The sequence below is a fragment of the Carassius carassius genome, chromosome 12 (assembly GCF_963082965.1).
Source record: "Carassius carassius chromosome 12, fCarCar2.1, whole genome shotgun sequence".
NCBI classification, from domain to species: Eukaryota; Metazoa; Chordata; class Actinopteri; order Cypriniformes; family Cyprinidae; genus Carassius; species Carassius carassius.
Genome location: NC_081766.1, coordinates 13,482,958 through 13,622,694, shown reverse-complemented (window position 1 = coordinate 13,622,694; position 139,737 = coordinate 13,482,958). Strand labels below are relative to the sequence as shown.

At 37.3% G+C, this 139,737-nt stretch overlaps 6 protein-coding genes and 2 long non-coding RNA genes across 12 annotated transcripts; 3 read left to right on the top strand and 5 right to left on the bottom strand.

The window, feature by feature from the left end:
* Positions 1-1,556: 1,556 nt before the first annotated feature.
* On the bottom strand, positions 1,557-18,636 carry LOC132154856 (macrophage mannose receptor 1-like). Its single transcript, XM_059563571.1, has 31 exons — positions 18,476-18,636; positions 17,937-18,320; positions 16,956-17,132; positions 16,633-16,785; positions 16,435-16,548; positions 16,049-16,186; positions 15,511-15,690; positions 15,247-15,404; positions 15,030-15,146; positions 14,822-14,937; positions 14,448-14,596; positions 14,146-14,345; positions 13,908-14,029; positions 13,477-13,549; positions 13,229-13,382; positions 13,078-13,113; positions 12,781-12,947; positions 12,575-12,636; positions 12,384-12,484; positions 12,073-12,215; positions 11,830-11,932; positions 11,452-11,615; positions 11,306-11,350; positions 11,116-11,215; positions 10,776-11,005; positions 3,752-3,917; positions 3,103-3,258; positions 2,902-3,015; positions 2,556-2,744; positions 2,087-2,119; positions 1,557-1,880 (listed from the first exon to the last, which is right to left on the bottom strand). Exons 1-31 carry the CDS (start codon positions 18,579-18,581, stop codon positions 1,666-1,668), a joined length of 4,365 nt encoding a protein of 1,454 aa, XP_059419554.1. The 5' UTR covers positions 18,582-18,636; the 3' UTR covers positions 1,557-1,665.
* Positions 18,637-75,793: 57,157 nt separating this feature from the next.
* Positions 75,794-96,190, bottom strand: LOC132154855 (rab effector MyRIP-like). Of its 4 annotated transcripts, none has more exons than XM_059563567.1 (17): positions 95,855-96,190; positions 94,600-94,759; positions 87,850-88,071; positions 84,552-84,688; positions 82,667-82,747; positions 82,420-82,517; positions 82,270-82,350; positions 81,724-81,816; positions 81,441-81,609; positions 80,666-81,228; positions 78,982-80,445; positions 78,758-78,817; positions 77,688-77,873; positions 77,427-77,588; positions 76,441-76,539; positions 76,304-76,364; positions 75,794-76,060 (listed from the first exon to the last, which is right to left on the bottom strand). In XM_059563567.1, the coding sequence occupies exons 2-17, from the start codon at positions 94,707-94,709 to the stop codon at positions 76,047-76,049; spliced, it is 3,600 nt and encodes a 1,199-aa protein (XP_059419550.1). In that variant the 5' UTR covers positions 94,710-94,759; positions 95,855-96,190; the 3' UTR covers positions 75,794-76,046. The 4 variants fall into 4 exon arrangements, with proteins under 4 accessions (XP_059419550.1, XP_059419551.1, XP_059419552.1 ...); XM_059563568.1 differs by having other exon boundaries at positions 77,448-77,588; XM_059563569.1 differs by lacking the exon at positions 78,758-78,817 and having other exon boundaries at positions 95,855-96,189.
* Positions 96,191-97,227: 1,037 nt separating this feature from the next.
* LOC132154196 (uncharacterized) lies at positions 97,228-101,134 on the top strand. Its single transcript, XR_009437105.1, has 3 exons — positions 97,228-97,586; positions 100,383-100,593; positions 101,007-101,134. It is a non-coding gene; the product is annotated as an uncharacterized LOC132154196 (long non-coding RNA).
* Positions 101,135-101,319: 185 nt separating this feature from the next.
* LOC132154195 (uncharacterized) lies at positions 101,320-101,947 on the top strand. Its single transcript, XR_009437104.1, has 3 exons — positions 101,320-101,457; positions 101,582-101,678; positions 101,776-101,947. It is a non-coding gene; the product is annotated as an uncharacterized LOC132154195 (long non-coding RNA).
* An 892-nt stretch (positions 101,948-102,839) lies between these two features.
* On the top strand, positions 102,840-105,522 carry LOC132154854 (atypical chemokine receptor 4-like). The gene is made up of 2 exons (XM_059563566.1): positions 102,840-103,097; positions 103,951-105,522. Exon 2 carries the CDS (start codon positions 103,966-103,968, stop codon positions 105,061-105,063), a length of 1,098 nt encoding a protein of 365 aa, XP_059419549.1. The 5' UTR covers positions 102,840-103,097; positions 103,951-103,965; the 3' UTR covers positions 105,064-105,522.
* Positions 105,523-110,511: 4,989 nt separating this feature from the next.
* LOC132154851 (transcription factor E2F5-like) lies at positions 110,512-117,981 on the bottom strand. The gene is made up of 8 exons (XM_059563563.1): positions 117,605-117,981; positions 116,615-116,724; positions 116,326-116,487; positions 115,237-115,345; positions 114,860-115,145; positions 112,236-112,370; positions 112,012-112,050; positions 110,512-110,650 (listed from the first exon to the last, which is right to left on the bottom strand). The coding sequence occupies exons 1-8, from the start codon at positions 117,743-117,745 to the stop codon at positions 110,541-110,543; spliced, it is 1,092 nt and encodes a 363-aa protein (XP_059419546.1). The 5' UTR covers positions 117,746-117,981; the 3' UTR covers positions 110,512-110,540.
* Positions 117,982-118,112: 131 nt separating this feature from the next.
* On the bottom strand, positions 118,113-127,289 carry LOC132155409 (leucine-rich repeat and coiled-coil domain-containing protein 1-like). The gene is made up of 7 exons (XM_059564263.1): positions 127,234-127,289; positions 127,050-127,122; positions 120,902-121,144; positions 119,700-119,798; positions 118,925-119,040; positions 118,714-118,847; positions 118,113-118,509 (listed from the first exon to the last, which is right to left on the bottom strand). The coding sequence occupies exons 1-7, from the start codon at positions 127,287-127,289 to the stop codon at positions 118,325-118,327; spliced, it is 906 nt and encodes a 301-aa protein (XP_059420246.1). The 3' UTR covers positions 118,113-118,324.
* A 1,161-nt stretch (positions 127,290-128,450) lies between these two features.
* Positions 128,451-138,498, bottom strand: LOC132154852 (RNA-binding Raly-like protein). Of its 2 annotated transcripts, none has more exons than XM_059563565.1 (8): positions 138,217-138,498; positions 131,767-131,839; positions 131,616-131,633; positions 130,347-130,519; positions 129,977-130,090; positions 129,307-129,449; positions 129,154-129,191; positions 128,451-128,711 (listed from the first exon to the last, which is right to left on the bottom strand). In XM_059563565.1, exons 1-7 carry the CDS (start codon positions 138,470-138,472, stop codon positions 129,159-129,161), a joined length of 810 nt encoding a protein of 269 aa, XP_059419548.1. In that variant the 5' UTR covers positions 138,473-138,498; the 3' UTR covers positions 128,451-128,711; positions 129,154-129,158. The 2 variants fall into 2 exon arrangements, with proteins under 2 accessions (XP_059419548.1, XP_059419547.1); XM_059563564.1 differs by having other exon boundaries at positions 131,616-131,663; positions 138,217-138,495.
* Between the last annotated feature and the right edge of the window lie 1,239 nt (positions 138,499-139,737).

Sequence of the window (139,737 nt, the reverse complement as noted above, 5' to 3'; positions counted from 1 at the left end):
TAGTTGCAACTCTTGCGTCATCAGAGAAGTGTGTTCAACGCATCACCGTTTCTGTTTAAAAAACGTTGTGCAACGTTTTGTCGGGGCTGAACGCAGCCCAGATATCAAAAGATCTTATTGAGAATTACAGAGATTTAGATGATAATGTTACTGTTTCATTTGACGTCACCATTGTGGAGATCAGTTTTTGCTTTAGTTGGGCTCCTGACCCTTGACTTTTGTACTTTAAATTTTGTTTCATTGCTGTGTTTGTATCTTTATGATATATCTGTTACGGCAGTATTAATTTTGATAGTCAAGTGATTATGGCTGTTTCTGTCAGACATGATCTACTAGACTGACTTAAAGTGTTGCTATAGTAATCAAATATTAATTTGGTGTTGAAATATGTGAGTGAATTACAAATTTTTTTGTTTCTTCAATTTTATAAGATGACAGTTTTAGTTTTAAATAATTTGGGCAGCGGTGTCCGCAACACTCAAAGTATTTACAATATATTTTATATTGTATTTAAAATATTTTCAGTATGTATATCGAATTGATTTTTTTTCATAAAGTAAAAAGGCACACACAAATGTCCTGAGAGAAATAGGTAAAATGATTTAGAAAATACCTCTTTTATTACAATAGCATGGTAAATGTTTTGTTTCCAAAATTTACAGTTTTGTTAAAAATGAAAAGAGGAAGATGACAATAAAATTATAAGCACTCAAATCTGTTCATAGTCTTAATGCATCTGGAACCATGATGTTTATTTACACTTGATACCTTTATGTTTCTGAGTACTCTATGCATTAGTTTGTGACAACACTATAGCTTGGAAATTGTTTCTATGCATTTGTATATACCTCATAAATGCCTTTGTAGATACTGGATTGATAAAACTGAGTACAGATACTGCTGCATTGTAATATAGATGTCCCTCTGTATTCAGTTGGTCTGACTGTTTATTGTCTTTGAAATGCTCTCCGAAACAAATAATGCACACTTTTGATGTATTCATGCATTGATTTCCCAGATGTGGTTATCATTGTGCATTCACCTCATTGTTTACTATAGTAACACTTTACAGTTTAAAGTTCAATTTGTTCATATCAGTCAACATTAACTAATTATTAATTTATGTTAATTTCAACTTTTAATTTTAATCATGTAAAAGTGAGCTAACACAAACTAACAATTAACTATTGTATTTTTATTACCTAACATTAATGAATGTGCACTGCACAGTTGGCCTGTAACTGGTTGTTTGATCAAACACATATATCAAAGTGTTATTTTTTTTTTTAGAGCCAATTCTTATTCAGCTTATTCAAAAACTTTTTAAAAACTTAAAGACAGCCTGAAAAATCCTTACAAAAATAGTGGCAATGCCATATTAAACCACTGATTCCAGATGATTCTTTGAAATATTTGATTCGGATTGGTCATGTGCACCATTCTGAAGCTGCTGCACATTTCTTATTACAAAAAATAATTTTCTAATCAATGAATAGTTTTTTAGTGAGTAGCCATGTAGTAAACAGAATAATGTACAGCCATTATCGCAAAATAAATCTGATGAGCCCTGTCATTGTTTATTTATTTTTTTTCTATTTCATGATAATAATTGGCTAACCGTCTCTTGCATAGCCTACAAGTAATGGGACATTATAAAACAGGGTTCTATTCAGCGATCTCAATGTTGGCAATCAATGTTTTATCATCTTTACTATCTGAATAAGCAGCATCTCTGTTATTATACATGGGATTTTCAAATGTAGGCAATAACTGTCTTTTTGAACTTCTGTAGTACATGAAAGCTAGAGCTCCCAATATGCTGACCACTGCAATAGTGAAGAACACAGCCAAACCCTTATTGACCTTGTGAGGCTCAGGACCTGTAAAGAAATAAAAGGTAAAAATAATAACAGAAGATAAATTAGTGTTAAACTGTGATATACACATTATATCAAACTGCAGTTTTATTACTTAACAAAAATTAGTCTACTTTGAGGAAGAGAGGTTGCTGTTTTCTTAACATAAAATTTGATTTTTGAATGTCTTGACAAAAAAAGTAAAGGCGTTAAGAATATGACAATATTACCTTCTTCTGGGGACTTAGTGGTTGTACTTATAACTGCAGAAGAAAAAAATCAGGTCATTTTTTAAAACAGAATGCAACATTTGTATATAAATCTTTCTACCAATCTCTCTCTCTATATTTTTTTTTCTTCTCTAAAATCCATTTCTAATAAGGTAAATTTTAACAATATGTGGACCTGAAGTCTTTTGAGAAGAAAATATTTTTATAAAATACGACTGTCTAAAGTCAAATGGAAAATGACATCTTCCACAACATCCTTGCATTTTTAAGGTAGATTTAAACAGTAAAATACTGAAACAGACTGGTTTTATTGTGTCACCTACAGTAAGTCGCCACACAAATAATTAACTCAACAGTCATTTTAATTTGGAGGACTCAATTCACAAGACAGGTTTGAATTAGGTGTTTGAAACCAGCATATTAGTTAATAAGACATAAACCTGTGTTCCTCTGACAAAAAAATACGTACCTTTGGCAGTTTTGCAGATAAATGATAAGGTAAGGTAATCACAATGTTGTTGTCTCCATTTTTTTGTTTTGGAAGAGAGTAATGCGCAGTCAAAATTCCAATTATGAAATCCATGGTCTTCATCATAATCATTCACAGTTGCCCAGTTAGTGTAATCCACCACAGTATTGTCTGACCATAACCAGTGTCCTGTGTAGTTAGATAACCCAGGGTGAGATCATACAGTATGTACCCAACTCCTTAAGGCCCATGAGTTCAACCTCTAACAATGTAAAAACTCGTGGACACTGGTAAAGTGTTGAATAGAAGAGATTTCCTGTATGTGAATGTATATTTAGCGCATTACCTTTCTGGTTCTGGAAAAGTCCAATCCAAAAGCTTTTGAAACTGTCCATGAGCATGACGTTGTTCTCTATAAACTTCTGTTCCTCTTCATCCCTAATGCTGACAAGAGATGCTCCTGGAACCAAGGTGCAAACTTTGTTAATCTTTTGTTCTCTGCACCTAATTAAGTAAACTGTATTTTAAATCAATTTTAGATCCATACCCCATGTCATACAGAGTCTAGATGCTCTGCTCCACGATTTCAGTTCCATCACAAAAGCATAGCAACTGTCTTTGTAAGGTATCCACCTTACTGGACTGTCATCATCTTCTTGTGGGCAGTGCCCAGGATGCTGTGGTGGAACAGTCGGGAGAATATCTGTTGGAGAATGTCCCATGGAAATAGCGTTTACCAAGATGATACAAGAACTATTATCCATTCAGTGTGTAATATGACTGGATGTGTGTTGTATCAAGAACTGAGTACCGAGGCTTTTCAATCAAAAAAACATATTCATTCAGACACAATACAATTGACCGGCTTCAAGGTTGAGTAACAGAACCATTCACTCAACTGATTTGTTCATAAAACTGCGATGCATGACCGACGGTACGACTATGACTTTGTTTGGAACTATTTTTTTTTTGGTGGAGGGTCAAATTGAATTGCTATTTGAAAATAGGCTACTTAAATACTGTTGTGACTTCCTGGTGGGTGTCATATATATGGAAAGATTTGTATACAGGAGTTAAACTGAAAGTAATATTTCTAATGCATTTTAAAAATCTGAACAATTTGATAAGTTATCCATAATTATTTGCTGTAATTTGAGAGACACACACACACAAATGATAAGGTAGAGTAATCTCACCTGTTGTTTGCTCACAGACACTGTAGTAGGTTTGATTGCAGAGAGTTGTTTTCCATCCTCCGTCTGTGTCCATGTATGCACAAGGACGGTTGGGCCGTGGTTCAGAAGATGCCCATTTCTCCATATTCATGGGCCAGTTATTTGCCCATATAAAATATCCTTTTGTCTGTTGAATGCAAATATACAATTTGTAGATTATATGGAGTCATCAATATATCAGACACAAAGAAAAAGTAAGTTCTCTTACGAGAGCTCTCTCGTACTGCGTCTTAGCTAAGACGCTACGGGAAAAGTCTCTTTTCACGAAATACTGAAGCAAAAAATTATCCTTAATTTTGTATTTTTGTAAAGCGCATTTGCAGCAGTACACAGCCATAGGCGAGACGGCTCGTTCGCTCATTGGCTTGTTCTGCGGCAACTGCACAGCCTATCGAGCGCGGGCTGATGCAACATCAGACCAATAAGGGCGCTTCGCGCCCTTCTTGCCACTTCCCGCCGAAACGGGTGTGGCCCAACCTATAAAAGGAGCTCGAAAAGGCTGACTCACCTGATTTTTCATCTCTTCAGCGAAGCTCACGCATCGCTGGATCACGGAGGAAGCAAGCGCCGTCTGAGAAAGCACATCAGCAGGACGAGCCATTCTGAAGCTGCTGGCATCGCCGCCTTCCATTGCCGTTCCTGCTGCGCTATCCGGCGCCTATATCCTTTCAATCCTGTTATATACAAGCTGTTCTTTATGTGTGTGTGTGTGTTCGCCCTGCGACACACACTCGTAAAAGAGCTCGCGTCTTTTTTAAGATGCCTTCCTGCGGCTCGTCAGAGCCCCACTCAGCGAGGGAGACCGGTACGTCATCTGTGTCTCCTGTCTGGGTGAAGATCACGCAGCGCTCGCTCGCTGACGGCGGATGCCCCCACTGCGAGCTGTTGCCATGGTGACTCTGAGGACTCGCCTGGCCTTTTTCTCTGAGCCTGCATTCTCCGCTGCGCTGAAGCGCCGTAAAAGCATCGCTTCCAGCGGATTCCGGAACCGTCTTCAGCTCAACCGAGCTCGCCGGTTCGCCCTGCTTCACCGGCCCCCCCCTGCATCGCTTCCCGGTGGGCAGCGCCCGCTGTTTGCCGGCGCGTCGTCCGAGGAAGTCGATCTCAGGGCCGCGTCGGGGGAAGAGGACACGCGCTCTCTGCTGGCTTCGGGCAGTGATGGCTGGGCGAGCTCCGAGGATCTCGCGCCTTCTGCTCAGAAGCCCAGCAGACGAGCTGACATCGAGAAGGAGCCGGGGCGAATGCTCGTGTTGGCCGCGATGTGTCTCGGCCGCGAGTGGTTTGCACCAGCGCCCCCCCCTCTCGTTCCCGGCTGGATGGTATTTCCCTTTCGGATGAGCGTACTTCTCAAAGCCCGCCTCATTTCTTCCTGAGCTTCACGAAGAGGTGGCGAAGGCTTGGAACGCTCCATATTCAGCACGAACTCGTTCGTCTGTCTCACTAGCATTCTCCACACTGATGATGCTAAAAACAGGAACTACCACTCACTTCCGCCGGTGGAACAGGCGATAGCGACGCACCTTTGTCCGCCCTCTGCTGGACGGCGGCAAAAGCGGTGTTGCCATCTAAAGCCTCCTGTGTGACGCTGCGTCGGCACTACTAACGATGGCTGCTTCATCGAAGCGCAGGTGTACGAGTTCCGCTGTGGCCGAGCTCTCACCCAAGCGCGCCGCTGTTTCAGTTCCAGGAGTTGTGACTGTCTCAGCGTTTTCTGCAATGCGCAAGCCTGCACAGTTGCCCGCTTGCCTGCACACAAAAGCCGTTATCACAACAGCTTCAGCAACGCAGCTCGAGACCCCCGTTCTCGCTCTACTGGCCGTCGCCCCGCGCCGCGGGGACCGCGGCAGAGGATTACGGTGAGGCCGGGAGCCCCGAAGCCATCCTGGGAAAGCCATCTACGCATGCTGCATGACGCTGCGTCGGCACTACACACGATGGCTGCTTCATCGAAGCGCCGGTGTACGAGTTCCGCTGCGGCCGGGCTGTCACCGAAGCGCGCCGCTGTTTCAGTTTCCAGAGATTGTGACTGTTTCAGCGTTGTTTGCAATGCGCAAGCCTGTACGGTTGCCCGCTTGCCTGCACACGAAAACCGTTATCACGGCTACCCAGATATTTCCCGAAAAAGGTGTAATTTCTGGTGTCCCGGCCACGGCCGATGGTGCTATAAATGTAGTGACGATGCCCACTGCTCAGTGCCCATCTCCGCATATAAGCACAGCCCTTCACACAGGGCTCGCGCCTATAAAAGCGACTCAAGTCGATCACGCGCACTACATAGTAGACGTGCCCACTCCTCAGTGCCCACAATCACTATGTCACACGCGTCATGTGGTTTCTGTAAAAACGAAACCCGTGCACGTTCGTCCGGCCACGGCCGATGGTGCTATAAATGTAGTGACGATGCCCACTCCTCAGTGCCCATCTCCACATGTAAGCATAGCCCTGCACACAGGGCCTGCGCCCATAATGTCGACTCAAGTCGGTCGCGCACACTGCATAGTAAACGTGCCCACCCCTCAGTGCCCACAATTACTATGTCACACACGTCATGTGGTTTCTGTAAAAACGAGACCCGTGCATGCTCGTCCGGCCACGGCCGATGGTGCTATAAATGCAGTGACGATGCCCACTACCCAGTGCCCATCTCCACATGTAAGCACAGCCCTGCACACAGGGCTAGCGCACATAAGATCGACACAGATCGGTCGAGCGCGCCGCATAGTAAACGTGCCCACTTCCCAGTGCCCACATACACTATGTCACATACGGCGCGGGGCTTCTGTAAAAATGAGACCCGTGCACGTACATTCTGCACAGGCAGACAGCGAGTTGAAAGTGGTAAAAGTGCACACATGCAGCCCACGGTTACTCGCAGATATATCGAGTCCCACGGGACCCGCTCAGCCTCCCTCCAGTCGGTTAAGCGCCGGAACGGGGTCGAGGAAGAGCGATCTGCCCGCTGTGATCAGCGCGCTCCCCGCCTCAGATGCGCAGCACACTCGAGCGCCGCCGTTGCCCAGTCAACAGAGCGCGTTTCGCATCCAGCCCTTAGCCATTCATGCAGATGCATGGTCAGTGCTTCCAGGGGTTTCGGATTGGGTGCTAGGCATTATAAAGAGAGGCTACTCGCTACAGTTTTCTCGACGCCCACCGTGCTTTTCAGCGCGCGTCGAAACTACGGTCAAAACAGAAGTAGCACACATACTTCGGGCCGAAATATCAAAACTGTTGAGCAAAGGGGCTGTAGAGCCTGTGTCTCAAAGCGAGGGGGGGCTGTACAGCAGATACTTTCTGGTGCCCAAGAGAGACGGGGGTCTCCGGCCCATACTGGATCTAAGACAGCTGAACAGGCATTGATGAAACACAGTTTCAAAATGTTCACGACCAGGAAGCTCCTCGCGCAGATTCGCAGAGGGGACTGGTTCATGTCAATAGATCTGAAGGACGCGTATTTTCAAATACAGATAGCGTCAAACCACAGGCGATATTTGAGATTCGCCTTCGAGGGCCAGGCATACCAGTTTGCAGTCCTGCCATTCGGCTTGTCCGTAGCTCCTCGTACGCTTACGAGGTGCATGGATGCAGCGCTCGCTCCTCTTAGACTCAGAGGCACACGAGTGCTGAATTATTTGGACGACTGGCTGGTTCTGGCCCGATCATGAGCGGAGCTCATGGACCACAGAGCCGTTTTACTCGATCACCTCGAGAAGCTCGGCCTCAGTGTCAATTGGGTGAAGAGTTCGCTGAACCCCAGTCAGACGATCCTGTTTCTGGGTATAGTTCTGAACTCGTGTTCCATGACGGCGCGGCTGTCACCACAGCGCGCGATGGGCATTCAGCGTGCAGCGAGTTCTTTCCGCTGTGGCGCGACTGTGTCGCTCAAACACTGTCAAAAGATGCTGGGTTTCATGGCCTCAGCATCTCCGGTTCTGCGGCTGGGCCTGCTCCGCATGCGCCCCCTGCAGTTCTGGCTGAAGGCTCGGGTGCCGCGCAGAGCGTGGGCGTCTGGCCGGCTGCATTTCAAGGTCGATCAGAGCTGTGTTGCGGCTCTAGCACCTTGGACAGCGAACGGCTGGTACCGATCAGGTGTAAGCCTGGGGACTTCCCCGAGTGTGAAAATGGTGTCGACGGACGCCTCCACTTCGGGATGGGGAGCGCTGCTCGAAGGCAGACCGTCCTTTGGCCTATGGTCAGAACGGGAAAAGCTCCATCATATCAACTGCCTGGAAATGCTGGCAGTGGAGAATGCGCTGACGCGCTTTTGTCCCCATATCAAGGATCACCACGTCGTAGTCCGTTCGGACAACATGTCCATGGTGTCCTACATAAATCGCCAGGGCGGTCTCGGGTCCCGAAACCTGTACAGGCTGACGGAACGCCTCCTGATTTGGGCTCAACGCAACGTGCGCTCGCTGAGAGCGGTGCATGTGCCTGGACTGCAGAATCTGGGTCCAGACAGGCTGTCCAGAGGCAATGTCCCTACGGGAGAATGGTCTCTACACCCGCAAACAGTTCGGCTGTTGTGGGAGAGATTTGGCATGGCGGAGGTGGACCTCTTTGCGTCCCACGGAAACGCTCACTGCCCCACATTCTTTTCCAAGAACGAAAGCGCGCTGTCACGGAAATGGCCGTGCTGCCCGCTTTATGCGTTCCCTCCCGTCTCCCTCCTTCCGCAGGTGATAGAACGGGTGAGAGAAACGGGATGTTCAATACTGCTTGTGGCACCTCTTTGGAAGAACCATCCATGGTTCCCAGATTTGATGCAATTAGCAGATGTCGCCCCATGGCCGGTACCGTTGAGGAGAGATCTCCTCTCGCAGGCCAGGGGCTCGATTTGGCACCCTCGACCGGAGTTGTGGTCCCTCCATGTATGGGCACTCAACGGTTACCCGCTGATCTCGCAGGGGGAGTGCTAAATACCATCACTCAGGCTAGAGCTCCGTCGACACGACGTCTGTATGCCTCGAAGTGGTCGGTGTTCTCCAGCTGGTGCACAGCTCGAGGTTATTCACCCCTTAGTTGTGAGGTGACGGAGGTCCTCTCCTTCCTACAGGAGCTGTTGGATAAGGGCAGAGCCCCATCCACGCTCAAAGTTTATGTGGTGGCCATCGCGGCGTTTTCTGAAACGGCGTCCGGTCAGTCAATAGGAAGGAACGATTTAGTCATCCGGTTCCTCAGAGGAGCTAGGAGGCTGAATCCTCCCAGACATCCGTCAGTCCCTATGTGGGACCTCGCGGCGGTTTTGGAGGCCTTGAAGGGTCCCCCTTTTGAGCCTATCCAATCGGTTAGCCTTCAGCATCTGTCGTTCAAGACAGTATTCTTGTTGGCTCTCGCTTCTGTGAAGCGTGTGGGTGATTTGCACGCGCTCTCGGTGAGCCAGTCGTGCTTGGAGTTTGGGCCCAATGACTCAAGGGTCATACTCAAACCTAGGCACGGTTATGTGCCGAAATCCCTCAACACACCGTTTCGGGCTCAGGTTATTGCCCTGTCTGCCCTGCCGGTGTCAGGGGAGGATGGAGACTCGAGTCTTCTTTGCCCTGTCAGGGTTTTAAGAGCTTATGTGTCTCGCTCTGCTGCCTCTCGGCAGACGGAGCAGCTATTTGTCTCGTTCGGTGGACGTTCCAAGGGAATGGCTGTTTCGAGACAGACTCTATCCAGATGGATAGTTGACGCCATAGCGTTAGCTTACGCTTCCAGGGGCCTTCAGTGCCCGTTGGGCGTCAGAGCACACTCCACAAGAGGCGTCGCCTCGTCGTGGGCGTGGTCTACTGGGATCTCCTTGCAGGATATATGTATGGCGGCGGGTTGGGCCTCGCCGTCTACATTTATCAGGTTCTATAACCTGGAGGTTCCCGCCTTGCAAGCAAGGCTGCTGTCGGTATAGAAGAATCAGGGCCCTGAGGGGAATTCTGAATTCATGAGCGCTAGGCGCTGCCGACTGTTATATGGGCAGTATTGCGTAAGACCCGCATTGCCACATTGGTCAGGCCTTGCCTCGGCTGTGTGATGTCATATTGCCGCATCTACGGATGCTGCTAGATATGGGACGGAGGGTTTTTCCCCCTTTTTTCTGTCCCGGACTCTCTGTGAGTCCCTCAGGTGACTGTGCACTGTAAATCCTGGGCGTTGCTTCAGGTTTATCGGTGTGTGATCCCTGCGCGCACGGCGTTTTACATCGGGTTCCCGTAGCGTCTTAGCTAAGACGCAGTACGAGAGAGCTCTCGTAAGAGAACGTACTCGGTTACTAAACGTAACCTCGGTTCTCTCTAGAAGAGCGAACGAGTACTGCGTTCTCTGCCGTGCGTACGATTCACTCTGGTTCGCTTCGGCGATGAAATAAATCAGGTGAGTCAGCCTTTTCGAGCTCCTTTTATAGGTTGGGCCACACCCGTTTCGGCGGGAAGTGGCAAGAAGGGCGCGAAGCGCCCTTATTGGTCTGATGTTGCATCAGCCCGCGCTCGATAGGCTGTGCAGTTGCCGCAGAACAAGCCAATGAGCGAACGAGCCGTCTCGCCTATGGCTGTGTACTGCTGCAAATGCGCTTTACAAAAATACAAAATTAAGGATAATTTTTTGCTTCAGTATTTCGTGAAAAGAGACTTTTCCCGTAGCGTCTTAGCTAAGACGCAGTACTCGTTCGCTCTTCTAGAGAGAACCGAGGTTACGTTTAGTAACCGAGTACGTTTTATAGTGTTCATTTTCAAAAGACTAATTTAGAAAAACACTCATTACATTTGTTTTCCACTTAATGTTCAACGTAAAATGACTTTCTTGAGCATCTCTTCAGCATTTTTAAGATTTGTAGTTTTTTTGGATTTTGACAGCCCTTGTAATCATTGACTTTCACTGTATGGCAATGAGCAGCCTGTACATTCTCCCAAACATCTCACTTTGTGTTCCTCAGAACAAAGAACTCATAAGGGTGACTGAATATTCCTATTAATTGCAATGCCATGACCTTCCCTTTCTCACTCGATTTCATTACCTGTACACTGCTGAGACCGATCCACATGGGCTGTTTGGCCCTATAGACCTGCAACTCGAGGTAAGCTTGTTTTATCAAATCCCGAATGCTGGCCAGATGAGCCCCCTCTGCCTCACAGCGACGGTTTGCATCACTCCACGTTAGGTTCTCTTGAATCACTTTGAAAGATGAATTTCCAAGCTTGACAAAGGTTTTAGGAATTTCAGTCGGCACTGGGGCAATACCAGGATCTGAACATGTGAAAAATGACAAAATGGATGCAAAATGTGAAGAGTGGTAAAAGCCTGCAAAATATCTACAATTTCTCTGCAAGTCTGTCACTTGGTTCAGCTAAACTCACCAACATCACGACTGCAGATAAAACCGTAAGTAGAATTACAGTCAGTTGCCACCCACTTGCCAAATTCAGAGCTTGAACTCTTGCCCATAAAAACACATTCCTGTTTGAAAAATAAACATCTATTAAAGCAATTACTTTTATCACTAAAAACAATACTATTTAGTTATAATCTTAGTTTATTAGGGTATACCTGTTCATCTGAATGGTGATATTTTGTCCAATGGTATGAATGCCACTGTGAGTGAAAATAATATAAACAGTCCATAGTCATCCCAAAACATCTTCAGGTTAAATGTGGAATTTATTAAGCTACAAATGTTTTTAAATGTTTTAAACACTTATAAATGTCCATACATAGGGATGGGGTTGAATTTTTCCATTGGCCCACTCGGTGAATTGAACTTTACTCCCATCTGTCCACTTGAACCTCCCGTTTGCCAAATTGCTGAATCCAATCCATAAGTCTGTGGTTTTCTCTCTAATTATTGTGCTTACAAAGGCTGCAGCAAATGTAATGTAATAAATAAAACATACAGTGTCTGATTATGATCAAGTCAATGTGTATAGCTAAAAAAAAATAATAATAACATAACAATAAAAAATCTTTCTAATCAAGATACAGGCGTTCTAGATTAGTCACATTTTAATTTATTTTAGTTCTGAGCAAGAAACCTCTTGTCCAATTCATTAACTGAACTATCACAAAGCTTTTACCTTGTTGTTGTTTATTCAGAATAGATGCCAGATCTCCACCAAGCTCTCTGCAGTATCCTCTCGCTTCTGTCCATGTTTTCAATTCTTCCTTCACGTTGTAGCACTAAAATGTGTTATATAAATGACATTTCTTCACACAATTTCACAAATGTTGCATTGTAAAATCAGTTACATCAGTTACATAGTTATTTTTTTATTTTTTATTTTTCCATAATTTTAGAATATATATATAATTATAATTACTTTTCCTTTGAAGTGTTTCCACTCAGGAGCACAGCCTCCTTTAGGCTGTTGTGTAGGGGCCACTGTGGTGTTTACTGTAGGTGACCCACTTCGCTTACAAAAAAAATTATATTCATCTCCACAGTTAATAGTTTCCCAGAGTCCTGTAACGATCAAAATGCTTTTTGTTTAATGTAATTAATCAAATGTATCAACAGTGATTTGATCACACATTAGAAACATTTTCTGCACCAAATTTTTCAGTGGTCAGTAACACATTCCACTAATTATACAGTATCCACCATATTAACAGATCAGAAGATATGATGTACCTTGAGATGTGGTCATCTTCACACATCTTTCCTCACTGTTTTTAAAAGCAGGCTGATTTTCTTCCCAAGCTTGAAATACTACAGGGGACCCATCCATCCACCTTTATAGATATATAATTTTAAAAAAATTATTTGTTTATTTGTCCTTTTGTAAGGGACTATAGAATTCTGCATACATTCTTTAAACTTACTGGTAAGTTCCATCCAGATCAACTGTCAAACCAATGATAAATTCATTGTGCGAATTCTTAGCCTGCAACACACAGAAAATAAGCACTACACTCAGTCAGTAAATTAAATGTGGTATAAAACATATTCAAAATAACAAATGATACAAAGATGCATTTTGTGTGATATATTGACCACAATATGCTGCTAGAAAACTCAGCCCTCGTACCTGATGCCAAATGAACACCCGCTCAGCCTCATCATTGATAACCACAAGATCGCTATGTGATTTCCTACAGAATGTCCGAGCATCGTGCATAGAAAGTGATGAGTACTGGGACACATAGTACTGGCTACCTCGGAATAGTATCCAGCCATCCTCTGTTTCATTATAAACTTAAATAAAAATAAATAAATGTTTTTAATTCAAGTTCTTCTTTTACTCCATCAGTGTGACAAGATAAACACACACACACACACACATACACACAATCACAAAAATTGTTTGTGCAATTGTAAGACTTACCTGGACCTGTAATATTTACTTCCTTTGGTATCTTTCCTAAAAAACAAAGCGAAGCAATTAGTTGTCATGTATTCAATTTAAATTGAAAAAACAGTACTGTCTTTTTGATCCAGTGATGGTAGAATTACACTTTTGCCAGACTGATTTGTACCTTTTCGGATTTGACAATACCAGTCCTTTCTGTCTTGACAGTTCACATCATTCCACGTTCCATCACTGTCCCAGATTGAAATTCTCATTTCAACACAGTTTTCAATGTTGTTCAGATTGTTTGGTTCATCACTAGCCCAGCTTTGATAGGATGACTAAAACAGAGCAGATTTTGAAAAACCTAAATGACATCCCCTGTGAATTCTATTTAGTATTTATTGTTTTTTAACAAATTCTTTGTGACCTCACCGAAGAACCATCACTCCACACAAAACCCACAGAGGGATCGTACATTCTGTAACCAATCCATGCTGGATACACTCTACAAGCAAAACCACATAGTTTTAATTTATGCATTCATCTTTTTCAGTCATGTGACTTTTTTGCTCATCCACTGTATTTTTCCCGGTTTATCAAAATAATGGCAAGGAATACAAAAACACAAGAAAAATTAGACTCAGCCAAATATAACATTCATTGACATCTATATGCAAATATATGGAAAAGGTTTGTGGCTTAATTGTGGGTAATTATTGTGGATTTTGATGGTCAATGCCCGAAGAGTCATGTTACTGAAACATGTTATTAATCATGTGGTATTGTCATACAAGTGAAACATGTTTGTCCATTAGCTGGACATTCATCAGCTGTCATTATGCAAAAGGAATGATAGATATTACCCTGCTTGTTTCCAAGGAATATCAGCCTCATGCTGGATGCTCAGGAGATCACCACCAAGCTCTTGGCAGAAGTCAAGAGCTTCATCCCAAGTCTTCATTTGGCTCATAGGTACATTAAAATGCTACCAGAAAGACAAGATAATCAGTAATATGTTTGGAAATATTCTACAATCTCTTTTATTTTGTTTCAAATTTACCCAAAAATTAACATGAAAATAGTCTTAAAAGCCCATTTTACCTTGACACAAAAATCTCTATACACAAGTGGCATCCATTCTTCGGGACAGCTTATAGCAGGTGTGGTTGGTGGGGCTGGAGTTGTTATTAGTCCATCAGCTTTCTGCTTGCAGATGTATTTTGCCTTATTTGAGCAGCTGATCACATCCCAAAGCCCAGCAACAATTCCAGTCGTCATGGCAACACAGCCTTGTTTTCTTCCTGATTTTTATTTTTTTGAAAGAAAAAAGACTTTCTAAAATATAGGACTGTAATTATGAGAATTCAGAAACAAAATTATTTCATTGACATTGAGTACAGTACCTGGCATCCCAGCGTTGAAATTAGTAAATGAGACTTTCTTAGTGTTGGTCCATTCAAAAGTGTGCAGATCCTTCTGATTAGACAACCCAATCCAGAAATACTTCTCTGGTCGTGCTCCAACTACACTAACGAGGAATGCATTTTCTACTCTAATGGGGATAAACAAAGAGATTTAGCCTTTTGTAAGGCAGAAAATTACACTGAAAGCTGTTCATAGCTTTTCAGTATAAAATATTTTGCACATACATTTTAAAACATACATTTTATTTAAATTGCTTTAAGGTTTTCAATGTTATCAATGTCAATGTAGTCAAAGTCAATGTAGTAAGGAGGTAGAAAAGACAGAAAACATGTAACTAAAGCAGCGATCGGACCTGGATGAAATATCAACCAGTTGAGAATCATCTTTCTCACACATCTGTTTTGCTTCTTCAAAGGTCTTGGACTCAGGTCCTGCCATGTAGCAGTAGTACCCATACCTGGTCCAACCCTTTTCAAAAAATAAGAGAGCTGTCAGTAAATCTATTTCACCACTTGATGACCGAGAACATTAGGTCCTTTTCTAATCACACAAATACGTACTGTTTTGCATCCGGGGCTTGTGACAACTGTATCATTATTCGAGGCTCTGGAGCTGGACTTCTTCTTACAGATGAATCCATACTTATTTTCACAAATATCATCAGCCCACTTTCCCTCCTAAATGTGAAACAGTTATTAATAAGCTATGAGAAAGACAAATAGAATTAAGATTACTTCTCAAATAACATGAAAAATGTTTTACATATAATGTTCTGACCTCTCCACTCATTAACACGCAGTCCTCTGCACGGACAGCACTGTGACTCGGCTCACTCACCTCCCATGAGGCAAAGGGAACGCTAGATTGGTCACTCCACTCAAACAGCATCTGTGTTTTACGGTCATTGAAACCAATCCAAAGCTCGTCTGTTTTCGCTGAAAATAAAGATGTAGATGATCAACTAGCAACCTCATGTAGGGGTGACGTCCATACCTTTTCTTGCAACAGCACTGTTTTGATATTCTGATCATCAAAACATACAGTATCCAAGCTGTGTGATGACAAAGCTTTGCTCTTCTTTGCTGAGAATACTCAGCAGGTCTCCTCCTTCCCGCAGACAGGAGTCTCGTGCCTCCAGCCATGTTTTCTTGGTGCGATGAAGGAGATAACAGTTGCTTGAATATGGAATCCAGGGGCTATGGCAAAAGCCAGTGTTCACCACTGTCCAAAATGACAAAGATAACAAATTGCCAACATCATATACAGTATGGTAGAGGTTCCTAAACTTTTTAATGCTAGTACCCACTTCAAGAGGTGTAATCAAACTCAAGACCCATTAAAACACATTATTACAACCCATATTGAAGTAGGTTAATAATGCACTGACATGCAGTTCAATAAGGGAGTCAAATGTATGAGAACAACTCATACTGATTCAATACTGAATCATTAAATGATCTGACTCAAATAATGCTATATGTTTTTATTTTTATTTTCGGACACTGCTTGACTCACTAACTCCAGTCCCACAGTTTGAGAACAGTTGTTATATAAAAGAAAGAGTGACTGAGAAGCCTACCTGGTGGAACAATAGGAACAGAATGGCCTCTTTGGCAGACATATCCATGTTTTTCAGAACAAGGTTCATTTGACCATTCAGAACCAAAATCATTTTTCAGGACTCCACAACTGTAGCCTGGTTGTGTGGTTGGGTATCCTTCAATAAACAGAGAAATTATCATTTCAGTCAAGTATTAGTCATTTAGTCAAATTATTTAGGATATGGTGAATCAAGGAAAAATGAAGGTCTCTCATGTCATGCCGCATTTACATTTATTGAAGTACATATTTATTTTTGCCTGTTTGTTTTTTCCCTGGGAATCAAACTAGTGTTGTATTGTGCTCTTCCAGTAAAGCTACACTAATTCAATGAGACTGAATCCTTTGACTGAAAGATGGTCTTACCACTGAGCCATTTCAGATAACGTAATGGCTGGGCATTGCTCCATTGCCATCCACTGGTTACATCTAATTTATTCAGTCCCGTCCATAGTGCATTTGGAGTACTCTGAACAATTCCTAGATAATAATGTTATCAATGTTACATTAGTGCATGTAATGATGAACAGTTTCATTCAGAGAATTTTTTTGATGGGACTGTACCTGCTACAAAGGTGTGTTCGTTAGGTTCAGAGACACTCAGCAGCTCTGCTCCTTGCTGCTGGCAGCTCTTTCTAGCCTGGTACCATGTCAGGGCTGACCCACTATTCACTTGGTAATAGACGTTTGTCAGAGGATGTTTGACCCAGAATGCATCTGCAAATCATCACTAATCATCAGTATGTGCATGCCAATGTTTCATTGTTGGAATATATGTTATTAGTTTAGCCTTCAGTGATGGACAAGTAACAATTGCAGTCTTAAATATTTAATATTTATCATGCAGGCAACATTTGAAATATAAAGTAAATGAGAAATAAACCTACTGTCACGTGTTGGGCAGTAGCCCCACAGCTGATTAACACTGTAGTCTGTCTCAACAGAACACCATAGACGTTGATTGTGTTCATCAGTTTTGGTACAATCTGCATACCATTTTTTCTCATAAAGAAAAGGAAACTGACATGGGCGACCAAATGCATTTCCATCAATGGTATACAATTCTGTAAATTAAAATGTAGAGTTTGTAGATCAGTTATTTGAATAATCATTTGCAGTGCTTGCGAAAATTATCCGATTATGCACAAAAGCATTACATTTAGAATAAAATGAAATGCACAATTACATTTGCAATAAAATTATAAAATATTAATTTAATCATTCAGTTAAATACTAAATACCATGGAATTAAATGGAATTAAACTGATTAGTGTTGGAAATCACTTTCTACTCAAAAAGTGATATAATAAATCAGTTGCATTGGTATCAAGGGTATTATATAACAACAAGAGTGTCCCATTATGAGAAAGGGATTTGGAAATAATAGGAAAATATCCAAAAATGTATGCAGCCATTGATTATTATAACTATTATAAAAAAAATTTTTTTTTTTGTGATTGCATCCAGGGGCAAGTTACACGTAAACATTACCACTATTCAGACTTCCCAAGTCAATTTAAAATTGGTCTTACTATTCAGATTCAAATCTATTATTTTATGCAACTGACTTGGAAAAAAAAGTTATGACCAGTATTAAGAAAAAAAAAAGAAAAAAAAACCAGATGAATAACATGGAAGACTAGTCTAAGCTGTTTATGTAATAACCTCTGAATTGTTGGAAAACTTTAGACAAACATGCTAAGCCATCTTATTTAAGGCAGAAGCAACTTGAGACTACACACACAGTTTGAATTTATAATTGTTTAAAATAAGTGTTGTTTTTTACTTCCTGACTGAATAACAGGCATTTGTATGGAGAGAGAAAAAAATTCATCGTCACTTTCACTGTAAGTTCAATAGACACATACCTTCATAAGTCTTAGAGCAAATATTGTTTAGTGTTCCTTGAATTGTCCATCTGCTCTTCGTTCCAGTGTCTTTTGAGATCACTGGCACACCGTTATCATTAACAGCCAGATACAGAGACTCGTTCTTCAGGCCAAGCAATGTATCACTGTGGCATTCCCACTTCTGCAGATCATTGTCATCTTTACAAATCAGCCACTGCAGTTTTTTGCCCTCTGTTTTACTTCCTACTCCAAGGCATTTCTTTGTGAATGTGTTCAAAATGTGATTTTTTGAAGCCCAGCGAAACTGTTGTGGATTACTGTGTGGGTCACAGGTGGAAAGCTTGTCCAGGGAGCTGGACATGCATTTGTTATAATCCACATTATATATTAGAAAGCTTCCTCCTGCACAAAAAAATTTATGAGATTATGCAGCATTCAGTTATTTACACACATATACACAAGTACTATATCATAAATCTTCTTTCACAATAAATAATACAAAAAGTATGAATATTATTGTCATTCATTATTCAGTTTGATTAAAGAAAAAGACATACCTGACTGTGCAAAGCAGTTTGATAGATGTAATATGAGTAATATAACTACTGTTACTATTATTTTCATCTTGATCCAAAATATATTTTGCGCTGTTACTAGGTTCATTCCAGGGGCATCCTCTGTCGTTGGCTGAGATTCTGCAGTCTCACTTTTGCTTATGCAGACCTGCCCTTTAAACTGGTTTGATTGTTCCAATCAGAAGCACATCCTGTCACATGTCTTTTTCTTCAAAACTGTTGAAACACTAACATCACATGGCTTCTTTGGTCTTAGTCAGCTTGTTTTGTAAATTTTGATGTGAATACCTGTTTTGGTTTGAGTATTTAAGTAACACAGATCATTTTGGTACTACATTATGATTGCTCATGGCAGACCATCTGGAAGAAGTCGAACCTATATTCACTGTCACCTCTTAAATCACTGAGACATTGCCTCTTCCCAGCAATGGTTCTGTCCTGTCAGCATGCACAACAATAGCTGTGCAAAAAAAAAAAACTGAATTACAGTTAAAATTTATGGTCTCAGTGCAATTTCCTGTTATGCCTTGTACTCATGTTCCTGGACATCCAGGAAAAAAAACTTGTGGTGACAGCAATTTACCACACAAGAAAATATGTTAAAGTCATGCCAGCACCTAATACTGTTGGATACTGTAACACACACTGTGACACACACCTGTTACTTTATAAATAATAGTTCTATTAAAAAAAATACAATTATATAAATATGCTTAATTAAATGCTATAATTAAATAATTATATGCTATAATTCAATTATAAATGATTACAAATCATTTTTCACATATTTGCCTCCACTCTGTTGTATTTTCATTGTTCATTTTGCAAACATTTACCCATTGTTTTGACGTCACTATCCATCTTTCTGCCACATGAGAACCAGTTGTCAGATACAAATCACTGATAAGTGTCTTGACTGTGAGTGTTAATGCATTTGAGAAAAATAGCATTTAAATGAACATTTTGCCACAGTTTTTTCTTGAACATGTTATACATATCTAATCATTTCTGTAATACATTTTCATTTTAATTTTGCAACTTATAAAGCATTAAAATTAGCATTCATTTTACATATTAAAACTGGTGTATGAAATGGCAAATGAAAATTATGTAATTTAATATTCATTTTCATTTTGCACCAAACGTTGCACAAATGTACTGGAAAATGTAAATGTAAATACAGAAATGCATTGTCATTTTACATATTGCATTGTCATTTTGCATATTACATCCCAAATTGAATATTGCTACCCATATGCTTCCATACAAACACACTTTCAACATTTTGATTTTTTTTTCTCATGTCTCTTGTCTACATGGGTTCTTCGTCTCTGTTTTGGCAGAGGACATTATAATTCTGTGTACTCATGATGTACTCTATGGAAGCATATGGGTAGCATTATTCAATTTGGAATGTAATATGCAAAATTACAATGCAATATGTAAAATGACAATGCATTTCTGTATTTACATTTACATTTTCCAATGCATTTGTGCAACGTTTGGTGCAAAATGAATATGAAAATTAAATTACATAATTTTCATTTGCCATTTCATACACCATTTTTAATATGCAAAATGAATACTAATTTTATCGCTTTATAAGTTGCAAAATTAAAATGAAAATGTATTACAGAAATGATTAGATATGTCAAACATGTTCAAGCCAAAACTGTGGCAAAATGATAATTTAAATGCTATTTTTCTTAAATGCATTAACACTCACAGTCAAGACACTTACGATTGCATTTTCATTCAATGTCCCGCAATGAATGTAGCAAAATTCAATGTGCACATTGAAAATGCATTCCGAGCCGATGACGTGTCCGCCTTCTCCCGACACGTCAATCACTGCGTGAACAAGGCGGGGATTGCAGAAGGTCAAGAGACTCAAATCTCAAGAAGAGGATTCAAGTGAGAGAACATGGACAAGACAGTTGGTCCGTGTACGTTTTGATAATTTCAGTTTATGGCTTCAAGATTTCATTCGCACTTGTGGGCAGAGCTGAAACGCTGCTTTCATCTGATTGGTCGAATCGCTCCACCTTCAACTCGGTCTTTTCATTCTTTCAGGCAGAATAAGAGTCAGTGCGAGTGAAGCACTGTAATGTCTGAAACTACACTCACTGTTAATTAGCATAATATTTTAATCAGATGTAGCTGGGCACATAATTCGTGCTGCTGCGACTTGCAAGAGACCGGGTTAAATTATTTCTAATTATTTAAATTATTTGAAATGGCAAATGAAAATTATGTTATTTAATTTTCATTTTCATTTTGCACCAAACGTTGCACAAATGTATTGGAAAATGTAAATGTAAATACAGAAATGCATTGTCATTTTACATATTGCATTGTCATTTTGAATATTACATCCCAAATTGAATAATGCTACTCATATGCTTCCATAGTACTCATCAGTGAATAAAGCCTGTGTAAACTTGTCTCATTGCCAACCAAATATGATTACTGTCAATAACCGCAAGAAATGTGTAATACCAGTTACAGTACGCTTCCTGAAGACTTACTGGCATTTGAAAGTATGACTAACGGGCTGAATGAAAGGACCAACTGTTTTGATTCAAAACAGCTACTTATTTTGTGCATCTTTTTGAACGATTCATTAAATGAACCAACTCATAAGAGTCATTTGGTCGTGAGCGCATGACACTTGTCGCTATGTGTATTTGTTTGTGGTGTTTATCAGAATTTTGAAGTACAAGTGCTTATTTATTTATTTAATATTCCATAGGTTTAATTTAGACTGCAACCTCACATTCAAAAGTGCATTTTGTCTGCAACAATGAGCGAGTTTCAAAAGCTATTTTGTTTTCTCTCACTCCATGATGATGCGGATTCTCGAAATGTACATCCGTATGGTTGGATTTTATCTGATAGCCTACGTAAATTGCTCAAATGTTTAAAAAACTAAATTGCACTCACAATCTTGTTATTGTTCAGTCTACACTGTCAAAAATCGCTGTAAAAAAACGGCCAAATTTCAACAGTAACACACTGTTTTTCATTAAAACAGTGCATTCTGGGTAATATTCATCATTTTCGAGAAGGTAGGCTGCTGCTATATATCGTAAATTAACTGTTCAAAGTCGACACTCAGCGGCTCTGTTTCAAATCACACCCTACACCCTCATTCACTATTCCCTACATGAGTTTACTAATAAAGTCCACCTGACAGAGAGAATGAAAACTTATGAGTGAATTCAGACACTGATCAACAGCTGCTGTTAACGAGCAGAATCACTGAAGAAAAGAGAAACAATACAAACACAAGAACTACAACTGACTTCAGCCACAGCTTCAACAAATAGCTTTACCAACTTCACTCATTACTAACCAGACTGACTTTATTTCTATCGGATCAGAGATCAGGGGCATGTTCAAGTTCAAAACGGCGCGCAACGTTTTGCTACGGTTTCCGGGTTGAACGTCATGTTTCCTGGAAATGGCGTGCACCGGTGTGCAACGGGGTTTGAGATGTATTTTCTCTTGTTTGGTGGGTGTGTCAGAACTGCAGTCCAATCAGCAGCAACATGTATATAAAGCACGCGGTATTAAAGTAAACTCACACAATGGTTTCAAGGAAAATAATGTACAAATGTATTCATTGCAACTTGGTATACGCAACAACTGAGGATATTAGAAGACATGTTTGTCGTAAGTTTTATTGTAAAAATATAGGATATCAACATAATGATGTAGTTGTTTATATTTTTAGCTTCATTGCAAGTGTATGACATTTGGTATAGAAATAAACAATGGTAATTAAGTGCTTTTCCTAAAAATGAGAAAGAAAATACAGGGTATTAAAACCGTATGAACTACAAATAAAGTCAGTATGTGAGGCTAAATAGATGTGTTTTAGTCTGAATTAGGTAAGATGTGTACTTCCATTTCAGCTTCAGCAATCCCTTTGGGACAGGCTAGTGCAGTAACTGTAACATCGGCCATATTTTGTAGCATTAAACACATATTTATACTGACTTCATCAGGCTCCGAAAATTCTTCACAAAGAACACAAAGAATGGCCTTCTCAGCTGCCATAGTTGCAACTCTTGCGTCATCAGAGAAGTGTGTTCAACGCATTACCGTTTCTGTTTAAAAAACGTTGTGCAACGTTTTGTCTGGGCTGAACGCATCCCAGATATCAAAAGATCTAATTGAGAATTACAGAGATTTAGATGATAACGTTACTGTTTCGTTTGAAGTCACCATTGTGGAGATCAGTGTTTGCTTTAGTTGGGCTCCTGACCCTTGACTTTTGTACTTTAAATTTTGTTTCATTGCTGTATTTGTATCTTTATGATACATCTGTTACAGCAGTATTAATTTTGATAGTCAAGTGATTATGGCTGTTTCTGTCAGGCATGATCTACTAGATTACTAAGTGTTGCTATAGTAATCAAATATTAATTTGGTGTTGAAATATGTGAGTGAATTACAATTTTTTTTGTTTCTTCAATTTTATAAGATTGAACCGTAATGTGATAACCAGAACATGTGGATTAAATGACAGTTTTAGTTTAAAATATTTTGGGCAGCGGTGTCCGCAACACTCAAAGAGAGACATCAACAATCACCATATGAATCTCAACAATGGTGACAATCAAAAGGTTCATGATACAATGCATGCTGGGTACCAGCACAGGATAAAACTCATCCATGACTCCCAGCATGCATTGTTGCATGAATAAATTATGCCCCTTAATTGTTCACTTATTTTCTTGAATTCTTATGTGCTCATAATTTTGCTTTTGTCTTAAGTTTTAGTAGCATGTTTTGTGATGTTCAGAACTTCAACAGTCATTGGGCTTTCTTACTGGACAAATGAATGAGTTGCAGCAACGTGTGAGCACAAATGAGGACAGGATTGGTAATCTGGAGGAGCGAGTGTGTGCTCTGGTAAAGGACAATTATTACATGAAGGAGAAAATGGAGGATCTTGAGAACCGGAGTAGGAGATCCAATCTGCACTTTATTAATATACCAGAGTGAAAGAGGGGGGAAGCATGGTCACTTTCATTGGAGAGCTGGTTGTCATGCTCTTCGAGAAGGAACATTTCCCCACGGCGCCTGTTGTGGAGAGGGCGCATCGCTTACCAGCATTCGTCTGCTTGCCCAGGTCTGACGGACCTCCAAGACCTATCCTGGTAAAGTTCTTGAACTTCCAGGACAAGGTGAAGATCCTGAGACTGGCCAGGGAGAAGAGGAGTTTGAAGATGGGAGAATCCTCAATTTACATCTATCCGGATTTCAGTCCTGGTTTTGGTGAAAAAACGAAGGGAGTTTGACCCGGTGAAAAAAAAGCTCCGTGCCGCTGATATCAAGTACTCCCTGCAGTATCCCGGCACACTGAGGGTAATTGTGGAAGGGAAACCAAAACTTTTTCATTGTCCCAAGGAGGCTGAGAAGTTCTATCGTGACCTCCCGGAGGGGACGTAAGTAATGTTAAACAAACGGTGAGCACGTACCAGCCGAGGACTGTTGTTAACTATAAAGTCTAAGCTTAGCCGGACTTTTTCTGTTTTCCTCTTTGTAAAGGACGATATAATAGAGTTAGCTGTAGCTCGGTGAGTTCAGCATTTTTGTGTTTGCCGTAAAGTAACGTATGTAATACACTGGTGCTGTAGCGAGCTGTCACAAAGAAGTTTTGGATGACGTTGTGAGTTACCTGCGTCACATTAGTTTAGTTACTTAAATTTATTTTTCATTCTACATTTTCAATGTTTTTTCCCCCATTGCTTTAGTTTTAAATATAATAATGCAGCAAAAAACATTAAATTAAATAATAAAATACTTATTAATAGTCAGTGCCTTAGGCATTCTATTTGTTTTATTTCTACTTTATTGCCTGCGTTGTGTGAGAGTGTATGTAATTGTGTGTGTGTGTGTCTGTGAGTGAGAGTCTGTGCATGTGTCTCTTTAAATGTTTATGTTGCTGTGTGCCTGTTTTTGTTGTGTGTCTGGGGCCCTCATTCTGTGATGATCATACACCCTCTACCTTTAAACATGTTTCTGAAATAATACCAGATGTATAATCCTGATAGTGATGATAGCTCCTCTGAAGTTGAGGACTATCTCTACACAAATGCACCAAACTTAGAAACAATGAATAATTTATCTGACCATATTGATCATAAATTACTAACATTCATGGATGCAATTGATCCAGACAGCAATATCATTCTAAATACAAAAAATGATTGTCTATATTATACATATAGTACATATGACAAAACATTTATTCTAGATAAAAACATTTCTCTGATTCATTTTAATAGTAGGAGCTTACAATCCAATTTTGAAGCCATTCAAGACTATCTGAACCAGTTTAAGTCTCAATTTAATATAATAGCTATTTCAGAAACATGGTTGAATGATGAAAAAATAAATGAGTTTGCTATAAACGGTTACGAAATATTTTACACAAACCGGATAAATAAGAGAGGAGGAGGTGTGGCTCTCTATATAGATAAATATATTCATTGTAGTATTGTGGACAATATGTGTTTAGTGGTGGATGATCTGAATGTGTGACTGTTGAATTGGTACTTCCAAAAAATAGAAATATTATTGTAAGCTGCATTTATAGGATGCCGGGATCCGACTTGACAATATTCAGGGAATGGATAGAAAAAATATTTATTAATAACAATAAAAAATATATTATATGTGGGGATTTTAATATTAACTTGTTAAAACCCCATAAACACAAAAGTACAGATGAGTTTCTTGATACCATGTTTTCATTGGGTTTAGACCCACTCATCACCAGACCCACCAGAATAACATCACATAGTGCCACACTTATTGATAACATATTCTGTAATATTTTTGACAATAACATAACAGGTGGGTTGTTAGTGAATGATGTCAGTGATCACTTACCAGTGTTCATGGTATACGATCTTAACTGTAAATTATCTAAAACTGTACAAAGTGAATATTACCGTAGAGTCATAACTGATCAATTAATTATAGCACTGAAAAATGAGTTGGCGAGCCAAAACTGGGAACCTATTTATCAATTGTCCGATGTAAATGCAGCATTCAACACATTTCTTGACATTTTTATTACACTTTATAACAAACATTGTCCGATCAAAAAATGTACAATAAGAAAATATGTAAAAACACCCTGGATAACAAAAGGGCTTGCGAACTCGTGTAAAAAAAAAAAAAAAAAATTTATATAGGCAATTTTTTAGGTATAGAACTAGTGAAACTGAACAAAAGTATAAAACATATAAAAACAAATTAACTAGCATTTTGAGAGTAAGTAGAAGAGAGTATTATACTGAGTTATTGATTAATAAGAAATATGACATAAAATCAATTTGGAAAGTTTTGAACACTGTTATTGGTCGTGGTTCCAACAGCTCATGTTATCCGGAGTACTTTGTGGAAAATGGAACAATTATACGAGACAAAATAATGATCGCGGATAGATTTAATAATTTTTTTGTCAACGTTGGACCTGAACTGGCGCAAAAACTTCAATCTACCAACGAACAGATTAAGGGACTATATAATATAAATTCTAATACCATGTTCCTCACTCCAACTGATGAGAGGGAGGTTATGAAAGTAATCAGGGACTGCAAGAACAAAACATCCCAAGACATATATAACATCGATATGAGGATTGTTCGTAATGTTGCAGAAGAAATTATAAATCCATTCACATATATCTGTAACTTATCCTTTCAACTCGGTCATTTTCCATCGCAAATGAAAACTGCTAAAGTTATACCAATTTTAAAGTCAGGGGACAGACACTGTTTTAATAACTATCGGCCTGTTTCCCTCCTGCCACAGTTTTCCAAAATTTTAGAAAAATTATATGACAAAAGACTCCGGAGCTTCATTGATAAACACCAATTACACCTATTATCACCAATCTGATTGTCAATATGGGTTCAGGGAAAATAGATGTACTTCACATGCATTAATTGATTTCCTGGAAGAAATTACAGATGGTATTGAAGGAAATAAATTTGTTTTGGGGAATTTTTATAGATCTCCAAAAGGCCTTTGATACCATTGATCACCAGATTTTAATAAAAAAGATGGAGGACTATGGCATAAGGGGAATAGCAAAAAAAATGGTTGGAGAGCTATCTAGGCGAGAGGAGACAGATTGTTGAGATTAATCAATATAAATCAGGGTTTCTGAATATAATGTGTGGAGTACCGAAGGGGTCAATACTGGGACCTACACTATTCCTAATGTATATTAATGAATTATGTAAATTATCAACAAAAATTAAATGTATCCTTTTTGCTGGTGATACCAATATTATCTGTGCCGATGATAACCTGGAGCAACTTTTGGCTTCGATAACTGTGGAATTGGTAAAGTTAAAAACCTGGTTTAATACTAACAAACTGTCATTGAATTTGAAAAAGACAAAAATCATGCTGTTTAGTAATCATAAATGTAATATACCTGTTAAAATTGTTATTGATGACACACTAATAGAAAAGGTTCAACAAAATACATTCTTGGGCGTTATAATAGATGAAAAGATCTCTTGGAAACCCCACATTAGCTACCTGAGGACAAAAGTGGCTAAATGTGTTGGAATGATGAAAAGATCATGTAATTTACTGAACAGTAAAGCTTGACTTCTACTGTATCATTCATTTATTATGTCATATTTATATTATTGTGTTGAAATTTGGGGGAACTGTTACAAAACCCACTTACAGCCCTTGATCACTCTGCAGAAAAAGGCCATTAGGATTGTCTCTGGTGTTCATTACAGACATCATTCCAATCCATTGTTTGTAGAGCTGGAAGTACTTAAACTGCAGGACGTGATCAACTTTAAAGCTGCTCAAATTATGTTCAGGGCATCTCAAAACTCTCTGCCTTCTAATGTTCAAAATTTATTCCGTGATAGCGATGCTCATCATAGTTACATACTAAGAGGAAATAAAAATAAATATCTGCCCAAATTTAGAACCACTTTAAAATCAATGTGATTCTCAGTGCGAGGAGTGAAGATTTGGAATGATTTGGTAGATGAATTAAAAACCTGTCCAAATATTATTCATTTCAAACATTTGTTAAAAAAAATGTATTAAAGAAATATGTAGAGGACAGAGAGTGATGCCCTCAGCATGAAGCCAGTGGTGAGAGGGTGTAGGGTCAGAGAGTGTTTGGGCCAGTGTCTCTTGTAAGTGTGTGTGTTGTGCGTGCGTTGTTTTTGTTTTGCCCGTCTTATACCATTTATATAGAGACAATTGTTCTACTGTATGTATTGTACAGGAATACTGTTGTTCTTGAATTATTCTGTTTGTATATTGGTTTTGTATTGTATTTTGTGTTGAATGTGAGGGGGTTCAGAATCATATAAGCGTTTGCTTCGTCCATCTCCTTTTCAAACCATGCACTTGTATAATTTGTGAGTTATGTTGCCTGTTATGTTGATTTGTGAGAAAATTAGAATGCAGGTTTGAAATAAACATCATCAATCAATCAATCAATTATCTGTTTATTATTTTGTGGATTGTCACCATTGTTGTGATTCATATGCTGATTATTGATGTTTCTGTCTAAATGTCAGCAAAGGTTTTTTTTATGAGTGAAATTTTCTTAACAGTCTTTCATAACTTATGGCTCAGCAGTGTTTCTTATTTTGCTGTAGTACAGTATCAATGTTAAATTAATAGAAATAATAGTGTTTGTTCTTGTCAATCTATAAACAACAACATACTTTTTTTTTTTTTTTGCTATAACAAGTTCCAAAGATGCATTGTTACAGCATGTAAAAAAAAAACTTAGTTGTTGAAAGTCACGTTCAAGAGCCCTACTAAAGTAAACACTGATCTCCATCATGGTAGTGAAAAAACCCCTAAACCTATTTAACTCTCAATAAGATCTGACAGAAATAAAGTCAGTCTGGTTAGTAATGTGAATCTGGTGAAGCTGTTTTAGGAGTTGTTTAATCAGATCTTGAGAGATTTGATGAATTATTTTATTTCAGTTGAATTCATCTAAGGCAGTGGCTCAAGTCAGTTGTAGTTCTTGTGTTTCTCTTTCCTTTAGTAATTCTGTTTGTTAATAGCAGGTGTTCATCACTAATGCTCAATCATTAATTAATCACAGAATTATCTCGTTAACTTCACTGATTCAGTGTTACTCAAACACTCTGTAGTGTGCACACATTATAAGTGTTCATTTAAAACTGAGGATTTTGTTGTGGGGTTTAAAGGGTTAAAGATTTAAGATGAAGAAAAAACAGCATGAAACACAATTTAACAGTAATAAACTGTAATTAATTAGCAGGAAACAAACTGTAGAAAAACAGTTATTTACTGGCACCCCTGCTGCACACAATTTGTTGCCGTAAATTAATGGTTGCCAGCTAAAAAAGTGTTTTTCTACAGTTTGTTGCCGTTAAGTCAAGGAAAAACAGTAATATACTGTAAAATGCTAATGTCAGATTTACCAAATGAAAAAAAAAAATATTTAACTAAAATATTTGTGAAAATCCATAGAAATAAATTTATGCAAAGTCATACACTGATAATGAGAGTAAATACTGAACTCGACTGTATTAATGTGTGTTTGCACAAGAAAGATATTGAGCATCGCGTTAGTTCAGTCAGGTCATGTTAGTCATGCTTGCATCAGCTGACAGTCAGCTGTTCCTGACGTGTACCAATCCAGTCTTGACACCTATCACCTGCAGTCTATTTAAATTCCCATTATTCAGTCTCTCCATCGCATTGCTGCTTGCAATTAACTCCCTCCTCCAACCCAAACTCCACCAACTGAACCTGTAATCTGATCTAACTTGTTCTTTCTTTACAGTGTTTTCATTGGAAGCAGTCTCTATGACATTTTGTTTACAACTCATGTAATTGTGAATTGTAATTATGTATGCTTATAATGGTTCTGTTCTGTACAGAAGCCGCTCTGTCCAAGCATGGCTGCATGGACAGGCATGTGGAGTGTTGCCCAGAACATAACCATACCATACCGCCAACACTAACTGTATGCAATTATAATTGTCATTAAATATACTTGACGGAAGTGGTCCTGATTGAACTGTTAGTTCAATGTAGTTTTGTTGTTCACCATTGTGCTGGAGAGTAGAGCCTGTTCTTCTGTCAACGATGAGCCACAAATTCTGATCTTTTGCTGCTTTATATAAAGACAGTAAATGTGGAGTCACTGATACAGTGGTGATCTCTGTGTTAAGTACTTCAACACATACATGTGTGCTAAAGCTAATAAACTGCAGTGATTTGAGTGAAAGTCATATATTTAGTAACTTTACTACTACAAATTATGTGTTTGCAGTTTTATATTAAAAAATATTCCTTCTCAGTGGACTCAAATGAAATAGGTTCATAGTACTAACATCGTAGTAAACTCGAACTGTTTGAAGTAGTGGGAGTGGAGTTCATTTCTATGGTGGAATTTACGGTAAAATACTGTAAAAAAATAAGATTGGTAAATTAATGGTTGAAAGCTGTAAATTAACAGTCATTTACTGGCACACCTGCTGCCAGTAAATGACTGTTATTTAACGGCACAATTTTTTACAGTGATACTACTATTAATGTGTTTGTGATTATCTGGGGCCTCGTGGATTGCAAGAGTGATTGCAAGTGTTATTTCCTAAATAATCTCAGTCCAAATGTGCTTTGATAATGAATGAATATATAATGAAGATTATAATGAATATCATCATGGTCATTGCCATAATTTTACATTGACACAAAAATTCCTGGATACAAGTTTTGTAAATACATTCTTGAGGGGCAGATGGTTTTGAGTTGTAGCCTATTAGATTTTTTTCCTTATTTGAGGAGCTGAACACATCCCAAATCCCAGCAACAATCATACAATCTTCATTGTAAGAGAAAATACAGAAAATATGAACTGTAAGGAGTTATATAAACATATAAATAGCTGATTGTTATCGGGTGCCGTTTGTAAAGCTGCTCATGCTGAAAATAACAGCAACATTTTGTCACATTTAGCTTCAAACTATGTTTAAAAAACTGGTATGAATTTTTGACGGTCACTTTTTAGCACATTTACAACAATATTTGTCAACTTAGAGATATTTTAAATAGTTAACCATAAATAATCCCCCGGTTTCACAGACAAGGCTTAAGCCTAAGTCCTAGACTAAAATGCAAGTCTGAGTTGTTTCAAATGAAAGAAACTTGTACTGATTGATCTTAAAATATATCAGGGCCTTTGTTTTGTCTCAAGATGCACACCAGTAATGTTTTTTTCTAAGGCATGTTTATAAAAATTACTTAAATGTCCTAATTGAACTATGGCCTAATCCTGGTTTAGGCTAAGCCCTGTCTATGAAACCAGGCCATTAAATTTTAAACCTAAATGTTAAATGTTAAATCTAAATGCTAAATCTAAATATAAATGTTAAATCTAAATCTAAATCTAAATCTAAATGTTAAATCTAAATGTTAAATCTAAATCTAAATCTAAATATAAAATCTAAATGTTAAATCTACATCTAAATGTTAAATATAAATTTAAATCTAAATGTTAAATCTAAATCTAAATCTAAATGTTAAATCTAAATCTAAATGTTAAATCTAAATGTTAAATCTAAATCTAAATGTTTAATCTAAATGTTAAATCTAAATCTAAATCTAAATGTAAAATCTAAATGTTAAATCTAAATCTAAATCTAAATGTAAAATCTAAATGTTAAATCTAAATCTAAATCTAAATGTTGAATCTAAATGTTTCGGTTGAAACTAAATACTTAGCTAATATGCTAATTCAAAATGCCGGAAGTGCCAAAATTAAAGCTCGATGAGGTCAGTGTGTGTTTAAAGCATCGTGTTAAATAAGGAACGAATAAAAATAATCTCATCCGAGGAAATTGACTCTTGGACATGGATTATCGTGATAATGACTACCTAAAATAATAAACACGTTTGGAGAAACTGTATTTGAAGAGTACGCTAGTGTATGTAGATATTAATGTTAGGGAACAATGTGAGTGATGTGTTAGTAGGAAAACATCTGATCCACACTCCGGAACAGAAGAGGGCGGTATTGCGCCAATAAGCTGGATGCCAACCGCCATTAAACTGGGAAGAAGACGAATATGACAGCTTGTTGTGAGTTACAATGGTGAGAATATATTTTTTTCACGAAATAATTATTTAAATTTAAGAGTACAAGTTATTTTCATAAAGTGGTATTGATTTGGAGTTAATAATCTATTAAATCTAAGGTGTAAAGTCAGCAACATATAAGCAAAAGGTGTAAAGAAGCTATCCTCCGGTTTCACAGGCAAGACTAATTGAGCCATGGCCTGATCCTGGCTTAATCTAAACCCTGTTTGTTACTTACATAATATAGCATATTTGTGATTGTGCTGTAAAAACACGTTTTATAATGAATAACTAACAGGGGAGTTCCATTAAGTACACAACTCAAAAGTGGATTTATATTAACCATATATACATCTTGAAGACTATTACTAAATGTCTATCATCTGACAGGATAGTCTTTGATAAGTATTGCAGGTGAGCACATTTAACAGACATGAAACAGGCATCTGAGTTCACTCATTGTTGTCAACACTGCTTTAGATGAGTGTAAGTCATGTAAACAAACAAATCTACATAAAGTAACTAAACACAGGTTATTTATTTTATTTGTCCATTTGCAATATTGATAATTTTAGAAACATTTGTGTTGGATAAAAAGTGAGTTACATCATTTACTAACTCAACATGCAGATGCAGTATATCACAGATAAATCACAGAGGACACTGACTCTCGTCTGGATGTTACAGGGACAGATTATGTTTATCTGCTGTAGAGTGACTGATGAAGGAATGCTGCCATCAAAGGATTTGTGTAAGTACACTACAAAAATAAATGAAACATTTTAATTAGTGTAATTTCAAAGAGTTATAACAGCACTTTTCTTATTGTTGATTTCTGTGCATTTGATGCAGATCTTTTGTGGTGGAGCAGGACCTGCAAGGAAAGGGGAAAAAAGGAAATACCTGAAACAAAAGAATAAAGTAATGACTTTTTTTTATTGTGTGTGTGTGTGTTTGTGTAGGTTATAAAAATGTCTGCAGACTGGTGTGTGCACTGAGGATGGAGAAGTCCACTGCAGCATCTGGAAATGGTCCAGAGATATGGATGAGATCCATATCCACTCCAGCTCTCACTCCAGCTCTCACTGTCTCATCAGGACCAGATGCTGCTGTGGTCTCTTCCTCATTGGTGGCCCCAGAGCAGCGAGAGCATCTAGAGAAAGACCAAAAGACACTGAGGATTTGATTTTGGTAAAGTTTGTTCTGCTGGTTTCTGTTTATACAATGAAGGCTGACTTTCAGAAGCTTCAAAAGCATCATCAAAAAATGTGATGGAGCTTTTATCTGAAGTCATTGACAGTGCTCTTATTACAGGGGCCTACAATCCTCTGATCCACCTGGAGAAAAGAGCCGTGCTCACAGACATACTGCTGGTTTTGAACCAGTTCAGTGGTTTAGCCCACTACAAAAATAATAAATTAATGCATGTACTTGTAAACTATGTGTAAATGTTTTAAAGGTAGTGGTGCTCATGGAGAGCAGGCACACGATTGTTTGGAGCAGACACAGCAGCAGTCAGATTGTCCTGCACGTCTTCTTCTTCTCTCGCTTCAAGGTTGTGTGGTTCAGAGAGCCGACATCATGGTCTTCCTCATCCTGTTGCTCAACGACATCCCCGTTGAGAAGAGTGCGACTGTGAAGCACAGCGCAGCAGCAGAATTGGCGAAGCTGTGTTGAGATTCAATTCAATTCAATTCAATTCAAGTTTATTTGTATAGCGCTTTTTACAATACAAATCGTTACAAAGCAACAGAAAATTATGTTTCTACAATATTTAGTATTAGCTAGTAGTTTGTGCACGTTTGACAGGATTTTAGAAAAAATAAAAAATAATAATAATAATACAAGACGTAGTCAGCTAGACGATGAACTATCAATATTATTAATTAATAGTTATCATATGATGCAGTCACACATGTTGATAGTAATGATGTGGGGTTCACCATCTGTAAATACATGATTGTTAGAACAGTAAGTTTGAATGAAGCTTTTTATCATGTGTTGTTGACTTGTACATGTATGCATTTATTGTGATGCTAACATTTATACATTCTTTTAATCATTTAAACATGTTTCTTGTTGTCAGTAAATAAAATATAAATATTTTATCTATTCGTGTATTAATTTCTTGACTGAAAACTGATGCATTCACATCAACTGCATTAGTGTATATTCATGTATAGCTATGTCATGACAGAAAATACATTTTGCTTCTTTTACTAAAATGTAATTTTAAGGAAAAAAATGTATATAATTATTGGTTGGCATTTATCATTATTATTGCATGTAAGTGTTGGGGTGGGCAAAGGATGCAGTTGATTATGGGGTAATCTTCATTTTTGAGTAGTAATACTTACATTTTTAGAGTATAAAACCATCAGTCTTCTCCAAAGGTGAGATCTTCGAGCAGCTGTTCGACGTGTGCAGACATTGCAGAGTCTCTGAGAGAAACTGTACTGGACTGTGGAGTTAGTGATGCTGTGAAGTGGTAGTGCACCTGTACCTCTTTTTATTATTATACATGTTACAATATTATATATGTTACAAAGTTATAACATAAAAGATCAGGGTAAGACGGTTGTATTTAACAATAACAATCATAACACCATAAAACAGTAAATAAAAATTTTACGTGTTCATCATATGAGATCCTATACAGGAAAAAAAAATACCATAAAATAATTGAAAAAATATTATAGAGATAACGATTTTGGGTTTTCTAATTTTATAAAAAAAAATAATAATCACATTAGTGGAGTTAAAAATATAAAAACTACAGGAGCATTGAGCAGCATAGAGCGCCCTCTCGTGGCTGTAGACGGTCATGTTTTCTCTTGGTTCATGTTAAATTAATTTTGATAAATAAGTCGCAGGACCAGCCAAACTATGAAAAAAGTGTGACTTATAGTCCGGAAAATACGGTAGTCATTATCACGATAATCCATGTCCAAGAGTCAATTTCCTCGGATGAGATGATTTTTATCCGTTCCTTATTTAACAGGATGCTATAAACACACACTGACCTCATCGAGCTTTTATTTTGCCACTTCCGGCATTTTGAATTTGCATATTAGCTCAATATTTAGTTTCACCCGAAACATTTAGATTCAACATTTAGATTTAGATTTAGATTTAACATTTAGATTTTACATTTAGATTTAACATTTAGATTTAACATTTAGATTTAGATTTAATATTTAGATTTTACATTTAGATTTAACATTTAGATTTAACATTTAGATTTAGATTTAACATTTAGATTTAACATTTAGATTTAACATTTAGATTTAGATTTAACATTTAGATTTTACATTTATATTTAACATTTAGATTTAACATTTAGATTTAGATTTAATATTTAGATTTAACATTTAGATTTAGATTTAATATTTAGATTTAACATTTAGATTTTACATTTAGATTTAACATTTAGATTTAATATTTAGATTTTACATTTAGATTTAACATTTAGATTTAGATTTAATATTTAGATTTAACATTTAGATTTAGATTTAATATTTAGATTTAACATTTAGATTTAGATTTAGATTTAGATTTAACATTTAGATTTAACATTAACATTTAGATTTAACATTTAGATTTAGATTTAACATTTATATTTAGATTTAACATTTAGATTTAACATTTATATTTATATTTAACATTTAGATTTTATATTTATATTTATATTTAACATTTAGATTTAACATTTAGATTTTACATTTAGATTTAACATTTAGATTTAGATTTAATATTTAGATTTAACATTTAGATTTAGATTTAGATTTAACATTTAGATTTAACATTAACATTTAGATTTAACATTTAGATTTAGATTTAACATTTATATTTATATTTAACATTTAGATTTAACATTTATATTTAACATTTATATTTATATTTAACATTTAGATTTTATATTTATATTTAACATTTAGATTTAACATTTAGATTTAGATTTAGATTTAACATTTAGATTTAACATTTAGATTTAGATTTAACATTTAGATTTAGATTTAGCATTTAGATTTAACATTTAACATTTAGGTTTAACATTTAATATTTATATTTAACTATTTAAAATATCTCTAAGTTGACAAATATTGTTGTAAATGTGCTAAAAAGTGACCGTCAGAAAAATTCATACCGTTTTTTTTTACATTGTTTGAAGCTAAACGTGACAAAATGTTGCTGTTATTTTCAGCATGAGCAGCTTTACAAACGACGCCCCATAGATTGTCAGTCATTTTTGTGTTTTAGAATATGTAGGTTTTTATTTATACAAATGTTAAATATTTTGTTTATGCAAGTGTGTAAAATCGTATGCCCTTGAAATGGTTCTCTAAGTAACTGTTCTGTCTTTTTTGCCATCTTTGCAGTTTTTTCTAGTCACCTCACTGATCAAACTGATAGTCAGCCTTTGTGGTTCCATGTGTTTGGATTTGTGGAATTGACTCATGAAGTATAAGGAAGATTGATGGAGGAAAGCAAATTTCACTTCCTTTTTTGTCTGGTGTTTCATAATCATGCATTTCTGTCTCTCACTTTCAACCACAGTGATTCCAAACATATCTGTTTTTATGCGCTCTGTGCTGAGTTTGCAGAGCGGGGAGGGACACTTAGAGGACAGTAAGTAAGAGAAGTGGGGAACCTGCCTGACTAACATTGATGGGCTTGTGCGTGATGGTTAAGTGTATTGCACAATGTTGACTGGATAGTGTTTACAGATAGTGTAACTTCATGGTTGCTTAATTTATTATGAAAATTACAACACTTGAAAAGAGAAATAAAAACTCTGAATAGCAATTTAATTGGATTCATGCATCATGATTATGCATTTTATATCACCGTTTTTGTCTTCACTAGTTCATTTTGTCTTAAATTTTTTAAATATAATTTTAAAAGTTTAAATATTCCATATTTTCTCTCCATTGATATAGTCATACAATTTAATGTATAGTAATACAATAATACATATATATATATATATATATATATTTTTTTTTTTTTTTTTTTCACAGCAGGACATCAACTTACCTAATGCATTATCTACCTTTCATAGTTTATAAACTGCCTTTACAGTACATTTCCTTATAGCAAATAACATTTTTATTTATTTATTTTTGCCAAAACAGCTGTGTTGATTTTAGCAGTGATGAGGTTGGTGCTGTTCTAACAATTTGGGGATTTTAGTGGTCTACACTAGTGGTCGTGGGTTTCCTCTTTTACCCTTTGTGCTTTGTATACACCAAAAGAAAGTTATCAGCTGGAGTTGCATAAACTGTGCCCTTTAACATGCCTAGGAGCATAGTGAAAGTTTGCTTAATAGTCATGTTCAAAGATTCTGTTAATTTATTGTTTCTTGAAACTATAGTTTCCCTCCAGACACATTATTGAGGTAAGATATCCAGGTATCTGCTGCTTGCTCAATACCTCTGCAGTGTGTCTGTTGAAAGCATGCTTGTGCTTTACAAGAACCCAAACCAGGGTGCATTTTTGCACCTATTCTGATAGACCTGTTCTTAGCTTATTTACTTGTATCTAGTTTATTTTGTGCTACTTAATCTTGCATGACTTATAGCCCTTTAAACTTTTAAAGCACGATTATGCATTCTTTTCTCTTTTTTCCAGTGAAGACTAGAAAACGTTCACCCAGATCTTGTGGTTCTTGTGTGCAATAAACCACAGTGGCATGGAGAACGGAAGTATTCAAAGTTATGCAAGTCTTGGAGAGGCTGTTTTTATTACCAGCTTAACAAATGAAACATGTTTGCTTTGCAAGATTTATCGTACTTTCTGAAATTTTAGATATAACTTCAGCATATAAGTATAGCATAAATTAAGATTGTTCTCCCCAGGTGAGTACACAAAAGAAACAATAAGGACCTATTTTCAACAGCTGCTGGAATGCCTTTAGTATTGACTGTAATATTGCTATCCAGGTTTTTTTTTTTAACTGGACTGGACTAAAAAGCAAGTAGTAGGTAAAAAGTCTATAGCTATAGCAATCGCGATTCATTCAATTCTTAGTGTTTTAACTCGAGTACTGTCTGAGAACGGCAAGTTACGATTCAAAAATCATGTTTCCAGATCGATTAATATGAATCGTCAGGGTTTGTAACTGATGCATCGAGAAAACGAGTCGAGTAAAAATTACAATACTTTAATTTTACAAGCATTCTCATATTGTTATGAAATTTGTATGATCTGAAACACACACACACACACACACACAAAAGGAGACATTTGAAGCCGTTCAATAGCTTTGAGTGAAAAAGTGTTACAAATTGAAAAGGAATAGTTCACCCAGAAATGACAATTGTATCATCATTTGTTCTCCCTCATATCATTCCAAACCTATGTGATTATTTTTGTTATTTTTATTTTTTTTTATTCTGTGGAACACAAAACAAGAAGAATGTTGGTGACCAAACATTTGTGGTTCCCTTTGACTTCTGTTGTATGGAAAAAAATCAATAGAAACCAAAACTGTTTCACACAGGTTTGGAATGACAAGAAGTTAAATAAATCGTGAAAGAATTTCATTTTGGATTGACGATCTCAGTGATAATTTTAATATTCACCCTAGCCAAGCAGTAATTAATCTTTGAATCAGATCGAATTGATCAGTGAATCAGTTCACAGAACTGGTATGAATTATTAATCACTGCTTTCTTCTGTTCTTATTTTCGGCTGAATTATTTCTGTCATAAAACATCATACATTTTTTTCTTTACCTGATTCAGTCTCTCCTTCTCCTTACTTTTTCAGAATATTATTTTAAGAGTGACAAACACATGCAGTTTCTGCATTTTAATCTTTTCAATTATGAATGTATACTGTATGATTTTGCATTTACACACAGGTGGCGTTCAGAGTCGAGCTCAGTACAAACTCTGAGTCTGAGAATTTGTTCTTCTGGATGATGTCTCAGTTAAACTGAAACATGTTCCTCAACGGGATGTTGTGATTTTGAGTCAGGAAAGTGTACATGGCTAAATGTTTTGCTAATGGTATGAATATGACTGGATTCATGCAGGCGGTCTCTAAAGAGGTCCTACAGAGAAATGATTGTTGTTTGAAACACAGATCACTGGGAACAACTGAATCACTGTAGCTGAGACCAATACCTTTCAGGTCTATTTGGAAAGCCATAATATCCATTTGTAATCGTGCCATGTAATATTTTTAAACCTCGATTACCAGATTCATATAGAGGCTCAAACGGGCAGTGAAGGATACATTGCTGTGGATGACATTAGTCTGAAACATGGGCCATGTACAGGTAAACTGGCTTTCTACTCAGTAAAAAAGGAAAAAGGTTTTGAATTATGAAAAAAATTTTGAGGTGGTTAATAATTTTCAAGGTCAAGGTCAGAAAGATTTGTTTGGAAGAAATACTTTTATTCAGCCATGGCATGTTAAATTGATCAAAATAATGGTAATAAATTTGTTACGAATTAATAATGTTAAATGTATAATGTTACAAAAGTTTTCTGTTTCAATAAACATGTAATCAAAGAATCCTGAAAATCACAGAATAAATCAGCAAAATTGTTTTCCACATTGGTAATAATAAGAAATGTTTATTCAGCATATTAAAGTTATTTCTGAAAAGAAAGTGAAAGTGACTTGACATTTAGCCAAGTATGGTGACCCATACTCAGAATTCGTGCTCTGCATTTAACCCATCCAAAGTGCACACACAAAGAGCAGTGAACACACACCCGGAGCAGTGGGCAGCCATTTATGCTGCGGCGCTCGGGAGCAGTTGGGGGTTCAGTGCCTTGCTCAAGGACACCTAAGTCATGGTATTGAAGGTGGAGAGAGAACTGTACATGCCCTTCCCCCACCCACAATTCCTGCCGGCCCGAAACTCGAACTCACAACCCTTTGATTGCGAGTCCGACTCTCTAATCATTAGGCCACGACTTCCTGAAGGATCATGTGACAGAATTCTGGAGTAATGGCTAATGAAAGTTCATTTGAAGTTCATTTTAAAGTTAATGTTAAAGTTCATTTTTTAAATATGTTTAAATACAAAACTGCCATTTGAAATTGTAATCATGTTTCACACTATTACTGCTTAACTTTATTTTTTATTAAATAAATGCAGCCTTGGTGAACATAAGTGACTTCTTTAAAAAATAATTTAAAAACTCTTACTGACCAAGCTTGGTGTAAATGATCCAAAATAATGTAAACATAATTTTCAGGTAATTTTCAATAGTCACACAAAGTACACCGACAGAATATAAACATTGTTTTTGTTATTTTTAATGTTTTAGCATTATATAGAATGGTTTATGGACCACTGACAGAATTCTCCTCTTATAATGAAATGGTTGTGGTATGTTCCAGGTCATTACATTACTCCAGCACATGATTTGGGTGAGATACAGACAGACAGCAGAGATCACCTCTAGTACCCTGCTGCCCAGACTTATTGCACCGTGAGTCATTGTGCAGTCATGTGTCAATCAAATAATGAAACGCACAGTCTCTTTCATATGCACTGATGCAATCTGACTCAACTTTATTTTCCGACTGTCTTCCAGTATGTGGTAGACTGTGAGGCTCATGCGTCACAGACAGCGATGGACGATGTTTCCTTCTGTGTGACATACAGGTGCTTCTCAATGAATTAGAATGTCATGAAAAAGTTCATTTATTTCAGTAATTCAACTCAAATTGTGAAACTCGTGTATTAAATAAATTCAATGCACACAGACTGAAGTAGTTTAAGTCTTTGGTTCTTTTAATTGTGATGATTTAGGCTAACATTTAACAAAAACCCACCAATTCACTATCTCAACAAATTAGAATACTTCAATACTCAACATTTTTAGAGAATTGTTGGCCTTCTGGAAAGTATGTTCATTTACTGTACATGTACACAATACTTGGTAGGGGCTCCTTTTGCTTTAATTACTGCCTCAATTCGGCAATTCTGCCTCAACCAACTGTCACAGTCTTCTGTCTTTCTGTCACTGTCTTCTGAGAGTGTTGTGTTTGTTTGTTGCCATGTGCTCTCTCCTGTCTTTTTGTGACCCGGCCCATCTTGTTACCTCATTATTGTTTAGTTGCTCCACCTGTGTTTCTCCCTTGCTCCCGGACTCATTACCTTCAGTGGTACTTTCATCCACTCACACACACCTGGTGCCCATTGTCAATGAGTATATATTCTCCACTCTCACACCACTCTCTCTGGCTGTATTAATTGTGATTTGTTGTTTGTACTTCGTGTTTTGCACTCCGGTTGCTTCTGCTCGTGTTCCTGTTGTTTGGTTCGGGTTCGGTTTTGGTTTTGCCTTGTTGCCCTTTTGTTCCTGTTTCAATAAAATATATAATTTCCCTGAATTTGGACCCAGACCCTGTTCTTTCCTCAGTGCCCTCCGCCGCGCATTGACACCAACACCATGGTCATTTAACCAACTTTTGGCAGTGTGGGCAGGTGCCAAATCCTGCTGGAAAATAAAATCAGCATCTACAACAAGCTGGTCAGCAGAAGGAAGTATGAAGTGCTCCAAAAAATTATTGATAATTGGGTGCAGTGACTTTGGTTTCTAAAAAACGCAATGGACCAACACCAGCCGATGACATTGCACCCCAAATCATCACGGACTGTGGAAACTTAACACTGGACTTTAAGCAACTTGGGCTATGAGTGTCACGGTTCGTGAATGCACCGTCTCCAGCTGTAGTCATGTTATGTCATGTTGATTGGTTCGGTCTACTTTGGATTATCACAGTCACTCACGGATTATCACCACGGATCACCGATCTACCACCACCGTCATCGCTACCAACGCACTCAAATCACCTACCCACCTGTCTGTGCTGCCATCGTGGTTCCTGCGTCACTCACCAGCATTCATCCATCACAACTCCTGTCAATAAACTACCTTTACTTGCATCTGCCTCCTGTCCTCCATTGTTAGCGTCACAGAACGATCTGACCAACATGGAGGCAGCGAGTAATCAACCTTCCTCCCTCGAAGTTTTCCTCAGCGCCAGTGTTCGGAGGATGGACTCCCAGGAGCGGACTCTTAACGACACTGGTCGCGCGGTTCAGGCTTTAGTGACGCAGGTGTCCGAGCTCACCCAACCGTTCCAGCTATTACGAGCTCCCACTGCGCCACTCACACCGCCTGTTCCACCAGCACCATCGGAGGCCCCCTCCCAGTCGGAACCACGCCTCCCGATTCCGGAAGTGTACTCGGGTGAGCCCGACTATTGTAGAGCTTTCCTTAACCGTTGTGATATGAATTTTGCCCTCCAGCCTAGAACCTTCGCCAGTGAGAGGGCCAAGGTGGCCTTCGTTCTGACCCTGCTCTCTGGGAGGGCGGCATTGTGGGGAACAGCGGTGTGGGAGAACCAGGACCCATGCTGCGCCTCGTTCCAGGCGCTCTCCACCGAGATGAGACGGGTCTTTGATCGGGCCGCCGCAGGACGGGAGGAGGCCAGGAGGCTGGCGGAGTTACGCCAGCATGAGAGATCCGTCTCGGACTATTCCATCGAGTTCCGGACCCTGGCGGCGGAGTGCCATTGGAACGAGGAGGCGCAGTGGGACATGTTCCTGCATGGGCTGGCTGACCGCGTCCAGAGGGAGATCTACGCCCTGGACCTTCCCCCGTCGTTCAATGGACTTATTGAGCTGGCCCTTCGGGTCGATGCACGTCTGACACGGATGGAGAGGAGGGGGCTACTCAACACCCCATCCAGGGGACCGGCAAACGTGCGGTTCAGCGGCGGGGACGTGGCCAGCCCCGTCTACGATCACGAGCCCATGCAGGTAGGGCGAGCTCGGCTTTCCCGGGAGGAGAAGGAGAGGCGGAGGTCCCTGGGCCTTTGCCTTTACTGCGGGGGAGCCGGACATCAAGTCCACGCCTGTCCGGTAAAAGGCCAGGCCCGGTAGTACGTATGAGGCTACTATCGGGTGGGATCTCCGCCGAGAAGACCTCATCATCATCATCATCATCACCATCATCTTCTACGCTCCTCCCGGTATGGCTGCGGTGGTCAGCTCAGACACATCACTGTCAGGCACTACTGGATTCCGGGGCAGAGAGTAACTTTATGGACAGCACATTAGCCCACAAGCTCCACATTCCCCTCAGACCTCTTCCGCACCACATCACGGTTCACGCCCTCACTGGTCAGCAACTTCCCACCATATCATACATCACTGAAGACATTACACTCATCACCTCTGGCAATCACTCCGAGACCATCTCTTTTCACATCCTTGACTCTCCCCTGGCACCCATTGTCCTCGGACACCCTTGGCTCCTCCTCCACAACCCTAGCATTGACTGGCTTTCTAACTCCGTTTTGTCTTGGTGTAAAAGGTGTCATGAGTCTTGTCTAGTGTCTGCCTGTCCGTCTGTGTCTGTGTCTGTGTTGCAGGAGGAGGCGGTGGATTTGTCTAACGTGCCCGCTGAGTACCTCCATCTGAAAGAAGTGTTCAGTAAGTCTCAGGCTGCTTCTCTTCCTCCGCATCGTCCTTACGACTGTGCCATAGATTTACTATCAGGTAAGTCTCCGCCTAAGGGCAAACTCTATTCACTTTCTGTTCCAGTGAGGGAGGCTATGGAGAAATATATTTCTGATTCTCTAGCTTCTAAATTCATCCGCCCTTCCTCTTCTCCTGCGGGGGCGGGGTTCTTTTTTGTGGGAAAGAGGGACGGATCTCTGCGACCTTGTATTGATTACCGGGGACTGAACAACATCACGGTAAAGAATACTTATCCTTTGCCGTTGATGTCTTTCGGCCTTCGAGAGGTTGCAGGGAGCGTCAATTTTCACAAAACTGGACTTACGCAATGCGTATCATTTGGTTCGGATCAGGGAGGGGGATGAATGGAAGACCGCTTTTAACACCCCCAGAGGGCACTTTGAATACTTGGTTATGCCCTTTGGGCTCTCCAACTCCCCAGCGGTCTTCCAGGCACTCGTCAACGACGTGCTGCGAGATATGATCGATCAGTTCATTTATGTCTACCTGGACGACATATTGATTTTTTCTTCTTCTCTCCAGGAACATGTGCAGCACATCCAACGAGTGCTTCAGAGGTTGCTAGAGAATGGGCTTTTTGTCAAGGCGGAGAAATGCGAATTTCATGCACAGTCAATTCCATTTTTGGGGTATATCGTGTCGACTGAGGGAATACGCATGGATCCCGAGAAGGTTAAGGCTGTGGTAGAATGGCCAAGCCCAGATTCCCGTAAGGCCCTACAGAGGTTTCTGGGGTTCGCTAACTTCTACCGGCGTTTTTTTCGCAACTTCAGCCAACTAGCCGCACCTCTGACTGCCTTGACCTCCGCCAAGACTGCGTTCAGGTGGTCGGACACAGCTGAGGCTGTGTTTGCCAAACTGAAGAGCCGTTTCATTTCAGCCCCTATTCTGATTACCCCTGACCCTACACGTCAGTTCGTGGTGGAGGTCGACGCATCAGAAGTGGGGGTAGGAGCGGTGTTATCTCAACGTTCTCCCTTAGACGACAAGGTCCACCCTTGCGCGTATTTTTCATATCGTTTATCTCCGGCAGAACGAAATTATGATATTGGTAACCGAGAATTGTTGGCAGTTAAGATGGCATTGGAGGAATGGCGACACTGGTTAGAGGGATCGGGGGTTCCTTTTATAGTATGGACTGACCACAAGAATTTAGAGTACATTAGCACCGACAAGAGGTTGAACTCCAGGCAGGCTCGGTGGGCACTTTTTTCCGGACGTTTTGACTTTACTATCTCGTACCGCCCGGGTTCCAAAAATATCAAACCCGATTCTTTGTCGCGTATTTTTGACCATTCCGAACGCCCGTCCACTCCCGAGTGTATTTTTCCTGAGACATTAGTGGTCTCCACTCTCACATGGGAGATCGAATCGAAGGTCAGAACGGCCTTAGAAGGGGTAACGCCTCCGCCCGGGTGCCCACCGAACCGTTTATTTGTGCCGGAGGGATTAAGGTCCAACGTTATCCAGTGGGGACATTGCTCGAATGTAGCTTGCCATCCAGGGGTTAACCGTACTAGATTTTTAGTCAAGCAACGATTCTGGTGGCCACTTATGGCTCGCGACATTCACAGTTTTGTTTTGGCTTGCTCGGTTTGTGCCACTGGTAAGACTTCCAATCGGCCCCCTGATGGGTTACTCCAACCGCTGCCGGTTCCTTCGAGACCCTGGTCCCACATCGCTCTAGATTTTATTACCGTCCTCCCGCCCTCCCAGGGCAACACGGTAGTTTTAACCGTGGTGGACCGGTTCTCGAAGGCGGCCCACTTTATTCCCTTGCCCAAATTACCCTCAGCCAAGGAGACAGCGTTGACCGTCGTAGACCACGTCTTTCGTTTACATGGCCTCCCGATAGACGTGGTTTCCGACAGGGGACCCCAATTTGTGGCTAAATTTTGGCAAGAATTCTGTAGACTACTGGGAGCGACTGTAAGTCTGTCCTCAGGGTTTCACCCCCAGAGCAATGGTCAAACCGAGAGAGCCAACCAAGATTTGGAAAGCGTGTTGCGATGTTTGGTCTCCAAGAATCCTTCCTCCTGGAGCCAACAATTGTCTATGGTGGAGTACGCCCACAATACCTTACCAGTATCAGCTACGGGCCTATCTCCTTTTGAGTGTAGTGTAGGTTACCAGCCACCTATTTTTCCCAGTATGGAATCCGAAGTTGCGGTCCCCTCCGCTCACGCCTTCGTCCAGAGGTGCCACCGCACTTGGACCAGAGCCCGTGAGACTCTACTCCAAGTGGGGGCGCGCACCAAGGCCAAGGCCGATCGCCACCGGTCTAGGCCTCCCGTATACGTCGTGGGTCAAAAGGTGTGGCTTTCAACCAAGAATATTCCTCTCCGGTCCGTATCTAATAAATTGGCTCCCAAATTTATTGGCCCATTTACTGTCACCAAAATCATTAGTCCGGTGGCAGTCCGCCTTAAACTCCCTCTTACGTACAGGAGAATTCATCCCGCCTTTCATGTGTCCAAAATTAAGCCCGTATTTCATTCTCCCATTAATCCGCCTACCCCGGTCCCTCCCCCGCCGCGTCTGGTAGATGGGGAGACCACCTATTTGGTAAATCGTATTCTGGACTCTAGAAGGAGGGGACGCGGATTTCAGTACTTGGTGGACTGGGAGGGTTACGGTCCGGAGGAGAGAAGTTGGGTACCTGCTATGGACATCCTGGATCACTCCCTTATCGATGATTACAATCGACAGGTAAGAGATTCTGGGGACGCCAGGAGGCATCCGTAGGAGGAGGGGTACTGTCGCGGTTCGTGAATGCACCGTCTCCAGCTGTAGTCATGTTATGTCATGTTGATTGGTTCATGTGGGTGTTGCCACTGATCGCCTGATCAGCGGCAGGTGCATCTCATTCCAACCGCCTATTTAACGCCCTGTCTTTCGTCTCCTGTTTGTCAGATCGGTGTTTGAGGTCCATGTGTTCATGTCTGTTCGTGCTCCTGTGTTCCTGTCCTTGCCCTGTTTCCTGTTTCGGTCTACTTTGGATTATCACAGTCACTCACGGATTATCACCACGGATCACCGATCTACCACCACCGTCATCGCTACCAACGCACTCAAATCACCTACCCACCTGTCTGTGCTGCCATCGTGGTTCCTGCGTCACTCACCAGCATTCATCCATCACAACTCCTGTCAATAAACTACCTTTACTTGCATCTGCCTCCTGTCCTCCATTGTTAGCGTCACAATGAGCTTCTCCACCCTTCCTTCAGACTCTAGGACCTTGGTTTCCAAATGAAATACAAAACTTGCTCTCATCTGAAAAGAGGACTTTGGACCACTAGGCAACAGTCCAGTTCTTCTCCTTAGCCCAGGTAAGACGCCTCAGGAGTGGCTTAACAAGAGGAATACGACAACTGTATCCAAATTCCTTGACACGTCTGTGTGTGGTGGCTCTTGATGCCTTGACTCCAACCTCAGCCCATTCCTTGTGGAGTTCATTCATACTCTGAATCTTGAAATTCTTGAATTCTTCAGTCTGTGTGCATGGAATTTATTAAATACCCGAGTTTCACAATTTGAGTTGAATACTGAAACAAAATGAACTTTTTCACAACATTCTAATTCATTGAGAAGCACCTGTATGTGCCATTGTCAAATTGTTGCTGCTCCTTTACTTTTTGACCAAAGCATTGTGAAACCTGTATTGCATTGTTAAGACACTTGGTTTGTCAATTAAGTAGAACGAGTTTCACTGCTGGCAGTAGGATGGTGTAAAATGCGTCACAGCTGGTGCTCAGTGTAATTATATCCTAGACTGCCCTCTAGGGGAAGATAAAGAAACATGCGGGGAGTCATTCATTCAATTATTGAGTCATTCATTTTAGGAAGAACAGAAGTAAAAAAAGAAAATATAATTGTCAAAATAAATTCTAAATATTCTAAAGATCACATAGACCTAAAAGAAAAGAAAAAAAAAAAAAAAAAAAAAAAAATTATATATATATATATATATATATATATATATATATATATATATATATATATATATATATATATATAATTATTGTATTATATTAATATAATTATTATATATTAAATATTCTGTTATTTTTAAATATGTATACTATTTATTAGTAGTAGTAGTAGATTGATGTTGTTATTGTATCTCTCTAGGTCCATGAAGTTTTGAGAAGGGACAGTGTCAATGGAGTGATATTACCTGAGTGTAGGTCCTAACAAATGGCAATGGGTGAAGGCCTCAAACAACACAGACCTGCCCACTGACCATACCACTGGAACAGGCTACACCAATCCATTAACAATTACATAACAAAATATATACCATTAATCTCCTCAGGGCGTTACATGCAGATCAAAGAATGTGGCTGTGTTTCAGAGTCTATCCCTGCCTGTCAGCTCTGCATGTTGTTAGTTTCTGTGAGTTCATTTCTAATGTTGATGTGCAGAACTGCTGACTAGACTACTTTGAATTTAAAAAAAAAGTAAAGTAAAATCTTGCTGTCAAACAGACAGATACTTCCATTACACAACATTACACACAACACTGAGCTGTCTTCTTTTGTTTATCTCTTTCACACTAAGTTTCACTTCCACATGGGTGCAGGAAGTGCAGGCGATCAATGCGTGATCATGAAGAAGGGGGATGAGGACAGGAAGCTGCTTTGGTCACGATCCAGCCGCACTTCAACTCAGTGGGTTCCAGAACACTAACCACTGGGCAAACAAGAACAGCCTTACGGGGTATGCAAAACACTTACACATGCAATCATGAGTCTGATCTTTAGAGATCAATCCTGTAGGATCCCTGCCTCATACACTAATTCAGGCAAGTTTTATGCATGATTATAGACTTATTTTCCCTGTGTCCTATTTAAGATAGTTTTCAGCAGCCAAACCTCACTCAAACAGTATGATTACCAGTCTGCAACTCGGACCATGGCCCTGGATGAGACTACCAACTTCCAGGTGGGGATAAAAACGGAGATAGGTTTGAGCTGCATAATAATCTTGCTTCTTCGGTATGACAAAAGGTTACCCTATTTTACCGTAGTCTAGAAATGAATAGTGAAATATTGTGACTACTTCTGAACACAAATGTTTCAGGTCTGTGATTTTTATTTTATTTTTATATTTTTTTAATACTTTAGCAATAACACATTAGATGTACCAAAAGTGACAGTAAAGTCATTTACAATCGTAAAATTACTGTTTTACTGTATTTTTGATCAAATAAATGCAGCTTTGGTCAGCTTAAGAGACCTCTAACATCATTAAATAAAATTATTACAGACAACAAAACTTTTGAAAGGTAATGTGTGTTTTTAATTTGAAGTTCTGTTCCGAACGCACTAAGCCCACATCTTGTCTCACTTTTCCTGTACTCCAGACATTTCTTTGGCCACATGCTCCTTTGAGAAGGACTTGTGTGGGTGGATCCAGGAAGCTACAGAGGACCTTGACTGGGAAAGATGGAGCCGAACTTTTGAGACCCCAAATCCAGGTCCTCCAGGTGACCACACCAGTGGAAATGGTGAGCCAACAACCATTTGCACCATATCATGGTCAGCTCAATCATCACATTTCTTAATTATGTGTTTCTTGCTATATTACCAGATATTATGTGTACATTAATAGCTCAAGTCACAGCACAACGAGGAATACGGCTCATCTGAAGTCTCCTCTGTCTCCCCCAACTGGTCTCACATGTTTGGAGCAACAGTGGGATCATTAAGATTTTCTATATGTGAGATTTCATCCGACCACATGACATCAGTTAAACTCACAAGAATAATATTTTAGGGCATTTTTATGGGTTTATCTACTTGTAAGAAATGTTTTTATAGCAAAATTTAAATGCTTTACTCTTATAGTAAATGTTTTACTATAAAATATGTTTTATAATGACCAGAATGTTTCTTTTTTTGCTCCTAAAACTGTAGATGTGGCAAAGGAAGGGTTCTCAGGGGACTGAATGGCAGATGGCTCAGAGTCATGTGCAACTGACAGAAATTCATCAGATATTAATTGAGGTTTCAGTTGGAGGGACGTCTGGTCACATTGCTGTAGATGATTTATCTGCCACTAAAGGTGACTGTACTATCACAGGTAATTAATAACATAGTTTAGCATTTGTTCAGTTGTTTTTCACAGTGTCCTGTTGAAATGTCCTCCATGATTGCTAGAGCACCACAAGCATTTGGCACAGCTGTAACATAATGTTGTATTTATCTATCTATATGCTATCTTCAATATCAAACTTGTCAGCTTAGTGACAAATTTAGGAGATTTAATTAATGTCAAAAGCAACTTGATTATATATACCATTTTTTAACATTTACAGTTAATCGGTGAAATAGTTTTTGACATTGACACCATATTTGTTATCAGCTGATATTAGATTCAAAATTGAATATTTAATAATGCATGTTAATTTTCTCAAATGTTTACAATTTAGATTATCTTTGCCATCAACTAATTATTACTTTAAGTTAATCTTTAAAAACACTAATAGTTTAATAATGCAGTTAAATGTAATCTTTAGAAAATCTCAAATTAACTATAAATCTTTCACATATTTTATATTATTACAGTATGTTGTGATGCCTAAATTTAATTTTAGAATTTTATTTATTTATTTAATTTGCCTTGTGACTGGATACAACAAACTGAAGATGACCTGGACTGGATCTGAGTGTCAGGAAATAATGTCAAATCTAAATCTAGACCTGGTTTTGACCATACAAACAACACAACAATTGGACTTCTTTTATATGGAAAGTGCACCTATCCATATGCAAGGGCATACTGCTAGAATGTCATATCCTCTGCTTCAAACAGGTGAGAGAGAATGATGTCTCTTCCTGTTACCTGTGAAATATGTAAACTATTACATTTAGGATCAGAAAACTCCCATGAAAAGAGTCTTCTTTTCCAGGTGTGAAGTGTCTCCAGCTGTGGTATTACATGGAGGGACAGGACGCCTGAATCCTAAATGTGTATCAACAGTTCTCAGACAAAGATCGGCTCCTGCTGGTGACCCGGTCTGGAGAACAGGGTGGACTGTGGAGGTTTGCTCAGACTCCTCTAACCATCTCAGGGTCAAACTACAGGGTGAGTCCCTGAGTCATCACTGTGTCTGGGAGTGGGGACTGATCAAAACCTCAAAGTAATACGCAGTTGCTGTCAGTGTTTGGTACAGCAGTCACAGATCACGAGCTGCACAGATCTGTTCATTATCTACAGTCTGTACCCTTGAGTTTACTGATGTGGAACTGCGTGAGTGTCCTCATTAATACAGCTGTCTTTCAGATCGTGGCGGAGGGGATTACAGGCCAAACGGAACAGGGTGTCATAGCACTTGATGATGTTCAGGTTTCAAACCATCCCTGCACTGCTTCAGGACAATGTGACTTTGAGGCAAACTTCTGCAGCTGGATGAATCTGTTGGAGGTGAATGATGCAGACTGGCTCAGAGCCCAGGCAGGCACTGGAAATCACACACAACCCAGCGTGGATCACTCCACCAACACTTCCACAGGTGAGCTGAAAGAGTTCACTGAGCTTGCATTAAAATGTTAGAAAGAATATTAAGGAAATATAAATAGATCTGATATTGTGCTTTCTTTTAATGGGGATCATACATACTTAACACGTAACTCCTGGTATTAAGATTCTGTTTTCAGGTGATCCGATCAAAGCGTTAAAAATTTTATTTTAAAATCATTCACATTGACTCCATTGTGAAAAGGCCCAGCAGAGGTTGTACTTCCTTCGCCAGCTAAGGAAGTTTAACCTGCCACAGGAGCTGCTGAAACAGTTCTACTCCACCATCATTGAATCCATCCTCTGCACTTCAGTAACTGTCTGGTTCAGCTCAGCTTCTAAATCGGACCTCAGAAGACTACAGAGGGTAGTCCGGACTGCTGAGCGAATCATTGGTACAACCCTCCCTTCTATTCAAGAACTGTACTTATCCAGAGTGAGCAAAAGAGCTGGCAAAATCACTCTGGACCCCTCATATCCAGCACACTCCCTCTTTGAACTGTTGCCATCTGGTCGACGTTACAGAGCACTGAGCACCAGAACGACCAGACACAGGAACAGTTTCTTCCCTCAGGCAATCCATCTAATGAACAATTGATAATAACTGTGGAACACACTACACTTTATATTTATATACACATACACTTATTTATCTAAAACACATACTTAGTATACACTTAAATTTTGCACATTATATACCTGTACATACATAACTGCATTTTGTAATATACCTGCCTACAATTGTCAATTTGTATATTGTCATTCCTTATCTACTTATTTGTATTTTTTGTATTTTTTATTCTTTTATTATGTGTTTTATGTTCTGTCGCTGTCATTCTGTTGTACTGCGGAGCTTCTATCACGAAAACAAATTCCTCGTATGTGTAAACATACCTGGCAATAAAGCTCATTCTGATTCTGATTCTGATTCTGATTTTATATGTTATAAAATAGCAATGAGAGCGTGCAAAAAGTTTTTATTTTACTTAAATACACTGTTAAAATAATAATAATTTAAATTTTAGAGCTGTCAGTGGGAAAGACTTCAGTGGGAAAAGTGCATACACAAATAATTTAATGTGTGTGTCAGTTCATGTCAGTACACAGAGAAAAGTAGCTTTTATTGCAGCTACTAGTGGATGGTCTGAAGCTGAAATGCAACTAAAACAATACAGGTTTATTTTATAACCGTTAGAGGGCCAAAAGTTACATAGTGTTTTAAATACTGGTTACCGTAAGTTTCAAAAGTCATTCCAACCATAATCAAAGGTAATCAAAAACACATGACCTCATTGCTTTTGTAGGATAAATTGAAAATCTGGACAACAGTGAAGGTCCGCCTACTCGCCTGTCTGTTGAGAGAACTGGGCTTGAAAACAATATATTTGTGCTTATATTAAATCCAGGTTTAGTAAGTAGTGGTGTTTTGTTTGTGAATAAATCAGAAAATGATGATTGAAAATACTTTTGTGGAGTCTTTTTGCATATTTGTAGTGCACAAATAGAATAAGACTTTTGTTTTTTCACTTTAATGATACAGTGAGTAGATACACCTTCGGGCAAAAGTGTAACAGAGAAAAGATCACTGACAAATAAATTATTAAATCGAAACAAGTCTTTTTAGTAAATGATTAAAAAGACTGGATTTCCTGGTGTGATTTATATAGTTTGCTGTATTGCAGTTTATCAACTTGCAGTAGAACACTAAATAAGTGATTGATATAGTACTAAAATCAAACCCTTTGTGAAAGTGAAAAGTGAAAGTGACGTGACATACAGCCAAGTATGGTGACGCATACTTATTATATGGAGGGGGGAGCTCCAAGATTGCGCCGTGGATAGTTTTCTAAGCTGAGAAACAAATTGGGTATTTCTCACAAATGGTCGTATACATTCTGTAAAGTTACTAGCTACTATTGATAGATTGTTAATAGTTGCCAAGATTGAATAAATATTGAAGTTGGAGTGCTGCATAGAGACTATACTGAATTAGGGGAGAACCGGGGCGAAAGTAACGTGGGACGAAAGTAACAAAGCGATTTTCTCAGAGCCTATTGATGCATTTGCATTCCCAGCTATGACGGTATATTCAGCATTCAATCCTTGATGGAGCTGAGAAATATCACGTGATTTCCTCATCATTTCCTGCAGTTAGGTCGGTAAAACTGTTTTCGAGTACAAAAAGTAAATTATTGAAGCGGTAATTTTTTTTAATTAGTTGTGTTGTTTTTTTGTTTCATGTGACACAGTAATGATCAATCTACAGGTTATTTAGTGCTTTAACACATCCTAAAGTTTGCATTATCAAAGTTTTTTAGTATAAAAGTAAATCAGGTTTAAATGCCAGGAGTTCCTGTCGGGACGAAAGTAACAGTTGTTACTTTTGTCCCGCTACAGTGACAAGAAGTATTTATTTTGTTCCGGTACATGCTATTCTGTGAATTTCTGTCTCTTGCATCATTTATTAAAATGTTTATGTCACATTATACCAAAAGAATATGTCTGAGTGAGGGTCAGAAAGACAAACAGTGGTCTGGTTTTATCCAGATGTTTATGAGAGAGCGTTTCTGGACATAGAGGAACATCTGGGCAGCTACTACCTCGCATTTACCTTAGTTATATTTAGGTTTTAGCCATACCTTAGCTTTTACACCTCCAGCTATGCATTTGCAGTGTTTCCAGATGTTTTAATGCACATTTTGAATTCATGCATAAAAACAACTGGATGGAAACATGAATAGGCATACTGTCACTTTATGTTTAGAATTTATATTATGCCAATGTAATTTAATTATTATATTGTTCATTCTGTTGAAAAAATGTTTTATAAAAATACACTGAAATAAAAAAATAAAAAATAAAAGAAATAAAGTTTGTACAGTCGGGTTTTGAGACATTTGATGAAACTTAAATTTAAAATAGAAATAAAAATATAAATATGTAATTTAATAAAAAATTTTACAAAAATAAAAGACAGAATATGTTTGCAGTTACATATTAACAAGGTCATAGTCAGGTATACTTAATAAAAATAAGAGTAACAGAAAATAAATCTAGCTTATATTGTTGTGTTACTTTTAACCCACCTGTGTGTTACTTTCGTCCCAACCGATGGGGTCAAAAGTAAGAATGTGCAACTTATGTTCAAATTGAAATTATACTGAAGCCTTTCTACATTTCTACAAAATACCACCTGGTATTGATAGACCACACTTATGAGTTACTGACCACATCAGAAATATATCTCTGTCTACAACATTATCTTTTAAAATGATGTTTTTCTGAAAAATGGTACTTTCGCCCCTGCTCTCCCCTACGAAATCATCAGATTCACTGCACAAATACGAAAAATGGCTGAGGATCTTGGAGCAGAGATGGAGGTTAATACTATAAAAGAGAAGAGAAGTATTAACGAAACTCACTCGTATGCATGTAAAGTGAAAAGTGGAGGAAGTTGTGAGTCTTGTCCGAACACACCAAGCAAAAATCAACCTCCCAAAAGACATAAAAATATCGTTGACTCCTCTGCCAAACAAACTAAACTTTCTTTGAATGATGTGCAGGAAAATATTATCCGAATTCTCTCTGAGAAAATCAATGAACGATCCGACCAGCTAGAAAGAATGGTTAAAGAGAATTCTTCCAACATTGAAGCTTTGGGCAAATATCTCACCTCAGTGCATGATGATGTGATGGACCTGCAGAAAGATAACGAAATGCTGAAAAATGCGAATGCTCTTCTGGAAAAAAAGGTGAAGGAAATCAGGGGCGTCATGCATTCATGATTTTTGAGGGGGCACATTTGGGGGGGGGGGGGGCGTTGTATAAGTCATTCTACGAAAGCACTGTATAACTGATATAGGTGTATGTTTTTTTTTCCCCTTTTTATTCAAAACAATTCCAAACATGCTTAATATATCAGGAAATATCTCGTTTCTCAAATATGTGTAGGTAAAGGCGTTTTGCACCTTTATAGATTGTTATTTGATCAATATATGGAAATGTAGTGTAATCTATTAACTACACATAAAAACCCGACTTTTTACTTAAGTGCCATATAATGCCATAAAATATTTTTAATACGACTGAATTTGCATTTAATGTAAATTTTTCAGGCACTTTAAACTCCCATTAAAATCACTGAAGCACTTTACATTATGAAACGAATATCTTACTTACATTCGTACGCACATCTGCACTTTTTGTTGTTTCTGATGAGAGAATTCGCTAAATAATTCAGTCAGCATCAGCAAGCAAGTAAACAAAACACTGCATTTCAGTGATTACTCTTCTGGACGTCTCTGATTGGCCATTGCATCCATAAGCGCAACAGAATAGTTTCTGATTGGTTATCATGAAGCGTTGTACAAACGCGTCTGTCTCTGACTCAGCGCCAGCCAGCGAATGCAGATTTGAATTTAGCAGCTGATGCTGTGCACTGAACGATCTAATCTCACTGCTGTGATTGTATCAAATATATAAAAAAATAATATTCTGCAATTTTTTTTTTTGTTGTCGTTTGGAAGCTGCATTTAAAATCCACTTGGCTCAGAATGCCCCCTCACTTCGAATGGGCATGACGCCTCTGAAGGAAATGAACACAAAAATTAATGATCAGGAACGTTACAGCCGCAGATGGTGCCTGCGTTTGTATGGGCTATCCGAACAAACTAATGAAAACGTGAAAATGAGAGTCATGGAAGTTTGCAAAGCAGTGGTAACGGACGGGGATAAACGGGTGGTAGCAGATGGTTTGGATGTGGCACATCGGCTTGGCAAGCTTGAAACTTCGGATGATGGCAGAGGAGTGAAACCAAGACCGGTGATCATGAGATTCGTTTCCCGTACAGCCAGAGATTTAATCTGGAAAAACTCAAAAAAACAATGAGTGTCTGACTACCAAGGGGCTTCGATTTAAGGAGGACTTGACATCTTTTGACATGGAAGCACGGAATCGTCTTTGGCCGACTGTGGAGAGAGCAAGGAAAGAAGGCAGAAATGCATACTTCAGCGGAGCGAGGGCTTTCGTCGACGGTAAAGAGATTCGTCTTGAAGAAGGCAACGGTACTACATAGACTTATAATCGTCTTGTTGCAGTCTGCAATTGGCGGTGTTTTGTAAGATATGTTAATCTTTGTTTGGGAAAGGAAAAAAAGAAAATAAGAAATGTATGCTTTTGGAACTGGATGCTCGTTAATTTTTTACTTTCCCTAATGTTTGCAACTGTAAAATACTAATAATAATTTTGCCGAACATTTGTGAGGATCCCATTATATAAAAGTCTAAAGTTTAAGGTTTATTTACTCTTGTGGTTCTTAATTAATCGTTGAACGTTTATGTCTCTTTCTTTATTTTCTATCAATGCCAGAGGTATTCGTGATCTTCTGAAGAGAAAAGCTTTATTTTTGTATTGCAAAGGGAAAAGTGTAGATTTTTGTTTAATTCAGGAAACGCACGCATATTCTTCAGATGCTGTGTTTTGGAAAAATCAGTGGGGAAAAGAGATTTGGTTGTCATTTGGCAGCAACCGCTCAGCGGGGGTCGCTATTTTGCAAGATAAATTTACAGGATAACGAACATTTTGTAGTAGTCAATTGTTATGCCACCAATAACAAAGTAAACAACGGAATACTTTTTTCAAATATTGAATCTAGGATTCAGCATTTTATTTCCCTTTATCCTTCAGCCCAAGTTATTTGGGGAGGAGATTTCAATACTGTGTTTAAAGAAACCATTGATAGATGGCCTCCTAAAACTAGACCAGGCCCTTCTAGTGAATTGGATAATGTATGTTTAAGATTGGGTCTTATTGATGTGTGGCGAAGTAAAAATCCAGACAAGGAAGAATATACATGGAGTAATAAGGACTCATCTCTTCATTCTCGTATTGACTATTGGTTAGTGTCTAATGATTTAACTAATAATGTGACCTCTGTATTGATAGAACCTTGCATAATGACAGATCATAAAGGAATTTTTATAAAAATAAATATGGTACAAGAAAAATGATTTAAAAAGCATGCCAGCTATTGGAAATTAAATAACAAATTGCTTGAAAATGAATGTTTAAAGGAAAAAATTAAAAGTATTATTGAAAAATATAAAGACATTGCAGAGTTAGAAAAATCATATGGAAAGTATTGGGAATTAATGAAGTTTGATATTAGAAAGGCATTTATTAATCAAGGAAAATTAGAAACAAAGAATAAAAATATTAAGGAAAAATCTATTATTGAGGATATTTTTAATTTGTGTAAAAAGAAGAAGGAAATGTTAACTGATTGTGAGTTACAAAAATTGGATTTATTGCAAATTGAATTAGATAAGATCTATGAGGATAAAGCAAGAGGAGCATTTGTTAGAACTAGACTTAAATGGTTAGAAAAAGGGGAAAAAAATACAAAATATGTTTTTGGCCTTGAAAAAAGAAACCATGATTTTGCCTCAATTTCTAAATTAATGATTAACAACAAATTAGTAGATAATTCTTCAGTTATTTCAAAATATGTTGCTCAGTTTTTTAGTAATTTGTATTCTCCTATATCAGCTACTTCAAATATGGATACCTTTTTAAATAATTTAGTGAGTGATACCAAAAAATAGACCAGAACTTTCAGAATAATTGTGATAAAGAAATAGATAGTGAAGAGTTGAGAGAGTGCATTAACTTATTAAAGAATAACAAATCTCCAGGCAATGACGGGCTAACCAGTGAGTTTTATAAGACTTTTTCTAAAGAACTTTCACCTTTTTTATAGTTAGTATTTGTGGAAGCTATATTCAAAATGGAGAATTGCCTGCTTCATTAAAACAAGGAATTATAACATTGATTCCCAAACCTAAAAAAGACAAGTTATTCATTGAAAATTGGAGGCCTATTAGTTTATTAAATAATGACAGTAAATTGTATGCAATGATTTTTGCTAGAAGATTGAAGCAAGGTTTAGACAAAATAATTGATATAGAACAGTCTGGGTTTATGAAAGGCCGTCATATCAGGGATAATATTAGGCTAGTATTAGATATGATTGATTATAATCACTTTATCGAGGATGATAGTTTTATTTTATTTATTGATTTTTATAAAGCATTTGATACAGTGATTCATAATTTTATTTTCAAATTTATTAAATTGTTTGGTTTTGGAGATATGTTTTTGAAAGCAGTCAAAACATTGTATAGTGGGTGCAATAGTTCTGTCAAACTTGCGCATGGCACCTCACAAAGATTTGATATTCATCGTGGTATTAGGCAAGGATGCCCTGTAAATGTCGCAGATATTTTTTACCTTTGAAAGGTTTTTGGTTTGTTTGTTTGTTTTGTTTTATAAATTTTGTGGTAATACTTGTGTGAAAATTGTATTGATCTACATGATAGTTTGGTAATAGTGACACCCCAGGGGGGAAAAGGAGTAATATAAGACGTATTGGTCATGTGATTTTATATTTTGCGTGCTGACCGGAAAAGGAAAAAAGATAAGAGAGAAACACGAGGTGTCGCACACAAATCGAAAGAGGTAAAATAGAAACAGTGTTCGAGCAAAATTGTCTACTAATGTCTCCTGAGTCCCGATTGGAAAGCACACGGTATGTTTGTATGCATTTTGGTTATTGTTTATTTATAATTTGATGTACTGTGTACATTGATTTCAGTTTTCAGTTTCGAGTGATGTCATGGTAGAATCACTTCAACAAATTTGATTGTAATTTTGGTTTATTTTTCAGTTTTTTCACGTTGTCCATTCAATTTTTGTGACATTGAATTTCATGATTCCTGAAAGGAAGACATTAAAAGATTGAAGGCATCAGTTGAAGCGTGATTTTTCTGGTCTGGAAAAAACATTCAGGAGCCGTTATAGTGAAAAAAACGTCTGTTTACTTTCCCCTGGACGAGTGCAAGAGTTCATCGTGGAAAAGGAAAGATTGCCAGACCTCGATGTGAAGAGCATAGTCCAGTCGACTTCGGTGGAAAACTGCAGCTGTTGGGTAAAGTGAGGACGCCGCCATTCTACGCGATTTCGTCGCATTGAAACTATTGCATTTCGCGTGACTGCATTCCTTGCCGTGTGGAAGGGCAACGCAAGACAATAGTGCTGCAGTGACGAATGACAGCCACAAGGCGGCAACGTTGCGATGTTTTTGGACAATTCAGCTTTCAATAAGAGTTGCTACCTTTGGATTTGCAGGTCAGACTGTATCTTTTTAGCTTGAATTTTCATTTCTTGGTTGAATAACATTTATTCAAGTTAAAATAGTTAGCAAATGATTTTAACAAATGTTTGCTTTTCATACCTTTCAAGTTAAATTGATAGTGTGTAACTTGTTTAATAATTGACATTGTGCTATTTTCTCATGGATGGAATTACAGCTTGTTAGCAGGGTAAAGCTGAATAATAGTGTAGTTTAAAGCAAGTTACCAACATGGATCAAGATAGATCAGAGAGCTGTGTGTTAGACCAAGTGATTCAAGCTCTTGAAGAAGAAAAAGCACAATTAGAGGGGAAATTAGAAACTGAGATTGATGCCATTGACAGAGAAAAATATGAAGAACGCTTAGCTGAAATTAATGCAGATCTGGAAGTTAATAAGACTAAATTCCAGGAGTCACCATCACGAGTTGAGCAGGCAGTTAGACGATCAGAAAGAGAAAGGCGTCCAACTGAAAAAATGCTTGAGTTGAGACATGACGAATTAGCAAGAAGAGAACAGAAGTTTATGCTCACATACTTAAACTTCAAAGCTGAAGCTCAGTTTATCAGATCCAAGCTGAAAGAAGAGTGCTCTAAAACCGGGTTAGATGATATGATGGTGACATCAGAGAAACGTGAAGCAGAGTTAAAACAAATATATGAGAGTATTCGTGCACTGAACGTCCCATCTCAAGATATAAGGAGGAGAATGGATAGCTGCACTTCAGTTACTAGTGAAATAACTGCACTACTGAAAGGACGTTGCGCAGAAGTTGGCATAAAGGAGTTTGATGCTGAAGCTGTAAAAGAAACACTTACTCAGTTACTGCAAAGAGATGACGCCAGGTCAATTTATGGTTCAACTGTGTCGAGAGCTGAAAGAGATAGTCAACATGGAAGTAGTATGTCAATAAAAAGAAAAAGAGCGGCACGCTTAGCTGCAAAACGTGCTGAACTAAAGAGAGAACAAGAAATATCAGCTCAAAGAAAAGAGGTACTAGCTCAACAAGAGAAGTTAAAAATGCTGGAAGAGCAAAGAGATCTTGAAGTAATGGAAGCTGAATATATTGTGTATGCAGAAGAGGAATCAAGATTAAATGCTGAAATAGAAGATTCTAAAGAAAAAAGCACTATGCCTTCAAGTCAGCTGCCACTGCACCACAATAACCCTTTTTGCATCAAGAAAGAAACTTTAGCTCAACCTTGCTCTGAAAATGAGCTAGAGACCAAAGTAGATGAGGTCTTATTAGTGAAAGCACTAAAAGAATCCTTGGCAATGACTAAACTTCCAGCTCCAGAGCCATTCACGTTTACGGGTGACCCACTCAAGTTCACAGAATGGCGAACCTGCTTTAAAGCTTTGATTGAAACAAACTGTACAAGCCCAGCATATCGGTTGTTCTATCTGAAAAGGTACATAAGTGGAGATGCGCTTAGTGTACTAGAGGGAACATTTTATAGGAGTGATGAGGATGCATACACACAAGCTTGGGATGCCCTGAACAAACGTTATGGACACCCCTTTGTAGTTCAAAGAGCGTTCAGAGCAAAGCTTAATAACTGGCCAAAACTTGGACCCAAAGAATCACTGAAACTAAGGGAGTTTAGTGATTTCCTCATCTCTTGCAAAAATGCAATGCCTCATGTACATGGTTTGAGGGTTTTGGACGATTGCGAAGAAAACCAGAAATTGCTTCAGAAACTTCCTGACTGGATAACAACTCGCTGGAATAGGTATGTCACTAAAGCACTAGATGAAGAGAAGCCATACCCAAGCTTCACTGATTTTTCTGACTTTGTGGCAGAGGAGGCACGCATTGCATGTAATCCTGTTTCCTCTCTACTTGCTTTAAAACATGCAGATGAAAGGCCTGGAAAGGAGCAGAAACGTCTCAAGGCCAGTGCTCTGGCACAAAATGTTAAACCCATTGCAAAGAGTGCATTGGAAAGAGAGAAAGGTACTAAACTAAACCCTTCTGTCACTCAAGATAAGAGACAAATAGAATGTGTCTGTTGTCAGCAAAATCATTTTATATACAAATGTGAAAGGTTTGTGGCAATGCCTCTTGAGAAGAAGAAAAGGTTTGTTATGAACAACAAGATGTGCTTTGGTTGTCTCAGAGTTGGCCATGTCTCCAAAAACTGTAGAAAACGAGCTACTTGCAACATCTGCAAGCAGAGTCACCCCTCTCCACTTCATGAAGAACGCTCTCAAGGAGGAAAGCCAGAAGTGTTACCTGATGAAAGGGTTTCAACTAGCTTATGCAGTGTGGAGATCGATAAAGGTAATCACACTTCGATGATAGTTCCAGTTTGGCTCTCTTGTGCAACTAAGGACAGCACAGAAATTCTAGCTTATGCATTACTGGACACACAGAGCAGTAATACATTTATCAGTCAGGACATCTGTGACAAACTGCAAGCAAAGACAGAACCTGTGAAATTAAAGCTGTCCACAATGACTGATAGAGCTTCAATAGTGAATTGTCAGAGAGCAGTTGGACTAAGAGTGAGAGGTTATAGTCTGCAAGAGTACATCGAGTTGCCACCCGTATACACTCGAGAATACATTCCCTTGGAACGAGATAGCATTCCTACTTGCAAGAAGGCTCAGAGATGGATTCACTTGCTCAGTGTTGCAGATAAGATGCCAGAGTTGTTGAATTGTCCTGTAGGGCTTCTCATTGGCTTTGATTGTCCAAGAGCTCTAAAGCCAACCCAAGTGATATCAGGGAAGGATCACGAACCATATGCAGTCAAGACAGACTTAGGCTGGAGTGTAGTGGGATCCATAACACCCCATGGTTGCTCTAGAAAAGTAGCGGGGTTCTGTCATCGCATTTCTGTGAAGGAACTCCCAGCAATCACACCTGCTTCAGTAATCAGGACATTAGAAGCAGATTTTCGAGATACAGACTCAAGGGAAAAAACAATATCCCAGGAGGACATTCAATTTCTTCAACAGTTGAATGAAACGACTCAACACAACAAAGAAGGACATGTGGAAATGCCCTTGCCATTCAGAGAACGTCCTCCATTACCGAACAATAAGCAACTGGCTACGGTTCGTTTGAAGCATTTGAAAAGAAAATTGGAGCGAAATCCCAAGTTCAGAGAAGACTATGTGAGATTTATGGATGGTGTCTTTGGAGATGGTGATGCCGAAGAAGCAGATTCCACACCGAAAAAAGGCAACGCCTGGTACATTCCGCACCATGGGGTGTATCATCCCAGGAAGCCAGAAAAAATAAGAGTGGTATTTGACTGTTCAGCCAAATTTGAAGGTAAATCTCTAAATGACCACTTACTCACAGGCCCAGACTTAACAAATGCTCTTACTGGAGTGTTGTGCAGATTTCGTGAGCATCAGATTGCAATTGTTTGTGATGTGGAAAAGATGTTCCACCGCTTTCATGTCAGTCCAGAAGATCGTGATTTCCTGAGATTCCTATGGTGGGAAAAAGGGAACACCGAAAGGGAACCCAAGGAATACCGCATGCGAGTACATATTTTTGGAGCTGCATCCTCTCCAGGTTGTGCGAACTACGGCATGAAATATCTTGCCAGCACATATGAGAGGGACTACCCACTAGCAGCGAGCTTCATTCGCAAAAATTTCTATGTGGATGATGGACTTGTAAGCGTTGATTCCATCGAGAAGGCCAACAAGTTGGTTAGTGAAGCGCAGGAAGCCTTGGCTAAGGGAAACTTGCGTTTACACAAGTTTGTGTCCAATAGCAGAGAAGTCTTGAGTGCAATTCCAGAGAGCGAACGTGCCAGTGTTGTGAAGGATGTAGATCTGAACTACAATGAACTTCCAATGCAGAGTGTGCTGGGAGTAAAGTGGAACATAGAGACGGATACATTCTCATTCAAAGTTGACCTTAATGAAAAGGCTGCCACTCGGCGAGGAATTCTGTCAGTAGTTGCAAGTGTGTACGACCCATTAGGTTTTCTTGCTCCATATATTTTGACTGGGAAGAAAGTGCTCCAGGAGATGTGCAAACGAGGGGTAGGATGGGATGAACCTCTTCCTTCTGATCTCAAGCCAAAGTGGGATACATGGATCCATGACTTGGAGAACCTCCAAAAGATCAAAATACCAAGATGCTTCATTCCTGAAAATATGGGCAGAATCCAGAAAATAGAGCTGCATCACTTTTCAGATGCCAGCAGTGAGGGATATGGGCAGTGTTCATACCTCAGGATTGTTGCTGATGAACAAGTACATTGTGCACTGGTCATGGGTAAGGCCAGAGTAGCTCCTACTAAGGTTTTCAGCATACCACGCCTTGAGCTGACCGCAGCCACAGTTTCTGCAGCAGTAAGCCATGTTCTTAAGGAAGAGCTTGATCTGAAGGTAAATGAGGAGTTTTTCTGGATAGATTCCCAGGTAGTGCTAGGGTATATCAAGAACGAACCCCGGCGCTTTCATGTTTTTGTGGCTAATCGTGTGCAGAAGATAAGAGACTCTACAGATCCAAGACAATGGTTCTATGTGGAAACAAGTCAGAATCCTGCAGACTGTGCGTCTAGGGGTCTCAAGGTGGCAGACCTGATTGACTCAAGTTGGTTGATGGGTCCCAAATTCTTATGGGAACAAGAGATTAGCACTCATGAAAAATCCCCAGTGCTTCTTGTAGGTGACCCTGAGGTAAAGGTCCTGAACACAGATGCCTGTATAAGAGGTAGCTTCCTTGAAAGACTCTCAAGATTCTCAGATTGGAATACAGCCCTCAATGCTATTGCTAGGATCAAAAGACTGGTGAACAAAGACAAGTCAGGGTTCATTAGTGTAGAAGAGAAAGAGAAAGCAGCTATTGTGCTCATTAAGGCAGCACAAAAGGAAGCCTTTGAAGAAGAACTGAAATTGCTCAGTCAAAACCCTGCTAAGCTGCCAAAGAACAACAAGTTATACCAACTTGATCCCATCCTCCAGAATGATCTGCTCAGGGTTGGAGGACGATTAAGAAAGTCTAACGCAACGTTTGAGTTGAAACATCCAGTAATTCTTCCTAAGGAAGGCATTGTCACACAACTAATACTTGACCATTGCCACAAGAAAACTCAACATCAAGGCCGCGGTCAAACCTTGAATGAGCTCAGAGCAAGTGGATATTGGATATTAGGTGCAAGCAATGTAGTGGCCAAGAACATCAAAAATTGTGTTAATTGCAGAAAGCTGCGTAGATCAGTCGAAGAACAACGTATGGCTGACCTTCCAGCTGACCGAGTGGAACCCTCACCTCCATTCTCGTATTCTGGTATTGACTGTTTTGGCCCCTTCTACACAAAACAAGGTCGGAAGGAATTTAAGAGGTATGGACTGTTGTTTACATGCTTGAGCTCCAGGGCTGTACATTTAGAGATGCTAGAAGATCTTTCCACCGATGCATTTCTAAATGCCTTAAGATGTTTCATAGCAATCAGAGGAGCTGTGCGACAGATCAGATCTGACCAAGGCACGAATTTCGTGGGGGCTAAGTATGAGCTGGAGAAAGGTTTGAAAGATCTGGACCAAGAGAGGATATCTACATATTTTGCAAGCAAACAATGTGACTTCCTTATGAATGTTCCTGAAGCAAGCCACATGGGTGGTGTGTGGGAACGCCAGATAAGGACTGTTAGGAGTGTGATGAATGCTGTTCTGGCACAAGCTAAAGGAAGACTGGATGACACTTCATTAAGGACATTTTTGTATGAGGCAATGTCGATTGTAAATAGTCGTCCGCTTACCACTAACACAATAAATGACCCAAAGAGTGCTGAGCCTTTGACGCCTAATCATCTGCTCACGATGAAGACCTCAGTGCCTCTTCCTCCTCCTGGCAAATTTGTCCGTGAAGATTTGTACGCTAGGAAAAGATGGAGGAGAGTGCAGTACTTGTCAGAACAGTTTTGGAGCAGATGGCGCAAAGAATACCTGGCCAACATAAGCCTCAGACAACAGTGGCATACGCCTAGAAGAAATGTTTACGTTGGAGATGTAGTAATTCTCAAAGATGACAATGTTCCCAAAAATGAATGGAGACTAGCTAGAGTCGTTAAGGCAAATGCAGAAGATGATGGGTTAGTGCGAAAGGTTAAACTGCAAATGGAACAAAGTAAGTTAGGAAAAAAGGGTGAGCGATTGACAAACACATCCATTTTGGAGCGTCCAATCCAAAAAAATGTAGTAATAGTTGAAAACAGCTCTTAAACTATGAGTGTAACCACAAGGATTAGACTAATTAGTTTTGACATCTAAAATAGTAAAATTCAAACGAAGGCAAAAATAATACTGTTTATGAAAGTGTAGAAAGATGAATGAAAGTTAAGTAACAGCTTATAGGAAAAATTGCAGGATTTATTTTATTTGTTCAAAATATTACTGTCATAAATCCTTGTAATTTTGGTGGCAGTGTAAATGTCGCAGATATTTTTTACCTTTTGAAAGGTTTTTGGTTTGTTTGTTTTGTTTTATAAATTTTGTGGTAATACTTGTGTGAAAATTGTATTGATCTACATGATAGTTTGGTAATAGTGACACCCCAGGGGGGAAAAGGAGTAATATAAGACGTATTGGTCATGTGATTTTATATTTTGCGTGCTCACCGGAAAAGGAAAAAGAAAAAAGATAAGAGAGAAACACGAGGTGTCGCACACAAATCGAAAGAGGTAAAATAGAAAGAGTGTTCGAGCAAAATTGTCTACTAATGTCTCCTGAGTCCCGATTGGAAAGCACACGGTATGTTTGTATGCATTTTGGTTATTGTTTATTTATAATTTGATGTACTGTGTACATTGATTTCAGTTTTCAGTTTCGAGTGATGTCATGGTAGAATCACTTCAACAAATTTGATTGTAATTTTGGTTTATTTTTCAGTTTTTTCACGGTGTCCATTCAATTTTTGTGATATTGAATTTCATGATTCCTGAAAGGAAGACATTAAAAGATTGAAGGCATCAGTTGAAGCGTGATTTTTCTGGTCTGGAAAAAACATTCAGGAGCCGTTATATGCCCTCTCTCTCCTTTTTTATTTTTGTTAGTTACTCAGGTTTTAGCATTACATATAAAACGAAATCAGTTTAATGGTATCACAGCTTTAGGTGTACAATTCAAACTTAGCCAGTTTGCTGATGACACTGCAGTGTTTCTGAAAAACAAATTTGAAGTACCAAAGATAATAAGATACATTGAGGAATTCACTGGTGTTTCAGGCCTTAAAATGAATTTAGATAAATCTGTATTATTTCCCCTTAAAGATTGCTCCTCTTTAGAAATAGAAATTATTCCAGTTAAACATAAATTAACATATTTAGGTGTAATAATTTGTAAAAATGAAAAACAAAGGAGTCAGTTAAACTTTGAACCAATTATTGAAAAAACTAAAAAGAAATTTAATTTATGGTTATTGAGGGACATCTCGATATTTGGGAGGGTTTTATTGTCAAAGGCGGAAGGTATATCTAGATCTGTTTATACGTCATTATCATTAGATGTGCCTCCCAAGATTATTAAAGATCTAGATCAGATTCTTTATAATTTTATTTGGGGGAAAAAAACGCATTATTTAAAAAAGGAGGTAATTTGTAATCCTAAAGAGCAAGGCGGACTGGAGGTCTTAGATTATAATACTCTCAATGACACTTTTAAAATTAAATGGTTGATAGAGTTTATGAAGGATAGAGAAAGTCCTTGGAATGCATTTCCTAATTATATATTTAATACTCTTGGAGGCATAGACTTTTTGTTGAAATGTAATTTTTCTTTTGACAAAATTCCTGTTAAATTGGCCGGTTTTCACAGACAAGCCCTGTTAGTGTGGAAGTTGGTTTATAAGCACAATTTTTCACCCCACAGCTATTTCATATGGAACAACAAAGACATATTATTTAAAAACAAATCTTTATTCTATCATACTTGGTTCAAGGAAGGTATTATTTTAGTAAGACAGTTAGTTAATTCCCATGGATACTTGTTATCGTATACTGAATTTCTTCAGAAATTCCAATTACCAGTTAAACCAAGAGAATTTGCGATTGTTTTTGAAGCAATTCCAAAGAGTGTGATGTTACTTTTAAAAAACTGTAACTTAGAAGAAATCAGCATGGTTAATCCTTTTGGTAACATTTTCATTGAAAAGACTGATGTTTTAAAACAACAGTGTAGCAACAAGATTATAAGAAATGCTCTTTGCTCTGTCTCCTTACCTGCAGCAAGATTTTTTTGGTCATCTTTATTTGGTAATATCTCTTGGGTTAAAGCGTGGAAATTGCCAAATAAGTTTTGTATCAATAACAAAATTAAGGAAGTGTCTTACAAAATACTCCATAGAATTTATCCTGCTAAGCATGTTTTGGAAAGATTTAAGCTTAATATTTCATATTCTTGTGAATTTTGTGGTCAAGAAAAAGAAACTATCTTACATCTTTTTTTTCAGTGTATTTACTCAAGATTATTTTTGAAAGATTTGGAATTCTATATTCTATATTCTATATTAACAGAAAAATTAAAGGTATGATAGAAATTTGTATATTTGATGTAATTTTTTATACAGAAAACAAAAAAATTTAATAGTAAAGAACAACATATTATACAATTGTTTATTTTGTTAGGAAAATTCCATATACATAAGAAAAAGTGGGCTCAATGTAAACCAAATTTTGTACATTTTATAAATGACTTCAAATTATATATCAATCTCTTGGAACAAACAGAAAACAAAAAAGCACTGAAAACATGTAATGCTCTGAAATCATTGAAATGTATGTAACTTTTCTTCTCTCTCTTTTTCTCTCTCTTTTTCTCTCTCGCTCTCTTTTCTCTGGTAGCTAATGTTAATTTGATTATGTAAATATGTAATACCTCATGTTCTTGTGGCATTGAATTAATAAAGCATAAAAAAAATAAAAAAATTAAAAAAAACTTATTATATGGAAGTTCTGTGGGGACCTGGGGAGACAGTGTCATGATCCTAAGTGAGATATTCACCCCTGACAGCAGAGGGCACTGCTACACATTCATATGTATGGACAGAATTTTGGCACTCTCAGGTTACACATCAATAACAGGTACAGGAGGACCATGACAAAATAAAAACACCTTTTGTTTAGCTGTAGGTATTGGTGTTGGGTTGGGAATGACACTCTTTGTGATATGTACTGTTGTCACTGTCCTTTTTGTGCTGAATAATAAAAAGAAAAAGGTATGTATACTGCTCATTACATGGGCAATTTAATGAGATAAAAATTAAAATGTCTTGTTTATATACAGGGAATCTATACTTGAAGATGACATGCTTGATAGTAACTTTTCTTATAGCTACTTGACTGCAATATGAGTGTGGGTATGACAATGACTGAATCATGCCATTTTGGCTATATCGGGGTGCCCAGTGTCTGATTTCACATAGAACTACAGGTTTCCTCACAATAAATTCTTTAAATTAATTTTTTATTGTTTTCGGGTGCATTGATGTTGCGTTGAACTTGCGTGATCGCACAGGCAGATTAAATTATATAATTGGATTTGCCGACATATCAAATGCAAATCCTGTCTGCAGCAGGGGCGTCATGCATTCATGATTTTTGAGGGGGCACATTTGGGGGAGGGGGGGGGCATTGTATAAGTCATTCTACGATAGCACTGTATAACTGATATAGGCTTATGTTTTTTTTTCCCCCCTTTTTATTCAAAACAATTCCAAACATGCTTAATATATCAGGAAATATCTCGTTTCTCAAATATGTGTAGGTAAACGCGTTTTGCACCTTTATAGATTGTTATTTGATCAATATATGGAAATGTAGTGTAATCTATTAACTACACATAAAAACCCGACTTTTTACTTAAGTGCCATATAATGCCACAAAACATAAAAAAAAATTAATGTAAAATTTTCAGGCACTTTAAACTCCCATTAAAATCACTGAAGCACTTTACATTATGAAACGAATATCTTACTTACATTCGTACGCACATCTGCACTTTTTGTTGTTTCTGATGAGAGAATTCGCTAAATAATTCAGTCAGCATCAGCAAGCAAGTAAATAAAACACTGCATTTCAGTGATTACTCTTCTGGACGTCTCTGATTGGCCATTGCATCCATAAGCGCAACAGAATAGTTTCTGATTGGTTATCATGAAGCGTTGTACGAACGCGTCTGTCTCTGGCTCAGCGCCAGCCAGCGAATGCAGATTGGAAATTAAGAAACTGATGCTGTGCACTGAACGATCTAATCTCACCGCTGTGATTGTATCAAACATATAAAAAAATAATATTCTGCAATTTTTTTGTTGTTGTTGTCGTTTGAAAGCTGCATTTAAAATCCACTTGGCTCAGAAATCTGAATGGGCATGACGCCTCTGGTCTGCAGTGTAGCCTTTCTGGAGTTGTTCATTTATTCTTTAGGTTTATTGATCCAAAATGTTTTAAAAAAAGAGAGAGAGAAGTTGTCTTACCTACTTTTTGACTACCTGATGTAAACAACGAGTCAACTATAGGCAAGACCTGACAATTCTGATTGGATTATGTGAATCTTTAGTCTGGGACACCCCTAGTGTTTTCATTCATTTTTAAAACTTTTTTAATTATTTATTTAAACTTTTACCTACAACATAATAAAAAGCCAGAGAGGCCTACTAATGTGCTAATATTTTATTTGGAGTGTTGGGAATTCACTTTATAAGGCTGAAAATATTATCAGTAAACACTGTTATATTTAAAGCTCTTCAGATTTATATGACAGCACATCATATGACTGCACTCAAAATTTAGTTTAAGCAAATTACAAGAACTTTCTCATATACTGTAAATGGGTTTTGACATTTAACCTTTTGAATTCACCTTTAGACTTCCTTTTATATATTTTTAAATTAAATCTCAGCAAATAGAGGCTTGGTTGGAATACATTGGATTTAACGCACTTTATTATTATTATTATTTTTTTTTTTTTTACTTTATTAGTGTTCCTGTAGCTCAAGTGGTAGAGCATTGCGCTATGAAGTGCAAGGTTGGGGGTTTGATTCTCCGGGAACACATGATAACAAAAATTGACAGCCTGAATGCACTGTAAGTCGCGTCTGCTAAATGCATAAATTTCATTTAATTTTAATTTTAAATTTAAACCCCTGCGTCTTGAGCTGACCTAACATCATTCAGGAGAGGGCTGTCAGAGAAGGGCCAGAGAATCTTCTCAGCTCTATGAGACATGTCACACTCCCCTAATCCATTTGTTTCTCACAGGAACCTAATGGTTTCCTAATGGTAAACCAGCACTCCCTCTTCCTGCCTTTCAAACAAGCACACACACACACACACACACACACACACACAAACACTCACATTCAGACATATGAGTAGGCCTACAAGCATGGACTAAATCACTTTTAAGTGCTCAGATGAATTAAAAATGGAAGGTTAAGTTTTTATGTCTGTAAAGTCTGTTAAATCACTTATAGCTTTGCTAAACCACTGTTTAATATGGCTCTGTTTATGCTGACATGCAAAGTCTGATGTAATGTTCAGAAGACATGGTTGACTCCAGAAATGAAATGCTAAGTGTGGTTAAATACTGTATTATTTAGAAATGTAAAAAATAAATAAATAAATTGCAATTTAGATTTCTGTGCTTCCTTTGTGATCATTCACATCTTCAAAATTCACTTCTGAGGTCTGGCAGTATGTAAAGTTTCCTTCAAGTACATTTAGGAGTACACTAGGATAAAGATTTTTGTCATCTACAGTAAATTAGGTCTAAGAGTCCTTGCACATTTCTATACACATCCATTGGCCTTTTTTACAACAGTACCAACAGTATCAACAGAACAAACAGTTATACTGTAGGACTACTATAATACACATAAATATGTGAAATAAACAAACAATATGTAAAATGCTTAATGTATACAAAATACATATTATTTTATTGTAAACTCTCATGAACTCCTCATATGCACTTCACTGGACAGTCTCGTGTGGTTGTGTTTGAAGCTGAACATTAAGTGCATCAGTCGCGTGCAGTTATCTGGCAGCTCCCTTCATTTAAATGTACAAAGAAGACATTAAATGTAGTTGGTTATGGCACTGCCTGCAAGACCACATGTTTTTTTAGGAATTTTAGCAGTTATTCAGGTTCAGTTTACCTTACAGGAATTGCCATCCAGTGTTAAGTGTTTTTTTTCTGCATGTTTTCATTTAGTCTAAACATGCAATACGAGTTACCTAGTTACTTAAGACTTTTTTACTTCATAATTTCAGAATGTAAAAAATAAATCTCTCTTCCCACAAACAGAGGTACAGTTATAACATTTTCCTGTAGATCTAACTAGTTCCAGCCCTGCTTCAGCACACCTTCTTGTAATTATCAAGTGCTCCTGAAGATCTTAATTAGCTGGTTAAGGCGTGTTTGATCAGGGTTGGAGCTAAACTTTGCAGGAAGGTAGATCTCCAGGAACAGGGTTAAACTTTCACTTAAAACTGTATTATTTTTTATTATTCAGTGGCTTTTAATGCTGCTTTTGCCTCTGATTTTATTGTTAAATGTTGATTGTGTATTATTTTTATTTTATAGTATGGCTTTTATAAAACACACAAAAGAAATTGTCTTTTACAATAAATGAAATAAAATGTTCCATACCTGGTTATTCATAGTTCTGTTCATATGGACCACCTATATATTTTTAGCAGTACAAAAATATATAAATATAAGCTTTTATTGAAGAATATTCTAACAGTAATATCAGATTACTCTGGAGATACTGATACAGTATAGAAGCAACGTTGGCAGAATTCAAATGAGAAGGACATGGTGGACGAGATCAGTCAGAACTAGGATCTAGAGTGCTATGAAGAGCACAGCAGACTGGATTCAGAGCGCTTTCCAGAAGGTGTGACAAATCAGAGTCATGACAATTTATCTATTAAGGTGAACATCCATGAATGTATTGTCTATATATACTGTACATTGTCATGTTTATATTTCAAATAATGTGTATTTTTCATTAGCGAGATATGGATCATATCTACAACACATTCAAATTCTATGGGCCCACGGATAGTGCAGACAAATATTTGTGCGTAAATATTGAATGAATGGGCTTTGGAAGAGTTCATGGAATTCTTTCCAACACACATTGCCAGACTTTGGTACAATCATACAATCACCTACAAAGTGTGTACAAATTTTTACTTATTTTGTGCACATAATTTAGTGGAGTTTTCTTTATCTTATAGAGAGTGAATCTGACCATCAATTTCCCTTTCTACGGACATTCATTAAGGAAATTACATATAGCTACAGGAGGCGAGTAACATCATGTATATTTTAACTTTTATCATTATTTGAAATAGAAATCTTTGCTGAATAGAAGTGTTTATTTGATATATATTCAATTTATATTCAGGTTTCATCTACACAGGAGACGTTATCCACAAAATGCTGACTGCTACTCAGTATATCACTCCTCTCATGGCTAATTTTGACCTCAGCATCTCACAGAATTCCACAGTCATTTACTGTGATAATGGTAAAATGAAATTTGTTATGTTATGTTTGAATGGCTGTATTATTAATCTACTTCCTGTTAGGCACTGCTCTTGTTGTTCAATGGGACCGTGTGTATCTCCAGGATGCATCTCATCTTGGCAGTTTACCTTCCAGTCAGCTTTATACAAGGATGGCAGAATCACCTTTGCATTTAACAATTTTTTTTTAGATACTTATTGGTTTTACAGCTGCCATCACCATATTGAAAGTTCTGACTGTAGACTCTTACCTGCTTTTAGGTTCCCATTGACAATAGCAAAATCAACTCAGTGAAACATCCCGTGAAAGTCGGGCTCTTTGATGCATTTGTGCTTCTTCATAAGATTGAACAGCTTCCCAGTAAGTAACTCTTATTGAATGGGAAAACAATACAAATAATAATAAGTTTATCATCGGGTAGAGCTCTCAAACGTCACTGCTGTTGAGATGCTTCCTCTACCAAGTGAGTCCAAACTGCTGACAGAATTGGATTCAGATCAGATGGAATAGGTTTCATTTATGGAAAATAGCGCTGCATAGATAAGACGATGCAGTGTGTTTCAAATTCAAGTCTACTGATAAAGCAGGACTCAACAGTTGCAAATATTGTTTCTCCTGCAGATGTTCCAGTGGTTTTGACCAGTATCGTCAGGACTGGATTGACAGTGGGTGCTTATTTGAGGTGAATAGATACAGCATATCCTCCACTTTCATCTTGAGTTGTTTCTCCATTCCACAGTCTCCCATTTTTACTAACTTATTCTAGTAGTATTTTAAGATAAAGAACCAGAGCTGCGACAGAAAGCAGCTTGTCATTAGAAGCAGCACTCCAGCAGTGCAGACAGGAGTGACGGCAGTGTGTAGCACTACAACATCACCTACATCAGCCTCCTCAGTCACCACCAAACTCACCAGCACACCTTTATTCATAAGAAATCTTTCTACCAGCATCCTCACTGACGGTGTTTATCAGTCTTATAACCATATGTCCTGCAGCTCATTGAGAGGATTTTTATTTTTCATTATGTCTTGCTTCAAATTGAAGTCTCCATTTGAGATCAATTAAAGGAGCCCTACAAACCAAGATAAAATCGACACCTGCACAGCTTTTTTTTCTTAGGCCATAACCTTTTTCAACATGACACTTAATCCATAATCCAAGATTGACCTTTCATCTGAAGAACACACTTCTAGGTTTTGTATCTGTTGCACTGTTTAACATTGAAAACGTTTGGTTTCTGTGCTGCATGTTACTTTGAATTAAAAGTTCTGTCAAATTCAGTCATCATTTACTGCTCTACCTTCATGCCGTTCCAAATTTGACTTTCTTTCATCTGTGGAACATATAATAAGATGACTTGAAGAGTGTTGGTAACCAAACTGTTTTGGTGTCCAATGATATTTAATATATACAAAAAAAAAAAACTTTCTCAAAATATCTTTTATGATTCCTTTCTAAAATATCTGACCTTATAAAATACTTTGAATGTTCCACGGAAGAAAGAATGAATACTGGTTTGGAGCGAAAATATGACAAAAGTTTGGGTGATCTCATTATGTTTTTATTTCAAATAAATGCTGTTCTTTTGAACTTTTTATTTCAAATGTTTCAACACAACTGTTTTCAACACTGATAAGACAACATGTTTCTTGAGTACCAACTCAGTATTTTAGTATGATTTCTTTTGTAGGTGCTCTGAAAATGTTTTTCTTGATCTCTAGAGATGACCAACACACTGGCCATCCATGAAATTCCATTGGGGCTCAGGACTCCCGTCTTATGCAGAGGTAGAGGCCATAGGACAGGATAAAGAAGGATTCATTGTGATGGAACCTAGAGACAGTTTTCTTGTGCCAGACAGGAGAGAGAGCTTATTTTTGACGGACCACAGGGAAGGATTTACTAGCCTGAATTCAGTGGTTTATGAATTAGTTCCTCGGTTTTTGAGAGGAAGTTGCACTGGATGCTGGGATGAATGTGCTATTTGTTTGACCTTGAGTACTACAAATGTGAGTGATCTATTGCACCATCACACCAAAGTGAATCTAGACAATGTGGACACATAAATGTTTTTTCCAACCCAGCCATGCCAGTGGAATTGCAGCGCTCAGGGAAAACCTTCACATCTAAGCTTTTATTTCATTTCTCTCTAAAGCCCCCTTTAAACCAGGGTCTGATAATGTTCCTGGGAGCCCCCTTGTTGGTGTCCCTCTTCTAACCAAATGGGTCATTAAAGCCTGTGTGTTGCAGACGCCTCACAGAACTTCCTGTGTAAAACAGGGAAGCCTAAAGGATATATTTTTGCAATAAAATGAATGCCTTTATTCACTTACGTAAGTGATCGCAACACATGCAAATTCATGTGGATAATGTTAAAGTACAGAAATAGAAGATTCTTAAAAACTTTGATGACAGTTCTTTAAAATGTTCTTGATTAAAATATTTTGCAGCTAATCAGAGAAACACTGAGATATGGTACAATGAGTTGATCTAACACCCACCACACACATACTGTATACATATATATATATATATATATATATATATATAGTAGCACTACTTGAACAAACATTCAAAGAAAGTAAGGTCATAAATTGCTAAATTGCAATAGTAACTGTACACGTCTCAGTTTATGTCCTAATAATATCTGTGCTTTGTAATTGTAATATCTAGTTTGATTTGTATATTTGAAATACTCTCAAACAGAAAAATAGATCTCAACAAACTGAAATGTTATATTGATGATTTCAATAAATGAATACCATAAATAGTTTAGGTTATGTAATCAGAACAACTCAATTCAACAAAAAACAATAACAACAAAACTCTGTGGACAAAAATGTACTATAATTGAAATATAATCAAACAAAGAAATCCATTCATTTATATAGATAATTTACACTTTACAATAAATCAAATGTCTATTCAATAGTTTGTAAGTTTCTCTATAATCAAATCTAACACAATGTATATTATCAGTGTGTTTAAAGTTCTGCATGATTGTGACACATGGCTAGAATAATCTACACTAAATCTGACATAAAACATAATTTAGAAAGATTAATCCTCAAAATATTTGGTCATTCAAATGATTATATATATATATATATATATATATATATATATATATATATATATATAAAGGGATAGTTCACTCATCTGTGGAACATAAAATATAGATTTTGGGAATGCCTTTTTTTCAAATAATTGAAGTCAATGGTGATAAAAACAGTTTTTCAACATTCTTTAAAATATCGGCATGAGGGTAAGCAAATGATGGCAGCATTTTCATGTTTGGGTGAATTATCCAAGTACTTCTTATACAATTTTTTTATTTTATTTTTTTTTTATTGAAGACGTAATTGAATGATTAGCTTGATTCACAGTAATGGTAAAATATGCCAAAACAAAGCTCCACATCATTGTAAAATATTACATTATTTTAGTTTATTATTTATTTTACATTATTATTTTTATGAGGGGAGGGAGTTAATAAAGCAATCTTATCCAAGAGTTATTTGTTTGTGTAAAATGGCATCAGTCTATTTGAATCTGGAGGCCATAAAATATTATCTATGAGCCATGAGCTTCAAGGCACATGTGATCAGTGGCTTTTTTAAGTTTGTAGTTATGTAACTTTGTGGTGATTCTTGCTGATGTTTCCCACTTTCCTCATTATGCTTCTTTATCTGAAATTTAGAGATAAAACGGGAGATTCAAATAATTTTCAGTGACAGATTTGAACTATTTTATATGGTAGACGTTTGAGTAATGCAACAGAAAAAAAAATAAAGCACATTTAAAGATGAAGGGTATAATTTCTGCAGGATTTTAAAAATAAAACAATTAGACATTTCACCTGTAATTACACAGGCAACATCTTTCACAAAAATATATTTCAGTTGTCAGTATTGATTATGAGTAGATATTACCTTGTTTTGGAGGCGCTGGCAGTCGCCTCCGCAGTTTCCGAGATGAGCTAATGGTTTGTGTCTGAAACAAAAGTATTACGACATATGAGAATGTAAGAAAATGTGTATGAATATTATTTTAAATATGAAGACAGCACCTTGGTTTTTGTAGTCTTGACCTTGGTAAATTGGGTCTGTGGAGTTACATTTAGACCTGCATTTTTCAGAGCAGCAATTCTTGAGGAAATGTCTGAAACCTGGAAAAAAAATAGCACTGATCAAAGCAAGTAGATATGAAAATGACTGTTTTATTGTGATCAGTAAGACTTTGCGAAAAAAGACTGTTATGTGAAATGTTATTGGCAGTTTTGGGACAGTTAGTGCATTTGCATAGTTCTATACAGTATGTACAGTATAATATACAGTATATATTATAGTATAACTTAATAACAGTTGTATATGGTATGTCCTGTATAGAGGAAATTTTATATTTCAATGTTATTTCAATATTTATTTTTATATTTCAGTGTTTATCAATACTTTTTAATCAGTTTTATCCTTATATTTTGATTTTCCTTTTAATTTTAGTTCAAGTTTAGTTATTTTGTAATGTGCTTCTAATTGTTCCCTTTTTATTTTTATTAAGCTTTAATTAATTTCTATTTCAGCTTTAGTTAGTAATTCTAATATTCTAATTCTAATTTTCTAATATTTCTAATTTAAGTTTTTCATCTATTATTTACATTTCATTTCATTTTAGTTTTAGTAATTTTGTTAAGTGCTTTTGTCCTTTTTATTAGATTTGTTTTTTATTTAGCTTTATTGTTGAGTTTTAGTCATTCCATTGCTTAATTCTTTATTTCAATTAGTTTCCAAGGCAACATTTCTAATTTCTGTTTTTCATCTAATATTTATATTTACATTTTATTTTAGCTTTATTTCAATTAATGAAAACAATGTAAATAGTTTAAGTAAACAATAACATTTTCATATATTGCTCATTAATTCAAGTGTAACTGCTTCTTCAGAGCTATGAGATGCTGCTGCTGAGATTCAGAAAGCGAGAGAGAGATAGAGAGAGAGAGAGAGAGAGAGAGAGAGAGAGAAAGAGAGAGAAAGAGCACAGCGTCCAGGTCGAACACACCTGGAGCTCAGACTGCTGCACCTGAGCTGCTGCAGAAGCCACCTGGTCCTCCAGATGTGACAGATCTCTTTCAGTGGTGGATCCACTGATGCTGCGTGCACACTCCTCCAGATCCCCCAGTTCAGCCTCAAGCCCGTACACTGTACCTGCCGCCACATATACCTGCCACATATACACAGCGAAATGAATGAGAACAAATTGAGAAGTAGCTTATAAATGCCCAGTGGAATGAGAAATGTTAATGTCAGAAAGAATCCGTACATTCTCCTCAAGTCCGCTGAGCTGCTCATCCAGTCTTCTGGCCTCGGCAGGGGGAATTACTGAGACATCACTGTGGTCTGACTGGCACTGTCCATCTCCCACAGATCCGTGAATCAGATCCTCTGTAGCGTTCAGTACTTTTAGCACTTCTGTGGTGATGCTGCGCAGTGATGTGGCCGAGTACTTCTATTTACGATAAAAACACAAAGGAAGGTACTGTAACTTTACACATGAACTTTCACATTAATGGGGTCAGTATCACCTGCATTAGCAAAATTATTATAACTGATTTAATGAATACAATTTGCATTAAAATACTTTTTGGATGGGCCAACTGCATGCCATATTCTTTATGTAAACAATATGTCTAGGCCAGGCTGAGAAACTGAATCATTATTTATGGAAACCCATTCCCAACTACATAAGAAAGAAAATAATGCTTTGTTAAATCTTAATTATGACAAAAAAAAGTCACAATTAGAAGATAAAAAGTCATAATCATGAAATTTAAAGAATCAAAATGATTATATTCCATCTCATTTTTGACAGATTAGGTTATGATTTCAACTTTTATCTCATAATTATGACATACAAAGAATGAAATGTAAAAATTGTGACATACTAAGTCATAATGTTTTACATTTTATGGAAAATATATATATATATATATATATTATGAAACAGAAATGGGCTTCCATACTTATTTACATTGTGCCTATATTTTGTAGGTCATAACGAGAGGATTTGTAAGTGTGCAGACGTCAGTCAGCTTGCATAGAAAACAAATCTGCCATTTAGAGTGCCACTGAGTGGATTAAAGCACCTCTGACTGGTCATTGTGTGTGCTCGATCTGCTCAACCAACATATCTGTATTTGGGTTAATGCTGTGCAGAAAAAAAGAAAAAATAACCTTTGACCTGAATTGAACAATAATCCACATATTTTATGTGGCAGCCATTATCATAATCATGATTATTTATTGATTAATTGCGCTCTAATTGAATGTAAAATATAATAAATAATGAGCTTCAATAAGAGCAAACTGTCTATATTAGCATACAATCATCACCTGTTGCAGTATATTGGAGATTAAATGTAGGTTTTTCTCTATGTCCAGCATGTGTGCATCCTAGCAAAGATCAAATAGAGCCAGAAGACAAAGACAGAGATAAGAAATAAAGAAGAGCTTCAGAGAAACAGGTTAAGCAGGTTAAATAAAAGCATGTTAGTTGCAAGCAACTAAGGTTATTGCAGCCTGTAGTGTTTAGTATATATACTGTTGTTAGTAGTTACCTTGTAGATCTCCTCTGGTGACAGATACTGCTCCTGACCATATGGGGCGCTGTGCTGAGTTGTGGGGTTCCTCTGTTTCTCCCTTTTTTCAATCATATCACCTCGACTGTTGCTGTACTTCTTTTGAATTTTCTCTTTTGATGATTTGCTGCATTGTTTGTCTGTTGTCTTCTCTGTATCTTTAGTGTTGCTCTTTAGTGCCACAACTTCATTGATCTTGCCCGCTACCTTCATTTCTTTTTCCTGCACCTCCTTCGATTTTCCACCAACAAAGCATCCCTCGGATATTGTCTTGTCATCCATTACCTGTACACTTACATTCTTGTCTTCTTCCATCATCTTATATTTCTCTCCCTCACTTCTCTCTCTGTCTAAAAATACCCCCTCACAAGTATAAGCTTCTATGCGTTCTTCCATATCATCTAAAGCCTTCACTGCAGTATTAATTATCCTATCAAATTCCATCTTTCCATCTTCACTTATCAATCTACTCAAAGCCAGTTCGCTGGATAAGACCTCTCCCAGCTCCTCAATTTGATCAACCGTCTCTGTATTCTCAGCTCTGCTCTGCTGACCTTCAACTGCATTTCCACAATCTTTTATTTCAGCTTTTTCAGTCTGAACCTCTTGCTCGTTCTTTGTCTCTTCAACTCTCTCTCTAGCTATCTCATTTTGTGTATCTGTCTCAGCAAGTGTCTGTTTTCGGCTCACAGAGCTAATTTCTTCTGACATTTGTGTCTCACCCGTGTTCTTTTGCTCACTAATGTCCTGCTTTGCCACAGTGTCCTTTTGCCTTTTCTCTGATCTACTGTCTTCTGATTTCTCTGCATGGTTTTGGGTTTTCTCATTATATTCTATAATGCTGGTTCCATCTGTCCTGTCATGTACCACCAGCAGCTCAGTTCTTTTTGACTGATTTATACCCTTGGTTTCAGTTTGATACTCAGACCTGTCCAGTTCATCTTCAGTTGAGGAAAGCAGTGTCTCGCTGGCCTGACTGGTCAACTCTCTCAATATGGAAGTCAGGTCATCTTTCAATATCTCAGTTGATCTCACTTGATTTGTGGATTCATTTTCATCTGACTTTTCTTTTGAATCAGACTCAAACTTCAATGAAGCATCTCCCATGACTTTATCTCCCACTTTTGCGTTTGTCTTATTTTCTTCATTCCCCAGTTGATACTCAAACCTGTCCAGTTCATCCTCAGTGGAGGAAAGTTGTGTTTCTCTGACTTGACTGGTCAGCTCTTTCAATTTGGAAGTCAACTCCTGATCAAAAGATCCAAGTACACCAAGGGCCCCATGATTGTAATTGCTGGGAGAATTGAGACCAATTCCAAATGGATCAGGGGTCACGGCTCCAGAGCTCAAGATGTCAGGGGTCGCAGTGTCTGAAGTGTCTGAAGTGCCTTGTTTCACATGACGCCTCTTCATCAGATCATCTAAGACGTGGCTATTGGAATCCTGCCAAAATATAATTAGAGTCATGAAATGTAAAAAAAAATAAAATAAAATAAAAAATAAAATACAAAATATATATAATTACAAATTAAATAAAATATACTGATACGATAAAATAATTCTTTTTTTTTTTTTTTTTGTAGGTTCAGAACTTAATAAAAGTGTAATAACGGGTATAAACTGAACCTAATACAAGAAACATTTTCAGATATTATTTTGTTACCGACTGTCCTTTCCACTCTGCCTCCTCTCTTTTATTTTTCCTCCTTCGCCGTGACCTTTTGACACTGTTGTCCTCTAGGCCATCCTCGCTGCTTTCAGCACCTCCTGGATTGAAACTGATATCCATGATATTCGCACAGCGGGCGGATGAGGGTCGTCTGTGTTCTAGTGGCACTTTTCTCTTCAAGAAGGGCAGCAGAGTTTTCGGGGACTGGGGTAGCGTCCCTTCCTGTCCTGAGGAGTTCTCAGCATCAGCATTCAAGGTGTGTGCAGTGAGGTGTTGTGCTTGTGCATTTAAAGGCAAGGTTGCTTGATGGCTGTAGGACTCTTGGTAACCCAACTGCTTATTGGCAGACATTTTACGCCGAAACTCTTCCAGGGCAACGCCCCAGACCCCATTAGCTTCAGGCTCTGTTTCTGAGCCCATCTCATCGTAAGCTGACACCACATCAGACTCCCTTTCCAAGACGCTGTAGACCAGACTTTTCCGCTTAGTTAAAAGGCCTGGTCGAGAGAGCAGGTTGCTCTGATAAGCAATCCAGTTACCATCAGGACTCTGTAACACTAAAGACACATACACAGCATTTACACACACACACACACACACACACACACACACACACACACACACACACACACACACATATATATATATATTCATTTATATATATATATATAAATGAAGGTAGCTAACAGTTTCAACTGTTAAAATAATTTAAAATCAAAGTTAATTAACTGTGATTCAGAATCAAATGGATTTAAGTCAAGGATCTAACTGGAATTGTCCAATCGGTCGACACTCCTCCAGCTAGGCATGGCCTGGACAGGCATCGTTTCTTCCATTGTTTCCAGAGTATGACTTATAGAGGATGAAGGTCTTGACCCAGTGTTAGCATGCTGGTCTGTTTTCTCATCAGTCATGAGACAGAAAGCTGAGCGAGACTTCTGAGGTAAGAGGAAATGTTTCATTCAGCAAACATTAAAGCAACAGAACAATCCAAAAAACATTGCAAAACTGCAGGCGATTCAGTCTTTAAAAGAAATAAAAAGCCACTGTACCCAGAGAGGAGCATCAAAGGCACTCTGGGTTTGATCAGGAGAGATTCGATCACTGTTCTCATCAGTCCGTTGATCCTTTTTCCGGCGGACAATCTGATGTTTAAATATTCCAATATAATACATTTATGCAAACATTGTCAAAATGTATAAATAATAATATGATAATATTATTTTAAAATTAATATAATAATTGAAAATTATTTATAGCAAAAAATTATTTTACATTTTATAATATATCAACACATATATTGCTATTCAAAATATGTTAAATAATACAATTCTTCATTGTCTTTTTGATGTAAACCAAGACTGTAAATATATACAGATACCCAGATTTGTATACATTCAGATGTCACATGACCCTTCAGAAATCATTCTAATACGCTGATTTGGTGTTCAAGAAACATTTCTTTTTATACTTATTTTTGTGGAAATCTTAACGGGACTCTTTGATTAATAGAAATTAAAGCATTTATTTGAAATAAAAACCTATGCATTGTAAAACTCTACATTCATGAAAGGTCACTGCTGTCACTTGTTACTCACTTTTTGTACTATAGTTGTGGTCAATTCCTCTATCAGCTCTCTTCTGTTCTCTCGCAAATAATGAGCTTCTTTCTCCTTCTCCTACAAAAGCAAATGTCAAATAGCTGCCCTGAAGGAATAATCTTGTACTTATTAATGGAAAAGTCTTACTTGACTGCCAGTCTGGCTCTCAGCCTTAGCAATAGCCTCATCTATGGCCTCTTCTGCCACCCGCTGTGCCACATTAATAGTCTCAGCCATGCTGTGCTCTGGAGAGAGACATAATAAATCAAAGAAAAATAGCTGAAAATTGGCATATCATTGTCAAGTGTTTTAAAATGTCCACTGTATGAAACCAATAAAATCAAAACTACTGATATTCAGTAACAAAACCATAAATAATTATTTGATCACAAACCTTCACTTTGCCTGTAAAACGTGGAGTCGCTCTCATACATACTACTCTCATTGCAGACACTCTCCTCATAAGTGCTCCCCTCTGTTGGTGCAAAAGAAATTTACAGCTGATTTAGTCAGAAACTTTACAATGCATTATAATCTATCCATTTTCAGTTGCAGAGGATGCATAACTTCAGTAAGTGTGTTTATGTTGCATGCCATGAAGAAATACTTAATGCCTCGATATCTGGAAGCATCAACTTTTTATAAAAAATAAGTTTAATATTGAATTTTTCCTATTGGTCTTGTATCCATTATTCAAATAATATTCTTAAGAGTGATAAGGTAGGACAAGAGTGGAATAGACAGCTTGGATCAATATTAAATTAGAAAAAACAAGTAAAACCATGTGCATCAACATTTCTGTTGTTGTTGTTAGTGTTATTGACCAACTGTTACTGTGATAAATTGAGAGATTCAACAGCCCTTTCGGTTCTGACACATGATTTTATTTTGGTGTCAACAGTTTTCTCTCTCTATCGGATGACAAGTCATTTGATTGGTAAATATTGACATATCAGTATGGCCTCAAGCTCTACATATAGCCATTTAAAGTGCTCCCCTCAAGCCAGTGAAGGTCAATCTGCCTCTGAAGTCACTCTATTAAAACACCTGCCCTTTACATTCAAGCCAGTGCTTGCGCCCACACTTTGTTGAAGAAAGCAAATCGAAGTAATGTTATGAATCTAGATTTTTCTATGAGATAATCCGAAGACTGATGTTGCAGCTTAAAAATCTATCCTATAATGCTATAAGCTTATTGCTCCATTTCTTAGTTTGACGTTAAACTCAAACAGATTATCTCCAAGCTTTTCTCTGCATTAAATTTCCAAAAGCCTGACCACAGTGCGGTGAGTTTTGTGGCCAAAGCTCTTTATATTTCATTGTCACTGTATTGGTTTTACTCTCCTCCACAGAGAGCTATTGTTTCTCAGAGGTTACAGGCGTCTGCCGAGGTGACAAACATCCACAGTCATGGTCATCAATAGTTAATGTGGCATTGGCCTTGCTCTAAACTGCTTTCCTCTTCAGGGAGAAGACAGTCTCTGCTCACAGACCACAGCAAAACTGAAATGGAGGCTGGACATAGATCATAACTCATTACAAGCTAAGGAGCTTCAAGCTGGCGTGGAGGAAAAAAATTATAATTTAGATTTTTTTTTAAACTTCCAAACAAGGGTGCACAGTAAAAATATTGTGAATTAACCTTCTGGCTGTACCTTCACAGTAATGTTTTTTACTGTAAAAATGCACTGTATACTTTGACTTTCCAGTGCACAGGGAGCAGGACATTTCTGTATTGTATCTTTCTGTACACCAGTAAACTGTAATATTCAGTCATTTTTTTATTCAGTCATTTTATTTAAGTGAATAAATTATTTACCTGTTATTGTAATAAGTCGTTAGTGTGCTAGAATTATGTGTATATGCTTGATTTTGTTTCTTTAAATATAGAAATATAAGAGGGGCAGAATCTTTCAGGTCATAACCATAATCACATTGACCCTTCCTCCATAAACATGAATAATTCTCAGAAATCCTGCTGCTGTTAAATTGGATACAGAGGAGGCAAGTCAGACCAGATGAACCCTGTCTGCTCTTTCCTTAACCCTCATGAATTAGTGCTAAATACATGCGTGCACATGCTACCATAAGCTGTGAAAAAGACGGGGCTAGGGCTTGAAGAACAATCTAAAACTGACATATGCACTCAATGCAGATGTCATTTGAAATGGAGCAACATCTACAAACCAGCTCTTTTACCTCCAAAGCATATACCAAAATACATGAAAAATTGTGTGAATTTTCAAGAAAGGTCATATAATAGTCCAGATGGCGAGTACCTGTAAGCTCTGTTAGCGATCCATGCTCAGCCGCATGCCTCTTGTAGAGGTTCTTTAATACTTTGGCACTGCCAAACCTTTTAAAACGCCTTCTCACATTATTGTAGAACCATTCCAGTGACTGGGTCTTCAGTAGCCTGGAAATGCAAGAACAAGGCCACATTATAATGCTTATTTAAGAGCATTCCTGAGTTTCTGTTTACGTTACTCTGATTAAAACCTTTGACAACATAAGTACAGAACATATGTTTATGAAGACCATGACATTTGTCCTATAATCATAGACACAAGGTTCTATAATCAAGCACACACACAAAGTAGATAGAGCATTTAGAGCATGTGTTTTTTCAGAGGAACTGCCTGCTGAGAACATATAAGATTGCATATAAAGGGCAAATAATATTTATACATAATAATATTTATAGGACAAAGTAACCTTCCATGCACAGTGTGTGAAGCGTAAAGCTCTCGGGTTTCATAAAAAATGATATCACAGCACATTCATATCACATCTGTATAAACAGCATAAGGCAGTCACCCAAAATTTCACTCTGACTTCACTGGTTAGCAAAATCAAACGAGTTAAGCCTAAAATGAAGGCGGGGTTAAGTAATTTATATGTTTGCAGACATTTGTAAATTAGTGTGCATGTATGAAGTGCAAAATTGTCTTCTGTCTTGGTTCAGTAATATTCTGACCTACAGCACTCTGTGACATTTACAAAGGCCTTTGAGAGCAATAAATATCATGTCGTGCTCTATACTTGTATTATACGTAATTATTTTGATGACTGCAGAAGCCTTCACAGTGCTATCTGAACTCTCAACAGGAGGGTTATTGCACTCTCGTTCATTAAACCATGTGTGTAAACAAACCCGCAGCCATATAGACACTGATGCTCAAATGACTACTGAGTGCTACAAAAAGGTGATAGAAAAGAGAGTTCTCTGCGCTTCTGTAATCCACAGACAAACTGGTGCAACCAGGGCAGGACAAAACAATTCAAACAAAAGGAATCGCCGGTGCAGCACAGATGTCTACTGATTAAATTATTTATTAAAGGTGCATAACAAAAAATAAATGACTAACGTTTCGATGTGGTTACATCTTCATCAGAGTCCTTGGAGAGAATGAGCAATGAAGCCATTAATAAGGATCATCAACAGGTGTGATTAAGGGGGCGTTGGCCACCCAAAACAAATACATCCCTCTGAACCAAGGTGTCACACTCATAAAACAATCATAAAAGGGCAAGTGCCCACATTATTACAAAGATCACAATACAATGGGAGTAAAAATATATTAATCTTAAACACTGTATTTTAATATGCTTAGGTGTTTAAAGGAAGCATGTTAAACTCAATTCATCATTTAGACCTAGAGGTTCTCGAGTGTTAAGTGTATGTATCCAAAACGCTTCCCTGCATAGAAGTTTATTAATAATGTCACCACCTCTGGGTGAAGGTAAGATTTTCTCAATTCCCCAAAACTTCAAAGAAGCAGGGGAACCATGATTGGCCTGCTTATAGTGCCTCGCCATGGCATATGTTAAGTTCTGAGTACGAATTGCTGTTTTGTGTTCAGCTATCCTCAGTTTAAGTTGACGTTTTGTTTGACCTATGTACACCAGTCCACAGGGACACTTCAAAAGGTATACTACATGAGTACTGTTACAGTTAATAAATGAAGAAATAGAATATTTCTTACCAGTACGGGGATGTGAAAAATCTTTCGCATTGGTCGAGTTGGAGCATTGCGCACAATTGCCACATTTATAGAAACCCAGAGGTGGACTAGGAAGCCAAGTAGTAGAAGGTGGGATACTCATATCTGAATGAACCAATCGGTCACGAATGTTACGGGCACGTCTAAAAATGAACCTGGGCGGCTCAGCGCAGATGTCTTTGAGTGTCGGGTCACTATTAAGAACGTGCCAATGTTTGCGAATGATGTTCTTTATTCTTCCTGCTGCTGGAGTGTAGCTAGTTGAAAAAAATACTTTAGATGTCGTATGAGGCTTAGGTTTTTTCTTTAATAATGAGGCACGGTCTGTGTTAAAAGCCCTATCCCAAGCTTTAGTAACCTTCCATGCACAGTGTGTGAAGCGTAAAGCTCTCGGGTTTCATAAAAAATGATATCACAGCACATTCATATCACATCTGTATAAACAGCATAAGGCAGTCACCCAAAATTTCACTCTGACTTCACTGGTTAGCAAAATCAAACGAGTTAAGCCTAAAATGAAGGCGGGGTTAAGTAATTTATATGTTTGCAGACATTTGTAAATTAGTGTGCATGTATGAAGTGCAAAATTGTCTTCTGTCTTGGTTCAGTAATATTCTGACCTACAGCACTCTGTGACATTTACAAAGGCCTTTGAGAGCAATAAATATCATGTCGTGCTCTATACTTGTATTATACGTAATTATTTTGATGACTGCAGAAGCCTTCACAGTGCTATCTGAACTCTCAACAGGAGGGTTATTGCACTCTCGTTCATTAAACCATGTGTGTAAACAAACCCGCAGCCATATAGACACTGATGCTCAAATGACTACTGAGTGCTACAAAAAGGTGCTTTAAAATAGAGAGACACAACTCATGAACATAAACACGAGCACATTTTCACAGTAAAACAAACAGTCCATTTACAGATCCAGTTCTGAACCCCTCAGGGTGTCTTTTACTCTTTTTTTTTTACTGTATAAAAAGATACTTACACTTATTTTTACCAATTCATATATGTTTGTTTTTTTATTTACTTATTATTATAAACTTTATTTATTTCTGTCTATATTCTGTCTGATAAAATTCTGACTGATTATTCTATAGTATCCTGTCAAAATAAAATAAAAATATACCGCTAAAAACTGAAATAAAGTGAATTTAGGCATCACAACATTATAATGTACACAATGAAAAAATGATATTCATTCTTAGATTTGCAAAAGTTAACTGTTACTAAATTATTAGTATTTTTAAGATTCACTTCAAGTGAGACATGGAATTAGACATGTTAATCTAAATGTAAAAAAAAAAAATACTGTATGAGAAATTAGCATGTAAAATGAATTATCCAATACTTGACTGATACGGTCAATTAAAAATATTCTGATATCAACTAACTAACTGATAAAGCACCAATTTATCATGCACCCCTAGCTTTTAAACCCTGAAAACTACTAGAGGCATCATGAGGCTTTAACCTGCATGTGTGTCCCACTAAAGCCCCCTGACGGAGCTCACGCTCACTCGGTCTCCGAATCACAACAGCTCTTGTTAGCATGGCAATACTGACCTGGTCTTCTGGCAGGCGGAGCACAGCCAACCTTTGTCCTTCTTACTATATGTGCAGCAGCCCTTGCAGATGTTGTAGCAACAGTCCAGGCAGCAACGTTTTGGGTTGAGCAGAAATGTGAAGGGAGAACAGCAGCGGATGCAGCAGCGCTCATTAAACCTGTGCTGCCGCGACAGCAGAACAGACCGACTGCCCTCCTCAACCAGTGTCTTCTTCATCTCTCTGGAGTGAGAGAGAGAGAGAGAGAGAGAGAGAGAGAAAGAAGAAGAAGAAGAAAATGGAAAAACAGCTGTGATATAAAGAATCCGACTAAAATTATCTAAAATGATTAAGCTGATGCATATTTGTCTGAGTATTAGGATGATGCATTAAAAATATACATAATGTATCTCTTTGGAAGGCAGGCTGTAGTGCCCTATAAGTGGATCATGTTCACATGACATCTGCGTGTTGACAGATGTGCTGCATTTGCCCTTCAACGTCTTAAATCTGTCTGCAATTCCAGCCGTACTGCAGCCTCCAGAGAGGAGAGAGCAATTCAGAGCAAAATTGCTCTGACAGCAGAGGGACAAGAGACCTAACACTATTTAATAGAGGTTTGCAACCAGCATACATTTTGTTTGGACTAGGTCCATTAGATTTATGCTGCTTAATTAAACTGATGTGCCTTTAGGATATGAATTTAAAGTTAAGTTTATGATTAACAAGTCAGAATTGTAGGGTTTATTGTGTACAGCAGTAAGAAGGCAATTTAATAAATGAAAGTAAATAAGAAATATCTTAATCAAGCTTGCACTGATACATCAGTAGGTGGCAATAAGAGACTACATGTCTTTATGAGTAAATCACTGAATCAGTCACTCAACCGAATTGTTACATTCAAAATGCTGCTTTATTCTACAACAAAACAAGTGAGTGGCTGCATCCAAAACACTCATTCAAAAGAAGTGCCTATCCAGAGAGTAATTACCTAGTGACCATTAAAAAAGAATGTTCTATATAGTAAGAATGCATTCTGGATGTACTACATTCATCATGTCTACCAGCGTCAGTTGAGTTGTTGCTTCACTAACTGCTGTTCACAAATCCTCTCCCGTGGCCTTGTGGGATAGAAAAGTGTCAAATGAATGCATACTTAGCAGGTCATCCCTACTCACAATACTGTGAATTCAGACATACTGTCCTGTTCATGTATTGTTTTGCATCTACTGTATGGCTGGGAGATTTTGGATGCGTTTATGAATAAATCATTGAATAACTGAATCATCTGAATCGATTCGTTCAAAAACATTGGTTCATTCAGAGTTGCTCAAAGATGAACAAAGGTTCATTCTGCTTTGACTTTGGTTGGAAATATTTTCTTTGTCAGAATTATGTAAATTAAATAAATGGCTATATTTTAATATTATAATATATAAGTTAATAATAACTTCTTGTTTATTAAAGTGTTGCATAAAGGCAATATCACACTTGCAATTGTGCTTCTGTACGGTGCCCGTAAGCTGACTTGGTCGGTTCACTTCGTTTCGTCATGGCCACGTTATAAACTTGGCCACGAGATCATTTTGTCGAAGTAACGACATCCTTATGTCGTGGCCACGACTTCTTATGTTGAGGGAATGACCTGTTTTTCTCGTGGCCACGGGTTTAATGCATAAACAAACCTATGTGACCATAAATAAATGTTACATAAAGTGCATAAAGTGCAATATAAAATATAAAAACATTTTATCCATTCTACAGTCTTGTAAGTCCATTAACTGATCATATTTTTCCCGTAATATTTGCACATTATTATTATTATTATTATTATTAGTCTATTATTATTAGTTAGATTTTTTTACTCGTTTATATTATTTTTTTGCTCCATTTCGGTGTGATGATAAATAAGCATGTTGTGTTTTCATTTACAAATTAAACTACGTGAAGTAGGCTATTAGTTACAAAAGTATTCCGAATGTTAAGTAAAGAGATCGAAATGAAGGGATAAAATAAATATAAATGAATATAAAAACATAACCAATAATAACAGGATAATAATAATAATAATATACAAATATTACGGGGAAAAGACTATCAGTTAATGGATTTACAAGACTGTAGGATGGATAAAAATGTTTTTAATATTTTATATTATGCACTTTATGTAACATTTATTTATGATAAACTTCATTTGAATGCTGACGATCAAATGTAATACAGCCCGGTAGCCAAAGCCTATGGTTAATATAATAATTTAATAATATAATAATCTCTTAATCCAAAATAAAATATGAATGAATCCATCATAATCCTGGGTTTCTAAGGTTACGCAGGATTATTTACATTGAACACGTGGCCACAAGAAAAATGTTGTCATTCCATAAACTTAAGAAGTCGTGGCCACGAGAAATGGATGTCGTTCCATCAACATAACATCTCGAGGCTGCGACATAAGGATGTTGTTACCTCGATAAAATGATCTCGTGGCCACGACATAATAACACATTCCCACGAGTTATTACGTCGTGGTCACGATATATATACAAAACTAAGTGAACCCACCTAGTCATCTAAGGGGCACCGTACGTCTGGTCTTAATATCATCATGGTTGTGATTTTTTTATAGAAATGTAAATAATTTAAAATTATATGACATGACACAAATTGTTCTAAAAGCAAATCTATGACTCATAGAGATAAATATCTGCTTTAGGTATGGCGTTTACTTTGTCTGTCCACACAACAGCAACAGGAAATCATTACGAATGATTAGAGCCCCAGCTTGAATGGATCGACTCCAGTGAATACTGAGAGAGGGGAACTGAGGATAATCTCAGCAGATTTAAAACAGACAGACAGGAAAGAATAAAAAATGGAAAAGAAAGAAAACAAAGTCTTTAATGACATAATGCACACGCAAGGGTGGATAATACATTACAGTGATGTTGATGTTGTAACTGTGGACTTGGCAAACATAATTTTAAAACACTGCATTTTTGTGTCCGTGTGTGCACATTGAAATAGTTTGCTGACAAATTTGTGCCAAAACCTCCCTTTGAGGACATTTTGTGCATGCATTTGCTTGAACTCAGTGAAAAACAACTCTTGCACTAAATCCAAGTTGCATGAAGTTTCTAGATTAATCTCTAAATGTGATATTAAGACCATACAAATAGAGATTACAAACAGCTTTCCACCAGTTTGTCTAGACTGAATCAGTGTAAGATGCATTTAAAGTAACAGCAAAAAAATAAGATAATAGCTGAAGATTCTTACAGACCTGAGCAGGATCAATTTCATGTCCCTACAATAACCCACGGTGATGATACCCCATCAGGGGTCTCTCCAATGAACTTATAATTGGATACTCAGCAGGTCATTTCCACAGAGTTCTCAGAAATATGGTCTGTTGTTTACAAAGCAAGCTGTTAGCAGAGAACAGCAGAAGTGTCCTGTGCCAGTAGGTGCAGATCCAAGGGAAGGTCTAAGTGACTCATGCCAGATAGCCAGACTGGGCACAGGTGTGATGGACAGGGGGTCAACCAAAGCCAATATTTTTTTACTAAGTCATCTGACAGACCAGTATCTATCTTGAATGACAGGTTATATACATTAGATACAATCTGCAACTATAATACACAATTAAGAATATACTCTTCTTTTCCCTTGCCACTGTATGTATCTATGATACATTTTATAGTATCCTTTGTAGTTTATAATGTATAATATAACTGACACTTTTATTGTTCAATATTTGATGTATATCAGCTGATATTAGATATTTTGTTAGATAGTGGATTTTTATCCCATCCAATTTTTTACATTATATTAAGTGAGTATTAGATGATGGCAGAGGCAAAGTTACTAAAATAAATAATATTAATAATTTAACAATGCTTACATTTTAACAGTTATATAATTTTTTATACTGTACATTAAAATAAAGTGATGCCCTAAATGTATGTATGCATTTAAAATGACTGGTTTAAGTTTCGAATGTTTTGTTATGAATGCATTTAGACAAATTCTAGGCACTTACCAACATGAAAATAATTACCCCCCCCCCCTCCATTCAAATTCAAATTAATAAACATTCACAAAATAAAATGCATTTTATAATATAACATACATTTTATGTATTTGTAATTGAGTCTAAATTAAATCTCATTAAAAAAAAGTTGCATGAGGATTGAGAGCTTCTCTGCACACAAAACAAGGGAGATCAAACTCAAACCTAATCTACTGTTGTGTTATATAGCGCAAAGACTCCAGCATTGTAGCAATTACATGACCTATTCCAGGAAAATCTTGTTTACATAGATCAGCAGTGTTATTGCAACACAATAACACATAGCAGACAGTAAAACAAGATGTGGTATGCTGGGAAAAGCTGACTTTAGAGCAATGCAAGAAAACGTACTACATCAGAGCTTGTCAATCTGTAATGTTGTTAGTTGCTAGTCTTTCTATGGAGATTCAGCATAGACAGAACTGAGACAAAACTAGTTCTCTATTTTAAATTAATTATCATGAAGAATCAGGTTTGGATACGGAAAAACAGCTTTAAAACAAGCTTCACAAATATTCACATAGCTGTATTATAAATAACAGTGTAATTGGATCAGCATGTAATTAAAGAAACTATCCTGTCATAATTGTTTGTATGGGCCACTTTGACTTTGATTTAATGAAATGGAAAATCAAGGATGAGTGCATGGATATATGGTGGACTCTACGGTGTATTTTCAGATTTTTTTCCAAAGGCTGACTATGATACACACCTTTAGTACTACTACATTCTTGGCTCATTTGTTTCCATCCTTGTGTGATTGTCTTAGCCTTTATCATGCAAAATAAAATTGAACAGTTGTTCTTATCAAGGGTTTTGTTAAATATTTCTGGAACAGATATCTGATGCCTTGACATATTTAATCGGTTCTCTTTTTGTTAATACTTTGCCAAAACAAATACTTTCCCTGTATTCCTTTTTTCTCTCTCTCTCTTCCATTCTCTTCCAGTGAACTCACTCAGTCCTGTTTAAAATTCACAGATGCTCCCCAGGTGTCAGAGAGGCTATTGAAAAGCTAGATCATGCACGAGACCATGCAGGCAGGACACACTTGGGAAAAAAAAAAAAATGCTGTCTGCATAAAATGAGATGGTTTAAGGTTTTGCAGTGATTTGAAAAAGAATTGTGGGGTTTAAAAAAATAGCACTAATATTCAAATAGAAATTCTGTTTAACTCATTTGAACAACAAAAGTATTGAACAAAAATACCTGACGATCGATATAGGGTTGTATGGTACAAAACTAACGTGGTATACAGGCTAACCAATCCCAATGCTCTTACAAGACAAATAAAAACCTGTTTCTTGGTTGGAGGAAAATCAAAGGCAAACTGTACTCAACATTACATCCCAACAGATCAACATGTTATTAACATCCATCTTAAGCGATTCAATTACAGTAAAAGTGGACAGCTAAGACAGATCTTCCCTCTGGCCATTAACACACATCTCAAACACGTCGCCTGTAAGCATCCGTGATTGGATTTTGAAGGGAAGGGTCTCTTTTTGTGACTACATAAAAATATGATGTCAGTGTATTTCTACATTTCTGAGCTGATCTGATGCCGAAAAGCATGAAACAGCAACACTGAGGCATTGTTTTTGTTTTTTCCCAAATTAATTTTTGTGCCATTATTCCTGCTTCCTTTTCCAGCAAACAAGCATTTTCAACAGCAGAGTGAGAGATTAGAGAAGTCAGAGTGCTTGTCTGTCGGTCAGATAAAATCCTGGTGCCAAACAAAGTCATTAACTAAAGTGTTTTTCTCACCCCAAAGTACCATGATGATTAATGTGCTTCATTGTGCCAATGTTGCACTTTTTTTTTTAAAGAAAGACAAAACAATGAGGGAAAGAAGGAAAGATAGAAGGTCAAACAGACTAAATATGGGTTATGTTCTGTCCTTTGGGGACCAATGTATTTATACAAAGTACTACATAAAAAAACCTTAAAAGGCAGGTCAGGTAAGACCATTAGTTAAGCATTCTGCCTGTTTCACACAATTACTTCCTGTGAAGTGCTACAAATAAAAACACCAAAGAGATTTTTTTATATGTAAAAAGAAAGGGCCTTTTTAATTCGCAAATACCTGTTAAGATAGAAATATTGGTCTCATATAACCAATAAGATACAACATGAGTCTGTCTCTCCTGAATAATAATGCCTCTATGTATCTTTAGTTCAGAATCAGATTTCTTCAAAGCTCAGGGAAGTGAGTCATGGATAAGGAGGGAAGGGAGAGCCCTTCCTGTCATTTTGTTTTAAAGAATGACAAAGAATGATGGGAACTTCCTCATGCTCTCTAGCAATGACTGGAACACCATTTGGGTGACATCACAAGGAAGACCATGCTAAAATGGCTTATTTACAAACTTTTCATGGGAAAATGTGGTGATATTTAGCATTATAATTTTAAAATGTCCTATACTACAGTTCAAGTTTGGTTTGGTACAACTTTTCATGCTTCTGATAAAGTCTCTTAGGCTCATCCAAGCTGCATTTATCTGATAATAAAAGAACGAAAAAATGAATGACTAACAATGTAAATATTTTTACTGTCACTTTTAATTCATTTAATGTATCCTTGCTGAATAAAAGCAAAATCTTACTGACCCCAAGCTTCAAAACAGCAGTGTATTTTGAGCAGGAGGAGTGATAATACTGTGATGCTACAAAGACACAGAAGGGTGCATGAGACTCACTTGAGCCGCATCTCCTCAGTCTTGCGCAGCTCCATGTCCCTTTGCACCACCTGCATCACATGCTCAGCCTCCACATCCGTCAGACCAGAGAGATCCAGTTTACGCCCCATCCTTCACCTCTGCAGAGCTAATAAGATACCTGCCCTGTCCCAGCTGTTAGCTAAGGACAGTAAAAGAAGCAGAGTCATTTAATATATCAAAAGCTATGCATAAGCTGCGCCGCTGGCTTCATAATGTGTTTCATGCTGCAGACAAAAGTTACAGTTGTACTTTATGAGGTTCTTTTTTTATTTCATACTCTAACCAGGATATTTTAATGCTTTGGCAAACTCAGTTTTCAACTGTATAGCCTGATGGAAGCTGGGAGGTAAATCTAATGACAAAACAATCTTGTTATTATAACATGATTTCATTATGAAATCAGCATAATACAGTGTATTGCAAAAGTCCAAAGTAAATCATCTTGCATAAGGCTGTTAAATCTGCATCTAGCTGAAAAAAGGCCTTGAGATTCAAGACCACAACAATGTCATTTTTACCCACTGCTCTAGATGTTTGATCATTCTGACATGACTTACTGTACATATACATGAAAGAATACATGAAACTGTCTGAGGCACAACATGCCTTGGGTTGTGACCTTGCCTTAAACACTATTAAATCTTTTTTTGTCTGAAAGATAAGTCCCCTAATGTTGTCACTGTCACTAAAAAAATATATATCAAAAATCAAATTCACTAGCTGAAATAAAGTTTAAATAGAATAATATATTGGATGAAAAACTATCTTTCTCAGCAACCTCAAAACCATCTGCTGAGCAAACAGTGAAAGCAAACGCAGAGCTTTTGCCCATGAGATATAACTACAATTCATCTGTCAGAAGGTGGCAACGCATTAAAGGGACAGTTTTACTTTTCGTCATTTCTCTCCACAGCCTCAAGTTCACCATTCACTTTCGATGCATCTCTTCCCATACCATGAAAGTGAATGGTGACTGAACCTGTCACATCTCCAAAAGAAAGAAAGAAAAACTACAGTATGTTCACACACAGGTTATTCATACTGAGTTTGGATAACAAACCTCTTTCATCTCAAAGCTCAAAGCCATAATATTTTCTGTTCTGTTTAATAATGCAGTCACGTTTATAAAAAATAAATAAATAACAAGACTGCAATAATTAGCAAATAAGCCATAGGCCTACTAGAGACATAAAATTGAAAGGTTGAGAAGAACTAGTTTAGATGCGGCACTTACCTTCGCGTCTTCACCTCAGTCGCTTACGTCAGCTCTTTTCGAGCAGCGACTGCCAAGCTGTCAAGATTTACAGAAAAACTCATTGTGAATATCCGCGGACCGCTTCAAATCAACAATGACTTTCCGTGTCTTTCGGGAATGTTCGAAGTTAACCTTCTGACAAGTTTTACAAAACAATCAAGAATCTCTGAAGAGAAACCCTGGGAACGGAGCGCGTGTGTAGCAGGCGCGTGAACCTGTTGTGGTCTCATACCATTTACGACCACGAGACCAGAAATCTGCCCACCTCCGGGACACGGAGCGCTGCAGTGCTGCAACAGACTGGTGACTAGCTGCTAATCTACTTCTGGACGTGCTGAGCAATGATACCACACTGAGAAAGAAGCGGGGAATGTAAGATTTAAACGTTGCTGTTGATTAAGCAACAGTTGCTTGTTAACTATCAAAAAATAATAATAATAATAAATAATAATAATAAATAAAAAAAATTAATAATAAAACAAAAACGGGAAAACCGTCACATTTATTAAAAGACACACATTTGGATTCATTTAAACCTTCTCTTAAAACCTTAAAGTTTTAATATATAGAATAATGATGACATAAAAGAAGTTGGCCTTTTTAATTACTTTTTGATTGATATTAGATTTACATTATTTTGCATGATTTATATTATTTAACCCTATATATATATATAAAATAATAATAATAATAATAATAATGCTTTTTCCTTTCAAAAACTGAGGTGCTCTGATCTTACATGCGGAAGTTTAGGAACCCCTCACAGATTCTGTGAAAATGTGAATCATTTTAACAAAATAAGAAAGATCATACTAAATGCATGTTATTTTTTATTTACCGTATTTTTCGGACTATAAGCAACCTCAAAACCATCTGCTGAGCAAACAGTGAAAGCAAACGCAGAGCTTTTGCCCATGAGATATAACTACAATTCATCTGTCAGAAGGTGGCAACGCATTAAAGGGACAGTTTTACTTTTCGTCATTTCTCTCCACAGCCTCAAGTTCACCATTCACTTTCGATGCATCTCTTCCCATACCATGAAAGTGAATGGTGACTGAACCTGTCACATCTCCAAAAGAAAGAAAGAAAAACTACAGTATGTTCACACACAGGTTATTCATACTGAGTTTGGATAACAAACCTCTTTCATCTCAAAGCTCAAAGCCATAATATTTTCTGTTCTGTTTAATAATGCAGTCACGTTTATAAAAAATAAATAAATAACAAGACTGCAATAATTAGCAAATAAGCCATAGGCCTACTAGAGACATAAAATTGAAAGGTTGAGAAGAACTAGTTTAGATGCGGCACTTACCTTCGCGTCTTCACCTCAGTCGCTTACGTCAGCTCTTTTCGAGCAGCGACTGCCAAGCTGTCAAGATTTACAGAAAAACTCATTGTGAATATCCGCGGACCGCTTCAAATCAACAATGACTTTCCGTGTCTTTCGGGAATGTTCGAAGTTAACCTTCTGACAAGTTTTACAAAACAATCAAGAATCTCTGAAGAGAAACCCTGGGAACGGAGCGCGTGTGTAGCAGGCGCGTGAACCTGTTGTGGTCTCATACCATTTACGACCACGAGACCAGAAATCTGCCCACCTCCGGGACACGGAGCGCTGCAGTGCTGCAACAGACTGGTGACTAGCTGCTAATCTACTTCTGGACGTGCTGAGCAATGATACCACACTGAGAAAGAAGCGGGGAATGTAAGATTTAAACGTTGCTGTTGATTAAGCAACAGTTGCTTGTTAACTATCAAAAAATAATAATAATAATAAATAATAATAATAAATAAAAAAAATTAATAATAAAACAAAAACGGGAAAACCGTCACATTTATTAAAAGACACACATTTGGATTCATTTAAACCTTCTCTTAAAACCTTAAAGTTTTAATATATAGAATAATGATGACATAAAAGAAGTTGGCCTTTTTAATTACTTTTTGATTGATATTAGATTTACATTATTTTGCATGATTTATATTATTTAACCCTATATATATATATAAAATAATAATAATAATAATAATAATGCTTTTTCCTTTCAAAAACTGAGGTGCTCTGATCTTACATGCGGAAGTTTAGGAACCCCTCACAGATTCTGTGAAAATGTGAATCATTTTAACAAAATAAGAAAGATCATACTAAATGCATGTTATTTTTTATTTACCGTATTTTTCGGACTATAAGTCGCAACTAAGTATAAGTCGCACCAGTCCAAAAATACGTCATGACGAGGAAAAAAACATATAAAAGTCACACTGGACTATAAGTCGCATTTATTTAGAACCAAGAGAACACATTACCGTCTACAGCCGTGAGAAGGCGCTCTATGTTTTCAGTGTACGTAGACTACAGGAGCACTGAGCAGCATAGAGCGCCCTCTCGCAGCTGTAGATGGTAATGTTTTCTCTTGGTTCATTTCTCTTAGTTCAGTTCTCTCGGTTCATGTCAAATTAATTTTGATAAATAAGTCACACCTGACTATAAGTCGCAGGACCAGCCAAACTATGAAAAAAAGTGCGACTTATAGTCCGGAAAATATGTAGTACTGTCCCAAGTAAGATATTGTACATAAGAGATGTTTACATTTAGTCACACACACACACACACACAAAAATGCTGAAATTATTAAAATAACCCTATTCAAAAGTTTGGGAACCCTTGGTTCTTAATACTGTGTGGTTACCTGAATTATCCACAGCTGTCTTTCAAACACGACTATTAAAAAAGGTTCAAACATTCACTGATGCTCCAGAAGGAAACAAGATGCATTAACAGTTGGGGGGTGAAAACTTTTTGAATTTGAAGATCAATGAAAATTTTACTTGATTTGTGTTCCGGGAAACATACAAGTATCTTCTGTTGCTTACGAAGGGCAAAACTAAATGTAAAAATATATATTTTTCAACAAAGTAAGAAAAATTTGGACATTTTAATTGTGTTCAAAAGTTTTCTCTTAATGCATCTTGTTTCCTTCTGGAGCATCAGTGAACGTTGGAACCTTTTTTAATAGTTGTGTTTGAGTGCCATCTCAAAATCATACAGCCACTGTTGGAAAGGGTTCAAATATGCAAAGATGCTGGAAAACTGAAGAATCTGCAGGACCTTAAAGATTTTAAAGATTTTTCTGAAGAACAGTGCTCAGTTTAACTGTTCAGAACAAACAAGGGACTCATGCACAACCATCACAAAACAGAAAGACAGTCATGGATCATCCAGGTAACCACACACAGTATTAAGAACCAAGGGTTCCCAAACTTTTGAATTGGGTTATTTTAATAATTTCAGCCATTTTTTTGTGTTGTGGACTAAATGTAAACATCTTTTATGTACAATATCTTACTCAGGACAGTACTAAATAAAAAATAATATGCATTTAGTATGATCTCTCTTATTTTGTTAAAATTATTCACATTTTCACAGAATCTGAAAGGGGTTCCTAAACTTCCGCATGCCACTGTATAACCAATCAGGAATACAAAATGTGCTAGAAAGAATACATGATGACAAACTTTTTTTTTTAAAAGCTAGTCTAGTAGGCAAAGGATTTTCACAGAACAAGAGTTCAATTGTTTTGTCTGTTACATGCTGCCTTGCCATTTTGCATTCTTTGTTGCCTTCTTAGATCACCTTTTTTCTCAACATCTCAACAAGTTATCCTACAAGGTAACAACCAACAAAAATGTCTAATTAAGAGACCCACCCATATAGTAAAACACATAGGCTATGTAAATTATTTAGCAGATCTAAAAATAATAAGAATTATTTAATATCTTAATATCCAATAAACTAGCCTCGTTTTTGGTCTTTGCTGGTTTGTATTGACAGGAGTATTGAGCACTTGTATGCTGGCCGCAAACCATTTTAGATCGACTTCAGCATGGACTTCTTATGATCCTGTTTAGGGTGATGCAAATCAGTCCCACACACACTAAAACATCACGTGGGCTATCTTTAACTTTGCAATGTCACTATCTGTCTTCTGTCCATGTCACTGATCTGCTAATTCAGACTGTAAGGCAAGTGAATGTTCCAGCATTTTCAGACTTAAGCTTAGTCACATGTAGGTCCAGTCAGCTGGCTTGAAACAATGACACAGAAAGGCCAAAGTACCCTGAATTTTTTCTCTATCTTGCTCTTTCTTAGTTCTCAAAGAGAAACAGAAAGACATTCTTTGTTTAAAGATAATTTCAATTGTTTTCTCTCATTTCTGGAAAAAGTTATTTTGCAATGGCTATCATCTGTTTTCCCGCAAACAAAGTTATAGATCAATAGCAAAAAACGAAAGCTGGATAACAAAACGCAATAATAAGGACCTTATGAGATACTGTACACTGGCTCCTGTACTGTACAAAACAAGGATGATTAATCACCATGTGTCCCAGAATTAGACAGGAGATCATTACTTACTTGAGCGGGGTTGTTATTCAAGCCTGCAAGTGTGTTTCAAAATGTTTTTGTCAGGGAAAATGTGTTACTGCCTCTTTTTTTTTTTAGACATCTGGTAGTGCTTAAATATAAGTATAAAGGAGAGATGAAGTGTGCTTGAACAGCAGAAAGCAGCAGGATGAAGAGTAGTGTGCAGCTAGGGCTGTTGTGTCTCAGCCTGCTCATCTCCAGTCTTCATGGAGGAGGAGAAGAAGTCGAGCCAGATTCGAGCAAGGAAATCGGAACCAACTTTGATGAGCCGGATCTTCATCAGTTTAAGGTGAGGGATAAACTTTGCTAGTAGTACATGGTCTGGCCAGTCACACTGGGGCAAGAATGCAGTTTCAACAGGCATCTTTCTTTTGGCATGGATTTACCTAAATATAATTCATATATAGTTTTTGCAAAATGATAAATTGCTTTAGTGGCTTATTTGTAACCCAATTTCTTTAAATACTGTTATCAATAAGCAGTTGAACATTTTGTAAAGATAAACAATAGTTGTAGTAAATGGTCATCTCTTGACTCGACACAAGATCATTTCAATATGCATACCATGTCCAAGCAGCACTCAAACTAAAAATGTCTTATTAATGCTTAAACAGAATAAATTATATGTGTTTGAATTGTATATGTTTGTGTGTGAGTTTTGCTTACTTTGAGTCATTTATGTTTTACCAATCCTTTTGCAAGATGTACAGAGCACGAAGACAGACGGTCTCCACAGAGGAGGAAAGTACAGCAAAGACAGTAGCTCTTGTGCCATCAAGTGTATGTACACATCTAATAAAGTAAAATTTGCACCAATTTTTCCAGCTGTGGCTTTTTCAAAATGTAATAACCCTACAGGGTTTTGAATGATAATCAAGCCATAATCAAACTCACTCTTTGACAACTATTAAAATAGTATTACTGTATGTTACAAAATAACTACTTAAGGATTTCATCTGCCAAAATTATAATCTGTATTTTGCAGCTATATCCGTCTTCATAATTGTTTCACAGTGCAAAGATGGCCATGTAAAATGTGTCATCAGAAATGTTATGTTTTCAGGACAAAAAACAAAAGAAGAAAAGCAGGAAAAAAAAAAGGGAAAAACATACCGGAAGTATGAGTGTTTTAGCAAGCCTTGGATTTATCCAGGTATTCCTTATTCTCTGATCAGCCTGTCAGCGTGCAATTTAAACATACTAATAGTTATTTATTATTAAAGAAATAAATTTAGTTGCTTTACTGTGAACTCATCATTTGCCTCCCTCAATTAAAGGAGCCCCATCTGACTGACATTGCCAAAAGGGATATGGGAGGAGAAAAAACCTTTCCAGAAAGTTAATGCATTGTACTCGTTCAAGGCTCCTTCTGAGGTAACATACTGCAGCGTATTTATTTACATAATATGAAGGAGGAAAAAAACTGTACTAGGTGATTTAACAGACATTATTGCATGTTTTCTCCTTACAGATTACCTGAATCAGGAAAAATTGGAATTGCATATAAATACATCACCATGTTTCATAAAGAGTGTTTCGGTCTCAGGTTATGCATGTGACAATCATTTATATTTCTATAGCTTTTCTTTTCCAGGTATGTTTTGGTTAAGTAATAACCTCTATGGAAAATCAAATGAATGTGTGTAATTCTTATTGGCATCACTAGGGGGCAATACTAACACAAGCGATAAGCCCACGAACCAGCTTGGCTTCTGTTAAAACAAAATGTTTGATATCTGTTTATCTTCATCTCTTTATTACAATAAAGCATTTGTGTTTAAAAATCACTCTTTTATTGTGTGGAGCCAGTGCAAAACACTGTAGATTTCTATATGTAGGCTTATAAAGTTTTGGCTGTACTGTCTTTTTTTTGAAGGAGCTGTTGATATGGTCAAGCATAAACAGTATGTGTGTGTTGATAAATTATGTGGGATATAAACTGCACAACTATTAGTCGTCTTTCGTATTTGAGTAGTTCTGCCCCAGTTTATTGTGCCAGAAATGTTGCTGGCCTGAAAAGGCATACAAAATAGTAGGCCTATGTTTTGTGCCAGGAATCTGTAAACACATTAGTGTTCCAAAGTAAAAAGAAAAGCAACACCCCTTCCTCCTTATCTGCATAATCCTTGATGATAACATAAAACTATTTGCACGTTTCACTTTGTTGTTTTTTAAGCATCTAAAATGTTCTGGAACATTTTGTTTGAGATCACACAAGGCCAGTATGCCTAGTACCATTGTCTTCACACTGAGACCCTAAAAGTAACCACATGCAACCTTGCAAAAACAATTTGCACTTGCACAGGTATGTACAATGTAAGTAGTGCAGTTGACTACAAAGTGAACAGCACTGTTTTTCTAAAATTTAGAATTTGCAGCTCGATCACAGACCATATACTAAGGCACAACATATATTATAACAACATGACATAACGCATAACATAAAACCATATTTAAATCAAATAAATTGTGTTCACAAATTATTATTATATATATATATATATATATATATATATATATAATTTATATATATAAAACCTTGCTTCAAATAAATATGTTGTGGTTGTTGTGCATTATATTTATCTTATGTGCTCTCTGATAATCTTTTTTTAAAAAGGCATGTTTGTAGACTCTTGCTGGAACCACAGATGAGAAAAGCTATGTTCACAGTAAGTTTAGGTGTGGGAGCAGAGCTCTGCATGCATGAGTCACAGTAAACATACTCTGTTCTCACAGGAAGAGCAGACAGAAACAATCTACTCTGCCTTCATGTAAAACCCTGAATCTTTCAAGGTAAGAAAAGCATGGCATTATCAGTTTTAGATGATTGTTTTCTTTTTAGTTAGACCTTAATATGATCCAGATGTTAGCTGCTGAATTTGCACACTGTTTGGGAGATAACTCTTGAACTGGAAGTATGCAAATACATCGAATGCAAACATTAAGATAAACAAACATGAACTGTATTAAAATGTACATGTCTGCTATTAGAAAATAATTATAGGAACGTTTGGTTTATAACTTATCTGATTAATCTTAAATATATACAGTTATCCAAATTACAGAAAATAATGTTTGGGTTCAAGTCTGACTGAAATAATACTAATTTAAAGTCTTTGAATAATTTATAGTATGATATCAAAGCTATTTGATTTGTGGGGAAAAAATGTGAAAACATGTTTTGCTGGAATGAGTGCTTAAGATTTGAAAGTATAACAAAATGCATTCATGCATTTACTTTTTATTTATAAAAAAAAAAAAAACCTTGCACTTCTCTGGAAGAGGTAATGTTTAAAGAGAAACCTTAAAGTTTTTGACTTGTTTAAACAAATGTTGGATTACAGAGGGAACCTGGAAATTATTTACAATGTTTAACTATAATGCATGTCTACTTTCGGTTTCTCTGTGATTTTAAGCATGCATAGAAAAAGTCATCTGATAAAAGTGGAGAAGGAATGTTCGGAATGAAGCTGTTACACGCCTGGGGCAATAAAACATCCTGTTAGCCAAATGCTTCCTCTCTACTTTTGTGGAAGAAAAAAAAAGATCAACTCTTTATCTGTAAATCTGAGAATGCTTTGCTCTTTTCCATGTCTTTTTGCACATAAAAATCTAAAAGCTTTCAAACCATTGTTTTTATTTACAGAGCTTTAAAAGAAGAATGGATACCTCAGAGGAACACTATTACGACTACCCCGAGTATGAAAACAACAGCTCCAACTTCAGCTATGATGACTATCAGACCATCTGTGAGAAGGGTGACGTGCGCTCCTTTGCGAGGATCTTCCTCCCAGCGGTTTTTGCGTTATGTCTTGTGATTGGATTAGCAGGCAATGCTCTGGTTGTGGCGGTGTATGCATACTGCAAGCAACTGAAAACGATGACTGACACATTTATACTTCACCTGGCTGTGGCAGACCTTTTGCTGCTCCTAACGCTGCCCTTCTGGGCTGCCGATGCCGTCCACGGGTGGGAACTCGGGGTCACTGTCTGTAAACTCGTGTCTGCCCTATACACCATCAACTTCACCTGCAGCATGATGCTGCTGGCCCACATCAGCGTGGATCAGTACTTGGCTTTGACACCAGGAGCCAGATACAAAGGCATTATGCGTGTTTTTCAAAAGAAGCATTGTGTAAAACTCTGTTTGGGGGTCTGGACCACTGCGTTTTTTCTTGGCATCCCTGATTTGGTGTTGTCAACAGTCAGAGAGCTTCCTCATAAAAAAAGCTGCATTGCAATGTATCAATCAGACATGGCGCTCAGGGCTAAAGCTAGTTTGGAAGTGGTGGAGATCATTATAGGCTTCCTGCTACCTTTATTAGTGATGTTGTTCTGCTACACCTGTGTAGGTCGAGCCCTACTGAAGCTCCCTCACGAGAGGAGGTGGAGGAAGTGGAGGTCCATCCGTGTGCTGTTGGCGATGGTGGGAGTCTTTGTGGTCACGCAGTTGCCCTATAATGTGGTCAAGTTCTGCCGGGCTATGGACATCATGTACATGTTTGTGACTCACTGCAGGGTTAGTAAGGAGCTGGACAAGGCTACTCAGGTCACAGAGAGTCTGGCATTGACACACTGCTGCCTAAATCCTGTTCTGTACACTTTTGTCGGTTCCTCCTTCAGACAACATGTATTGAAGTGTGCCAAAGACTTTGGAGACAGGGGGAGGAGGTTGGCACGTACGAGAGAACAACAAGAAGTGGATATCTCCTTGAATTCTCATTCACAGTCCCAAGAGACCAGCACTTTTTCCATTTGAGCAAACTGAAGAGTAGATGTTTACTAGCCTGGAGCTTTGCACCAACTGCTCCTTTGCAAAATATGTACACATTTACAGGGAAAAATTAGTGAAAACATAAGGCAGTATTTTGACCAAAATTCTAGCTTAAGTAAAGGCTGCGTTGCAAGATGTCGATAGTTGGGTTTATACGAAATGAACAGGAAATGAACAAACCCACGGAAGGATATGAGAGATATGAAAATAGAGCCGGACTACTAGCGGACTGATGGCGAGTTCCAGTCCTCCTTTATAAGCTGATGAGTTCAAATGACCATGGTCAAAGCACGGTGTCTTTTTTCCCTTAATAGTCAACAAGATTTTTAACTCTACTTTTACAAAATCATGAATAAAGAAGAGTTTCCACTCTTACAGTAATTATGACTTTGTGTGCGACTTTGTGATGTTCATGTCCAACTAATAAATACGCCCTTTCCCACATGACTTGTAAACACCTTGATTAAACAGCATTGCCACTGAGAACAGCGAATATAGGCTAATGATAGGCTAATGAAAAGTCATTCAGGTGCCTTCAAGTTACTTTGGTCATATGGCGATACATCTTTTCTACTGTAATAATACATAATAAAAAATAAATAAAAATGAACACAACTTCTACAAAATTATGTATTTTAAATGTTTTTATTCAATTTGATGAAAGTGCTATAAATGTAATACAGATGCTGCCTCCATTGTGTCTGTTTACTCACTGCCTGCTGAGAATAAACAAAAAACGACAACAAAGGTAAACCCAGCCCATATGCTGGCTGGTCTTAGCTACAGTGAAAGTGAAAGTGAGGTAAGGTGTGGCCAAGCATGGTGTCCCATACTCTGAATTTATCCCATTCAAATGCACAGACACATCAGTGAGTAGTGAAACACACACACACACACGCACACACCTGCAGCAGTGGGCAGACATTTTTGCTCAAAGGTCTCACGTCATGGTATTGAGAATGGAAGAGAGCACTCCCCCACCTACATTTCCAGCTGGTACTGAGACTCAGACCTGTGACCTTCGGGTTATAAGTCCAACTCTGTAGGCCTGTTTATGACTGCCCCAAAATTTAATCTCATCTCCCAGCCTGGCCAAGCTATAGTGTTCAGCTGGTTTTAGCAGGTTGGTGGTCAAAAGCCCTCTAAAGCATCCCGCAAACCACCTGTTTCCCAGTCTTAACTATGACTTGTTATAGCGTTCATGTACCTTTAACTCTTTTAATGTACCTTTAAAAAATGTTCTTCCTGGCACGACTTAAATGCAAGTCCACTTCAGTCCACTAATGCCACAAATGACCAATCAGAATTGCAATAAGAGAAAACAAATGATCTGTGGAGAATATCAGAACAAAAATGGACAAAAACATGTTTTCAGCCGCAAAATATTTTATTTATAAAGAATGTGATTTTTTTCATAAGACTTCATAACTAAATATAATTTTAAGAGAATATCATGTTCCCTGACATTGTGCACATTATCAGCTTTTTAATTTTTTTAATCGGTTCCATGCAGTTTATTCTTTATTCTTACAGAGATTTATTATTTCAGGATGTTCAAAATATTCTGAAGAATTTGAGGAGAAGCAGAGCAGCAATCTCGGCCAATAGCTATGGCTCACAGGGGGAGAAGGGTCTGGCTGCAGACTTGCACTTGCACTCTCAGACTTGCATTCTCAGACTTGCACTCTCAGACACTTGTGCTTCCGCTAGCGACGTCACTTGCAGTCTTTATTTTTTTTTTTTGTTCTATTTATTGATAACTTTTTGTTTGAATCTCTCAACATTTTATAACAGTAGCCAGGTGGTGAAGACAAGAAAAACTAAACTAAATTACAATGTCACTTGCAATCGCTACTTGCGATCCCTGCTACCTGTGACGTCACTTGCAATCGACACAAATCGTGAGTGTTGCCAATGGAGACAAGACCATAGACAGTAAAAGAAATGGACACAGCGACCCCATTGGAACTCAATTGAGACAAGTGAAGTGAAGTTCTTTGGCGTGAGTGAGCAGGAGTAAGTATTCTGATTAATTATTTTGTATAGAATTTTAAAATGTAACGCCAGGGCTTGTATCTATGGGCATCTCTCTTGACGTCTCCCCGATTTCCTGCGAGCTTCTCCTCCTGTCTGCACGGTAATCTCTCTACTGTGCGACAGAGAGTCGAGTGGTTATGACGCAATCGTTAGCCTATTTTTACAAAAACTGTTTCTACGGGGCCACAATGTAACATGGAAGGTAATGGAGCCCTTTATACATTGTCGTGTATCTTTAGAACTAAATAATGGACAAATGAATTCTTTAAACGCCTCAGATGTAAAGTTATTCGCTGTCAAAGTGATGCCAAAATGAATGGGAGTCAATGGGATGATAACGCAAGTGAAGTTCTGCTACAAGATGGCAGCACGCTGCCGACTTCAACTTCCGGTCGACTTCCTTCCCGCCTGGACAAGACGCTGTGGTGGTGATTAAACGATTATTTTAGTACTACAACGTACAGGGTCCGTTGACCACAGAACAGCAGAATATGAACGCAATGCACAAAATCTTTCGTTAATAGTTTTCCTCCTGTAGAAAAAACAAACACTTAATATGGCATAATGTATTAAGATTCATTAAGTTCAATTAAAAGACCGAATTCGATATATAGTTATTATTTAATGTACTACAAGGCAAGCAGATGGCTATGAACACAATGCGCAAACTTTGTCCTCCCATACAGCAAAATGCTTAATGTGGCCTAATAACAGACTAAAACGATAAAGACAATTCAGTAGGCCTAGCCTATATGTCTTGATGTTGACTCAACGTATATACAGACCAGCAAATATGAACGTGCATTATGAAATGCATTAAGTGATTTTAAAAGGATCAACTCTGTACAGGCAAGCAGACGAGTACAGAACGCAGTGCGTTAAATTGTACATTAAACATTTTCCTCCTATAGAAAATCATTATAATTAAAACACATAATGTAGCTAAATGGACAAAGACAGTGATTTTATTCTGGGCTCACCTGCTTGCCTGTACATATTAGTAATGTATTTTAATAATGTAGAGAAGCATATTGAGTTTGGCCTATCATCTTAGTCCATTATGCCACATTTTGCGGTATGTGAATATGTACTATATACATATTCATTAAAATAATTAACTGTATATTTAATTTGATATTTTAATAGCATCTGAATACATTAAGCTAAGTGTTTATGCTTTTCTACAGGAGGAAAACGCTTAGCGAGAGACTTTGCGCAAGCGTTCATATTCTGCTTTTCTGGCCACGAATTTGCCGGTCTTGTGTTTTTCTTGCAGGACCCTGTACGTTATAGTACTAATTTAGTTTTAATCGTTTAATCGACAGCACCACAGCGTCTTGTCTCCATTGGCAACACTCACGATTTGTGTCGATTGCAAGTGACGTCACAGGTAGCGGAGTGCAAGTAGCGATTGCAAGTTACATTGTAATTTAGTTTCTTTTTTCTTGTCTTCACCACCTGGCTAATGTTATAAAATGTTGAGAAATTCAAACAAAAAGTAATACAAAATTCAACAAAATAAAAAATAAAGACTGCAAGTGACGTCACTAGCGGAAGTGCAAGTGTCTGAGAGTGCATGTCTGAGAATGCAAGTCTGAGAGTGCAAGTGCAAGTCTGCAGCCAGACCCTCTTGCACAGGGGTGACATAGCATTTATATTAACTCCAGCTGTAGAATCCAAACAAACATTTTAAATATAAACAATTGGATCTTTCACCATACTCATAAAAGCCTAGATTTTTTGTTTCTCAAAAGATGCTTCAGCAAGGAATGCAAATAGAATATGCATTTAAAAGCAAATATTTCCTAAAATACTTATGTTGCATATAGGCCTAGCATATAGATGCAATCATACTGAAATTAAATGGGAGTTATACTTTCACCTTGTTTTTTTTTCGTTATTCTTTGTGAATAATTAGTTTCTTGGATAACTGATTTTTTTTTGTTTGACTTTAATTGCAAACTGTTTAAAAAGTGGGCCTAGCTGTGACCAAACCTTTGACTGTACATGCTGATATAGAGATTATAATTTTAAAGTACAATGCCCTTTACAGAGACAAGATAACGGTTTCTAAATGTAACCTATTTCTAAATCTCGGTAGGATTTCTAGGGTTAAACAGTCCTCTACTTAGCCAATTCCTAAAAAAGAATTTTTAAATTGTTCCTTAAAATACTAATGCTGTATGTGAAATTATCAGTAAAAGAAAGATGCAGAACTGCTGCATACTGTCAATAAGCTGAGGCCTTGAGGCATTTAAAGAAATTGAGAAATTATGGCACACAACCCAAAAGAATGCTTCATGTGTTATATTGCAGTATTACAAACAAATAGGTTTCTTCAAAACATAAATAATCACAATACTTGAGAAATAGCAAGTGTTTTTTTTTTTATATAAAACTTTGGTAAAAAAATTAAAGAAAAAAATAAGTAAAAGAAAAAAGTGCAACAGAACAAAAACATTGCTCTTTTGATTAGAAAAGCTATACAGAGAAAATAGTTACTTACATTAATAGAAAAAAACCTGCATAAGGCAAAATCTTGTGTAATGTACAAACAAAGATTATCCAAGGCAGTTTAACATCCTTTGTCATCTAAATCAAAAACACTACAGTTTAAATTACACCTGTCCACTTTTTAAATTAGGTAGGATTGCCTCCACACAAACAATAAAAAAACAAATTAGCTTTTCACAACAGGGTGAACAGCATAGTGATATTCCAACAAGGCAGTCAGTAACAAAGACAAACAATAACTCAATGTAAATATACACAGATGAGCGTCACAGTGTTTCTATCAATGGACTACAAAACAACCAACAGACAAATAATTAGTGTTGTGATTAAATGCTTAGACCCACATTAAAGCCATTCAAATAAGTGTGTTTGCACTGTTAAATTATATTATACATTTTCATGTTAAATTGTAGAGCTTCTGCTTACAATATGTGATAAGAAGATAAAGAACTGTTTATAATGTATCAGGAAGAATAAGATTGTGGCACGCAAAGAACAAAAATAATGAAATAGATGATCTTAAGGCACATGTTCCAACAAGTGTACAACCGAATCTCTTAGTGTGTCATGTTTGGGTGGTTTTAATTCCTCAGATTACATTCAAACAACATCACTCATCAGGAACAATGAGTGAAGTCACAAAACTAATAACTGTATCAAACAAAATGACAATAGACAAGTGTTTAAAGTACAGGTGGGAGGGCTTTTCCTTTGAAACATTAGCCACAGTTGAAGGCAGACAGGACAACACTGTTAAGGACTTACAAATACAAGTGGAGGATGAAATGTAAATGAATGTGAAACTGAGTGCAGGCCAAGGTTCAAGGAGCAGACGCTGAGGCAGGAATGCAGCCGTTGGCAGTGGGGGGGGTTTGGCAGTTTGTGTGGACTGGTGTGCCACGAATCATGCTTTAATAATTAAGAATCTGCACATCAAAAAGGTCACAGACTCCCTCGTTGTCATCAAGGTTGAAATTGTAATCCACACCAGGGTTGGGTGAAAGTCTTAACAGGGGGAAAACTGCCGGGGTTGAACACACAGATGAAAAGGTGATCACGGATTGGGTTTATCCAATACACATTCACCAGATGAATAAATAAAAAATAAATAAAGAGGTTTTTATGTACTGTTAAAAAAAAATAAAAAATAAGAAATAATCAATAAGATTTTTTTAATGTTCTTGAAGCTCTTATGCTCACCAAGGCTGCATCTATGTGACCAAAAACTACAGTAAAAACAGTCTTATTGTGAAATTTAAAATTTTTAAATAAATACTCCAAGGCTCCCTTGGAATTATTTTTTAGGATTCTTTGATGAATAGATAGAACAAAAGAATAGCATTTGTTTGAAATAGAACACTTCTGTCACATTATAAAATGTCTTCACTATCACTTTATTTCATGCATGTTTGCTAAACAAAAAGATTAATTTCTTATTTAAAAATAATAAAAATTACTTCACCAAAAACTTTAACTATAGTGTATTTAAAAAAAATGTTTTATGTTTCAATACTATATAGACACATACACAATAAATAAACAAACAAACAGCAAGTTAACACTTCTTTTTAAAAAACGTATCTTTTCAGTGCATTTTATTTTGGTGATTTTCAAAAAGCAATTGATTTATAATTTTATTTCTATACCTAAGACAACATAAAGGATCTAATAGCAAGGTAGCATAACATACATCAATGCCATAAAAGAATAAGCCAGAGGCAAAAGTGAGGATAAACTGGCATGCATAAGAGAAAGAAACCTAGAGAAGAACTGTCACTGAGCTGTGGGAACATCCTTCTTTGGTCAGGACGTATTAAAAAGATCTATCTGCACTACTAGCTATGACTAATTGATAAGGACAACAGTGAACTGCTTTAAATCAGAACACATATGTGACCCTGGACCACAAAACCAGTCTTAAGTCACTGGGGTATATTTTTAGCAATAGCCAAAAAAAAATAAATATATCGATTTTTCTTTTATGCCAAAAATCATTAGGATATTAAGTAAAGATCATGTTCCATGAAGATATTCTGTAAATTGCCTACCGTAAATATAACAAGACTTAAGTTTTGATTAGTAATATACATTGCTAAGAATTCATTTGGACAAATTCAAAGGCGATTCTCTCAGTATTCCAAATACTTGTATCTCGGCCAAATATTGTCCTATCATAACAAACCATACATCAACGAGAAGCCTATTTATTCAGCTTTCAGATGATGTATACAGTACATATCAATTTCGACACTTAAGACTGGTTTTGTGGTCCAGGGTCACATATAACCAAAATAAGCTACTTTGTGTGACCACAAGGGGGCTGTGCAGAAGACCAACACTGACACAAATAAATGACTAGAAAACATTTTTAAAAGAACTTACCATCTGAAGACATCATTTCATCAATGAGGTTTGAAACGCCTGTAGGAAGAAGAAAAAGGCGAGTTTAAACTTTCTTCTTCAAAATACATACACATATATACATACATATACATATATATATATATATATATATATATGTGTAAATAAATAAATAAACGTTTAATTTTAAAATAATTGCTCAAATAAATCTTTAATAAATGATTTTATAATGGCATCCATGTCACCTTCTCTCTCATCCCTCATTTCTTCCAACATGGATTGCAGATCCTGACTCCCCATCTCCCTCTGCTGTTCTTCAGGGCCACCTAGAGACCCCTGCATCAAAAAACACTGACTGACAGGGGACTCAGTGTTGCATTCTTAAAAAAAATAAAATAAAGAGGAGGAAAAACATAAATACAATTAATCATATTCAAAGGCTGTACAGTCGTGGCCAAAAGTTTTGAGAAATTACATAAATATTAGTTTTCAAAAAGTTTGCTGCTAAACTGCTTTTAGATCTTTGTTTCAGTTGTTTCTGTGATGTACTGAAATATAATTACAAGCACTTCATATGTTTCAAAGGCTTTTATCGACAATTACATGACATTTATGCAAAGAGTCAGTATTTGCAGTGTTGGCCCTTCTTTTTCAGGACCTCTGCAATTCGACTGGGCATGCTCTCAATCAACTTCTGGGCCAAATCCTGACTGATAGCAACCCATTCTTTCATAATTACTTCTTGGAGTTTGTCAGAATTAGTGTTTTTTTGTTTGTCCACCCGCCTCTTGAGGATTGACCACAAGTTCTCAATGGATCAAAGATCTGGGGAGTTTCCAGGCCATGGACCCAAAATTTCAACATTCTGGTCCCCGAGCCACTTAGTTTTCTTTTTTGCCTTATGGCACGGTGCTCCATCGTGCTGGAAAATGCATTGTTCTTCACCAAACTGTTGTTGGATTGTTGGAAGAAGTTGCTGTTGGAGGGTGTTTTGGTACCATTCTTTATTCATGGCTGTGTTTTTGGGCAGAATTGTGAGTGAGCACACTCCCTTGGAAGAGAAGCAACCCCACACATGAATGGTGTCAGGATGCTTTACTGTTGGCATGACACAGGACTGATGGTAGCGCTCACCTTTTCTTCTCCGGACAAGCCTTTTTCTAGATGTTGAGCTCGTCCGCCTTCTGAAAGCTGTGCAGACGAGGCTGTGTGTGAGACAGAACAGAACGCGGAATGTGAAGTATACCCGGGGCGGGCCTTAAAGCCGCCTCCATAACGGACACCTAAGATTCGGGGGAAATTTGAATGTGGATTTTTTTTTTTTTTTTAATTCGACTAATATTCAAAATTCGATTTTTTTTTGACAGCCCTAGCGCAAACATGGTAGCTCGACATAATAATACACATCCGATCATCTAATCGCTTGAATGTTCAAACCATAAAACAAATACAACTGACAAAGTTTAGTGAAGACGCAAGGTTCACCGCTCGCGCACCATCACTCGCGCACCATGTGTTGAACCAGCTTTCACCTCAGTGTTTTGCTTTTATGCCACTGACTGCACGGGGCAGAGTCATGTGGCTACACACGCGGTAGTAAGGGGGAAGTATTAACAGGATTAACGAAATAACCGACATGGGAAAATAACCTCGGTTAGAGGTTCTGAATTTCGGTTTCGATTACTTTTCGATTAATCGTCCAGCCCTTGTCCCTGATGTTTTTTTTGGAGAGAAGTGGCTTCTTTGCTGCCCTTCTTGACACCAGGCCATCTTCCAAAAGTCTTCGCCTCACTGTGCGTGCAGATGCGCTCACACCTGCCTTCTGCCATTCCGGAGCAAGCTCTGCACTGGTGGCACTCCGATCCCGCAGCTGAATACTCTTTAGGAGACGATCCTGGTGCTTGCTGGACTTTCTTGGACGCCCTGAAGCCTTCTTTACAAGAATTTAACCTCTTTCCTTGAAGTTCTTGATGATCCTATAAATTGTTGATTTAGGTGCAATCTTAGTAGCCACAATATCCTTGCCTGTGAAGCCATTTTTATGCAACGCAATGATAGCTGCACGCGTTTCTTTGCAGGTCACCATGGTTAACAATGGAAGAACAATGATTTCAAGCATCACCCTCCTTTTAACATGTCAAGTCTGCCATTCTAACCCAATCAGCCTGACATAATGATCTCCAGCCTTGTGCTCGTCAACATTCTCACCTGAGTTAACAAGACGATTACTGAAATGATCTCAGCAGGTCCTTTAATGACAGCAATGAAATGCAGTGGAAAGGTTTTTTTGAGATTAAGTTAATTTTCATGGCAAAGAAGGACTATGCAATTCATCTGATCACTCTTCATAACATTCTGGAGTATATGCAAATTGCTATTATAAAAACTTAAGCAGCAACTTTTCCGATTTCCAATATTTATGTAATTCTCAAAACTTTTGGCCACGACTGTATGTATGTGTGTGTATATGTATGTGAAAGAAGAATGCATGTGTGTGTGAGAGTAGAAATATATGCATATGAAAGGAGAATGTATGTGCGTGTAAGAGTAGTAATGTATGCATGCGTAAGGAGAATGTATAAGTGTGAAAGCAAAAATATATGTATTTGTAAGGAGAATGTATGTGTGTGTGAAAGCAAAAATATATGTATGTGAAAGGAGAATGTAAGTGTGTGAAAGCAAGAATATATGTATGTGAATGGAGAATGTATGTGTGTGAGAGTGCCAGAATGAAGTCTTGTACGGCCCCTCATAATGATGTTGAAAATTTTTCTCCTACCCCATTTCAATATGCAGAGAGAATAATGATTGGTGCTACAGATATCAATCAAACAGTAAGGAACGAGGTCAGTAAGAATGGAAGCAGTACCCATGTGCATATCGGGGGATGTGGAGGACGGTGTGAGCTGGTGCTCTGCAGTGGGGCTTTTCAGGGACCCACACTTTAGATCACACAGCTCAGCTGAGGAGATGGGGAACCTCTGCAGCCCTGCTGGAGTACTAGGAGGAGTTGGCATGGCAGAAATGTCATCTACAGGTGGAACGGGGACAACAACAGGCTCGGAGCAGCTTGTCTCTCTGTTTATCAGCATCACCTGGATGGGAGCTGAGTGACTTCGCAAGTTCACCTGGTACTTTTTCTGACCACTGTGGCCCTGAATCAACAATAAAGGGATGGAGATGATAAACGACCAACATAAATAAATAAATAAATAAAATAAAAAAGGCAAAGAAATGCATATTTACCATCTCAGGCACTGGGACCTCCAGCTGTGTTCCTGATGGTGCCATGACAGCTAAAAGAGTATCCCCACTGAACGCATCACATATGTCCTCATGTGTCACGTAGCTGTATGTATACAATGCTAAGGAACATGTACCAAGTGATAATGCAATACATCCTCAAACCTTGTGTTTATTTTTCACACAGAAATGCCCCCATGACACATGAGGTTGGAGGAAAAAACTACATTTCAGTGCTTCTGCAAGCAAACCCAAAGTTTTCCAGGGAAAAGCAATATTTTTTCGAAAGCAAGCAAAAGCATTAAAATATGAGATGAAAAAAATTATAATTCAGTGATTTTGCATTCTCCTGAGAAAATGTATTAATTTGCAAAAACACAAAACTGAGGATTGACAAAATATCAGGTGAGAGGAAAAACTATTTCAATGGTTTTCCCAATTGTAAGCAAAGTTTCCCAGGTAAATTATTTGTTTTTGTTTTTTTGAGAGTGACAGAGAGAGAGAGAGAGAAAAAAAGAAATATAAGATCTAGAAAAATTATAATTCATTGCTTTTTTGCCCCCCCCCCAAAAAAAATAAATTGCAATTGAAAGCAAAGTTTTTTTTGCTAGAACACAAAAGTATTTCAATGTTGTTGCATTCTATCAAACAGATGTGCATTTTCTCGCGGGAAGGCAATATTTTTTTTCCAGAGAACCCAAAAGCATTGACATATAATCTCCCCTAAAAATCTCATATTTTCTCCATCTCTGTTCCATGACATTATAGGTTTTGAGATAAAAAGGCTGAACTTTGCATAAACCACTTTAATCCAAAGAGGAATAACTGGTGGGGTAAGGCTTTGGAAACTCTAGCATAAACCACAATAGACTGGAGACTGGAAAAACTGGACTTGGGCCACTCAAATACCCAACAATAACACCACACAGTCAAAGGAGAACAGGTTATAGCACAACATATAATTAGGTGCACTCATTTTGACAATGGCATTTTTCTGGGGCTGTTAATTACCAGAGGAACCTACCAAAAAGGGAAACATATCAGACTAGAATAAGGAGAAAGAAAAATGGAGAACTTTCCCTGGAAGGATATCTGCAGCTGGAGGGATCTTCATTCAGGTGTTTGATGCTTTGTTGCAGACACGACTTTTGCATGTCCAGCTCTCTCTCTTGAATATCTAGATCAGCAATATTTGCCTTGAGAAGTTCAACCTGCTCAAGAACTTCCTGAGGCTGGCAGCCTGAACCCTCCCCTCTAATTAAGAATGAGAATTAGATAGTACTAAGCATGCAACGAATGCACACAACATTACGATACGCATATAAAATGTAAAGGAAACATTTGATAGCACACTGATAACTTCCCTAATCTTTATACTCACTTCCACTGAATGGTGTTTTTGGTCTTTTTTTCAATGAGCCCAATGCCTTCCAGAACATTGGTGATGTCATAGATTCTCCTCTTCTGTTTGACGGCCAAACTGTCTGCAGCCTATGAAAATAATCACAATGTTCTTTTCAGAGACCATCCAATCAGAACTGGGTTTAGATAACTCAGTAGCTCTGTCTGGCCTGTTAATAAATAAATTAAAATTAATACTAAAGCTTTTCAATATGAACTAATTTAATTACTAAATAATAATAATAATGCAACACTGTTAACACAAATCTACGGGGGTTTTTTTTAATTGAAAAATTAAAAAAGAATTATGACATCCCAAAAATAACATCACATTTTCAGAATTTTTACATAAAATGTATTTTTGCATTTTGTAATAGAAGTTAGTTGTTACTGCATTGAAAAAAAAAATCTAATATTTTATTTAAATGTGTGGAAATAAGTCAATCAATAACTCCTCATTAGAATTCAATCAATCAATTAATAAATAAATAGCAAAAACTCTTATTTAAATAAAATACTTTTCTTGATTTTAAGGAACTCCCATTTGCTGAAGGAAAAAATACTTTTAATTTTTTAAGAGTCTATTTTGTTCCATTTTGGAGGTAAATAGCAGGCGATTAGACTTAATAATGTCTCCAATGACTTTACACAGAGCGTCTCTGCTGCCTCAAGCGTCAGGTCAGGTAACAAACACCTGTCGTGAGAGTCCCACGGGTTTCTGTTCAAAATCCCCTCTGTCACAATAACACGCCATTTATATTCGCTCTTTAACACTTTATATAAACTACGAGCCTGACACGTTCTTCTGTATATCTTACAGTAAGAGCCTCACAGAACAGTGAAAGTCCACTCAGGTAAAAACCGTTTCTTTGTGTAACTCCTGACAGACCTTCTCACTGAACAGCCTGCAGAGTTTCATTCATTCCCTTCGTTCATTCTTTCCGCCACTTGTAAATGTATTTTAACCCACCACTTTGAGATCGAGCACTCCGTCTTTGGCCTCTTGAAGCAAAGTAACGAACTTGACCGTGAGGAGACCCAAACTCTTCTCATGGCGACTGGACCCGTTCGGTGTCGTGTGAGGAAAACTCGCGCTGTTCGACTCAGCCATACCATCCAAACGTCCGGTGTTAGGGACGAAATTCAAAAACTCCCTCTTTGTCTCGTTCAGAGGTATGGAGGTCGACCTCAGTTTAGTTGTTGACGGGGAGGGGGAGCAACAATCATCTCTTGCACTTATTTACCTCAGGCTACACTTCTTCTGATGGCTCGAGGGTTTTTAAATGAGAGGAAATGACGTTGGATTACCGTTACTATGACAGCGCTTCTGCTCGAGAGTTCGAAAAACTAATCTATAATAGAGAACACATAACGGTATAAAGATCAGAGGTTCTAACAGAGTACAGGCAACTGAAATGCTTTGAGAATTCAACACACTTTTAAAATTTAATCGAATTCTCCAAAATACACAACAAACACAGCGTAACAAGGAGTTTATAATTTCATTATATAATTTTTAAAAAGCCTATGGTATATAAAAATGCAGTATATAATGTTTTATGCTGAAGGTACAAAAGTTTTAGATTATATACATATATATTAATGATTTTGTAATAAGACAGAAGTTTCACACTTTCAAAATTTTATATAATATGAAGCATAAAGCCAAAAAAAAAAAACTTCCAGTAGGCTACATAGAGACATAAGTGTCATAAGTCTTGAAAAGGGCATTTCCACGTTTTTGTCTTCGGTTTGTAATGGGTAGGAAGTCTTTCAGCACTTGTGTGAGGCATCTAATTTTCTCCTCCATTACCCTTTTATTACTCTCAGCTTCCTCAAGCAGCTGGCACATTTCCTCTTCCACCAGGAGCACCTGTGGTTAAAAATAAATAAACAAATAAATATGTTCTTGAGAAAGCATTCTCCCAGTCAATCATCTAATTCATCAAGACATTAAATCATTAAATTAAAAACAACTCATTCTAGTCTAGCAGTTTGTCTGCATGTGCCAACACTAGCCATATGAATCGATACATATAAATCAATACTATAATGACAACTTTAGGGGCAGTAATAACTTCTTATTGGCTTTTTCTATTTGTTTCTGTTTGTCATTCGCAAGACTAGGTATTTCAGTCTGATGGGAAGCTTGCAGAGATTCCAGTTGTCTATGGAATGCATCGTCCACACTGTGAAGCTTCTCCATTGCCGCTCTAATAAAAAAATAAAAAAATAGTTTTAAATGTACACTACTAATTGGCCAAATTAAGGCAAGCTGCACATCTCATACCCGTGTGCTTGTGAAGCCTTGACTCTTTCCTCTATCAGCATTATCTCTTTGGAATCAAAACCCTCCTTCATTCGCTTCACCTGGCTCTCAAGCCTGTTCAACAGCTCTGCCTTTTCCTGCTTGGAATCTTGGAATCATGACATGATCTAACTACCGTATTTTCCGGTCGCACTTTTTTTCATAGTTTGGCTGGTCCTGCGACTTATAGTCACGTGTTACTTATCAAAATTAATTTGATATGAACCAAGAGAAAACATTACCATCTACAGCCACGAGAGGGCGCTCTATGCTGCTCAGTGCTCCTGTAGGCTACACTGAGCAGCATAGAACGCCCTCTCGCGGCTGTAGACGGTAATGCTTTCTCTTGGTTCTTGGTTCTAAATAAATGCGACTAATGTTTTTTTCCTCGTCATGACATATTTTTGGACTGATGCGACTTATACTTAGGTGCGACTAGTCCGAAAAATACGGTAGCTTTCTAATATTTTTGTATTCTGTCTGTTTTCTTTTCATTTATTATACAATTATCAAAAGCAAAAAAGACCTCTAACACTAGCTATTCTATTTTCTTTTTATTTATATTATTTAAAAGCCCTTGCTATGTGTACTACGTTAAGCTAACTAAAACTTGTTATAGCACTTGTATATCATTGCTCTTTTGTTGATTTTGATTGCTTCCATTGTCCTCATTTGTAAGTCGCTTTGGATAAAAGCGTCTGCTAAATGACTAAATGTAAATGTAGTGTAAATGTAAATCAAGGAGCTGCTCCCCTGCAGAGGCCATTTCCTCCTCCAGCTGCTGTTTCAGCTTCCGCTTGTCCTGTACATTCTCATCAAGAAGTTTATGGATCTGCTCATCTTGCTCCAGCAATACCTAGAAGCAGTATGTCAGAGAAAAGTGAGTCAGGCAATGTAGTAATCTATTTAATCTTATTTCTATCTTGTTTTTTTTTGTTTTGTTTTGTTGAGCAAGTAGGACTTTACCTCTTTAGTTTACTCATAGTCTCTGTCTGGTCATCAACAATCTTAGCTTTAATCCTGAGTGCATCAGTCTCTCTCGTTCTGCTGCTTCTGCAATTCCAGTTCGGCTAACAAAACTTAAATCCTGTCCTCATGTCGACCACGGTCCTGTGCTAAGGATGCACCTAAACAATTGGACAAACAAAAATTAGATCAAATCAAACCAATTCTGTCTGGGTTATACTTTCTTGAAATTACTGAAGTATCTTGCTGTGCAAGCTCCTGGCCCCAGATCTTTCTCTCTGCCTGTAGTCCATCTATGACAGACTCTTGAGCAGTAAGCTGGGAGAGCTTGGACTTGTCCCTTTACAGTAGCTCCACCTGTAGGATAAATCATTTATCGTCTTCTAACCTGTATTCCAATGACTGTAAACGGGTCTAGCATACAAAAACTCCTCCCCGATATGCCTACATAACTACCACCCCATAGCACTCACACCCATCATTATGAAGTGCTTTGAGCGACTGGTCCTAGTACACCTCAAGGACTGCCTCCCACCCACACTGGAACCACACCAATTTGCCTAACGTAGCAATAGGCGCACAGAGGATGCAGTATGCACAATGCTGCACTCTGTACTTACACACCTGGACAATAAAAACACATATGTACGGATGTTGTTTGTTGACTTCAACATTTAACACTGTCATATCCCTCCAAGCTCACCAAAAAACTTGGAGACCTGGATATTAACACCTCCCTCTGCAACTGGATTGTGGACTTTCTTACCAACAGACCTCAGCATGTTAGGTCAGGCCACACCTGCTCCACCACCATCACGCTCAACACCGGCATACCACAGGGCTGTGTACTGAGCCCATTCCTCTACTCCCTCTACACCCACGACTGCAAGCCTGTGCATGGATCCAACTCCATCATTAAGTTTGCAGATGACACCGCGGTTATTTGGCATCATCAGAGACAATGAGACTGCCTACAGGGAGGAGGTACAGCACCTGGCCGCATGATGCGCTGACAACCACCTGCTCCACAACACCAGCAAGACAAAGGAGCTCATTGTGAACTTCAGGAAGGAGAAAGGAAGCACGCATGACCTCATCCACATTAACGGGATGATTATTGAACGTATCTTCAGCTTCAGGTTCATAGGAACCACCATTTAGGAGGACCTGTCCTGGACCACAAACACCTCCAGCCTGGTCAAGGCGGCTCACCAGCTCCTCTTCTTCCCCAGGACACTGAAGAAGAACCAGCTGTCTTCAGCCATCCTGGTGATCTTTTACCGGTGTGCAATCGAGACCATCTTGACCAGTTGCATCACAGTCTGGTATGGGAACTGCTCAGTTGCTGACCACAAGGCACTGCAGAGGGTGATGAAAACTGCCCAACCCATCACAGGGACACCACTTCCTGCTATTGAGGACATCCAGAGAAACCCTGTCTACGTCGAGTTTGCAGCGTTCTTAAGGACTCCTCTCACCCTGACCACATACTGTTTAACCTCCTGCCCTCCGGGAAGCACTTCAGGAGCCTCCATACATGGACGAGCTGATTCATTTGCACACTGGAATATTTTTCTATGGAGTTTTTTACTGTCCATTGCAGTAGTGTAAATAATGCTCACATGTTCATAGTTTCTGCTTATAGTGTACATACATTTAATACATAATCCATCTGTATAGTAAGTTCATAGAACACCTATATGTATATCATGCTGATAGTATGTAAAAATCTGTAAATTATGTCCATAGCCTTATCTGCATATTTATTGTACATTTGTAATATATTGTAGACATTGTATATCCTGTACTTACTGCTTATTGCACTTCTGGTTAGATGCTAACTGAATTTGTTGCCTTGTACCTTACATGTGCAATGACAATAAAGTTGAATCTAATCTAATCTAATCTTTTAACAACAACTCCTTCAATTTAAAGAATAAGACAGATCAGAGCTGCTTTCTTACAAAATTTTTGAAAATTCTCTTTAACCATGCATTCATGTAGTTTTGGAGTTGTATAGATGTTTTTGAAAGAATTTATAAAGTAGAAGTTTTGAATGTAATTTTTCCCATGATTGCAAAGCTTTGAGCAGCCATTATTATAGTCTTGTATGATATGATCCTTCAGAAATCATTCTAATATGTTGGTTTGGTGCTCAAGTAAAAAAAAAAAAAAAAAAAAAAAAAAAAATATATATATATATATATATATATATATATATATATATATATATGATTATCAATGGAAACCATGATACATTTGCTCCAAGATTCTCTGATGAATCAAAAGTTCAAAAGAACAGCATTCATTTGAAATAGTAACATTCTAAATATTTTTTTACTGCCAATTTTGGTCAATTTAATGCATTCTTGCTGAATACAGATATATATATATATATACAGTACAGACCAAAAGTTTGGACACACCTTCTCATTCAAAGAGTTTTCTTTATTTTCATGACTATGGAAATTGTAGAGGCACACTGAAGGCATCAAGGGCTATTTGACCAAGAAGGAGAGTGATGGGGTGCTGCGCCAGATGACCTGACCTCCACAGTCACCGGACCTGAACCCAATCGAGATGGTTTAGGGGTGAGCTGGACCACAGACAGAAGGCAAAAGGGCCAACAAGTGCTAAGCATCTCTGGGAACTCCTTCAAGACTGTTGGAAGACCATTTCAGGTGACTACCTCTTGAAGCTCATCAAGAGAATGCCAAGAGTGTGCAAAGCAGTAATCAAAGCAAAAGGTGGCTACTTTAATGTGTGTGTGTGTGTGTGTGTGTGTGTGTATATATACATATGTGTGTGTGTGTGTGTGTGTGTTTGTGTGTGTGTGTGTGTGTGTATTTGAACAGTAGTGTATATTATATAATCAAATCAGGATTAGGAAACGAGTCAAAAATCTATTTCAAACCAGATTAAACACAGAATATCTGAATGACCACCAAGGCACAACATGTTGCCATTACACAACAGTAATAAATGAAACACAAACTAAAACTTCTGTTTAATGACAATAAATGCATGACACTATTATATTAATTTACATTCACACACACTCAGCAGATGAAGTGTTAAAAAACAGATACTGGACTGTGAGGCGAAAGTCATTAGCAGCAAATTGCTGCAGGGGTGGAAATTAGGATTGATTGATGATATTCGGCAGACAGGTGCCTGTCACTATTATAATTACAATTTATCACTGGGGGAGCGTGTGGGCTTCTATATTAGTGCACAATATCAGGGTCGTCACCACGCAACAGAAACTGCCATGCAGTTGGGAAGGCAGAGCATCATACATCAGGGCCCTGCAGTAGGGTCTCTGGAAACTTCTAATAAAATTTAATTATACTCAAGTGTATTCCGATCCAGTATTTCAGCTGATGCTGATACCAATTAGGTGCAATACATCAAGCCAAACATTCTCTCCAAACACCTGGATGGCTGGAGATTGTTAAGGTGTCCTTGATGGAAGAGAATGTTTGAATGAGTGAGATAATAGATTTTGCAGCTAATTGTGTTTGTTGGTAATATTTAAATATATATATTACTTTGACTCTTAGCAGTAGAACTCTTAATGAGGCTACTCAATTTGCATTGGTTTCCTTTTTAGATTGAGCTGGACTTTTTTTTAGGACTTCTAGGGTCCTTTTTTACTGACTCTAAAGTTTCAACAGACGCAGAGCTCTGGACTGATGTCCTCCTACAGGGGCCAACAACCAGCTTTGTGGACTTCTGCTTCCGTCTTTTTTATCACACTGCAATCAAAGCAAAAGCCATTTTAGACTAGTAAGAGTGTGAGAGGTTTTAATTTGTTTCTGAATTTTTTTCAGGGTAAGTAAATAAGTAAATATAGCTGAATAAAACAAAAACTGTGTCCATGTTCATTTCAGGCTGCAAAGCAACAAAATGTGATTGTTTTAAAAGGGGGTGATTCTTTTCTATGCCCACTGTACGTATTTTAAAATGCAATTTATTCTTGGAATGACTAAGTTGAATTTTCAGCAGCCATTGCTTCAGACTTCAGGGTCATATGATCCATCATAAATCAATCTAATAGGCGGATTTAGTGCTCAATTATTATGAATTATTGGTGCAGTTATTAAAAATGGTTCTTATTATTATAAAAAAATTGAAAACAGTTTTTGCTGCATAATATTTTTATGGAAACCATGATACATTTTTAGGATTCTTTGATGAATAAAAAGTTCAAAGAAACAGCATTTATTTGAGACAGAAATCTTTTAAAACATTGTTAATCTCTTTACTGTCACTTTTAATGAATAATTGATAATAACAAGAGATGCTTCTTGAGCACCAAATCAGCATAAATGATTTCTGAAGGATCATGGACAATAAATACTAGAGTAATAGATGCTGAAAATTCAGCTTTTACATCACAGAAATAAATTATATTTTAAAGTATGTTAAAACAAAAAACAGTTATTTTAAATTGTATTAGTATTTTACAATAATACAGTTTTTACTGTATTTTTTATCAATTAAATGCAGACTTTGTGAGCAATCGAGAAGAACATTAAAAAATCTTGATCAATCCAATCTCACATATATTATAGAATATTTATATATTTTTTTACCATATTGGTGCATTAGTGTACAGTCGTGGCCAAAAGTTTTGAGAATTATATAAATATTGTAAATTGGAAAAGTTGCTGCTTAAGTTTTTATAATAGCAATTTGCATATACTCCAGAATGTTATGAAGAGTGATCAGATGAATTGCATAGTCCTTCTTTGCCATGAAAATTAACTTAATCCCAAAAAAACCTTTCCACTGCATTTCATTGCTGTCATTAAAGGACCTGCTGAGATCATTTCAGTAATCGTCTTGTTAACTCAGGTGAGAATGTTGACGAGCACAAGGCTGGAGATCATTATGTCAGGCTGATTGGGTTATGACAGACTTGACATGTTAAAAGGAGGGTGATGCTTGAAATCATTGGTCTTCCATTGTTAACCATGGTGACCTGCAAAGAAACGCGTGCAGCCATCATTGCGTTGCATAAAAATAGCTTCACAGGCAAGGATATTGTGGCTACTAAGATTGCACCTAAATCAACAATTTATAGGATCATCAAGAACTTCAAGGAAAGAGGTTCAATTCTTGTAAAGAAGGCTTCAGGGCGTCCAAGAAAGTCCCGCAAGCGCCAGGATCGTCTCCTAAAGAGGATTCAGCTGCGGGATCGGAGTGCCACCAGTGCAGAGCTTGCTCAGGAATGGCAGCAGGCAGGTGTGAGCGCATCTGCACGCACAGTGAGGCGAAGACTTTTGGAAAATGGCCTGGTGTCAAGAAGGGCAGCAAAGAAGCCACTTCTCTCCAAAAAAAACATCAGGGACAGATTGATCTTCTGCAGAAAGTATAGTGAATGGACTGCTGAGGACTGGGGCAAAGTCATATTCTCAGATGAAGCCCCTTTCCGATTGTTTGGGGCATCTGGAAAAGGCTTGTCCGGAGAAGAAAAGGTGAGCGCTACCATCAGTCCTGTGTCATGCCAACAGTAAAGCATCCTGACACCATTCATGTGTGGGGTTGCTTCTCATCCAAGGGAGTGTGCTCACTCACAATTCTGCCCAAAAACACAGCCATGAATAAAGAATGGTACCAAAACACCCTCCAACAGCAACTTCTTCCAACAATCCAACAACAGTTTGGTGAAGAACAATGCATTTTCCAGCACGATGGAGCACCGTGCCATAAGGCAAAAGTGAAAACTAAGTGGCTCGGGGACCAGAATGTTGAAATTTTGGGTCCATGGCCTGGAAACTCCCCAGATCTTAATCCCATTGAGAACTTGTGGTCAATTCTCAAGAGGCGGGTGGACAAACAAAACCCCACTAATTCTGACAAACTCCAAGAATTGATTATGAATGAATGGGTTGCTATCAGTCAGGATTTGGCCCAGAAGTTGATTGAGAGCATGCCCAGTCGAATTGTAGAGGTCCTGAAAAAGAAAAAGAAAAGACTCTTTGCATAAATGTCATGTAATTGTCGATAAAAGCCTTTGAAACGTATGAAGTGCTTGTAATTATAATTCAGTACATCACAGAAACAACTGAAACAAAGATCTAAAAGCAGTTTAGCAGCAAACTTTTTTAAAACTAATATTTATGTAATTCTCAAAACTTTTGGCCACGACTGTGTGTATTAAGTTATTATTGCTGTAACTTCTTAATAGTAGCTCTGTCTGTTCCATATTATTGCAGCTTAAGTTCTGATTAAGTTAAATGAACTGAACTTAGGGACAGTGTAATCATTCATGTGTACAAGCAATTTTAAATGGGTTCAGTTCATTTAACTTAACAATTTATAAACTGCCTTGATTGCTAGACTACTACAAAGCCTTTGCCTAAAGTCAACATCCATAGGACTGCATTTCCTAGGCGATCTACTCCATGAAGGGTACCAAGAACCATCTCTCTGTAGCCTACAAACAAAGGAAGAACATATTAGTGAAAAAAGCTGACGACTATTTCTATCTTATATATTAGTTTTGGCCCTTTTTTAGACTATTTCAGATTTTCCACACCAGTTCCATTTCATGTTTCAGAGTTCGCCTGTCTGATAAAAAGAAGTGATTGATTTTTCTTCAGATATTTCTCAATACTATTTTTTTTCTGTATTTCTGATCAAAAATTGCAGCTTTGGTAAACATAACAGGCTTCTTAAAAAATAAATACATAAAAATACCAACCAGACCCCTAGGCTTTTTTCTTATGTTAAATGTCAAACTATTCAGAAAGCTAAAACAAACTACTCAAGAATTAACACATTTGATGGGAATGCAATCTAACCTACCAGTTAGGTCATTTATTTGATTGTAGGCCAAATTCAGTCTTGTGAGATTTGTTAGTCCAAAAATCCAATCCATGTACTGACAGATTACAACCCAAAGACACCCAATTACAAGTAATGACAGGATAACAGTATAATAAAATAACAGTATAATAAATTATACTACAGAGCATTACAAACATTTGCCACATTTTCTGCCTGAAAAAGTGTGGGCTTTACCTTCTACTTTGGTGATTAAGTTACAGGTGAGGACAGGGAAGCAAGTCCCTCTATACGACATATGTGATGACAGGTCCAGATGTTTTATGTGACATGCTGTCGTCAATACCTCAATCTTTGTGAGACGGTTAAAGTGAAGATTCAGTGATGAAATACTGGGATCCAGTGGGACCTCTAGTAGACTAAAAATAAATATATTCAGTGAAGTCACAATCACACACTGTACTTAAAATACAGTCAAGCCAATTAACGGGCACTTCTGCTGTAAATCTGGACTATTGAGGTAAACTTACCTTGAAATATCTTTATAAGTTAGACAGAGCTCTCGAACAGCCATGACCTGCCGCATAGACACAAGCCCCTGTCTTTCTTTCAGCCGGTCAAATATATAAGCAATAACTCGCAGACCTCGGGAATGTTAACGTAGCCTACATGACCGAATGGGTCCCAACAACAGTCAATGATTGGATAACCTTACATTAGCCACAACATAACCTGTTACATTTTCACACACCTAGACGTTTATTTACACTGCTGCTACAATTGATGCTTCATCGAAATAACTGTTAAATCGGGTATTTTAAGTCAGATGATGGGAATTAAGGCAAAGTTTCAGCACTTGACAACAAAACAAGTGATGTAAACTAAGCCCAGTCTGATCACGTAACATTTAGCAACTTGAATCCCATAATGTGTTAAAAACAGGCCAGTTCTCAAAAGGCATGCATAGCTACAGTGTTGTATAAACTATTGAATATGTAACGTTAACGTTAATTTAAAACTTTAATACAACTTTGATTTCAAATGCAAAGTGACGTGACGTTAAATTTAACGTCTGTTCTTCTGTTAGCCTCTGATTATTTTTGTTGATTTAACGATAACTTCCTCTTCCATTATGGGATTTAAATCCCATATTCCATTAGCTATAAATAATATGTATAAAAGGATGTGTGTTATAATTGCCTACCTGACTTGTGTTAAACTTTAACTGCTTGTGAAGGATTCAAAAGATTCCATTGCATTTTTACCGCTGCTGAAATGAAAAGTCCCGCTAAATAATTCCTACTTCCGGCAGGTTCCTAGTCACTTTAAAGCTTTTGTTTCAGCTTCATGAGCTCAGCTGAACTCAACTGGGACATTAACCAACAGAAACTAGGTGAGCTGCTTAGTGAGTGTTTTGTGTTTTCAACTGGCTTACATGAATGCACAGATAAAGTCAGAGTTAAATACCCAAAAATCTAAACCCTGCTACAATTGATGTCTGCCAGATTTTATTTCACAAATGCATCACACAATATTAAACACATAAAAATTATTTTACCGCATTTTTAGATGAGTTATAAACTACAATAAAAGTTTAAAAGAGATAGAGATGTAAAAGTATCTTATATTCCTAATAATGGGTGAGACAGATCATTTTATGATAGTTTACTTATACATAAATGTGCATTTAATACACTTTCTTTAAATATGTACATAATTATAATGTCCAAAAATTCAAATTCTCCAATTATTTGTAAACCTTTATGACCATGACACAGCGTTTATCACATTTTCTAAATAAAATACATTAATTATTTTACATATTAAGTTAAAGTTAAATCTTTTTGTTTTGTCTGACTATACATACTTACGTATGTAAAAGTATGACCAGTTGAATGAATAAAAAAAATACATACAAACAAATAAATAAATTGACATGAAAGGGTGAACAATTCCTACTGGATATCTTCCAAAAAAAGTAAACTTGATAGGAGTGCTGGTCCCAGTCCTACAGAAAGAAAAAAAGTAAATATATATATTTCAATATTTTTTTAATATAGAAATATCACAGAATTTCTGTTTATGCTATATTTTTATGCAATACATTAAGTATTATCCAAGAAAACTGTCGGTTATACACTGAATGAAGCAAAAGAGGACTTTCTGTTTGCCTGATACTGATGGTCAATGAGACATTTTAAGGATATCAGTACTTAAAAATGGAGAGTGGTTTTTAATTTACAGGGCATTGCTTATAAATGCTCAAATCTGACTGAAAATTATGAGTGCCATAAATTGCACAATATAATATTCTTCTTACATGGAAAGCAGAGAGTCTCAGTTCTCCAATAGTGACATCTCACAAAAGTCTTGAAAGACAGAGGCAATATATTTTCTGATAATGACAAATAAAAAGAGAGAAGTATGTGACAAGATATTGTGGTACCAACCTTGCTCAGTTGTCTACATCAGATATGTGGTTGTCTATCTGGGATTTAACACACACACACACACACACACACACAATTATATCTAATACAAGTGGATATATCAAATTAAAACATATGACATTTCACATTCAGCTGAGTTCAATGACAGCTCACCAGTTCACCATTAGCCCTGTCATTTCCATCATCACCTTCATCAGTCACTTCCCAAGACCCCGCTTCCTGATGTTCCTGATCCACATCCTCTTCTGTCTCTCTATAGAGAGATTGATAGGCTTTTTTGTGCTTCCTGTTGGCTTCTACACAATATTGTGATCAAGGACAGAAAGATGAACTAAATAATGAGATTAAAGTGCGGCCAGCAGCTATAGTGAATATTTAAAGAAAATATAAAAGTAATGGACTGTAAAAATGCCATGGTAAAAACCTGTTAATTAGTTTATAATAATAAAAAACTAATAAATATAGTCAGCCATTTAGTGCCTTTTTTTCTTCTTCTTTTTTTTTGGTGGTTGTCAATTTATTATAAAGGTACAAAACACATTTAATACTTCAGGAGATTGGTATTATAAATGGTACTTTTAAAAATGGAACAACAGCTGCAGTTTTTTTATAGTGTTGCAAACTTTCAAGTAAAACTAACACAGGTATGTGGATGTTTCCTCTCCTAGTTGAATTTTTTTTTTTTGTGTGCGTGTGAAGACACAAGTGGTGCTGTTTTCGATTTCCTGCACTGACATTGAAAGTGATGAAGACAAGTGTTTTTAATCTACCTCCTGCCAACATGGCCTCTACGCTGACAGCAATGTTCATTTCATCCTCTTACCTGCTTCTGCTAACTGCTTCTGTTCAATCTTCTCTAGCCTTCCCAGCAAGGAGTCGATCTTAATCTTTATCTGAGACAGTTCTTGCTTGATTGTCAGGAGCTGATCGGATTTCACTTTGATAAAAACAAACAAACAATGATGAAGATGAATATGCATCACTGAGATTTTATCAGCTCATTACTGTATTTATTTTTATATTTTTTTTAAGTTATGTTTAGCAGTAGAATATGTATGGTATGGAAATTTTGGGCCCTATAATACATTAATAATTAAAAATAATAATTAAAAGCACCTGATTGTTCTAGGGGCTAAAAATGGTTATTTAAATTGAAATGATATGGCAAAATTGACTTGTAATTATGGACAAACCCATAGAGCATAAGGAACCTGACGACATCGTTTTTAGATAAGAAGAGCAGGTGGACATCTTTGGCTGGAAAGAGTTTTTTGTCCTGCGTGTTGAGAGTGCAACCAAACGGGAATGCTTGATAGGTATCATAGCCCGAGGGGACGGTGCTAATCTCCCATGAATGTCAAAAATCCTTAAGAGAAATGTATAAAAATATTTGTCAAAATATATTTCTTTATTTATGAATGTATTTTTTAATCACTAAAACGTGCTTTGGGGATTTATATTATCAAACATATTAAGCAGCACAACTGTTTTCAGTTGATAATATGAAATGTTTCTTGAGCACCAAATCATCATATTACAATTATTTCTGAAGGATCATGTGACACTGAAGACTGAAATAATAGCTGCTGGAAATTCTGCTTCGCCATCACAGGAATAAATTAAATTTGAGTATGTATTACAATACAAAGCAGTTATTTAAAATTGTACAAATAATTCTAAATATTACTGTTTTGCTGTATTTTTACTGTAAATGGTATACTAAAAAGTACAGTAGTGTATACTGAATAGACATTGAGAAGTCCATGATGATTTTTTTTTTTAATGTCTCTTGGTTGTTGTTATTATTATTTAAATTAAAAAAAAATTAATATAATCATTTACACTTTATGACAGATAATATAAAGAAATGAGGGAATATCTTAGTCTACATGCAAAAGAGCAAGATCATTTTTAGTCCTACTCCCCAGAAACAACACTTCATGAGCATAATTGGCTCTTACTTGCACATTTTTAAATAACCGCACTGAAGCAATTTAGCACACACATATTTTCCGTGGAGATGTATAAATCTCAGCTCTGCCAAATAAGGAGTGAAAGCAAACACATGAAAATGTCAGAGGAAAGAAGACCGGCGTGTCTGCACTGCTCGGTTAGCTTTCTGACATTCAGCTAATGTCTCTCAGGAGAGGACTGCTCATCATTAGCCAGAGCAAAGAATCCAAGTCAAATCAATAAAATGACATTAATTATGGTTATTAGGGAAAGTTCTTCCTCTACTTTTTAGCTTTTTTTCTCCACCTTGCATCAGTTTTCATACCGTATAAAAGGTCATACAAGACAAGGTGGATCTTAACTAAAAATGTAATTAACAAAAACATATTACAAAGCCTCTTGTAAGAAAAGATCTTAACAGTTCAACTACTAAAATAGCAATGTATCAATCTGCATGAAATGATTAGCTTTGAATTATTGCATTTGCATTAGTGAATGCATATACATACCTGGTATAGAAATCATCCCTGTAGAAATCATAATGAAATTCATAGCCACTTAAATAAATAAAACAGATGAGAAAATGTTATTTAAATATTTCCATATCTACTGAATACATATTGTTTTTTTTTGTTTTTGTTTTCAATTTAGGTAGCTTACCTGTATAAGGAGAAAGGTCGCTTGGATCCCACTTTTGGCCTGTAAGGACGTGGTTCTCCAGCCATGTTAATGTCTGTGGAAAGAGCAAAGAGCATTGTACAAAATACAGTATGCGCTTTCCATTTTAATTATACCCTTTTTCAAGTGAATGACTGACAATGGCTGGTGTACAGTATATAAAGGACTTAGAAAAGCCTCTGCGCCCTGAGAAAGTACATAGGCATTATGCCACAGAATAAATGACTGATGGCTCTCATTTGTCTCATCAGAAAGAGAGATGCTATCAGAGCAACAGCCTCACTCATCACACACACACACACACACACACACACAGATGCACAATCACTCCTGAGTGCCTTTCAAGGTCACCCGGCACGTTATCCAGAAGGACGGGCTGTCTGAGTGTCTGACTAAATCACAATTCAGAGCTTTGAGACATTTGCAAGCAATTTTAGCCTTCAGTCTGATGAAGCACAAAACAAAGCACTAAATCTGTGCAGAAAAGTAGTGCACTTTCAAAGTTTAGATTAGTCTTTGCCTGACTGAACCAAATTCATTATGGAAGCATACAGACCTTTCAAATGGAGATAGACGTCCTTTGCTCAGAATATATTCATGAGATTGAAGTTTCAAAACATTTTAATGAATATATTGGAAAATACATTCAAACATAGCAACTGAAAAGCCGGAGGAGAAACAGCTGATTGGGAAGATCAGGTTAGCTTCATCTTCTTTAATTAGCAGTGTCTAATTACAGCTAACCTTCTGCGATGAAAGCGGACGTTTTCCATGGGAACATCATAATTAGTTTGACGTTAACTCAAAAGAGTTTATAAAAAGAAGTTCTCTTCAAATTAATGTAATTACGTTTTGAGATTCAAAGCATGTCTTCATGAGTTTGTTGGTATCTACAATGTTAGAGAAAAATTAAAATTCCGCCATCATTTACTCCATCAAATGCATCTGAAACAAAAAAAAAAAAAACAAACAAACAAAAAAAGATTTTAAATGACATAAGAGTTAGTGAATGCTGAGTGAAATATCCATTTAAGATCTTATTTCTGACCAATACTAATTTAAAGCATATGTTGTATTATATTATATTATATTATATTTTAATTTGTAATTATATTTTAATTTGTAATTTTTTTTATTATGCTTTTTAAAAAAATTTAAGTTTAAAAAGTTATTGCGTTTGTCACAATACATTTATTTTAAGTATTCAAGAAAATATCAGAAGGTTTAGTCTGTTGATAAGATGAGATTTAAATATTCTGCTCGAGTATTTCTAGGTTCGTGTATTCTTTTTGGTGAAATAATCTCCATCAAAAGTTTATGAACTGAATGGGGTCAAGTATTTTGGGGTTTGATGTTCAAAAGGAAGTCATTATTAATTTGATGAACATTAGTTGATCATGAACAGTGACACAATACATAGTTAATCTTGCATTCAAGCCATACATTTTTTTAGTTCATGCATTCTCGTGGCAAATCAAACCCTTGACACAAGTGCAATTCTTTACTGTTTGAGGTACATGAACGACCTCATTGAGTCTCTTTGGCAACATTATTAGGGAAGCAAGTGATTTAAGTTCTTAAATCTTAATCTTAATAATGGTTTCTTGGGAGACAAAACAATTCAAAATTGTCTGAAACATCCAATAATCAGTGGATGGTGCCATGACACGCTCGATATGTGCCGATCATTTAAAATACCACCATATTTTAGACGGAGCCATATCAATACTTTAATCTGAGTTTACCAATAGGCCACCTCTACTCAGTATGCTGTTCTCTCAAAGGTCTGTCAGGCTTAGCGTAGAAAGAAGATTGGCATTTCTCTCAGTGATGACCTCTGCTTAATGTCAATGTGTCTTCCTGTCAGCTCAAAATAGTTTTTTTGAGTGATTCATTTGATGAAACATAACTGATGCCTTAACTTGTGCCTGAATGGCAAACTCTAAAAGAAATATCTGTTCTGATAAACCTCAGTAAACCAAGTGAATCAAGATACCTACAAGGACTTCAAGGACATCATTTCTTTTCAAAGAAAATCACTTTGCAGACATTAAAACACAATTCATATAGTTCTGTTTTAGCTAGTAGCCTATGAATATTATTCAGACACCTCTGGCATTTGTTGTATCTCTTTCACTAATGAGTATTTTCCATTCATGACCTACTTATCAAACATCTCTTTCAGTTCCTTTAGTCATTCCTCTGTGGTGTGATGTAATTTGGTGACTGATGTGCGCAATTATCTGGAATGGTTTGTACACTTGAGGACATCATATCCATTTTCAGTGCCGCTCATTATCCCTGGAGTCTTGTGTATGTGCATAGCTACAAACTTGCTTTGTGTCTTTGATGTGCCGTCTTTGATTAGACACACATACAAAACATGGATGCTCATCATGAACAGATGAACAGAAACTTGCATCCTAATATAACAACTTTTGGGGTTAAGAAAATTATGTTTCTGAAAACATCTAATTAATCATTTCCTCTTTGACGACTTGGTCTGGTCAAGACTACATTTCAAATCTTCTGGAGTTGGTCAAAGAGTATGAAAAAGTTAAAGGAGAAAATTCTGTAGTCAAATAGACTTTTTATTCAGGTCAAAACATTTTAATTGTAAATAATATTGTTTTGTGATACTAATTATTATTGATAATTATTATATTAAATAATATAATATTTAATATTTTTTAAGTATAACTAAATTAGGTTGCAGCATATATATATATATATATATATATATATATATATATATATACTTTAAAGTTAATTTCTTTACTTAAAAGTCATTTGAGATCAAGTAGAAATAATTCATAATGCATATTTTCTTACTTTTTACTTTGGTTACTTGTCATTTAAAAGATGCCTTCCACAGGAGTTCTCCTGTGCTTAATAATTACAAACAAATGTTTCATATGTACATTTTAATTGCATTTATTAAATGCATTTATTAATAATTAAACAGATTTAAAATATCAAACGATAAAAAACTATAATATTGTTATTACTAACTTTTCCTAAAAATGTTCATTTTAATTTACAAAATTGCAAAAGTATTATTATAGTTATTTAGGTTTGACTGATTCTGTTACAAATCAAATATAAAAAAGCACTTATCAGAAATAAGGTACTTATCTGTCTGTAAAATACTTACATTTCCGATTCCGCTTCCCTTTATGCATTGTTCTTCTGTACATGTCCATTAGGTTGTACATACAATATTTTGAGGAATAAATGATTGCTTTCCCTTGAACTCACTTCACTGTAGTGACACTGTAAGAGACTGACTGAATAGAGTTCAGCATGCAGGCATGCACCATTCCAGACCGTACCACTGACACATAACGGGGGTGTTGACAAATATGCAACAAAAATTTGAGCAGCATTATTAGATGCAGTTTATACTCTTGTCTCAGACTGTCTCTGATCTACGATCATATTGTACATCAAAAGAACAGCACCCCACAGCTGCTGTCATTCATTTGAAAAATCTTGGTAGTTATTGACATTATAAGCCCAGAGGCTATTATGCAGAAATATGCCTTTTCCTTTGAATTAAAGACAGGCTCTGAAATTGAATACATTGTGATGCCTTCATATCTGTCAGAGGTTTCAGATACTGAAAAACTAATTATAGTGACATAAAAACACAAACACACATGCTGTTACTCTGATATTCTTATAAAGCTTTTTAAGACAAGCTAAAGAAAATAATGATTGGAAGACTAAAATCTGGAGATTCTAAATTGTTAGATAAACTGAACGTCATATTTCTGACTAATACTCTTTTTGATGTTTTCATAAATATTGCGCTTGATAAAAAATGGATTATTCATAGGTGTTCTTCAGATATTCAGACAAATATCAGATGGCGTTTTTATGAGATTTTAGAATTCCTCTGGAGTTATTTTAGATTCTGCTATATTTAGAGTAAAAGCAATCTGCATGAATTGAATAAGGTCAAGAGTTATGAATAAATCCTTCAAAATAAGCATGTGTTATGAGTAGTCTATGCAAGCGGAGTGCCATGGCTGTCTACGGTATCTTTATATTGCCATCTAGTGGTTGACATTGGGCAATTTGCATTCAGTAAAATGACATTTATATATATAAAAAATTTCACTCTGTATCTCATTTAGCCATCAAACATATAGTATTCCAAAATGTAATTAATGAGATTCCATAATAAAATGCATTTATTAAAAACAGACTTTCTCCTCCACTGCACTATTTCGGTTCATGCCGGTTCACCTGTACTTCCTCTTACCAACACAAGGTAGCAATAAACACTTTAAATATGAGTCAAACAACTTTACTCACTTTCTACAGTCGTGGCCAAAAGTTTTGAGAATTACATAAATATTGGAAATTGAAAAAGTTGCTGCTTAAGTTTTTATAAAAGCAATTTGCATATACTCCAGAATGTTATGGAGAGTGATCAGATGACTTGCATAGTCCTTCTTTGCCATGAAAATTAACTTAATCTCAAAAAAACCTTTCCACTGCATTCATTGCTGTCATTAAAGGACCTGCTGAGATCATTTCAGTAATCGTCTTGTTAACTCAGGTGAGAATGTTGACGAGCACAAGGCTGGAGATCATTATGTCAGGCTGATTGGGTTAGAATGACAGACTTGACATGTTAAAAGGAGGGTGATGCTTGAAATCATTGTTCTTCCATTGTTAACCATGGTGACCTGCAAAGAAACGCGTCCAGCCATCATTGCGTTGCATAAAAATGGCTTCACAGGCAAGGATATTGTGGCTACTAAGATTGCACCTAAATCAACAATTTATAGGATCATCAAGAACTTCAAGGAAAGAGGTTCAATTCTTGTAAAGAAGGCTTCAGGGCATCCAAGAAAGAGGATTCAGCTGCGGGATCGGAGTGCCACCAGTGCAGAGCTTGCTCAGGAATGGCAGCAGGCAGGTGTGAGCGCATCTGCACGCACAGTGAGGCGAAGACTTTTGGAAGATGGCCTGGTGTCAAGAAGGGCAGCAAAGAAGCCACTTTTCTCCAAAAAAAACATCAGGGACAGATTGATCTTCTGCAGAAAGTATAGTGAATGGACTGCTGAGGACTGGGGCAAAGTCATATTCTCCGATGAAGCCCCTTTCCGATTGTTTGGGCATCTGGAAAAAGGCTTGTCCGGAGAAGAAAAGGTGAGCGCTACCATCAGTCCTGTGTCATGCCAACAGTAAAGCATCCTGACACCATTCATGTGTGGGGTTGCTTCTCTTCCAAGGGAGTGGGCTCACTCACAATCCTGCCCAAAAACACAGCCATGAATAAAGAATGGTACCAAAACACCCTCCAACAGCAACTTCTTCCAACAATCCAACAACAGTTTGGTGAAGAAAAATGCATTTTTGCATCCAGCACGATGGAGCACCGTGCCATAAGGCAAAAGTGATATGTAAGTGGCTCGGGAACCAGAATGTTGAAATTTTGGGTCCATGGCCTGGAAACTCCCCAGATCTTAATCCCATTGAGAACTTGTGGTCAATTCTTAAGAGGCGGGTGGACAAACAAAAACCCACTAATTCTGACAAACTCCAAGAAGTGATTATGAAAGAATGGGTTGCTATCAGTCAGGATTTGGCCCAGAAGTTGATTGAGAGCATGCCCAGTCGAATTGCAGAGGTCCTGAAAAAGAAGGGCCAACACTGCAAATACCGACTCTTTGCATAAATGTCATGTAATTGTCGATAAAAGCCTTTGATACGTATGAAGTGCTTGTAATTATATTTCAGTACATCACAGAAACAACTGAAACAAAGATCTAAAAGCAGTTTAGCAGCAAACTTTTTTAAAACTAATATTTATGTAATTCTCAAAACTTTTGGCCACGACTGTACACCCTGGAAAAATAGTTAATTAATTATTTCTATACTCTCCATGTAGAACACATTTAGTAGCAGCATAACCTTGCTAATTCAGCAGGAAAGAGCTGCTTGATTTTCTAGTTAAAAATTTTAATTTTTGTATGTTAATATTCTGTAAAGTGCCCAAAGTCTTCCAAATCAATTAGAATTTTTTCATCAAAATACAAAAAATAAATAAATAAATATTAAAATATATATATATATATATATAATTTTTTTTTTTCAAATCAAAGATCAAATCATCTAAAAATACTTAAATAAAGCAGTTAAAACAGTCACAGTAACTTTAAGGAAAATCAGTCCAGCACAAAAGACCCACTGCTGCAACAATGACAGCAGGAGTTTCATTTTTAATAAAGGATGATGAATATTTACCAGGTAGTCATGGGAACGGCTATGTCTCTGTGTGTGTAGATCTCAAACCTTTCTTTCCTTTTCTCATTTTCTCCTGCTCTACTTTTTTTCACCTTCCTCTTCGTTGAAATCATTGTCACCTGTTTGAGTCCAATCATTTACAAAAATAATAGAGAAATAAATGTCACTTACCTAAGGTCTGTCCAGCCAGCACCCTGGTGTTCTCACCAGCCACAGCCGATCGAGCATTCCTCTCGCAGGCATACTGGACGAAAGCAAAGCCCTTGTGCACAGAGCAGCCCGTAATCTTGCCATACTTAGCAAAAATGAGCTCAATGTCAGTTTTCTTGACCACAGCAGTGTTGAGGTTACCAATGAACACTCTGGAATTCAGAGAGCGAGGATCTGTCTTGTTTGTTATATTGCTGGTTTGAGTTTTCCCAGTCATCCTTCTCAGGATGTCCTGAAACACACATAAAAACACCATTAGAGGAAACTGTTTGAAACCTTAACATTGATATTTTTCCAGAAAACACAAAAGAGGGCTTTAAAATAATTTGAATTATTATTATTATTATTATTTTGAAATGCTTTGGCCATGACCAACTCCAGAAGTTCTTATGACACAACATCCATCTTTGACAGACAGGTCGACCTGACCTAACCAGTCTCTGCGGCATCTATATCAGCCAGGTCGACCACTGCCAAAGTCATTATAGAGAGATTTCTTCCCGTACCTGTGCAAGGCAGAAAGTGCTGGTAAACACCTCACTCTGTTATCAAAGAACCCGAGTTTACATTAGGTAACCAATCATTATTTTTCTAAATTCACTCTGTGTTTCACTATGGAAGATATACTGTAATCCACTCCCAGATTGTGCCCATATCACTACCACTATCACTCATAACAATTAAATGGGCACAGAACTACTGGATGCTTGCACTGCATGTGCTGAGGATGGCTCAGACATGACCAGTCTATAGAACTGCACAAAAGTGTGTGGCATAGCCTTACTAACTGCTGAACAAATAAACTCCCCTGAGTAAAGCCCATTATGTAGCTATATGGAATTGGCTCTCTGGCCCTATTGCAAATGTTCCAATTGTTTACCAATTACACCATTATTAATTGCAGAGTTCCAATGCGTATGGATAAATCTTTCTATAATGTATTTCAAGTCCTCAAAGTTTAGTAGTGAGTTTTGAGTTTCCAGTATCCTCCAATAATTCTTTGATTTTTACATCCTGATAATACAATTTTAAAGCTAATGATTTTATTGTTTCAGTGAAAACAGCTGGCAGTATAGATGTATCTATAATAAAAGGATCCGAGTCTGAAGAATCCAACCAAAAGTCAATACTGGATTGTTGAGTAAACTGCTTAGTTGAGGGGGGTTTTTTTATCCTCTAAATTTCAATTAAGACTGGAACTTAAACGTAAAAGATCACTAGACTCATTGTTTGCTCTTGGAGGAAATGAACCATTCATGACCAAATAAAAATCACCTCCAATAATTAATTTAGCAGTAGGGTTGTTTTTCATGGTCGAGTTAACATAACTTTCAATTTCACCTAATAATTAATATAATAATAATATAATAAGTGTTTGAATGTTTTGAACAGTACCCATAAACATTAACAATAATGAATTTACAATCATTCACATCAATCAGTAATATTATCCAATGATCTTTAGAGTCCCCTTTGCTCCAC

Excerpts from the sequence above, each read along its gene's own strand:
- LOC132154851 (XM_059563563.1), bottom strand. The coding sequence starts at position 117,745 with ATGGCTGAGTCGAACAGCGCGAGTTTTCCTCACACGACACCGAACGGG. Across the intron at positions 115,346-116,325 it reads GAAGATCCCTCCAGCTGCAG|ATACAGCTACGTGACACATG; the intron begins ATATCCTTCCAG and ends AGCATTGTATAC. Across the intron at positions 112,371-114,859 it reads ATCCCCCGATATGCACATGG|AATGCAACACTGAGTCCCCT; the intron begins GTACTGCTTCCA and ends ATTTTTTTTAAG.
- LOC132154855 (XM_059563567.1), bottom strand. The coding sequence starts at position 94,709 with ATGGGGCGTAAACTGGATCTCTCTGGTCTGACGGATGTGGAGGCTGAG. Across the intron at positions 81,817-82,269 it reads CCACAACTATAGTACAAAAA|ATTGTCCGCCGGAAAAAGGA; the intron begins GTGAGTAACAAG and ends TTTAAACATCAG. Across the intron at positions 77,589-77,687 it reads TCAGCGGACTTGAGGAGAAT|GTATATGTGGCGGCAGGTAC; the intron begins GTACGGATTCTT and ends TATATGTGGCAG.
- LOC132154854 (XM_059563566.1), top strand. The coding sequence starts at position 103,966 with ATGGATACCTCAGAGGAACACTATTACGACTACCCCGAGTATGAAAAC.
- LOC132154852 (XM_059563564.1), bottom strand. The coding sequence starts at position 138,472 with ATGACTGGGAAAACTCAAACCAGCAATATAACAAACAAGACAGATCCT. Across the intron at positions 131,840-138,216 it reads GCTGGCTGGACAGACCTTAG|ACATTAACATGGCTGGAGAA; the intron begins GTAAGTGACATT and ends CTCTTTCCACAG. Across the intron at positions 131,664-131,766 it reads CGACCTTTCTCCTTATACAG|TGGCTATGAATTTCATTATG; the intron begins GTAAGCTACCTA and ends TATTTATTTAAG.
- LOC132155409 (XM_059564263.1), bottom strand. The coding sequence starts at position 127,289 with ATGCGGCAGGTCATGGCTGTTCGAGAGCTCTGTCTAACTTATAAAGAT. Across the intron at positions 119,041-119,699 it reads TGGAGGAGGAAATGGCCTCT|GAAAAGGCAGAGCTGTTGAA; the intron begins GCAGGGGAGCAG and ends GATTCCAAGCAG. Across the intron at positions 118,510-118,713 it reads AATAGAAAAAGCCAATAAGA|AGGTGCTCCTGGTGGAAGAG; the intron begins AGTTATTACTGC and ends ATTTTTAACCAC.
- LOC132154856 (XM_059563571.1), bottom strand. The coding sequence starts at position 18,581 with ATGAACCTAGTAACAGCGCAAAATATATTTTGGATCAAGATGAAAATA. Across the intron at positions 12,485-12,574 it reads GATCTGGATGGAACTTACCA|GTGGATGGATGGGTCCCCTG; the intron begins GTAAGTTTAAAG and ends ATATCTATAAAG. Across the intron at positions 11,616-11,829 it reads TCTGAATAAACAACAACAAG|CCTTTGTAAGCACAATAATT; the intron begins GTAAAAGCTTTG and ends CATTTGCTGCAG.